Source organism: Aphidius gifuensis, linkage group LG4, assembly GCF_014905175.1.
Source record: "Aphidius gifuensis isolate YNYX2018 linkage group LG4, ASM1490517v1, whole genome shotgun sequence".
Lineage (NCBI taxonomy): Eukaryota > Metazoa > Arthropoda > Insecta > Hymenoptera > Braconidae > Aphidius > Aphidius gifuensis.
Window position 1 is genome coordinate 23,338,268 of NC_057791.1, and position 144,179 is coordinate 23,482,446.

General features: G+C 23.2%; 11 protein-coding genes, 1 long non-coding RNA gene, 1 other non-coding gene and 2 pseudogenes across 26 annotated transcripts; 5 read left to right on the forward strand and 10 right to left on the reverse strand.

Annotated features, from left to right (window-relative positions):
• Positions 1 to 1,519: 1,519 nt before the first annotated feature.
• On the reverse strand, positions 1,520 to 3,111 carry LOC122854080 (annotated as a pseudogene).
• Positions 3,112 to 9,163: 6,052 nt separating this feature from the next.
• LOC122854081 lies at positions 9,164 to 10,528 on the reverse strand. Its single transcript, XM_044154494.1, has 5 exons — positions 10,385 to 10,528; positions 9,962 to 10,075; positions 9,458 to 9,713; positions 9,372 to 9,381; positions 9,164 to 9,251 (listed from the first exon to the last, which is right to left on the reverse strand). The coding sequence occupies exons 1-5, from the start codon at positions 10,526 to 10,528 to the stop codon at positions 9,164 to 9,166; spliced, it is 612 nt and encodes a 203-aa protein (XP_044010429.1).
• A 1,854-nt stretch (positions 10,529 to 12,382) lies between these two features.
• On the reverse strand, positions 12,383 to 18,366 carry LOC122854082. The gene is made up of 10 exons (XM_044154495.1): positions 18,223 to 18,366; positions 17,704 to 17,823; positions 17,514 to 17,627; positions 17,175 to 17,440; positions 16,650 to 16,740; positions 16,438 to 16,574; positions 16,286 to 16,370; positions 13,016 to 13,271; positions 12,885 to 12,894; positions 12,383 to 12,518 (listed from the first exon to the last, which is right to left on the reverse strand). Exons 1-10 carry the CDS (start codon positions 18,364 to 18,366, stop codon positions 12,383 to 12,385), a joined length of 1,359 nt encoding a protein of 452 aa, XP_044010430.1.
• Positions 18,367 to 18,833: 467 nt separating this feature from the next.
• Positions 18,834 to 21,690, reverse strand: LOC122855816 (odorant receptor 13a-like). Of its 3 annotated transcripts, none has more exons than XM_044157453.1 (10): positions 21,250 to 21,690; positions 21,043 to 21,152; positions 20,859 to 20,985; positions 20,529 to 20,794; positions 19,734 to 19,856; positions 19,579 to 19,669; positions 19,344 to 19,480; positions 19,172 to 19,256; positions 19,027 to 19,074; positions 18,834 to 18,949 (listed from the first exon to the last, which is right to left on the reverse strand). In XM_044157453.1, the coding sequence occupies exons 3-10, from the start codon at positions 20,970 to 20,972 to the stop codon at positions 18,899 to 18,901; spliced, it is 915 nt and encodes a 304-aa protein (XP_044013388.1). In that variant the 5' UTR covers positions 20,973 to 20,985; positions 21,043 to 21,152; positions 21,250 to 21,690; the 3' UTR covers positions 18,834 to 18,898. The 3 variants fall into 3 exon arrangements, with proteins under 3 accessions (XP_044013388.1, XP_044013387.1, XP_044013389.1); XM_044157452.1 differs by having other exon boundaries at positions 21,043 to 21,168; XM_044157454.1 differs by lacking the exon at positions 21,250 to 21,690 and having other exon boundaries at positions 20,859 to 20,972; positions 21,043 to 21,047.
• A 615-nt stretch (positions 21,691 to 22,305) lies between these two features.
• LOC122855817 lies at positions 22,306 to 24,046 on the reverse strand. Of its 2 annotated transcripts, XR_006374097.1 has the most exons (5): positions 23,720 to 24,046; positions 23,424 to 23,640; positions 23,198 to 23,350; positions 22,835 to 23,139; positions 22,306 to 22,508 (listed from the first exon to the last, which is right to left on the reverse strand). XR_006374097.1 is itself a non-coding variant. In XM_044157455.1 (4 exons), exons 1-4 carry the CDS (start codon positions 23,887 to 23,889, stop codon positions 22,999 to 23,001), a joined length of 681 nt encoding a protein of 226 aa, XP_044013390.1. In that variant the 5' UTR covers positions 23,890 to 24,046; the 3' UTR covers positions 22,680 to 22,998. The 2 variants fall into 2 exon arrangements, 1 of the variants encoding a protein (XP_044013390.1); XM_044157455.1 differs by lacking the exon at positions 22,306 to 22,508 and having other exon boundaries at positions 22,680 to 23,139.
• A 105-nt stretch (positions 24,047 to 24,151) lies between these two features.
• LOC122855818 (glutathione S-transferase-like) lies at positions 24,152 to 25,398 on the forward strand. Its single transcript, XM_044157456.1, has 5 exons — positions 24,152 to 24,285; positions 24,454 to 24,596; positions 24,675 to 24,842; positions 24,921 to 25,063; positions 25,134 to 25,398. Exons 2-5 carry the CDS (start codon positions 24,461 to 24,463, stop codon positions 25,299 to 25,301), a joined length of 615 nt encoding a protein of 204 aa, XP_044013391.1. The 5' UTR covers positions 24,152 to 24,285; positions 24,454 to 24,460; the 3' UTR covers positions 25,302 to 25,398.
• Positions 25,399 to 27,028: 1,630 nt separating this feature from the next.
• Positions 27,029 to 81,705, forward strand: LOC122855819 (serine/threonine-protein phosphatase 2B catalytic subunit 3-like). Of its 11 annotated transcripts, XM_044157459.1 has the most exons (16): positions 27,029 to 27,458; positions 28,540 to 28,828; positions 48,506 to 48,709; positions 63,259 to 63,383; positions 64,887 to 64,998; positions 67,117 to 67,262; positions 69,405 to 69,544; positions 70,679 to 70,850; positions 71,261 to 71,387; positions 71,628 to 71,708; positions 72,866 to 72,868; positions 74,371 to 74,403; positions 79,965 to 80,049; positions 80,141 to 80,238; positions 80,297 to 80,492; positions 80,715 to 81,705. In XM_044157459.1, exons 2-16 carry the CDS (start codon positions 28,777 to 28,779, stop codon positions 80,716 to 80,718), a joined length of 1,578 nt encoding a protein of 525 aa, XP_044013394.1. In that variant the 5' UTR covers positions 27,029 to 27,458; positions 28,540 to 28,776; the 3' UTR covers positions 80,719 to 81,705. The 11 variants fall into 11 exon arrangements, with proteins under 11 accessions (XP_044013394.1, XP_044013396.1, XP_044013398.1 ...); XM_044157461.1 differs by lacking the exon at positions 80,715 to 81,705 and having other exon boundaries at positions 79,974 to 80,049; positions 80,297 to 80,515; XM_044157457.1 differs by lacking the exons at positions 27,029 to 27,458; positions 80,715 to 81,705 and adding an exon at positions 28,068 to 28,403 and having other exon boundaries at positions 80,297 to 80,515.
• A 4,775-nt stretch (positions 81,706 to 86,480) lies between these two features.
• On the reverse strand, positions 86,481 to 87,845 carry LOC122854083. Its single transcript, XM_044154496.1, has 3 exons — positions 87,801 to 87,845; positions 87,209 to 87,684; positions 86,481 to 87,116 (listed from the first exon to the last, which is right to left on the reverse strand). The coding sequence occupies exons 1-3, from the start codon at positions 87,838 to 87,840 to the stop codon at positions 86,481 to 86,483; spliced, it is 1,152 nt and encodes a 383-aa protein (XP_044010431.1). The 5' UTR covers positions 87,841 to 87,845.
• Positions 87,846 to 89,138: 1,293 nt separating this feature from the next.
• Positions 89,139 to 91,300, reverse strand: LOC122855833. The gene is made up of 4 exons (XM_044157486.1): positions 91,191 to 91,300; positions 90,972 to 91,095; positions 90,387 to 90,880; positions 89,139 to 90,073 (listed from the first exon to the last, which is right to left on the reverse strand). Exons 1-4 carry the CDS (start codon positions 91,224 to 91,226, stop codon positions 89,447 to 89,449), a joined length of 1,281 nt encoding a protein of 426 aa, XP_044013421.1. The 5' UTR covers positions 91,227 to 91,300; the 3' UTR covers positions 89,139 to 89,446.
• Positions 91,301 to 95,291: 3,991 nt separating this feature from the next.
• Positions 95,292 to 97,579, reverse strand: LOC122854084. The gene is made up of 5 exons (XM_044154497.1): positions 97,457 to 97,579; positions 97,237 to 97,360; positions 96,653 to 97,146; positions 96,061 to 96,339; positions 95,292 to 95,321 (listed from the first exon to the last, which is right to left on the reverse strand). Exons 1-5 carry the CDS (start codon positions 97,577 to 97,579, stop codon positions 95,292 to 95,294), a joined length of 1,050 nt encoding a protein of 349 aa, XP_044010432.1.
• A 208-nt stretch (positions 97,580 to 97,787) lies between these two features.
• On the reverse strand, positions 97,788 to 100,750 carry LOC122854086. The gene is made up of 4 exons (XM_044154498.1): positions 100,550 to 100,750; positions 100,345 to 100,471; positions 99,934 to 100,239; positions 97,788 to 97,792 (listed from the first exon to the last, which is right to left on the reverse strand). The coding sequence occupies exons 1-4, from the start codon at positions 100,640 to 100,642 to the stop codon at positions 97,788 to 97,790; spliced, it is 531 nt and encodes a 176-aa protein (XP_044010433.1). The 5' UTR covers positions 100,643 to 100,750.
• Positions 100,751 to 109,164: 8,414 nt separating this feature from the next.
• LOC122854087 (protein PFC0760c-like) lies at positions 109,165 to 110,026 on the forward strand. The gene is made up of 2 exons (XM_044154499.1): positions 109,165 to 109,281; positions 109,370 to 110,026. The coding sequence occupies exon 2, from the start codon at positions 109,487 to 109,489 to the stop codon at positions 110,024 to 110,026; it is 540 nt and encodes a 179-aa protein (XP_044010434.1). The 5' UTR covers positions 109,165 to 109,281; positions 109,370 to 109,486.
• Positions 110,027 to 111,354: 1,328 nt separating this feature from the next.
• Positions 111,355 to 112,582, forward strand: LOC122854088 (annotated as a pseudogene).
• A 4,397-nt stretch (positions 112,583 to 116,979) lies between these two features.
• Positions 116,980 to 117,416, reverse strand: LOC122855846. Its single transcript, XR_006374098.1, has 2 exons — positions 117,366 to 117,416; positions 116,980 to 117,116 (listed from the first exon to the last, which is right to left on the reverse strand). It is a non-coding gene; the product is annotated as an uncharacterized LOC122855846 (long non-coding RNA).
• A 5,780-nt stretch (positions 117,417 to 123,196) lies between these two features.
• Positions 123,197 to 123,268, forward strand: Trnap-ugg. The gene has a single exon. It is a non-coding gene; the product is annotated as a tRNA-Pro (tRNA).
• The last annotated feature ends 20,911 nt before the right edge of the window (positions 123,269 to 144,179 follow it).

The window sequence follows — 144,179 nt, forward strand, 5'->3', positions numbered from 1 at the left end:
CTGCTAAAAACAATTGGTAATATTTTTTTTAGTAAAACCATAAAATGTTGTCCAGTTTTTATTACTACTTGAATAATTATAATTTTTTTAAATAAAAAAATTTTTAAATAATAATTTAAACAAGAAAACAATATTTTTAACACATTATTTTTAAAAATATACAACTATAATTAATAACAAATAAATAACACGTCATTCAAGATATCTCAACGAGTTGAATTTATAAATGTAAATAACGACATCGCTTTTTTCAATAGTTCAGAAAAGTTTTCCATGCTCAAAACATACAATTTTCCTATAAAAAAAAAAACAAAGAAAATAAAATTATTATTTATTTTATTACATATATATTAGAAATGAAAAAAAAACTAATTTAATAATTTATTACCTGCTGTGATCTGTAATTAAAATTCAAAATGAATTAATTTTTGATTTTTCATTTGATTAATCGTCAAATACTCACTGTGCAAGGTCTATTAGTTCTCACCATAATTGGAATTAAAATTTTCTGATATTTTATCGGTAAAGTATACCATTCACTAGCATAGCTAAAAATAATAAATACAATATTTAAATTGAACAATAATATTATAAAAATAAAAAAATATTTACCAAGCTGTGTGAATAGTTTCACTTCCTTTTATAACTTGATTTCCAACAAAACGAATACGTTCCAACGTATAAACCCTCATCCCGCAAACTTGTTTTTCTTAATTTTTATTTATTCGAAAATTGGATTTCGCTGATTTTTCTCCACCTAGTTTTTATATAAAATTTTCATGCTCCATATACGATTGTTTTTTTTTATTTTTATTCTTTTTATTTTCGAGAGTTTATAAGGGCGTGACATTTGGAGGGGTGTCTAGATTTCACACATTTTTTTGGTGATTATTTATTGCTCTATATATGTGGTTAAAACAAATTTATAGGTTTTATACAAGAATGCAGTTAAATAGATTGGTGATTAATTGTCAAAAAATAAAATATAAGAAAAATTTGATTTTCAGTTCATTATTCTTTTTGAAAAAATATATAAAGATTTTTTTGGAATATAAAAATTATCATCAATAATCAAAAAAGTAAAAATAAATTGAAAAAAAAATTATATTTATGCGATTTTTTAAACACCATAATTTCATTTTAATTTTCATTCAAGTGACAATTTGATGATGATGATGATGATAATTTGAATTGAAGAAAATAATAAAATATTAAATGATTAACACTAATTGATATATGGTAGATTCATAAGGGTGCAATAATGACGTGTGTCTTATTTTCTCCACTTTGAAATGAAATGCAAAGAAAAGTCAAGAAGTATATTATAATGTGTAATTTAAAAAATGAATAATTTAAAGAAAAAAAAAAAACAAATGTATATAAATAAATAAATATAAATAAGTAGAAAAAAAAAATTAAAAAAGGGTAAATAGACAAAATATGTATACAGAGATTGAGGATAGTTTGCAAGCATGACGAGGCTCTCTCTCTTTTTTTTTCTCAGGAGCCTAACGAATCGTTAGTCGAGTATATTTGGACGACCTTCTGTTGATGTGGTTCTTGCTTTGGCAAGTTTTTTAGCTCCATTACGTATTCTGTCTTCATTAAAATTTTTATCACCACAAAGAAATTTAACTAATCCTTCTTCATCAGGTTCAGTCCATTTTAACTAAACAAAAAAATAAAAACATAATTAAAATTTATCAAAACAAATAAATATTTTTAATTTACATCGATATCCTTTGGATCTGCAACATCTGGTTCAATAAACAATGCTCTAGCTTCTTTGTAATTCCAATCTTCTGGTGATGGATATTTTTTTTGATCAATATTTTCAAGAATTTTCTCCAATGATTTATGAGTTTTAATAAGTTCAATTGCTCGTTTTGGTCCAATTCCTTTGATTGATCCAGTATAATCACAACCAAGTAATATACAAAAATCGATAAACTAAAATTGAAGATATAATTAAAATACAGATATTTATCAATAATAAATAATAATTATTCTTTGTATTAATTACTTCTTTTTTTAGTGAGTTCCATATCTGCTAAAACTTTATTAAGATGAAATTCTTAAACTGATAATTTTCTTGCTTCACTCATTGTTAAACGACAAAGAAGAACAGTACTTCCAAATGTCAATGCATCCATATCCTCAGTTGCAGCTGCATAAACTTTATCACCTTTAACAAGAGCTGCACATTGAGTGCAATTCAACAAATACAAATACTACATCAATATTTATCAATTTAATTATTGACTTGTTACACACCTCAATGTAAGGAATTCCCATTAATTTTAAAAGCTGCTTAGCTTCATTAACATGTTCTGGTGTTACTTTGACAAGTTGTCTGTTAAATTTATCAATATCTTCAGCATTTCCTAGTTAAAAAAAAAAAAATATTAATTAATATATTTAACAAAATAATATAATTATTATTTTTTTATAAATGTATAATTAATTTACCAGTTTTTTCTTTAGCAGCAACACGTTTAGCTAATTTACCAACTTTTAAATTTTGAGGTTTACCATCAAAAAACATATACTGGTTTTACATCATTATTAACAAGACGTATTGTTCTGTAGAAAGTTCCCATACAATGACTGTAAAAATTAAATCAAATTATAATAAAATATATTACAAATAATATATTGGTAATTATTAACCTGGTTGTTTCACCATAAGTAGATGTCAATTGAGATCCTTCTGATCTGACAGCAATTAAAAATTAATAATGACACATAGAAGCATCAATAGTAATTTTTCTACCTCAAATAATTAATAGCTGTATTAACAGCTTGACTTAAAAGATGAGCAACTGATGCTGGTCCATACCAATCACCAGCTCTTTTACCAGTTGATGCACCAAGTGTTACTTTTTCTTCTAATTGTGTTGTTATTGATAATTGATCAGGTCACCATCTTCAATCTATTTAATTATTTAAATATAAAATATTAAATTAAATGTAAATAATTTTTTAATTTTAATTATTATATATTATTAATTATCACGTCCAAGAAAATGACATACTATAATGCTTGTGCAAGCATCATTTATTATTGTACTTACCTAACCTATCTTTTGATGCTTTAAATTGTCCATTCATCTTGGATTATTTATTGACAACATGTACAACGTTATTATAATATTTATAGCAATAATATAAATTGTTATTATTAATTATTAACGTAAAAAAAAAAAAAATTGTTATTTATTTTTTGATCTTAAAATTGCAGTCTCACATTTTACATATAAATTTTTAATTAGTCTTTTTTTTTTATATTTTTTTTTATAAATATAAATCTTGTTATTTTTTTAGTTCAAACAGCAAGATGTTGTTGCTGAGCTTGTGCAACCACTTTTGACAAATTGATTATTATCATTAATGTATATTTATTTATAATTTCATTATTATTACTTTTTTTATTGACATTTATTTGAATTTATCATTTTAGTTTTCTACCTTATCAATATATATATTCATAAAATTTTAATTACCATTTTGGCCGCTAGGATATTTTTTGGCGCTACTAAAATTCTATTTCTCGCATGTGAACTGTTTCCTTCTCATATATATAAGCAGTGATTTTCTTGAATAATGTATCACTTTCGATTATGGTACGTTGATCAGCAATGCGGAAAGCATTTATAGGTGGAAAGCCTTGTGAGTGGAACGCTCACTGAGTGGAATGCTCGTATGTATATACATATATATATATATATATATAAAGTTACGTGTATACTATAATGATTTGAGGAGGGGTTAATTAAATTAAATAGAAATTACAAAGGGGGTTCTCGACAAAAGTTAATTAAGTTTTTAAAAATACACAAGTAACCTTACATATATATATATATATGTATATATATACATATTTAATTAGTTAATTATGCGGAAAGCATTTATAGGTGGAAAGCCTTGTGGGTGGAACGCTCACTGAGTGGAATGCTCGTATGTATATACATATATATATATATATATAAAGTTACGTGTATACTATAATGATTTGAGGAGGGGTTAATTAAATTAAATAGAAATTACAAAGGGGGTTCTCGACAAAAGTTAATTAAGTTTTTAAAAATACACAAGTAACCTTACATATATATATATATATATATATACATATTTAATTAGTTAATTATGCGGAAAGCATTTATAGGTGGAAAGCCTTGTGGGTGGAACGCTCACTGAGTGGAATGCTCGTATGTATATACATATATATATATATATATAAAGTTACGTGTATACTATAATGATTTGAGGAGGGGTTAATTAAATTAAATAGAAATTACAAAGGGGGTTCTCGACAAAAGTTAATTAAGTTTTTAAAAATACACAAGTAACCTTATATATATATATATATATGTATATATATACATATTTAATTAGTTTTCGCGATAATTAGTTTAAAAAAAACGGTTCTTTAATTAAAAAAAAAAATTGTCTCGCCTCGTCTTTCGTCACATCTTTAATTTGAAAAAAAAAACATCGCCTTGTCTTTCGTCTCGTCTCGATTTACCAAAAAAAAAAAAAAAAATATTGCTGCTTGTGTCTTCTCATCTTTAATTTGAAAAAAAAAAAAACATCGTCTTGTCTCGTCTTTCGTCACATCTTTAATTTGAAAAAAAAAACATCGTCTCGTCTTTCGTCACATCTTTAATTTGAAAAAAAAAACATTGTCTTGTCTCGATTTACAAAAAAAAAAAAAAAAAAAATAGTCTTGCCTTGTTTAATGACCTTGTTTAGGACCTTAGCACTATGTGTAAATTTTCATTAGTATTCTTAAAAATATAACTGGTAGATAGGCAGAAAATTTACACGCATAGTGCTGAGATCCTACTTTGAATATAATCGTGTTCTATAACGTTTTTTTCTTTTTATTTGTTGCAGATTTTCTTGTTTCATATGATTCAGAAAGTAATATCAAGCGATTCTATTGTCTCATCAGTTTTTTTCAAAACTAATTTTCTTATTTTGTATTTTTCAAACCTTCTGTTTGATTTGTACTAGTTAAGATCTGAAGCTAAACATTATTTTGGAAATGGCTCCTTATAATACAAGGTAGAAATTAATTTATTCATTATAATATAATAACAATAATGCGTATTGATGATATTTTTAATTAAATTTTTAATTAAAATTTTTAGATCATCATCATTACAAAAAACAAAACGTTCAACACGGTCATCAAAACAAAATGAACGACGACCACCAAATATATCATCAATTGTTGATCCTGATACTGATGATGATGATGATGTCAACATGGTGGTAACACCTACACCATCAACATCTACGTATATAAACAATAACAAGCAACAATTAAAAAATAATGATGGTAATAGTAGTATTATTCAACGACTATCACAAGAACTTGCACGCACAGCAGTACTTGAGAATAATAATAATATGAATATGGATATTGATGATGATTTAATTGTTGAACGTCAACGTCGTGAAATGACACAAATATTTGGTAGTCAAAAATCCATGCAAGACGAACAAGTAATCAAATCACAAGAATGGGTCGTTAAAAGTTTTTCTCAACCATCAACAAAAAATTCAGAGAATAATGATAAAAAGAGGCCGAATATATTACCTATACCAGAATTAATAAATAAAAAAATTCAAAAAATGACACTACCGACACCACCATCACCACCACCACCGACACCACCACCACCACCATCATTTAAAACACCTACTGTACAACAAACACCAATAAAACAACAAAAACAAAAAAAACAACGCAACACACAAACAGCACAATCACGTACACCTTCACCTTCACCTTCATCAACATCAACATCAAGATCTACAAGTTCAATTAATTCTGGTAAAACATCAACATCAACAAAAAGACGTCAAAAATCAGCTGGTGCTAAAAAATTTGCCAATGAACCAGATAAAAAAATGTATACAATACAGATGGGTTTACGAACACTATTAAAAATCACTAAAGATACAAAATCAACTGATCAAAATTATAAAATTTATAGTAAAATTCAAAGTGACGTTGACAGAGTAGCTAAATGGAAAATTGCTGGATCATATTTTTTAGAATTTTGTATAAATCATCCTGAAGGCTGGCTAGTAAATCATATTTTTTCAAATGGGGCCAATAAAATTATTCAACAAATATTTAATATTTTAAAAGTACCCTGTTCACATGGGGTTAAACCTGTATATGACGTGAATTTGATTGAATTATATAATGAATATTGTAGCATAATAACTAGGCTCAATGAAACCGATAATTTAAATATTCCATTAAGATTTGATGTACATGGTTTAGCAAAAATATGTGACGACCAAATTGAAACATATTTAACATGTTTTGAAACCAACATCAACACACATAAATATAAGAGATTATTTAAATATATTAAAAAAGAACTTGGTATATCAGGTCCGGAAGCCTATGATATTTTATCGGATTTGATTCAGCACAATAAAAGACCAGAAAAAATTAAATTATTCGATCAATTTGAAAAATTAGATTTTAAATTATTTAATAATAATAATAAGTGGTATAAATTTTTACCATTTTTCATTGAGCTACAAAAATTGACAACTAATTTCATTGTCGTACCAATTAACCATTTTGGTTGGCATCATGTTAGATATAGTACATCTGCATTAAGACGTTTTGTAGGACAATTATCAGATAAAGAATTATTTACAGAATGTAAAACTTTGGATGATAATGCTTTATGGAAAAAAATTTTTAACATTGATCCTGAATCTTCACTCGGCAAAAGATTTTATCTATCATTAACTACTGATGGAGCTTCAGTATCAATTCAATGCCAAAAAGATGTAGTGAATAAAAATAATAATCTTGATAATAACAATATTCAAAAGGATGTACCAAAAATTACAATTTTAAGTCAACATTCACTTGATGATTTAAAAAATTTAAATATAACACATTATTCATCAATTGACCAAGGACAGAGATGTGTTGTATCAGGGATACACTTTGAAAATATTAGTGATTTAAAAAAGAAAAGTAAACAAAAAAGATTTGCCATAAAAAATTCAACATGGTTGTATAAAAGCGGTTATTTCAGAAATGAAAAAAAGAGAAAAAGAATAACAAGTACTGTAGATGAAAAAGTTGAAAAAATTGTACAATCAGTTGAATTTAAAGATATTTTAAATTTAAAAAATCCAATCAATTATTTATTAAATTTAAAATTTCGTTTACTTTGCTTTGCTATAAAACAATCGGTTTATGGTACATTAAAAATGACACTACTCAAATGGAATATTTCAATTAGAAAACGTACCTATCTTGATGATTTAGCGTATTTTATTGCAACTGGTCAAAGAAAAAAAAAATATTTGAAAAAAAAAATTATTGATGAAAAGAAAAAAACAAAAAATATAAAAGCTAAAGAATTAAAAAAACTTAGAAAACAAAATTATTTAAAAAATCATCCATCAGATAAAGATAAAAAAACTAAACATCAATTAAAATTAGCTCGTAAATTAGAGAGCCAAGTTGAACTTGCTGCGAAAAATAAATCAACCATGACAGATAAACAAAAAAAACAACGTGCAAGAAATCGTAAAAGAGAAAAAAGATTAAAAAAAGCCACGAAAAGTTTAGAAAAACAACATAAACTTGAGTTAAAATTATCATTTGAAAAACAACAATTAAATTATCATCAAGAAAAAGAGAAAAAAAGAAAAGAATATAATAATAATAAAAATAAAAAAATTCATAATAATAGTAATAATAATAATACTAAAGTCAGGGAATATTCATGTTGTTTTATTGGTGATCCAAATCCACATTTAAGACCAAAAGGATATAAAAGACCTCCCTTGTGTAAATTAGAAAAAAAACTGCTTGAATTTAAATTTGTAATTCTTGTTAGAGTTGATGAGTATAAGACAACACAAAATTGCAGTAAATGCCATCGTCAATTAATTGTCAGTACACGTGGGCACAGGTATGCTTACTGTCGCACCTGTGGTATAACATGGCATCGTGACATCAATGCAGGTATAAGTGTTGGCAACATTGGAACTACATATGCTGGCATGAATCCAGATGATGATATTGCTAATTATAGTAATTTTGAAAGATCAAGGTAATTTTTATTGAAAAAAATTATAATAATAAATAAATAAATAATTAACTAATGTTTTTTGTGTTTAATTTTTATTTTCCAGAAAAAAATAATGCAGCCCCATTGACATGAACAACCTGGAATCGACAATCCAAAGGAAACAACAGCGCACAACAACGAAAGAAGAAAAAAAAAAAAAAAACAATTAGTCTTAGTCATTAAAATTTAATTATCATTATATGTATATATTTTTATTTCAAATTAATTAAGTAGATATTAATGTAAAATTTTACATAAAGGTACCTGTTTATAGTATACAAATTATCCCAAATTAAGTATATTATAAACAGGTATATAAAAACTTTTTGTAAAATTCAATTTTTGCAGCGCGAGTAGCAAGGTCACTTACTTTATTATAGTAAAATACCTTGACAAAATAACGTCTGTTAGTCTGTATGGACTTGGTATAATATGCCAACATAACTTATATAATTACTAATTACTAATTTATACTAATTAAATAGATTGCTTGATAATTAATAAATCTTATAAATTCGGTTGTAAATTAATTAAATTTAAAAAATCGTTTGTAAATAAATTGTGTAATAAAAAATATGAGATTATCAAAATAAATCAACAAAATGATTTAATTTAAAACAAAATAATAATTAACAATAAACAATAACTAACAAACAACATTGTTATTAAATAATTAAATAATAATTTATTTGGAATATAGCAGTACTGTCATCTATAAACGTCATAAAATTAATAAAAAATTAGAAAACTACTGTTGGAAATTTCGGTTTTCATCGGGTTTATAGTTACACATGGGTAATCTCCAAATCCCAATGGGGAACCAAAAGGTCACTTGGGGCTTGTTTTAACTCTTGCTGCAAGTGTATGTGTTGGTAATTATTAACCGATTGGTTAAACACAGTTATATATCGGCGGACATGTTGTACATCTATTTCTAAATGTGTGTTGTATATTAAAATTAGTTATTAATTAGTAATTAACTATATAATAAAGATGACCAGTGACCTGTTCAAAGACCATAACATGTTATATGCATTTCATCGTTTTTGAATACTTTGATTTTTTTCATATCGACTAAATCGTTCATCTGATTTAGGAATATTATGTATAGTTTCCAATTGATACCTGTTAACTCAAATAAAATAACAATAATATTACAATGAAATTATAAAAAAAAAAAAAAAAAACACAAACAAAATTATAATTATTGATGGATCATTTCAAGTTGAATAATTTAAAACTTACGCAACGATAGCTATTAAAAAAAACGTGAAAATATAAAATTAAATTACAAAAATTATTATTGAATAAAAAAATTGATAAATTCAAACCAAGCATGCCGGCTGCATGATGAATCCAAGAACCCATAACAGTATTAAATAATACAATCAAACCAATTGAAACTGGAACTGTCATGTATGAATGCATTAATATGTACAAATAATAATCATCTTGATCAACAAAATATTCTGTTTCATAAGGAAATACACGTGGACGTGATTCATTCAATGGTGCAATGATATCAAATACTTTTGGAACACCAGGTGATGTTAAAAAAAGTATTAATACTCCTGCTATTGCACTTGCCTAGCAAAATATAATTAAATTGGTCATAATTAAATTGCTCAGTTGTTTAAAAATTTAAAAAAAAAATTAATTAACTTGATTAGTTACAAAATAAAATAATTACAAATTTTTAATTTTCAGCATTATTTCAAAATTAATACTACAAAGTTATGTAAGTATAAAATTAGGGCTGACTTAATCTTGACTATTTCTACTTGATAATTTTTTAAATAAATTATAAATAATTTAATAATAAAATAAATACTTGCATAAATGGTAAGACCTGATCGTCCTCTTTTCCAATGTTCATTAAGTATTTCTCTTTCTTTATCTGTTTTTAAACTTTCCCAATCATTTTGAATTTTATCCATCAATTTATACATCTAATAGATAAAAAAGATATGATTATTTAATTATTTCATCATTGTTAATATATATTTTAAATATATTTTTATGTTATATTGTTTTTATTGTCAGTATAAAAATTATATAAATAATATTAATACGTTATCGTCATTGAAACACCAAGATGATAAATTTAACATTGCTTCAATATGAAGAACAACCATTGGCATACAAAGTATAAATTCATCAATATCATGACGTGATACATAAATTTTTATTAACTATAATAAAGAAAAAAATAATATTAATTTTTATTGTAATTATTATTTTTTTTATTTATTAATTACTTTTGGTATAAGTATACTTGATATTGCTAAAAATGAAACTATTCGATGACAACGATTTTGTAGTTTTGATTGATGAGGCCATTGTCCATAAAATTTCAATGCCCGTCTATTCAATGAAAAGTATGAACTGTCTAAAATCGACATGTTACAAACAGTGTTAAGCTTAAACTAACCCTTCAAACAGGTAACGTCGTTTTTTTTTTTTTTTTTTTTCGCGATACAATAAATATTAAAAATTCTTATTCAAGTTATTGGAGGGTAAAGTAACTTTGTAGTTACAATTTTTATGAGGAAATTTTCTGGAGGTATAGACAGTGTGGCAGGATGTATTGATTGATGCTTTAATTAGATATTCACTTTACCTTTATTTATTTCTTACTTTGTATCTTTATTGTTGCAAATTTTAGGAACCGATTGACGTCAGTTTATATTTTTTTTTTTTGCAGCTTTATTTGTTACAAGCTATATGTTAAGCGACTTAGAAAAATTTTAAATTAGAACTGTTTTTAAAAAAATTATTGCGAATTGTTAAAACACATTTTGCTGAATTTCAAGTTATTTTTGTTCAACAAGTAGATATTTTTTAAAAGCATATTATTCAAGTTACATTTGATATTTTGAATAGAATTTTATTTGATACTCATAATTACATTAATTTCATTCCATGTTTATGAAAACCAATAAATTTTCTAATATTGTTTTATGTTAACAAACAGTGACGAGATATTTCCAATCAGTGAACTAAAATTTCTAATCAAAAAAAAAAAATAAAACAAATTAAAACATGGATTTTTATTCTTTATTATCTTTTTCGTTTTAATTTAAAATTAATATTTTAAAAATTGAAAAATACCTTGAATCAATTGACTACAAATTTCAGTATTTTATCGGGTTGAATTTATAAATGTGAATAAAGACATCGCTTTTTTTAAAAGCTCAGAAAAATTTTCCATACTCAAGTCGAGTATTTTTCCTTTAAATAAAAACAATTAAAATATATCACATTAAAACTAATAAAATTATTATAAAAAATATTAATAATTTGAATTTTATAAACCTGTGCTTATCTGAAATTAATAATAAAAAATTAATTATAAATAATATTTCAAAAAAAATTGAACAAGCATTTTTTTACCGTGCAAGGTTTTTCACTTCTCATCATAATTTTCATGAGCATTACTTGATAAGATATTGGAAAATTATACCATTCATTGTGATAACTGTAAAAATTAAAATTTTTAAAATTAATTAAATTAATTTATATAATTATTATGTGAATAATATTTTTATTTACCTTGCTATGTGAACAGCTTCACTTGCTTTAATAACTTCGTTGCCAATAAAACTCAAAAAAAATAACGTTCCAAGTACACCAATTGAAAATCCTACATAACGATGATCCATTCTTACTATTGACTATATTTTTTTTTTTTTTTTATTGGTTATTAATGGGTGTTAATTAATTATTTGCGAAAATTTAATTAATGAAAATAATATATATATTTCATTTATTTCAACTTACGACAACTCCAGTTATTACAAAAATAAGTGTGCATATCAAAATAACCAAAAATAATGCAAGTGAATTTGATGATTCAATTATTTCAATAAATCTAAAAATTATTATTATTAATATTATTGTTGTTTTTGTTATTATTATTAATGATATTTCAACTACAAAATTTAGATTAATTTTTTTCTAAAGATAAAATCAAAATATAATTAAATCATAATTTCAAAATTATTAATTGTATCAATTACATTAAATTCTTTTTCAAATAAATATATTATAAAAATTATAAAATTAAATACAATTAATATTATTTTCTAAAATTGTTGTTTAAATATTTTTCTATTTTTCAAAATGATAATTTTTTACTATTTCTTTATTTTTTTTTTCGGGAAAATAAATGTCATTTGAATTTCAAACGATAAAAATATAATAAATAGTGCATCTTTGAAACGAAAATTAATTAAATTTTGTCGTTTTTTAATTATTTATAATAAATACTCAATAGTACTGCTATGAAGTTTTATACAATACGTTAAACGTTCGTAAATGTTTTGATTTTTTTCATGTTCTTTAAATGCTTTATCACCTTCAGATAAAACATGCATATTTTCCAACTGATATCTGTTAAAAATATATAATATTTTACTCAAATTAATAAATTTAATAAGTCTTTTAAAAAAATAATATCAAAGAACAGATAAAATTTAAATAAAAGAAACATAAAAATTCCATCGACATCTTGATTAAATTATTTTTAATTTCCTCCTTTCCACTAATTAGAATGAAAATAAAATCTTCTGACTGTTGAAAATGATCTCACTCATTGTCAAATAATAAACAACATAGTCAGTTTTAATTTTATAATATACTGCTAATTTTAATTGTTTAAATGGACCATTTTTTTTTTACCAATTAAAAATGATATTGTTTAAAATTTAAGATCGCAAATAATGTAAAATTTAGATGATAATAAATTGACAAACTTACGATACAATTGCTGTAAAAATTTATAGAGCTATAATTATTTAACACAACATAAAATTCATTTTATAAAATTATAAAAAAATAAATTTTATAATAAATATTTAAAAAAAGCAATAACAGAAATATAAACTTACCCAACATTCCAGTAGCATGATAAATCCATGAACCAAGAACAGTATTGTAATAAACAGTCAAAGCAATTGACAATGGAACTGTCATGTATTCATGAATTAATATATGAAAATAATATTCATCTTGATCAACAAAATATTCAGTTTCATAAAGAAATACACGAGGTCGTGATTCATTTAATGGTGCTATTATATCACACACCAATGGTATTGCAGGTGATGTCATAAATACAAGTGTTATTCCAACCATAGGATATGCCTATTTTAAAAACACAAAAAAAAATTAATTTACAAAATAAAAATAGACTTTTTATAATTTCAAAGTTGCTTAAAATAATAATGATAAATTTATATTTTATCAAATTTATTTATAACATTTATACATATTATTAAAATTAATTTTTTTATCGAAAAAAAATTTATTTACTGTTCTTCTAAAATTTATCAATTATACACAAGCTAAATATATAGATGAAAATATTGAAAATAATTATATTTTTAAATAATAAAAATATTGTATTGTTAAGGGCAATTTAATTAATTAAATAAATAAATAAATTAATTAATTAAATTAAATAATTAGCATCTTGTAAAATTTGTTGAACTAAAAGGTAGGACATATAAAATTTAAATAATAATTGTTTTTATGATTAGGGCTGATCTAATATTGACTATTTCTACTTGAAATTTTTTTAAATGACTAATGACTAAATATAAATATTACAAAGTTACATTAGTCTTGATAGGGCTGACGTAATCTTGACTATTTCTACTTGATGATTTTTCAAACTGATAATTTAATGATAAAAAAAATACTTGCATAATTATTAATATTCGATCGACCTCTTTTCCAATGACCATCCAATATCGCAATTTCATCGCCTGATTTTAAAATATCCCAATCTCGTTTGATAGTTTCAATTAAATATTTAATCTACAATATAAAAAAATTATTTTATTTTTATTAAAAATAAACAATTTATACCAATTGAAAATATTTTATTACTTCTTCACCACTTGTACACCAAGATGTCAAATTAATAATTGCCTCAATATGCACTGCCACCATTGGCATGCATAAAATAAATGCATCAACATCATGACGTGATTCATAAATTTTTATCAACTTTTTTTTTTGTACGAAAAAAAATTAGATATAAATTGCATCAAATTATCCTTGTTTTTTAAAAAAGTATATATCATATATTACCTTGGGAATAAGTATGCTGATAACAGCAACGAAACAATAAATTCGCTTGATATAATTAATTACACCTGACGAATATGGCCACTGACCGTACAATTTTAATATACGTTTACTCAGTAAAAAATCTGGACTCTCTAAAATCGACATGACTGTAGGAGAATAATATTTCAACTGAAATAAAAATTGAAGAAAAAAAAAAATGATTCAATATTTTTGATGATTTAATCTTTTTGATGACATAATCCATTTGATGATTTAATTCATTTGATGATTAAATCCATTTGATAATTTAATCCATTTGATGATTTTATATTTTTTGATGTTTTCAATGTTTTTGATGACTTTATATCGTTTGATATTTTCATGTCTTTGATGTTTCAATTTTTTTCATGATTCCATATTTTCAATGACTTGTAGAAGGGTTAAAAAAGGGGTAGAAAAAAAAAAAAATTCAAGTCATTGCATGATACTGTGCAATTAAAAGTAGGGATAGCATTTTTTTTTTTTATTATGAAATTTACTGTGTGTTTCACGAATTGCTTTGATTAAGTATTCTTTTTATTTTTCATATTTCACGTGTATAACAGTGCAGTAGGGTTGTGTCATTTGGTGGGGTTGTACATGCGATGGGGAAGATTCTCCCCTTGCTACTCTATACCTCTATACCTGGCTTATGTACAAGCAAGTGTGTATAATAAAACTGGAAGGGTTGACAACACAGGTAACCAACCAGTAAAACTTGTGTGGGGGGTATAGCAACTCTCTGGATAATATTACTTGCCAGTACTATTTCTGCTTCGTTATCGTAAACATTATTTTTATCTTACTTAAATATAAACTCGTTGGAAAATATATATTTTTACATAGTGCTTATAGTATTTTATATCTTTTTTTATCAACAAAGTTAATTAGAGTTCAACAGAGTAGGTCAGTTGAGCAAGTTTTATCTAGGCTCAAGGTTACTATATCAAATTTTTTCAAATTTTTAATTTTTATATTTAAAATTAATTTATTATTAATAAATAATTAATCAATATTGATTAATAAATATACCCAGGTAGAAATAAGAGTCAATTTTTTGACTCTTCATATCAAATTAACGTGTGAAGTCAAAAAGTGACCTCAAATTGACTCTAATTTCTACCTGGGTAATTAATTTTCTTTTAACAATTTATTTTTAAAAAAAAAAACAATCAGTGTGAAAATAAATTATTAGTGAGTCGAATCATCTATTCTTTCTTTCTGTTAACTGAAAAAAACGAAGAGCTATTCATCGCCGGGATTAGTGACACCACGACTACGAAATGTAGTCAAAAAAAAACCACAAGTACTACACTTACTACACCTTATACATAATGATGACTACACTATTTATTACATTTCAACTATATTTTTTAAGTTTTTTATTAAGTTTAAGAATATTTCTTTTCACATTTCTCCGCGCTAGTATTTTTCGGAGAAAAAAAATTCTCTCCTCATTTCTCCGCATCGGTCAACATAGGAAAAAATCGGAGTAATCACGGAGAAATTCAAAGTAATCGCGAAGAAATTCGGGAAAATATTTTCACAAAAGTTTTAGTGGAAAAAGTATAAATACTACATAACTAAACGTGACTACACCTTGACTACATGCTACTACACCATGACTACATTCAGAATGACACCATGACTACACCAATTAATAGTCCCTCGAAAAAAAAGCTATTTTATTAAATAATTATACTTTTAAAAAAGTTTTTATTTCACAATATATATATTTGAACAGAAAAATACATTTTTTTTTTTTTTATATCATTAATATTACATGGACAACGTGGATTAATTTTGTTTTTTTTTAACGAGCGGAATTTAAAACAGTAAAAAGAGACATTGCTTTTTTTAAAACATCAGAAAAACTATCCATACTCATTATGTACAATTTTCCTATTAAAAAAAATAAAAATATTAATAAATAAGATAGATTTTATTAATAATTAATTTTTTTTACCTGCAGTCATCTAAAAAATAATAATTATTATTAAATTAAAATTATTAAATTAATTTTTTAAAAATTTTTTATAATTTACCTGACACGGTTTTTTACTTCTCATCATTATTGGAATTAATAATTTTTGATAATTTATTGGTAAAGTATACCACTCATTATCATAACTAAATAAAAAATAAATTTTAATTTCTAGCTTATTGACTATTTTAAAAAATAGACAAAAATAATTACCAGGCTCTGTGTACAGATGCACTTCCTTGAATAAGTTGATTACCCAAAAAACTGATATAATATAAATGAAAAATTCCACCCAATGTGAACGCCATGTATCGTGATGCTTCACTCGGTTTATCAATTTTCATAACTGACTATTTTATTGTAAATTTAACATTAACACTTCACACTAACAATTCATATTTTTTTTAATTAATTTATTTACTCACAACTATCCCTGTGACTGTTATCACAACTGTATTTAATCCAGCAACAAATAATAATGCAAGTGTCGTTGATGATTCAGCCAATTCAATAAATCTAAAAATTATTTTTAAAAACAATCAATAAATTAATTAACTGTGTCTTAATATTTTTTTAATTTTACAACTCACTCAATAGTGCTGCTATGAATTTTTATACAATATTTTAAACGATTAAAAATACTTTTATGTTTATCAATAGTACTTTTCATTTGATCTGTTTCAGATAATACATGAATATTTTTTAAATGTTTGCTGTTAATAAATAAATTAATTTAGAACAAGAAAAAACAATTTTTATTAATTAAAATTTCAATATAATTAATAGACACTTTTTTATGAATTTGCAGCCGAACAAATTGGTTTTTTTTTTCGATGGAAATACAGAGAATAACAGTTAAAATTTATACCAATTTGTAGGCTGTCGAAATTCGTAAATCATAAAAGTTATTAGCTAAATTTACATCTAGTTTAAAAAAATAATAAACTCACCTGACTATTGCAAACATTCCATTTGCAAAACTGATATAACACGCAAGCATATTGTCAAAATAAATAATGACACCAACAGATAATGGCACTGTCAAATATGCATGTATTAATATTTCTTTATAATAATCATCTTGATCAACAAAATACTCAGTTTTGTATAAATATATTTTTGGTCTTGTTTCATTCAATGGATTTATTTTATCTAATAATTTTGGAAGTCCAGCTGTTGCTAAGTACACACCCATCACACCAAATAGCGCAATGGCCTTTTGATTTTTATTCAAAAATAAATATTAAATTTTTTTTTTATTAAATTTTAATTAATAATTATATACTTGCATATAATCTTGTTGTAACTTGTCCACGTTTTGCATAATAATCAAGTAATTTACGATCTTCAATTGACGTTATTTCCTTCCATTGTTTTTCCATCATGATTATTAATTTTTTCATCTAAATTATCTGAATAATTATTTATTCGTAGTTAAAAAAAAATACAATTATTAATTCAAACAAAATTTTTGCTTACTTCGCTTGATGTAAATGTCCATGCTACAAATTTTGTTTGTGATACAAAATGAGTTGCAATCATTGGTAAACATTCAATCGTTTCATCAATATCACCAAATGATTCTATGAATTTAATCATCTTGAAAAAACACAATAAAAAATTATTTGTTTATATCGAATTTAGTAAAAAATTATTTGAGTGCATTTTAAAAAATTCCACGACAAAAAAAAATTTCAAAAAAAAACAAATTTTGACAAAAAATTCACGATAAAAAAAATTGAAATAAAAAAATTCAGACAAAAAAAATCTAGCGGCCATATTATACTTATAAAAAAAAAAAATAATTCATATGAAATATTAAATTTATCATTTAAAAAAAAAAAAAATTTACTATGACGTGATTTTTTTTTTTTTTAAATTATTTTTGTCATGATTGTTTTTGTCGGAATTTTTTTTGTCGCGGCTTTTTTTGTCAAGTTTTTTTTTGAAAATTTTTAATTGACATGTAACCTTTTAAATATATTTTTTAAATTTTACCTTTGGTGTTAATATACTTAATAAAATTGTGTAAATAATTATTCGATGACATCGAGTACGAAATTTTGAATAAAAAGGCCATTGGCCATAAATTTGTAATGCACGTTTATTTGTACGATAATACACACTTTCCCAAACCTCCATTATCACAAACATTTAAAGTACCATGTCTAGAGTTTTAAAATATTATATTCATTATTATTATTATTATTTGGAAAACAAATTTTAAGTACTGAAGAATCGATTGAATTGAATATGCTCTGTATGAGGGTTTTTTTACTGGGAACGTCAATTTTAATCGAAAAGACAATTACACCTGTCGCGACAACTTATTTCTATGGAAGGGTATTTATTATTAATTAAAGCCTGTTGTTCTTTGAAGCTTTATTTCTTTATATTTTTTTTTATTCTAACAAAGGATTATGTGGAAAAAAAAATGAATGAATCGACAGTAGAAATTTTCTTTACACGAGGCTAATTTGTTTTTTTTTTTTTTTAATTTATAATTGTACAAAAATATTACACAATTATATGTTTTACACTGAAGACAAGACAAAGTTTAGATATACACAAAAATATATCAAGATTATTAATTTTTTTTTAGTGAAATTTACTGCACAATATTAATGATAAAAATATATAAATTTATATTGCTGAATATTTTTGATAGACTTTTTTAGAGAGACGATTTTAAAAGTGTGAAAAGAGACATGGCTTTTTTTAAACCCTTGAAAAATTGGAAAAAATAATTAGTATTAATTGAAAATTAATTTATGGATTATTTAAATAATTTAGCTAACTTACATCACCGAAACTTTCGTTACAAAGAGTGTAAAATTTCCCAGCTGTTATCTAAAAATAAAAAAAAAAATATTATATAAATTTGATTAAAAAATAATTATATAAATTTATTTATTTATTTATAAATTTGATAAAAAGTGTTGATTACTTTTGCTGGTTTTTTACTTCTCATCATGATGATAATTATTAATTTCCGGTAAGTTGGTGGCAGTGTGTACCATTCACAAAAATAACTGAAATTTTTTTCGACGATATTATAAATTATGTATACATAAAAAATTAATTTATGTATAAAATTAATTTTTGTTAGTTTGACTTACGAAGCTTTGTGTACAGCTTCACTTTCTTGGATGAGTAAATTTCCCTGGGAACTTATGTAATATAAATGTGAAATTCCACCGAAGGCAAATGCCATGAAACGAGCAGCTTCATTTGGATCATTGAGTTTCATCACAGACTATATTAATTTGCAAATGAAAAAGTAATTGATTATCACTAAAAAAATTATTCTTTTTTTTTTTTTTTAAATTGGAAATTATGGGTAAATTAACTTACAACAATTCCAGTGACTGTTATGATCACTGTACTAAAACCAATCACAAAAATTAACGCAGTTGAAACTGATGACTCTACCAATTTTACAAATCTAAATATAGAAAAAAAAATACGTTAATAATTTATTAGAATAGTCGGGGATAAGATCAACTTACTCGAGTGTATTATTGTGAATTTTAGCACAGTATATTATTCGTTTATGGAGACGTTGATTTTTTTCGAAATTATTTTTTTCGGTATATGGTTCGGTGTCAATATGAAGTCTCTTTAAATTTGCACTGAAAGAAAATTACTTTTAAATCAAAATTTATAAAAAAAGTTGAGTTCAAAAATAAAAAATTGTTCAAAATAAACAACACAATTTTTGCCTTTATATTTAGAAAAAAATGAAAGAAAAAATTGTCTTGTTTGTTTTGAGAGAGAGGAGCAATTTTTGTATTTTATGCAATTTGTTAAACAACAATTAAATGGATTCAAATTGAATTTAAATTTGCCAAAACAGCTCTAATCATTTGACTTGCCTGAAGAGTCAAAAAAAATCTCAAAAAAAATTTAAAAAATTTGGAACCACATAAAAAAAAAAATTACTATTTGATGATTTTAAATTCTAAAAAAAAAACTTTATGTAATAATGTTATAGAAATTTTATCTATTATCATTTGACTGACACTTTTAGTCTCTTTTTAAAAACAATTAAATTTTTTTTTCTATACGTAATAGAATTAACGGTAACGCCATTGGCACCGAATACGGGGAAATTTACGGAGAGATTTATACAGGTTACGGTAGAACTTACGGTAAACATAGCCACCACTGTGTATGTAGAACTGATTCCATTGTACCCGTAAATGTCTCCGTATTTCTTGTAAATTTCCCCGTATCTGTGCTAATATAACGATTTCGTAAAATTATACACAAAACACAATTAGAAAGACTTTAACAAAACCTACCTGACAACTGCCAAACACCCACAAATATGGCTTACATAACACGCCAACATATTATCAAAAAAAATAATAACACCTACACTTATTGGCACTGTTAAATATCCATGCAATAATATTTGATAATAATATTTATCCTGATCCACGAAATATTCAGTTTCATATAAAAACACATGATTTCTTGACTCATTCAATGGTTTAACAATGTCCAAAAATTTTGGTACAACAGCTGATAAAAAATACACTCCAACAACACCAAATATCGCTGCAGCCTAAAAATTATCCTCAATCATAATTTTACATGTGAAAAAATTAATAATTAATAAAAATACTTGCATAAATTCTCATTGATAATTTTCCACGTTCAGCAAATTCAACGAGTAATTTTTTATCCTCTTTTGATTTAATGTCATTCCAATTTTTTTGCATAATAATAAATAATTTTTTCATCTAAATTTAATAACTGAATATTCATTAATTAATTTTATAATTATTAATATTTAATTTATAATTTAATTACTTTATTTCGTGTAAATGTCCAGCAAATAAATTTTGTATGAGTCAAAAGATGAGTTACAATCATTGGTAAACACTCAATGATTTCTTCAAAATCATTGTCATTAATTGCCTCTGTAATTTTAATAATCTTTTATAATTAATTTAAGTTTAATTGTTTTTTTTATTATTGTAAAATTGCTATTATTTTAATTTTTATTTTTCTGGTTACCTTTGGTGTAAATATACTCAATAAAATTGTGTACATGATAATTTGATGATAACGATTTTTAATTAATGAATTAAAAGGCCAATGACCGTAAAATTGTAATGACCTTTTATTCATTCGATAGTATGGGCTCTCGAATAACTCCATTATTCCAACGAGAAAATATCAAGACTGTTTTTTTAAACACAACAAATAGTAGTAAACAATATTTCTTTATTAATTATTTTTTTTTCCCTCTTCTTTTCTTTCTTTTTTTATCCCTCTTTTTGGCTCTTTGCTGAGAAGTGATGCATTTAATATGCATTGTGAAGTTTTTGTTCATTTAAAGTAACGACAGCTGTTTATTAATTTTTTATGATAACATGGCGACTCTTTGATGACATTGTTCCCCTAACTCTTTTTCAATGAATTTATTTTTTCTTTTTATTTTCGCGTTATACACTGTTTTTATGGCAATACTGTGAATATTATTTTCAAACAGAAAAATAAGTATTCACGATAATGTAGTTAAATAGAAAAAAAAAACAAAAAATAATATTCGATTTTTTTTTTTTTTGTGACTGTTAATTTTATTTGTATAATATATTTTTTAGATAGAGCTCTATGTCTTGTTGGTATTCTACCAGTTGATGTTGAAAAAATTCTTCAATACTTTGTGTTATATTTTCTTTATTTTTTATGAAATTAGTGTATCTGAAATTTCGTATTGCGTTTTCGATTTGTGATGATTTTTTACTTATTACACCGGGATGAATTTTTGTGCCAACTAGATAATGTGCCTGGTTAAAGATAAATTAAAAATAAAATTTTGTAAATTGATAATTATTATTATTAAAACCTTTAACAGCATGAGAATAAATATTTTTCTTTTTTCAGATTCAATTTTAGTTTGTTGATCGTTAATTTCTTTTTCTCGAAATCTAAAAAATATTTAATGGATAATTTTTTTAATATAATAAATACTTGATGAATTTTTGTAATTAATTTTGTAACCTTTTCATTTTTTCTAATGCTTCTTTATTTTTTTCGTAAATAAATTTAGTATATCTATGTATTTTTGGTAAATCTATGCCATTTTTTCGCTGCCAATAACCTCGCCACAGTGCTTGAATTTTAATTGCACATTTATTTGTATAATTTTTAAGTTCTAAAGCTTGTTGTTTTTTTTTTAAAGCAATTTTTGTGTTTAATTCACGTCTAATTATACTCGCTGCATTTATTTTCTTCTCGCAAATATCCCTGATTATTTTACGAAACCACAACTTGATGAAATAAAAATATTAAAATTAATTACAAAATGATTGAAAACAATTTTTATTTTATCATTAAACTACCGAAAAATTGAATTAAATTCAACTTGATAATGAGGAAAAAAAAAAACAATAATTACATTTTGTGTTATTATTTTTTTCTGAATTTAATAATATCTGGCAAAATAAAAATCATATCAACGAGGGATTAGTCAGGGTTATCTGTCAGATTCAATAACCTATTGACGTCATATTTTTCAAGTCAATAATTTTGACACACTGATAATTTTTGTAAAATAATTTATTATATTTAATACTTAAAATAAATTTTAATTAACCTGAATTTTTTTTGCCGATTCAAAACGACTTGTTGCATGCCGATCAACTTGAGTAAGTAAATTTTCAATTTCATCATAAATAAATTCCATAAAAAAATATTAATTTTGTTGTAAAATAATCATCAAAAATTTCTGAGATTTTTGTAATTTTTTTTTTCTTTTTATTATCTATAAATTTCAATGTACAAAAGAACAATAAATGTAATAGTCAATATCAACATTAAAATAGTCGTGAACACAGTAATAAATAAATTTTTGTTTTTTTTTTCTGATGACCTTGATTTTAATCGAAAGTCTTTTCGAACCTGTAAATAATAAATAAAAAATAAATAAAATTAATTTGTCTCATTATTTATTGAATACCTTTATCTCGAGGGTCTGGGTTTTCTTGAGTAAATCATCAAGTCTTTGTCCTCGATCGATTAATTTTTGCACTGATTCAAGTAGCACCGTTCGAGCTTCAGCTAGATCATTCCAAATTGCAGGTAAGTTTTTTGTACCATTGCAGCTATTTTCCTGAATAAAAAATATTCAATAAATTTGTTATTTTTGAATTTGAAATATCGTGTGAAAAGCTATTTAAATGTACCATCATTTTTTTGAGAGGATTAGATAAATCATCACTGGAAATATGCGTCAAGTCACGTGAAAGATCAGCTAATATTGGTAACTCTCGATAAATTGTTTGAACTTTTTCTAAATATTCATGAGCCCATGATGCAGTCTCTGATTCTTCAATTGGTGATTCTTGAGCCAATGTCAAGCAAGCATAATGTAATTCTTCAGCTAAAATATGTACAATATATCTGTAATAAAAATTAAAATAATTGCACCACTTTTAAAAAAAATCACTGCATAATATTTATAGATAAATTCATTTCGTACTTATCACAGGTAATGCTAATTTTTTCATCTTCAACTGGTTTAAAGTCTTTAATCGCTCCGAGCACAACATCTCTATACACTGACACATCCAACAACGGATAAGATGCAACAATTTTATAATCAGATCGTTCCCAATGCAGTACTGTTGTATAAAGAATTTTCATATTCATTTTTAAATATTGCCAAATTTACACTGGGGGTTAATTTAATTTTATAAATTTATGTAACAATTTTTGGCTTGATATTTTAACCACGAGCAAGACTGAAGAATTTAAATTATCAGAGAAGTGAGAATGTTCTATAGTTTGGTATATCTCGAGTGTTGTTTTGTTGGCGCAAAAAAAAAAAAAAAAAAAACAAGCATACAAAGTTGAATATAGAATGCGAAAGTTGGTGGGAATTGTCTGATAGTGTATGGAGGGAGAATCCTCTCGCTCTCTTCTAAAGAGAAATATGATAGAGTGTGTATGTGTGTGTTGATCGCTCTAGTTGCCGGTAGTATTCAGCCAAGCTATAACCAAACACTTGTTGGATTTTATTTTTTATTACATATAAACCAATTTGAGGTGAGTAAACAAATTACAAAATTAGCTGTCAATTGATAGACTGTTTTCTTATAGCAAAGTGGATCTAGTTTTACTATGTGGATCTTGAGTGACCACACCTTTTTGATATGAATGATGACTGTATTGATGAGACTGATATCTACTTGTATTAATTTTTTTTATCTACAGAACAAATATGCCGCATTACAAGCTGACATACTTCAATGTGATGGGTCTGGGTGAACCCATTCGATTTCTCTTGAGTTATGGAGATCTTGAATTTGAAGATATTCGTGTTGAGCGTGAAAATGAGTGGCCTAAAATGAAAAAAAGTATGTGCCATATATTTTTATGTCAATAATAAATTACAAATCATTTGTTACAAGTTTTTTTTTTTGAATAATTTTTAGGCACTGCTTTTGGACAGCTACCAATTTTGGAAATTGATGGTGAATCATTTTCTCAGACATTGCCAATTTGTCGTTACTTGGGAAAACAACTGAATTTGATTGGAAAAACTGATCTTGATGCACTAAAAATTGATGGGGTTGCAAATGCTCTACATGATTTACGAAAAAGTATGTTTTTTTAAATTAATTCCACGTTACTTTTTAAAGCATTTAAATTAAATGAAAAAAATTTATTTATTATTGCAGATGTTGCTATGTTCTATCGTGAAACTGATCCTGTTATAAAAAAACAAAGAAAAGAAGAATCTGTCAATGTTACTGTTCCTTTTTATCTCGACAAGTTGGAAGAGTTGGCAAAGACCAATGGTGGATATTTTCATGGCGGAAAGGTAATAATTTTAGCATTATTTCCTTGCTAATTTTGCAAATTTTAATAATTTTTAAATGAATTTTTTTTAGCTGAGCTATGCAGACATCTTTTTCGTTGCAATCCACGATTCTATAGCAAATGCCTGTGAAATTCCAGTAACTGAAAATCGTCCAAGCCTTAAATCTCTCAGAGAAAAAGTTCTAGCTCTACCTGGCATCAAATCCTGGATAGAAAAACGTCCCAAGCTTCAATTTTGAGATCAAATTGTATTTTTTTTTTAACCATAAAAAGCTGTATCTGAAAAAATAAAATAAAAATTGTCAATGTAAAAATACAAAATGTTAAAAAATGTTAAATTTTTTTTTTCACACGTTTCTCCGAGTATTTTTATCGCGGAGAAATATTTCCAAACGATTCTCCACCCAAGTCGATTCGAAGAAAATTCGTAAATAATTTTGATACCTTTCTCTACTCATTTCTCCGCATGGGTCAATTTGGAAGAAATTCGGAGTAATCACGGAGAAATATTTTCACCAGGGTTAATATATTTATGTATTTGGATCAATAAAAAAGTTATTAACCTTGCGATTATCGGTACAGTATCAGTAATCATCCCTTTTGCTGGTTGAAGGCAGGATTACTTGGCTATTTTGACTTGATGAATTTCTTTCTTTTATCATGTCACCGATTTGTTGTTGCAATACAGAATTGTTTATATCGGACTCAAAACATTTTGACTCCCAAAATTTTTTTTCCTTGTCTTTTTCTTTCTCTTCTTTCGCAAGAAGAAATCGCTGTTTTTTTTTTTCAATGGCTTCTCGTGCTCGTTTAGCAGCTGCTTTCATCTTCGCATCTCTGCTCTTTGATAAGGCTTCATACTCTCCCTCTCGTGCCTGGGTATTTGGACTCTCCCAACAGTTATCAGCTTTTCTCCCAGTATGCGTTGTCGCACCGTGGCAAACTTCTTCCCTAGCGGGATCAATGACTTCCAGATCATGCCTTTCTTCTTTTTTTTGTTTTTTTTTTGGCCTTGTATCTTCCATGTTCTAAATTTAAATTAAATGATAAAAAATTATCTATCATTGCAGATGTTGCTACGTTCCCAAATCTCTCAGAGAAAAAGTTCTAGCTCTACCTGGCATCAAATCCTGGATAGAAAAACGTCCCAAGCCGCAATTTTAAGATCAAATTGTATTTTTTTTTTTTTTACCATAAAAAGCTGTATTTGAAAAAAATAAATAAAAATTGTCAATGTAAAAATATAAAATGATTCCTGGTAAAAATATTTCTCCGAATTTTTCAAAATTCCTCCGCGGTTACTCCGAATTCTTCCCAAATTGACTAGTCTCGGTACCGCATGAAGCCCTACCCATGCGGAGAAATGAATAAAAAAGTTTTCTCCTCATCGTTGATTTCAGAAAAATTTCTTCGCGGTAGAATTATTTTTTTTACATATTTCTCCGCATGTTTTTTTTTTCTCGGAGAAATATTTCCGAACGTTCCTGCATCCAAATTGATATCATCGTGAATTCGTAAAAAATTTTGATACCTTTCTCCACTCATTTTTCCGCATGGGTCAATTTAGGAGAAATTCGGAGTAATCACGGAGAAATTCAGGAATTATTTTATTTGGAAAAATAAAATAAAAATTGTCAATGTAAAAATACAAAACGCTTATTATATATTTATGTAATTGGATCAATAAAAAAAAAAGTTATCAACCCTGTGATTGTCGGTACAGTATCAGTAATAAATATCTTTCTTACCGACTGCCAGTATACTTATCTACTAATGGCATGACAAATCTCGTATTATCAGTACCAAAAAAAAAAAAAAATTCACCAATCGTATGGTGGCGCCGACTGTGTTATCAAAACAACACTCAATTGAACAACACAATTTTATATATATTTTTTTATTATTTTTTTATAATGAAGCGCCTGCTGGTGGTGACAAAAGGTTATATTCCATGACCTCGAATGATCAGTGTGCGCGGTGTAGGATGTGCGTGACCAGTGATTGCAAATCGTCAGTGTTCGCACCGCGGAGCTGAACCAGACATCTTGTTAAGTTGAATTTAGCGGCGTGGTCGACCGTGGGTGTCGAGTCGCGGTGCGTCGTGGTGGTTACGGTGGTGTCTCAGTCGTGTCAAAAAACGACTTGTGCCCGTCGTGCCCAAACCCGTATCCTTTTCCCCCTTTCCTAAGGCTACAATATTACGTTTAAACTGGGCATCATTCCCAAACACTGGATATACAAATCAACATAACTTTAAAAAACAATAATCATAATAAATAGAACAACACAACATATAGACATGAGTGTGTTACATTCTAAGCGCAATCGCTAGAAATTTTATCCAACATTATATGTGTTCATAAAAAAAAAAAAAAAAATTAAATAATACAAAACTGGTTTGATTTTAATACATCATTTTTATTCATTAATTATTTATTCTTCAATTTTATTTATTGATTTTTTTATTTTGTTGTTGTGATTTTGGTAAAGAGAATTTTTTTAATCATCATTAAAGAAATTACTCCAATCGAAAAACATAGCAATAATAATAATAGTTTTATATAAAAATATTAATTAAATTAAAAAAAAAAAATTCAATAAAAAAATATAAAAAAAAAACTACTTGCCACCGAAAAAAAAAAAGAAATATAAAATATATTTAGACTTTTCGTTTCATAGCTCTACTCGTCATCAGTTATATTTTTTTTTTATTCTAATTTTTTTATTTTTTGTCTTGCTTTTTATTTCGTGTGGTCGTTGTTGAGTGTAGCGTGTTCGCGTGTGTGCAACGAAGCCCTTGATCGGTCGATCCACTGTGAAAATAAAAAAATAAAGAAAATTAAAAAATACACACACCTATTTAGATAAATAGAAAAAAAGAAAATTTCAAATCAAATTATAATTACAAGAAGACAACTAGAATAAATCCCAGTGAATAAATATTGACACTTGAATTTTTAAAAAGCTAAAAAATAAATAGTTTAAATAATAAAAGCAATATAATAAATTTATTATTAATAATTTATTCATTATAGAAAAAAATAGTATAAAGGGATAATATTTTGGAGCAGCAGCTTAAGAGTGTATGTTAAATTTAAGCGCAGTCTGCAGCTGCCATCGTTCACGTCGTCGTAGGCCGTGGCAGTTACCTCGCGCCATAACGCGACGGGTGTCTCGACGGTCAAGATACTCATCTTCCCATTTCCCTCCCTCCCAAGCTGTCATTATCCCTCTCTACTTAAAAAAATATATAGTCAAATAACAAAACCGGAAAATAAATAATACTAAAAAATATTTCATCCCTTAAAAAAATGTTCACTAGTTAATCTGGCTCGTACCACGTACGTGTTTTTTTTTTTTTTACTCAATAACGACCAACATTAAAAATATATTATTTATTTTCTAGGTTATTTTTTATCATCTGTTTTTTAAATTTTTACATAGTTTGTTAATATTATTTATTTATAATGTTTATAGTTCGTGGTGAAAAATAATAATAATTGTGACAAAATCAAAAAAAGAAAAAGGAAAAAAATATTGAAAAAAAAAAAAAAATCAAACAAAAGTGTAATACAATAGTGCGTTTAAAATAGTTTTAATAATTATTTTTGACAAGTGTATAAAAAAGGCTTTAAAATAGAAGAAGAAAACAAGGTGTGCGGCCGTGTCCCTGCCGCCGAAGCCGACACAAACTACGAACGGACACCAGTCAACATGACCTCGAATAATTCACCGAAGCTTTCGACCACGGAACGTGTCATCAAAAGTAAGATTAATCAATTATTTATAACATAATAAATTTATTTTTCATTAATATGTATATTTAAATACATTATTCAACACTTAAATTTATTATTTTTACATTTCTTGCTGTTATTTCATTTAAATTCATTATTTTCATTATTATTTTTTTACATAGCCAATTGTTTTTTCATAATGATTTATCGGGAATAAAAAAATAAATTTTTTTTTTGAATTTTCAATGTAAATATATATGTGTATATTTATTATTAATGTTTATATGTGTGTGTTTGTGTGTGATTTGGAGTTTTCACCGCCACTATTTATTCTCTCATCCGTTTTCATCTCAATCGGTAAAACAGTGTTTCACCGTGACTCTTCGCCCTGGACTATTTCGTTATTTTTTTATCCCCACTATAATATTACTAGCCAACCAACCAACCAACTACAAGTCACCCTTATAAATTCAAGGGATGATAAAAATAAAATAAACTAATATTTTATTTTATTTCCTTTTTGTAAATTGAAAAATATTTTTTAAAAAATTTTTTTGTTATTTTAAGTGAGTTTTTCGTTTGTATTAATTATTTTTTTTTTGTTTTTTTTTTTAAATTTAAATTTGTTGATATTTTTGGTGAATATTTAATTTATGTTAAATTTTATGTGTAAGGGTATTTAAAGAGACCATAGGAGTGCCCTCGTATGTGAAAACAAGGCCGACCGGCGTCGAGCCGAGATTGATTTTCTCCGCGGGGTCGCGGCGCCATTGATATCGACCACCAAGCCGGCCCTCGAGTCACGCTTTTCCATTTTTCCGAGACCATCGTCATCTCGTGCTTTTTATTATTTTTTTTTTCTTTCAATTTTTCTTTACATATTTTGTGGCCGCGCCTCTTATTTTTTTTCTACAAAATTAAATGAAAGTTTTTTTATTAATTTTTTTATATGATTTTATTGTAAAATTAATACTTTTTTTTTATTTTTTTTTTGTTTTGTTTATTTTTATTTATTTGTTAATTAACATATTGGCTAATTTTATTTGTTGATTTTTTTTTTATTAAAGCAATCATGTAGTTGCTTTATTTTTTACGATAAAAAATTATCAATGATTAAATTTTTTTTATTTAACATTTTATTTTTTATAATTAATTTCAATATATATATTACTAAAATTACGTAAACGATTGTGAATTAATTTTCACAAAAATATAAAACCCAAACTAAAATAAACAATTTATAATTCTTGTAAATTATTATTTTTCAAATTTTATTTCTACGATTTACAAAAGTTAAAACATAAAATAAACTATTATTAAAATTCAAATAAATAACATCCTATTAAATCATGCACTAAAAATGCATTAAAAAAAAAAAACAACTCAAAAATCTATACATAGAATATTCAATTAAAATAAATAAATTAAAAAATACAAATATATTTTTCAGTTGACGATTATTTTATCACAGCAATCGAGTCATTTATAAATGTATAAAAATAATTTTAAAAAATAAATAAATACATTTACATAAGGGTCCAACTATTCCGGGATGTTGACAAAAAAAATGGTAAAAAAAATAAAAGAAAAACCCACGTGGGTGGTTAAATGCTAACCACATAAATATCGAAAGAAAAAAAATTCATTTGAACGTTCCACATTTGAGCTAAACAATTGTAAACTTATCAACAATTTGGCATGTTAATATATATTTTTAATGTCAATTTATTTATCATTGAAATAGTCTCCTTGAATTTTCTCCTACTATTTTATAAATTATATTATTATTTTTTATTTATCTGTCATTGTAACATGATCTAGTTGAGAAGAAAAAATGATAAAAAAGAATTCAATTGACGACATATAATCTTGAGGTAAATTGAAATAAATAATAATAATGAAAATACATAGATATTTGATAAAAGTGAATTATTCGAATGCGAAATATACTTGGCTTCCCAAGAGACATAATTTGTAGCTATCTAATTCGACAAACTGATGGAACACTTTATTTCTAAGGTCAAGTTATATCAAGTATTCAATTACAAGCTTTTTTTTATACTCGAAAATTTAATTTAAAATTGTCAAATATTTATTCAATTTATATATAGCCAAGGTTACTATGACAATAATTTTAAAAGTAAAATTGTTTAACATTTTATAACATATTTTTATACAACACAGGTGTGTTAGTTTTTTAAAACTTTAAGTAGATATTCTTGTCTTGGAAAAATATAAAAAATTCTCAAGGAAAATAAGAACAATGTTGAAAAATGTCCTGTGATAAATAGCCTCCAGTGTAAAAATATATCTTCTTTATGAAAAACTGGGTTAGACATAGAACAATCTGAAAGCTCAATTTATGCAATGATGATAACATTATTACTAAAAAACAATAATAAATTAATGATAAATAATAAAAAATGTTGAAAATAATTTTCAGGAATTTGTGGATGTGTTAAATAATTTTATTGGTATAATAAAAATACAAAAATTATTTCAACAATTTTAAAATCATGCATTATATTTCATTAAAAAAATATAAAATTTTCTATTATTTATAACAATCATTTAAATGAAATAAATTGTAGAAAAAAAAAATTTATTAAATATATAAAATTTATTATATTTCTAACAGAAAATATTTTATTAGAAATTTTTTTTTTGTTATATCTCGAGAGATCATATTATTGTGAATTTTATTTATTTTTTTTTTTCATATATAAAGCCATATAACACCTACGCCAATAATCATACCGAGAGAGTGAAAAAATAAATATGAAAAAAAAAAAAAAATTGTATACCTCGGTAAATAATAAATGCAAATACATTATGTCGACTTTTTTTTTTTGTGCTACATCCATTTACATCTTGGTCACAATCACAAGTGTTCAACCACTTGAATTGTCGTTTAAACACATTACGTTTTTTTTTTTTTTTTCATTACATTGCTTGCCTTTTAATTTTTTCTTTTTTTTTTTTTTTAGAATAGAGGTTTTTAAAAGGACAAGTTGCACATGTTTGATAAAAATTTAAATGAATAACTCGTATATTTGTCGAAGCTCCAAATGAATATCAATTTGTGATAATTGCAAATGTAATTATAATTTTTTTGTATCTGAAAAGTTTAAATTGAAATAAATTTTTTAAAAAATATATATTGACGGTTAATAATGTTTTATTTATTTTTATTATCTTATCATATTAAATTAGGGAAATATATTCTGATGACCTATTGTTAACCTGATATTCACTGATTATTATTCCACGTTGAATTATTCAAAGATGGGTATAATGCACTCCAATCCCATTAATAAAATTTTCTCAACACATATTCAGCATAATTAATCTATTTTTTTTTTCTTCCTAATTTTATTATTATATGTTTTTTTTATATTTTACACACGTTCAAGTGTCTCATTGGTTTAGCCAATTTTTTTTTTTCACTATGACATTGACAGTACATCCACGTGAACGACACATGTAAAATTTTAAAAAACACATGTGTCGTCAATTTTTTTCCAACATAAAAACAATAAATAAAAAAAATATATTTCAACAATCCTTTGAATATATCAACTAAGTTATTCAAAATTATTCAAATTATATTTCGAAAAAAAATAAATATTTATCAATGAATATTCATTTTTAAAAATCTCAAAGAATTTTTTTTTTTTTTCTTTTTCGGAAATATATAAATTATAATAAAATGTTTTTTTTTTTTTTTAATTTTTGTAATATCAACTGAGCATGACAAATAACAGTAAAAAAAAAAAAAAAAAAATTGAGTGACAGTGTACACTATCATACTTCCAGCAAAAAAAAGGAAAAAAAAAAAAAAAAAAACGGAACCTTGAGTTTCCGGGTTGAGGCTCGTGTTTTGTCGGAAAAGCTTTTGTTATTTTTTTTTTTTTAACTTATTTTTCTCGTGTGGGTGTTTGGGGTCATGGAGCTTAGATATCGAGTATAATCATGTTCAACAGCCGGACTTCCCAGTGACTCTTAAAACTTTTCAATTTTTTTTTTATTTTTCATATAGTTTTTATTTTCTTTGACTGTCTTGGAGTTATTTCTCCAAGTTTTTTTTAAATACCGCGTGTCGGTTAGGGTTCAGTAGATCAGTAGTAAAATAAATAATAATATTAATAATAATAAAAAAAAAAGTTTAGTTGGTGAAAACAGAACACACAGTTGCTCATGGCCGGCTGGAGTGTAATAATAGACACAAACAAACTCATTTGGCCGGGTGGCCAACTACATTTGGCTCGTTTTACTTAACCATTTCACTGTTTTAACACTCACAATTTTATATATGACCATTGGTAAAAATTATATTATCAAAACCATATTAACATTTTTCAAAAAAAACATAGAAATACTTGTTCAATTAATTTTCCATCAAAAAAAAAATTTTTGTTTAAACTTTAATTTGTTTATTTAAATTATTTCTCATTTTTTTTATTGATTTATTAATTTTTTTTTTGGTGATTCATATAGACAACATTTTATTAAATATTTATTTTTATATTTTTATTGTACGATGATGAAAAAAATGTTTGATTTGATTATCTCATTTTTACTTTAATTTTTTTTTATAGGGTATCTTTAATCTTGTCAAGTTTTACTACAGTGCCAGAAGCCTCGTAAAAATTGACTAGAAAATTGTATTTCTTGAATCACTTTGAAATACTTACCCTTAAACTTTTTTTTTTCTTCAAATGTCATTTATTATTATTTATAATATACTTTTATATTTACGTTTGATATTTTTTTTTATATTTAGATCGAATTATATTTCTATAAAGAAATAATAATTGTTTATCGAGGGGCTTATCAGATTAGTGACAAAGCAATTACAATGATTTTAAAAATAAATAATATGTTTATTCTAATAAATTGTAAATATTGCTTTAATAAATCTTGTGGATTTTATTATAATTTTAAATAATTGTTATAGAAAAAGTAACAAGAAAAAGTAACATTAATTTATAAAAAAAACTCTTGGAAATTAAAATTGCAATTAAAGTTTAATTACACAATTGACAATTGATATATAAAGTTTAAAAATATATTTATCAAGTTTTTAAATAGTGTTCATCTTTAGAAATATGTTTGGATGTTAGTAAAGTTACAAATTTTTAACTACCACATAGTCAATCTTACTTTGAAAGTTTTATTCTTAGATGGATTAATTTATAAACGTGTAAATCCAATGCTATTATTTATCTTCTCATTCTCCCTATTTTATCATGAAATAAAAATATATAAAATAATGAAATATATAGGTATATATAATTGACAAACAAAGTATATAAATGAAAATGAAAAAAAAATAAAATTGTTATGTAATTTTTAAAAATAGAAGATAAATGGTATGAGGAAGAATTGTTGATTTAGTTGTGTCATTCTTGTAGGCATATAAAAAATAATAATAATAAAATATAAATGCACAGTTAACTGTCGTTTTTATCACGAATTTAAAATAATATATTGAAAAAAATATTGTCTTTTAATTTTTATAACTCACTGTTTATAATAAAAAATAACAAAATAGAAAATAACAAAATAAATGAAAAATTTTATACAATTAATCTAAATTGGCTTGTTGTATAAACATTGAGTTTTAATATAATTTTAGAATGTTTATTTCTCAATAAACTTAGTTAATTTAATTATCCATTTTTTTTTTTTTAATAAACAATAATATTAATATTATTTTTTCTATTTTTTTCAAGCTAACAGGAATTTTTTTTTATATTTTTTTTTTGTTTTTTAATTTATAAATAAATTGCTGATAGTTATCATTATTTTTTTATTAGAAATGAGTTATTAGATTATTTAATAAATTATTAGATAAATAAATAATTATTATTAATAAATAAATTGCATTCAATTCCCAATTTTATTGTAAATAAATGAAAGAAAATTTAAATTATAAAAATTAATTTTTCTATTTTTGTTAATTTATAAATAAATTATGTCTAACTTGTTACAATTTTTTTTTTATATTAGAAATGAAAAGACAATATCATGAGATATATAAATTTCATAAATTAATAATTAATTTGCAGATATATTTAACCATTTCATATACTTAATATTTCCGAATTTAGAAAAATTACTTTTTGATCTTTTCTCTTTTGGTATTTAATTTATAAATAAAATATCAATAATTCTTCGATAGATTTTTTTTTTTTTTTTTTTATAATATTAGGAATAAAAAGGGCAACGGTATTAGATAAATTGCATATATTTATTTTTAAATATTTTTATATATTTTATATGAAAAGCGCACGCTCGTCCTTGGTCTAAATCCTTGAGCACGCATCAACAGGTGAGCCTATATTGTTTATCAGGGTGAAGACGATAAAATAACAATAATAAACCATCATTTAAAATTGCAAAATGAATTAATAATTCTTTTCAATTTGAAAATTAAATATTACAAAAATATCCAATAATTAAACGACACATAAAACCCATAAATTCTCAAATGAAAAAATTCAATTTCATAAATTAAAACTTGTTTCATCAAAATTATTAAATATTAATATTTAATAATTTTTTATTATTGAAAAATTATAAAAGCTCATAAAATACAACACTAATTTATCTTCTTTAGAGCTTAATTTTTAATATATTTATTTATTTAATTCTTCTGACAATTATTGAGCTTTTTAATTTAAAAAAAACGACGTTTATAATTTTATATTTTTGGGGAGAGTTTATTAGATAAATTTATTATATACATTTTTATATTTTTTTATATAAAAAATAAACTAGTTCTATGTTGAACTCGTGCTTTAACAGAGAGATGGAGCTTGCAGTCGGATCAATATATCCACTGGCAACCTTGTAATGTTAGGATTTTGCTTTATTCATAACTATACATAAATATTTTCCTTTTTTTTTCAAATTGGTCCTGATAAATTTCTCTCTTTTTTGTACTGGGTCAACTTTTTTTTCATTGCAATGTTAAATTGATTCATTAATTTTTCTTTTTACAATATAAACCCTTTCTTTTCGCTAATTATCTTTACAATTATTTCTAATAAAATGAAATATTCCTAATTTAATTTACAACACAATTTAAAATTTTTAAATTGAAATTTTTAAATATCAAATAAATCTATTTTTTTTAAACATTATTTGTAATTAATTTTACAAACAACACTTAAATTATAAAAAATTATAAATCAATAATAAAAAATATACATAAATTTACATTTTAATTTAAAATTTTAATCCTTTTTTTTTTTAATTTATCAATATATTTTTATTTTTTGAATAAATAAATTTTTTTTTTTTGTGTTTCCTCTTTTTTGTATTTTATTTTAATGGATTTTATTGATATTCAAAGTAACTTTATTAACATAAGAATAATAATTAATTGATATAAATTCGGCCGTTTAGTTCAACAGTCAACTTAGTTGTACGAGATATTAACATTGTTCTGTTGGAGCTTTATACACCCCACAATCAAATCGATGTATTCGCGCTTGCGTCAATCTATTTTGTCGTCTTTTTCAACCCTCAAATAATATCCCCCCTAAATTTTTTATATAAATTTATTTATTTATTTTACTTTTTCATTCTTTACAAACAATTTACCTTATTTTTTTTTCTATCTTTGTCAATTTTTTTTCTATTTATTTTTCAATTGCACATTTGTCATGTCAATTTATTTAATATTTTCAATTTAATTTATAATAATTTTTGTATATTATTTATGTTTCAGGTAAGGATCAATTTGAGTTTGTGAGACTAGAACGAATAAATTGTCAACTTGGTGAAAAATTGCTTCAATCGGTGAGACGTAGATTATAGCAAGTTGCCCAAGAGGATAGGTAAAACCCGGTGTAATCGCAATGAAAAATGGCACTTTTTTTTTTTTGTTCTTATTAAAGCTATTTTATCCTTTTTGTTCGATTCAATTTGTTCTCCAGTATCATGATATTCTATCATGCATCAAAATATAACAAAATACAAAAAAAAGCTCAATATTATCTTTACAAAAAAAAACGTTATACAACATTGTTTATATGATAATTTTTTTTTGAATTTAAAAAATTTCTATTTCATGCAAACAGAAGCGTTTAACTTTGATGAAGTTCAAGATACTTGAGTGACATTTTTTCTTCACTAAGTAAACATTTAATTTAAAAAAAAAGTATATATTTACTTGGTTGAGAGAGAAGCATTTAAATAATTTTTCAAAAAGGTTTTTTAAATTAAAATAAATTTATTTTTTCATTTATTATGAGTTTAATGATTTTATGGATAATCATAAATTGAGAGAGAGGAAATATATTGTAAATTTTATATTTATATTTAAGGGATGAAAAATAAAAAAAGGTGCGGTTGATGGGCAAAAAGGCAAGTGACATCCACACGTGTATCAACGTTAGTTCAATTTTTTGCCACATTACAGATGGCAGTATAGATCGATACTTGTCGCAAGTAGTTTATAATCAATGGCCGTCTTCAATAAACGTATCACCTATATTTTTAAATTTTTTAAATACATTACTAATAATTTATTTTTTCATTTTAATTTTATTACAATGAATATAGTCAATTGAAAATTTAAAAAAAAACCTCGAATATTAATAATACAAATTTTCTTAATGAAAAATTATTATTTAAATTTAAAAATACAATTTAAAATTTAAAAATATAATTTTATATTTCTATCAAGTTTCAAAATACCGATTTTTCTTAATTTAAAAACATTAATTTCATGAATTTTAAATATAATTTTGATGGATTGTTTTTTAAAGTAAAAAGAAATTTAATTTTGAAAAAAAAAAAAACATTTTTATTAATTGAAAAACATGTAAATTAATATATAAAAAAATTAAAAAATATATATCAAGTTTCATGGGAGTATCGATAGATTGTTTATACATGAGGAAATATATATGTGAAAATTGTATTTCCAATTGAAACTCAAACATGAATGAACACTGAAGTCGATGTGGTGTGGTTGCTGATTGACTTGTTATTAAGGTCAATATCGTACGTGATCTGTATGTCCTCGCCCAATTATAGAATTCAATAGTATAATCATACGACAAATAAAATATTATATTAGTAATTTATTCACATAAATATATCATCTAAAAACAAAAATGAAATTTGCATTATCAAATATAATTTCTATAAAATATATGCTTTTCTTTTTTATCTTTATTCAATATTTATTTTATTTATAATAAAATTTTATTGTTATATTTATTTTCAAGTACCAACATACTTGCAATATAAATTACTATTAATATATCATCTATTTTTATTTTTGAAATATACAATTTATTACGACAAGTCAAATAGTTTTCCATTGTCATCTAACACATGCTTTGTCTTTCAACACCACCATTAACCACTTAAATCAAAAAAAAAAAAAAATCCAAAAAAAATTTTAAATAATTTATTAAAGTTATAAACAAATATATCAACTAATTTAATTATAAATAATTTACAAAATATATATATTTAAAAACAATTTTTAAATTGAAATTTCAATTTATTTTTCGAACAAATTTTATATTTTATTTTTTTTATATTAATTAATTTTATATAAATAAATTAATATATATATTTTTTTTAGATCATTCAGTTAATAGATAAAAGGAAAAAATTTTTTAATTACATTTCAATTAAATATTTAATTAAGTATAGAGCATAAATATTTTTAATGATTTTTTTTTTTTTTTTTTTTACTGTTTGGTTTTTAAATAATGGTAGAAAAATTAAATGTGTGTCAATGATATAATTATTAAAAAAAATAATAATGTTGATAAGGTAAAAAAGTAAAAAAAGAGTTAAAAAAAATATATATATAAGGTGTTAGTGAGTATATAGAGTGTAGCTAAACGAATTACGTTGACGACCTAGAACGTGACTTCCTCTTATCACAGACAATCGTCATCGTTCAAGTCCTTGTTGCAATATATACATACAAATTTATATATTATTTCTAGGTAATGTTAAAATTACATAGCATAATAATACATAACACACATACATAAACATTGTCGGATGCATATATTAAGTGTTAAGATTGACAACGAGTTCGTCGAACTTTGATTGTCTTTACTCGATAATATGATAATAATACAGCATGATGAACATAGTAAAGAGAAAAAAAAAAAAAAACAAAATGAAGATAAAGATTGAAGAAATACTATAGAAAAAGATAAATAAAAAAATAATAAAAAATAAGTAGAGGGTGAAGATGGAAAAAATAAAATAAAAATCTCGAAAAAAAAAAAAAAAATTGTCTTAACATCTTCATTTATGTCTTGCTAAATCTTTTCATAATTCAGAGTAAATATATATTGTTATTTATGTTGTCTATGTATACACACAGTAGCAATACAGGGATAATGAAAAAAAAATTAAATTAAAATGTAGGGATTAATATAAACTTGAATGGAAAATTAATAATTAAAACAGGAAATCGAGATGAAAATATTTATTAGTTGTTTTAGTTGTATACAGATTCATTGATTTTTGTAATTAGTTTTTTTTTTTTTTTTTTTAACAAGGGGGGTTTAACTGAGATGAGAAATTTTAGTTGTGTATTTTTAAAGTTAATTTTGAAAGATAATAATTAATAATTAACAATTGAAATAAAAAATTTTTGTTTAGTTGGAAATAAAAAGCAAGAAAATTGTTAATTAGTAATTGGTGATTATTTATTGTTAATTTTAGAAATTAATTATTGAAATTAACTAAATGAATAAGTTGGTATTTTAATTAACCAAATGCAAAAAAAATTATTTGAAAAAGTTTTTTTTTAAACATTGAAAATTTGAAATGAATTTTGAATTTATAATTTTTCAATTTTATGCCTTCACGGTTTGTTAAATCAACAAACTGTCACAATCCCCATAAAACCCCAAAATAAAAATCTATAAATTAAAAAATATCCAAAAATTAATAATTCAAATCAAAATCTAATTAATTTTCAATTCAAAAAATTAATCAACCCCTAATCCAACATTTCCCTGAAAATAAAAAAAAAAAAAAATTTCAAAAAAAAAAATCAGAAAAACATAAAATCAAATAATCTATACAACATAAAATAAAAAAATCGATCAATAAAACAATTTGACAAGGTGTTATACAACCTCCATAAAAAAAAAAAAAAAATTTAAATATTATTTTAATATAATATTATTCAAATAAATGTATGTTTAAAAACTTGATAATGTCAAAGTCCATTGCATGTCAACATGTATCCACAAAAAATACAAGCAAAAAAAAAAATACATATACACACATATATTAAACAAAATGTAAGGGAAAAAATGAATAAACTTGTGTACATATATTTGCAAGCTACAAATACATAAATAATAATTTAAAAAAGAAAAAAAAAAAAACATGTATGGGGGATGATGTATATACAAACCATGGTAAAACGTTTAGTTCACATATCCATTACTCGATAATACAACTAGAAAAATAGAAAAGAAAATAACAAAAAGAAAAAAAAATAAATAAATAAATAATAAAAATAAAATTAAAATGAGTTGTATATACATATATATAAGGATAGTTGGAGAAAAACCAGCAGACAGCTATCGCGTCGCTTTACCCGCAGATCAATATTCCGTCCGGTCCATCCTCTGACCCATATCTTTAGTCTTTTACTATGTATGTTTGTGTGTGTGTGTATTTATGTGTATGTATTGAGGGGATGAAGGGTGGTTTATTTCCCCTTTTGTTGCACCCTTCTTTGCCAGCCAACCCTCTGCAATTTTCTTCGGGGATGATGCTCTCTTTATGACTCTTTCCCCGCGTTTGCATTATCATACTACAATCCCTTGTTTTTCCACTCACTTCCAGTGTTGGCATATTTTTATTCCACTTATACACCTATACACATACTCATATATAATAGTAAAATGGTTATTTTTTTTTATTTTATCTATTTATTCATTTTTTTTTTTTACAATGTTTTGTATTTTTTTAAAAAACTTTTTTTTAATTTTTTTTTTTTTTTTACTTAATTTTTGTTTATTTAATACGGCTAATTAATTTTGATAATAATTTTTAATTTTTAATTAATATTAGATGTTTTTATTGTGGTATTGTAAAAAGATTATGAAAATTATTTTTTTTTATATAATTTAATTTATTTAAAATAAATTGTCTTTTTGTTTTTTTTTTTTTTTTTTAAATTTGTAAAATTTATAATTTTAATTTGTTTAAATTATTTATATTATTTGTTTTTTTTTTATTTTGTTATTTTAATAATTTACAAATTTATAAAAAAAAATAATATATAAATAAATAAATAAATTTAAATGAAAAATAGAAAAATAAATTCAAAAGAAAAATAGAAAAATAAATTAAACAAGTATTTAATATTTTGATAATAAAAAAAAAAATTTAATTAATTAATTAAATTTATAGTTAATCTTGATAAATTAACTGATATTTTCATTGTACAAATTTTCCTTTATTTTTCCTGTCTTTCTTTGTTGAACAACAATTTATAAATGACAAAACTTGTTCCAAAATTTTCGTTAGGGGTTTCTCGACCTCTTGACCCACATACTTTCTCTCATCGTCAACCCCCTTTTCTATTTTCACACACATCCATACAGCACATAATATACCCTTAATTCTAAATTTTATTTTTTTTTATTTTCTTCATTTTCTTTTCAACCCTCTTTAACCAACTGAAATTCATGCGCCAACTTTTGTGACCTCTGCCACAATAAAGACCTCATTGAAATTTCCAGGATTTTTTTTTATTTTTCAATAATAATTTTTTTTTTTCCGGCGATACTTAAGTGAATCATCCGCTATACAATTAATATATTCAATAGATATTTATCCTTCTCAATTACACTCTAAAAAATCAATATATTTTATCGAAAAAAAAATTTTAAAATAAAAATTCCCTTCGAGTTTTAAAAATATATACATTTTTTCAAGTTTATTTTTATTTTTGAAATAACCCTCCAACATCATTATTACCCCTCGAGATATGTATCTCATCATTTTCAATTCATGATAAAATAATAATAATAAATAAATACATATAAAAAAAAAAAAGAAATGATTTTTCACAATTTGTGAAGGGAATAATTTAATGAAGCGTGTCAACCCTCTGAGTATACGGCTTGTAATAATTCAAGGATCATGCGTGGAATAAAAATACATATAAATAATAATAATTTATTATTTTTCAAAAGTGTTTTACAATATAAAAAAAATTATTATCATTATTATTATTTAACTATAAATAATTTATTTTTATAAATTTAATTTGTGGCATTTATAGAAAAGTTACTTTTTTTTTTTTTGTAATTATTTATTTAATTATTAGTGGTTAATTAATTTATATTATTATTATTGATTCATTTGTATAATTTTGTTCTCATTGTCTGGCAGAAAAGAAAAAATTATTTATAATAAATTTTTAATAGCGTTTAAATATTTATTATAAATTTTTAAAATAAATTGATTTTTTCTTTGTTTTTTTTTTCTTTTTTTTTTGTTTTTTCATTACTTTTGTTATAAATAAAATAATTATTTCGAGACAAATTGTTAATAATGATTACAGCTGTGTAATTTAAGCAAAACTTTATCATATTTTTATGTTCTATTTACAATATTTTTTTACAATATTGTTTTTTTTTTTTTACTTAAACTTTGCCTCGTTGCACTTCAACTTACCCCATCCAAAAAATGATTTATCAAAATCTGAGTGAAGCTGATGACATAACATGATGGAAATAAAATATTCATCTGGCTGATTGCCAATAATAACTGATTGTTTCTTATCGATTATATATTTTTTCATGTCATTTATCAAAGATATTTGTTTTTTAAATTTAAAAAATACATCGAAATATTGAATAGTAATTTTACCTTCAATTTTTTATATATAAATAAATAGTTTAAATATCGATTTAAATATTTATCGTTATCTTGGAATACTTATTCTATGGAAAATATTTATTTACAAATTATTAAGTGTATTATTGATTTTAAATTTTAGCGCCTTTATGTAATATCGAGCGCCATCTTTAATACACTACCAAGGTCATTTCCATTTTAATTGGTTTTTTTTTTTTTTTTCATTGTGTTTTATTACGCCATGTTCCCTGGGGTGGTAACACGTGTTTGTGGTGTTAATCTGTAATATATTTATGTTAAATAAACAATAATATTTGTCATTATTATTGTTTATTGTGCAACAAAATTACAACGTGATAATCAAACAACAAAGTAAGTAAATTATTTTCTCAATAAATTATTAATTAACAACATTAGCTTGAATTTTGACAGAAAAATTATCAAGAAAATCAATCATTATTATTATTATTATGGAAAAAAAATCTATTATAAGATTAATTTTCAATTGAATAAAATATTTTAAAATTCATTTTCAATTTTAATCTCAGAAAAATGTATGAATTTTAATTTTTGAAAAAATGAATAATTCATTGTTAAATTTTTATTTGATTTAATTTATTTTAGTACTTGAAAAATTTTCAAGAATTTTCATTGAATTCTGATTTATTTACTGGGAAAATTATTTTTTTTTTTTTTTTTTTTTTTTATAAATAATTTATACTTATATTAAAATTTTTATAATTTTTTTTTTTTTTTTTCAAGTTTTAATTTTTTTTTTTGGAGTAAATTTAGTTTTTTTTTTTTGGTAATAAATGTTGACCTTATGACATTGTTATGAAAGCAAAATAAAAGTCCTAATTATTTTTAATTTTAATAAATTATTAAACCGCAAATTTTGTGTACTTAATTATCATAATTAAAATTTCCAAACAATTAATTTTCATATTATTTATATTTTCAACGTGAAAAATCGACAAAAAAAAAGAATAAATTTAATAATATCAACAAATTTAAAACTAACTTTAGAAAATTAATTTATTTGTTAATTAATTTATTTTATTTTTCAGTTGACATAGTAACAAACAAGTTGTAAAAAAAAAATAAAAAAGATGAATAATCTTGCAACCATTGAAAATCAGCTTAATTTTTCAACGAAAAAAAAAACCAAAATCAAAAGTTTTATGGTGAGTTTTTAAAATATAAAATTAAACTCAAAGATGATGTACCAATTACCCAATAATTTATATTTTAATTAACAATTTATAATAATTAATTATCAAAAAGATAAACAATTAATATTATTTTTAAAACAATTTAACAATTTACTAACTTGAAAAAAAAAAAAACCGAAAATATCTATTCTTTATTTTTCGATTTAATAATTTCTAAATTTGTTAAACAATATTTTAAACTATCAAAAAATAATAATAAATATTTATAAATTTAAATAACAATATTTTAACTTGAATAAAAAGAATAATTCTCGTGATTTTTATTAAATTTACAAGTCAAATCTAAATAGTATTTATTATAAATAATTTATTGAATTAAAAATTTAATAATGACATAATAATTTAAATAAAATAGAGTTCAAAATAAAATAAAAAAATAAATCACAATTAGCTTTTGAAGCTCTTGTATGTTTTTGTCAAGTTAATTTCTATTTATAAATATATTTTGGCTCGATCACATGATAAAAGTTATCCACATTGAAGACTTGCTTTCATGAATCATATTTGTTTATTAGCTCAACAATCAATTGTTAAATAATTTTCAACCAACAATTGTTTATCATTAAATTAAACTACAGTATAATTATTGTTCGTATTTGTTTATAATAATGATTAATGAATATAAATGTTTACAGATATGGAAAATTGTCAAGATGTTTAATCGTTAACAAAAATATCAAGATGACGATGCTGGGAGATCGTCGATGTTTTTATTCTCTCAATGACGATTACTCATCAAGGACACGAAATTAATTAACATAAATTAATAAACTATGCAGCTAAAAGTGTCATCATTAAAATTAATTATATTCGAAAAATTAGCAACTTGCAATTAATACAATATTTAAAAAATAAAAAAGAAATTTTGATTTATTTCTCAGTAAATTGAAACGAATATATTTCATAAATTTAATTAAATATTATATTTTTTTATTATAAAATTTTATACTTTATTTAAAAATAATATTGGTTGAGATATATTCAATTATTTTATTACTGAAATAATTAAATTTCTATTTATCTTTTTTTATTTTTCAACTGAAATTTATATCGTTTGACAAAAATTTATTTTATTGATATTTTATAACTTGGCAGCTGAAATTATGCAGTATATTTATTTAAAAAAATTTAATTCTTTGTCATTGAATAATATTGTTATTATGTCATTTTGAGAATTGTAAAATTTATAAAATTATTTAAACAAATGTTTCGAAATTTATGAATAATAATTTGCAATATTTCGAAATTATTATTTATTTTTTTTCAGCTTTATTCATTTTATTTTTTACTTTTTTTTTGTTATTAATTGTTTATAATTTATTGCCAGTACATGATGCATATTTATTATAAAAGAATTAATAACAAAAAAAGAAAAAAAAAACAGAAATAAAAGCAAAAAAAAAATATAATTAAAAAGAAATAATTGAATTGTTATTTTATAAAAACAAACAAATCTATAAACTTGCTTTGTTTTTATTGTCATTAAGTCAACACTTGTTAATTAATTTTCATAAATTTTTTCATCATTGTAAGTAGATTATCAACGTTTAATTTTGTATAAATTATTTTTAAATATTATGAAATTTTTAATAACAATTTCAACGAGTAAATAATATTTGTTTTTCGTTTTAAAACTTAAAAAAATCAGCTGAATATGAATGAGGTTTATCTTAGTAAACAAAATTCTAACTTCTAATTTATTTTTATTTGATAAAAAAAAAACTACTTGTTAAATATTTACAGTTTGGTATTATTTTAAAAATTAAGATAACCAATTTTAATTAGAAAAACAAAAAAAAAAAATTAATAGATAAATAAATAAATCTTTTGTCGAGTAAATAACTTGATCAAGATTATTTATTATCAAAAATTAATTACTTTGATCATCATTAATTCATCGTAATTATAATCAAGATATTAAACAATCTTGATAATGATTAACGATTAATAAATCTTGACATTAATTTATCAAAGATAATTCAAGTGTTAAACAAATATTTTATCTTGTATTTGTAAAAAAAAAAAATATTTATTGTGTTTGTCTATTGTTTAATATTTATTTAAGATAAAAATAATTGTTTGTATATATAATATATTATTTAAATATTAGCTAGTGTAAAAAAAATTAATTTTAATTTTCAAAAATCCATGTTACATAGTTAAAAACAAAAAACTAATTTAAATTTTTTTGTAATTATAATTAGTCCACTTTCATCAAACGTAGCAACAATGTAATTAATAAATTAATAAAATCAATAAAACTAATAAATTATTATTCCATGTAAATTATTATTTTTCATTCATATCTATTTTATTTTTTTCCATGAAAATTAGAATATAATTCCCAGAAATTTCGTCGGTACAAAAGAACAAAATAGTTTTTTTTTTTTTTTTAATAAATAAATTCATTTCAACAATAAAATATATAATTAAAAAAAATTTATATATTGAATTTCATTGTATGGCTTTGTTGAAATATTATCCGACATGCTATATTAAAATCAATAAATTTAATCTCCAGATTATAAAGAAAAAATAGACAGATAATAATAATTTTTTTCTTGCAAAATTTGCATTTTTATAATATAAAATTTTATCAACCCATTTAATTTATTAATAATTATTAAAATTATTTTTAAATTGACAATTAATTGTTTAATTAAATTGTATAAACTGATTGGTTTAAAAAATTAATATTCAACCAATCAGGTGTTTCAATTTGTTGGAGATTTATAGAGATTTCTAAGAAACTAAGTTGGTAAAACTGGATTGACTTTTTTCCCTGTTTTTCCCCTTTTGCTGTGTCACGTATTGGTTCATCAATTGATTCATTTGCATTTCTCATGTAATTATTATCTCACAAAGCCTATAAAATACCATAAAGTGTTTTATAAATTATCTAAATAAATAATAAAACTATTGTTGAATTAAAATCATCACATTGTTGTTTTAAAATTTAAAAAAAAACAAAATTTAATTGTTGAATTTAACAAGTGAAATAAAACATGGCGTCTTATCGTGATGTAAAGCTGATAGAGCTAGAAGAAACACCAGTTAAAAAAACAACAACAGAAACAACAACAAAAACACCAGCTGATAAATATAATTTTTTCAAAACTCCAAGAGCATATTTACCACCATCAATTGAACAACTTATCAATCGTATGAAGAAACTTCAATTACAAACACCAACACCTAAAAAAACTTCAACAGAAATAAGTGAATTTTTTCAACGTCGTTTGTCATGTAAAAATATTAATCTTGTACGTGGTTCATCACGTTCATTTGATGATGATACAGTAATAACTGCACTTCAACATGAGCATAATAGACGTAAATTATTTGTTCAATCATTCAAATCAAATTCATCAAATGATCAAAGTATTTTTGATAATTCAATTGATGTACTGGATAAAACATCATCTGGTTTTGGATCTATGTCATCAGAAAGAATTAATTCATTTTTATCAGAATCATCAATGACTGATGTTGAGCATGATGATGAAATTTCAGTTGAACAATTGGGATTGACAAATCGTCTTGAAGTTGTGTCTGATGTTTTGTTATTTTTGGCACATGATAATTCACTTGGAAAAAAATCTCAAGTTGATAATATTGATCTTTTAGAGATGAATGTTTCTGATATGAAAGATCTTGATGATGAAGAAGATAATTCTACTTCTAACAAAGAGATAAATGAAGAAAAAAATATTGTAAACATGACAGTTAATGAAAAGCCAGATTTTGGTGAAGAAATATTAAAAAAAGCTGTTCATGAACAACTGGGTGATATTGTAACTGATAAACAGATGAAAATAATTGAAGAAAGTTTTATTCAACAATTGTATAATGAATCTGAAAATTCAGAAATTGATACGACATTTTGGTTCGATGCAATGTCATCAATAGCTACTCCAAGTTGTCAGCGTAAAATTGATACTGATTATCAAGATGATTTAACACCAAATAAATTATCAATTAATGATACTTCAAGCCTTGATCTTGATTCAACATTTCTTGCTGATGATGCTGATGATAGTATTATTTTTATTGATGAAATATCAATTAAAAAAAATGATAAATCACCAATTCTTATTGATGATTCACCAACTCCAGTTAATAAATCATCAACTTCAATTGATAAATCATCAACTCCAGTTGATAAATCACCAAATTTAATTAATAAATCAACTCCAGTTAATAAATCATCAACTCCAATTGCTAAATCATCAACTCCAATTGCTAAATCATCAACTCCAATTGCTAAATCATCAACTTCAGTTGATAAATCACCAACTTTAATTGATAAATCAACTCCAGTTAATAAATCATCAACTGGAATTGATAAATCAAATCAATCAGACACTTTTAGTCCAATTAAAATAAGATACTCATCAAAACCAAAATCTTTAAAACCAGATGATTATCCAAGAGCACCAGGTTGTCCATTAATTAACATCTACAATTTTAAATATTAATTTTTTATATAATTAATTTTGTACTTGACTAATTTAAAGTTTTTTTTAAAATATATATTTTGTTTTTGATAAATAACAATTGATTAATGTAATTGTATTTTTTTTTGTGTTAAAGGTGTGGCATTTCCACCGTCACATAAGCTGACTGTGACAGAGGTGTTTGATGCAAGGACAGGTCGACCACGACCTGATGTTCTCAAACATCATTTCATTCTCGAGGGTAGAATTGATGAAGCAGCAGCATTGCGCATTGTCAATGATGGTGCTGCACTTCTTCGTTCAGAAAAAACCATGATAGACATTGAAGCACCAGTTACTGGTGAGTTTATTTATTATTATTTTCATGGTCATTTGTTTATTTAATCGACCTTGGATTATATTATAATTTATACTGTATATTTATTAAATATAAATAATGGTGATATTGATTTTCATGGTGATAGGGTTGCGTTGTATCCTTTTGCATCATCTCATATCTAGGTACATAATAATTTCGCTTCGGTGCTTCATACTCTTCTCATTATCCAATGAGCTGAGATGTTGAGCTCGAGTTAACACAAATCTTACCCTACCTAGTAACAATTTATCCATTCGTTTTATCAATTTTTTTTTTTTCATAATTTACTCACATCTGTTTTATTTTATTTAGTTATTTTATTATTTTTTTTTCAATCAATAATATAGCACACAAAAAGCTCAATCAATACTATCAAAGAATTTTAATTTCATTACAAATTTAATTATTTTTTTTTGGGCTAAATATTACAGTCAAAGTTTAAATAATTATTTAGATATTTATTTTATTATGTCATCATTAAAATGTAGATTTTTTTTTTCCTTTTTATATATTATTTTTCTTTGATGATTTATTTTTTATTTCAATACTATTTCACTTGGCAACGATGAATTGAAAGTTTTTTTTTTTATAAAAAAACTGCATAATGATAGAATGAAAAAGGAAATTTTTTTTTTATGGTAAAAAGTCTGTGTATGCGTGGCTTTTTTTTTTTTATATTTTTTTGTATTGTTGATATATGTTGGTGTATGTTTAAATAAAATATAAGCGCGCGCAATAAACAAAGAGTAAAAGAGCGACGGCGCAGCGGTTGTTGAGGGTTAGATGCTGAACCACCAAGGCTGAATGTTGGGGGCACATAATGCTGGTGCTCAAACTAGGTCATGCTTTTTTTATTTCACATATATATATCGTATTTATTTAATTTATTTTTTATAATATACTGTAAAAACAAATCGTAACTTTAATTTTTTTTCTCAGCTTAAATTTTATTTCTCTTTTCATCTTGTGTTTTTTATTATTTATTTTTTTAACAATTAAATTAAAATTATGAGAATTAATTTATATTTACTTTAATCAACATTGATTAAAATTTTTTTTAATCATTGTAATAAATTTTATTTTGTTTATTTTGAATAGAAATTGAAATTTAAAAAAAAAACATAAAAAGCCATTGGAAATGTGCATGCAAACATAGATAAAAAAAAAAAAAAGTCTATGTAAAAATCTTGGCATTGTAAGTTTATCCAACAAGAATGATAAAAAATAAAAAAAAGTAAATGACAAATACATAGTGGACGTTGCCTTTGACTTTTTGCACATCGGGGTCGACAAGAAAAACGTGGTTGACATGGGATATATATCTATATAAAGAAGGGTGTTGGCAAAAGAGGAAATGCGGGGAGTAGTTACTAACAGTAAGAGGGTGGAGAAGTTAAGCAACGAGTGGGTTAAGGGTTGAAATAAAAAAAAAAACTTTATATATGTATAAGGAAAGAACAAGTTGGCAAGTTAAAGAGTTATGGTAAAGAAAAATAAAATAACAGAATGCAAACTTTTATAACATTTGGAATTTTCAAAGCATGTGCACCTTGGCGCAGGATCAGACAGCAAATACCCTCCTTTTTTTTTACAATATTTTTTATAAATAAATAAAGACAGTCAACTAAATAAATTACCATGTATTTCTTTAGAGAAATATTTACATTTCGACAGTAGTAATAACAAGCGAAAAAAATATTATCGTGATTATTTTATTGTAAAAATAATAGTGAAAGATTTTTTGTTGGCTTTAATCTGTTGATGCTTTTTGGATGAAGCAATATAAGAAAGAACTCTTAAAATTATCTTAAACGTTTTTTTAAAAATACAGAATAATGTCACATATTTCGTTTTATTTTTTTAACCACTCAATGATTCTTCAAACCCCTCAGCCATGTACAAAAGAGTAAATTGCTTCTTGCTAGCTGGTGAATTTACTCTGCTGTCTGATAAAAAAATAACAATTGATTACTAAAAGGAACAAAAAATATATACACACATCTTTCAGAGAGATTGTTTTTTTTATTCATTTATTTATTTGTTTGTTTATTTGTTTATTTTTACTTGCTTGTAAATTAATTTTAAAAAATAGCTGAAATTTATTGATAAAGAATTTTTTGTTTTATAATTTTGGCAGAAGATTATTTTTTTATTTTTTTATCTGAGTGCTCAATTATATATATGAGAATTATAATATATTTTTTAAAATTGAATATGAAAAAAAAATTTAAAAGTCATACTGAACTATCTGCTAAACTATTAGCATAATTTAGTTGATTAAATTGACATAATAAAAAATGTCACATAAAAATAGTACTTTAATTTTTTATGATTTTTTTTTTTTAATATATTTTTATTGAGAAATTGAGAAAAGTATAAAATTTTTAATTAAATTTTTCTGCTAGATTTGAAAAAAATTTAAGTACATCGTGAAATATTTAAATTTATATGAGCAAAAAAAAAATAAATGTTATTAAATTTTGATAGATATTTTATGCTCAAAAAATTTCGTAATAATAAAAATTATAAATCATAAATAAATAGTTTATTTAAACAATTACAAGCATAATTTAAACCCCGAAAATTTAAAAAACAAACATAAATATATATTGACAAAATAATTAGCCAACTAAATAATTAATAACAAAAAAAAAAAAAAATAGAACAAATAAAGCAATTAAATTATAATGAAATTACGTAGTAAAAAAAAACATTTGGATATACAAATTTGCTAGGCAAACAGTCTACTTTAAATTAACAAAAATAAATAGTAAATAAAAAAAATAGATTAAATTTAAAATGCAAATATGATTCTAATTAATTTTAAAAAAATATATAAATCCTTGTGAGTTAATTAATGATGTCATTGACTAAATATATGAAAAAATAAATAAAATATTTATAATGTCCATTTATAATAAATGATATTAAATAAATTGAGGTTGACCCATAACGAATTACTAATCGTTTCTCTTAAATTCCATTACGTAATACACTTAAATGTCGTTTTCTTAGCCAAATATATAATAATAGATTAGACTCCTCGTGTTAAATTCCATAGCTATTTTTAAATTATTTAAAATTATATTTTTCATGTATATAAAGGTACAATATATACACCTAATTTTTAAAAAGCAATGCCAGTATTTTATACACGATTAATAAAATATAATCCGGTATTTTAATCCTGTTTCATATACAATGAAAAAAAAATAAAAACTCAAATAATATTTATTACTTTATTTTTTTTAAATGCATAATAAAAATTCACATGCATGACAATGTGTTGGCAATTTGTTTACAAAATATTATCTCACTTGAAATTTTTGATAAATGTTATTCTGTTGTCGGGTTAATATTTTTTATTATCATTTATATTTTTTTTTAATTTTTTAAATTTCAAGTTTATTTTTCTACTGTTTATAATTGAGTATTCTTTTTATTTTTTTTTTTTGAATGATAAAATGAAAATTTATATTTATTTCACATGGAGTATATAAATAAAGTTGAAAAAATAACTTGAAGCTTTTATTTACAATATTGTAATGATAAAAATTTAATATGTATATTCATTTAAAGTTGTAAAAAATTATTTAACGTGTAGTTTCATAAATTATTTATGTTTGATCAAGTAATATAAATATACAGTTGAAATTTACACAGGTTGGATAGTTGATGTATTCATATATATGTGTATAGAGATTAAAAGTTTGTTTGACAATTTTAAAACGACAAATTTTATTATGATAAAAAGGAGTAACTGGTCAAAACTTGATGCTATTTATTTTCAACTATTATTTTTTTATTTATTATTAGTTTCTCTTTGCTTCACTGCAATGTCATTAAAACTCCTATGCAGTTTTAATCTTTTTCTGTATTATTATTTTTTATTTATTTTTTTTAATTTAGCAAAATAAAAAAAAATTACGATGTGTATTTAATTCACACACGATCAAGTTTAAAATTAACAAAAATATTTATTTACATGGATTTTAGAACTAAACATAATCATGAAATTATTAGAAAAATAAATTTCCCATTTGAATACATTTTGAAATAAAATATCCTGGTTAATAATTTTCCAAAAAAAATAAAAAACATCCTGTAGCGTTATAAAAACATATTTAAAATTAAATTTATCATTATAAAATAATACAAATATAGTTACATGTAAACAATGATTTAATGATTATTTTAAAAAATTATAACAACACTATATTTACGATAAATAAATAAATATTTCATTTAAAATTTATTATAAATACTTTTATCATTTATCTTTGATAAATTCAAAAATTTATTTAAAAATTTATTAATTACATTTTATTGTAATGACTAAATGTTATGCTAATACATAAAATTGACATATTAATAAAATATAAAATTAATTAGATACAATTTATTAAATTAATTTAATCATTATTTAATTATTTTATAACATATTATTATAATTACATAATTGATTTAATTATAATATATTTATTAGATAAAATATAAATTATTATAAAACATTATATAATAAATTTAATATTAAATATTAATAAATTTTTTATTATTTACATGTATTAATATTATTTAATTATTTTTACATAATATTATACTATGTTATAATTATTTAATTATAATCTTTAATTAATATTTGATAAAATTCATTTAATATTTACACATAATATATTCATTTTTAATTTGAAATTCTTTTATAATTATAGATATTTTATCATTTATTACATTATTAATATATAATTAAATTTAATTTTAAAATTAATTATTTAATTAGATTACATAATTATTAAAATAATTAAATAACATAATTGAAATATGTATTTTAATTATTTATTAATTAAATCATTATTATATATACATAATTTATTATAAAATTATTATTTAATATTATTTATTCATTAATATTATATATTTATATTTTAATTTATAAATTTATTATTATTAATATAAATATTTTTTAATTCATAATTGATAAATAATTTAATTTAATAATTTAACATAATAAATATTATAAATAATATATAAATAATATCATAATTAATAGATATATTATACAAAATATATTATATATAATTTATTAATATATTAAATAATATAATATAAATAAATGTTGATATTATTTTAAATTTCATTTTTTTTTTCAATATTTACATTTTAAATATTGTATGAAAATATTTTTTTTATTTATTTTAATTTATTGTATATTATTAATAAGATCATTTCCGATTTTTATAAATCTAATTAATTTATTTTTACTTTCGCTAGTAGATATTTTTGATTATTACGATAAAATTTTTTCATACATTCAAAATATTTTTTACACAAATTCTTTTGCCGGGAAAATTTTTATCCAAGTAGTCATGTAATTATCAAAATTAAAAAATAAAAGATAAGTTAATTAATAAATAACAAATAAAAAAGAAAAAATTACTAAGACAAAAATAATAATAACACAACAAAATCCATATTTCAATATTAATTCATTAAAATGTTTAATGAGAATAAAAAAAAAATGTTTTATCGCGTTTGTGCATGTTCGTTTGAGGAAAAATAATAATAATAATAATAATTATAAAAAAAAAAAAATAATGTTGAATACCCTGACACGTGGCTGACGTGCAATATCGATCGAATTTTCCATGGCCAATTTATCCACACTAGAGCATGGTAAATAAGAAAAAATAGAAAAAAAAATAATAAAAGTAGTTTGTTTGTTAAAAAAAAAAAACTAGACAAAGAAAAAGGTCTTATTCAAGTATTTTCATTTCTACCCACAATTCAACATTTCGTTACAATAATACTGTTGATGAATCCAACTTGAAATTTTTTCGAAATTGTGCTAACGAAATTATTTTCTTCATGCCCACAGCTGTTGCACGCCCAATCGTTACCAAGATTACATTTTTTTCTCTCCTTTTTTTTATTTCTCAATTCTTTCATTATCATTTTCATTTTTTTTTTTTTTTTATTATCCTATCATTATATAGATTTATTTATTCTCTCTTTCCATTTTTCCATTTATTGTAGAAGAATAAAAACTAGCGAAATTAGTTGAGGAAAAAAAAGCCTAAAAAAAATAAATTAAATAAATAAAAGAGTATATTTAGAACAAAAATAAAAATTATTATTTTATTTTTTTTATTTTCTGTAGACTGTTTGTCACTTTAGTTAGACAGTGGGGGTGGTTTATCAAAAAAAAAATCTTGATATACCCAATTGTCGGTAGAGACCAACCAGCAATTTGTCTTTTTTTTTTTTTCATTTCACGATTCATTTTATACAGATAAGAGACAGAAAAAATAATATAAAAATATAAATCATGGAATATTTAATTTTTAAATATACCAAAGTATGTTTTATATATATATTTTTTTTAAAATTTTTGTTGTTACATTATTTTTCGATATTAATCTCGATCTTAAAATCACGAGACTTGTCATAAAACAATTCAAATAAATAATAGAAATAAATAAAAAAATTGAATATAATAAAAATGAATTAAATGGAAGTTAAAAAAAAAAGTAATTCAAGGTGACTTTTAGTCAATGTTAGCAAATCACCAACAGAGTATTCACAAAGGTGTCGTTAAACATCGTAAATTTGACCTGACAATTATGCCCAGATAGATGTCGAGACCCTCAATATATAACAACCAAGCTTTTAGATCCATCAAATTTTTTTTTCTATTTTTTTTTATACACAAAAATCATCCAAGCAGTTATATCACTATTTGAAGAGTGTATTAACCCAACGAAAAGTCGAATTTTCTTAGCTACATTGATGTCGAAAAAATAAAAAAATAAAAAAACATCAAGAATATATATAAATGTGTGAAAATAGGTTGAGATTACCTTTGGGATTTCGACAAATCCCTCATCTATTTTATTTTTTTTTTACAATAACCCTTAAAGAAAATAGCGTGTGCAAAAATTACACTAGCCAAGGGTAAATGAGAAAAATATAAAAAAAATATATAAATTATTATTTCTACTCAATTGAGCAATAATAATCCAGTCATATTGACTTGAGAAAAAAAAAGGAATATTCACTTATAAAAAATAGGATAAAAAAATTAATTTTATCAGTTGATTATTGAAAAATATTTTGTAATTTAAAAAAAAATTATTTTCATGTATTTAATTGGTTATTTTTCATTGTTGGTTTATTAATTATTGTTGTAGAAATTTGAATAATTTAAATGCAGCTTGAATTGACATGTGTATGTAACAGACTTCAGTCGGCCAGTTAATTTGAATTTTGGTATTTTAGTAAATGCATTCGTGTGTTACTTAATGAATAATATTACTAATTAAATTATTAATACAATTAAAATAACAAAATAACAAAATTGAAATAACAAAAATAATATATTTACATTATATTTTACAATATTCTATTACTTTGATCAAGTTAGAGTAAAAGAAAAATTTTTGAATTCAATTTTTTCATCGTAAAAGTTAAATTCAAAATTCAAAATTTAATATACATGTTTTATTTTTTTTTATGTAAATTATTAATAATGTTTAAAGGGACAAAAATTAAATGCCTTTTTATATTTTAATAATGATTATTTACCTGGTGTTGATGTCTGATATTTAAACTTTAAAAAATGTTCAAATAATTTGTAAAAAAAACGCAAATTGACTCGAAAATTTTCGAGAGAAAAATTTAAAAATCCAAAAATTAATTAATCAAGTAGTCAAGGTCATATATTTACATCATAAACTACTTTTATTATATTTTTTGTTATTATATTGTGATCAAGTTAGAGTAAAAGAAAAAAATTTTTATAATAATATTAAGATTATCTTTTATAATTAAAAGACTGATGAAATTAGTCGAGCACATGAAATGCGGCAATTAGTTTCAAGCATTGCATGTCTATTTGTAAACTCCACCCATTTATATTTCATCAAACAAATAAAAAAATAAAATTAAGTTTAATTTTTTTCATGAGCTTTAAATCTTACATACATGGTCATAAGTGATTTTTTTTATTTTACTTGTTATCTCTCAAATGATACTCGGTAATTTTTAATTTTATTTATTTCAAACTTTTGTTCTAAACCAAATTCACTATGTTTTTTCATTATTAATTTAAATTTATATTTTTTTTTATATTTTATAAATTACTTGGGCAATTAATAATCTACTTTTAATTATTTATTTTTAAAAAATTTAGTTGTAAATTGTTTTATTTTCAACATTTAAATACTTTTCGAAATATTCAAGTAATTTAAATGATTTTTAAATAAATTATTACACATTAATAAGACTTAAAATAATTATTTAAGAGTTTTAAGGGCTTTCAAGATTAAAAAAATAAATACAACAATAAAAATAATTAAGTCAAGGACAATGCAGCTTTGAATTACAAGAAATGTTCTATTAAATTTTCATCATAATTTAGCCATAAACTTTAGCAATAAAAAAAAATAAATAAATGTTTATAAAAGTTGATAATATTAAATAATAAAGTATACTTTATTTTAAGTATCAAAATTTTGAAAAGTCATTTAAAGCTTTATGTGAATTTTTGAAATTTTCAAGATTAAAACTTTGTAAATAAATTTATGTTTTTTATTTACAAAATGGTATTTAAAATTAACATATTTATATGAAAATTTGAGTCTATTTTAGTTTACTCTATATTTTACTGTATCGTCAATCGAAAACTTTGATAAACAAATATTGGTCCTGTTTAGATATTCAATGTGTGATAACAATTGCAAGTTGTTCGTTCATGTGCACGCACAGGATATACCATCATACACGAACATTAGTATAATATATATTTAATAATTATATAGATCATGATGATAATATTATTATTACATATAAAATCAAATTTATTTATATTTTTAAAATACTTGGAAAATATATATTTTACATTTATAATTTATGTTGGCATGTTACTCTATTTTTGCATTTCCTGTTTTATTTTATAAACACGATCGATTGTCACATATGATGGGATAATTATAAATCGATTTAATACATATACACACGCACACACATCAAACATGCAATTAGAAAAAAAAAAAAAATATATAAATTATATTTTACTTGGCAATAGTATAAATAATATTTTTTAGTTATTTTTTTCGAATAAAAATCGAAAATTTTTTTCGAAATGAGCTTTTAAAATTAATAATTATTAAAATTGTTATTATTTTTTTTAATTATTAATTTTATTCTTTTAAATTGTTCTAATTTCTTGCTGAAAAAGTTTTTAAATTTTTTTTATTTTTAAATAATTTAAATAAAAATTTTTAATGATTTTTAAATTAATAATTGAATATTAATTTCTTTTGAAACTAATTCATAATAAAAGTGAAAAAAAAATTAATTTTTGATTAATTTGTAAATCGACAAAGGATAAAGGTAAAAAAAAAAATGAAAAATAAAAATTGCTAGTCATTTGGAGTATGTTATGAGGCACTTTAAATCGATCAATTAAAAAAGTACAAACTCAATAATAACCTGACAATTGTCAATAGTCAATTTTTATTATTTTTTTTTTAAATTTCCTCTTTTATTTTTATTTTTTTCTTCTGAATAATTGGCATTTGTTATTAATCATATACTGAAAAAAGTAAATGAAAATAGAATTACATTTTAAAAGCAATATTTCCGTGTTGAATGAGCATTTGTACAGTGGATCAATTAACCAAATGTAACAGTGACTACCAACCTCAAAATTAATAACCAAATATTACAATAATTGATAGTTACTTGGTGTAAAATTATAATTAATATTTGTTGATTAATATTTCCCCCACAATTTTTTTCATTCATCATTTTTCTATTAGATAAATAGAAAAACTACTAATCACTACAAATGATTTCATTTGTAAACATGTATTTAATTTAAAAAATAAATAATCTAACAACAAAGCAATATTTTATTATTATTTTTTCTATTAAAAGGATTCATCGAGGGGATTATTGTTGTTTATTTATTTTTTTTTCAAACTAAAATAAATAAATAAAACTAACATTAATCATGAGAGACGATAAACTTGGAAACATCCCTCGAGTATATATTTAATAAAGAGGGTAGAAAATATATATAAAAAATAATATCGCATAATAATTTAACAATAAATTTTGAAATCATACAGACCCAGGTGAATATAGCCCAAGAAAATCCCATGATCACACATAATTGCCAGCTAAGCTTTTTGTAAATCTATCATACTTGTGTTTACACATTGTTTGTTATTTTTTTTTATTATTTTCTTCATTATCTGGTTATCTAAAATACACACAACGACATTATAAATTTATTAAATATTTAAAAAAACAACAAATTCCATCAATTTTTTTCATCGTAAAAATTAAATTTAAAATTCAAAATTTAATATACATGGTTATTTTATTTTATTTAGATTATTAATAATGTTTAAAGTGACAAAAAATAAATGTGTTTTTATATTTTGATAATAATTATTTACCTGGTGTGTATGTCTGATATTTAAACTATTAAAAAATCTTCAAATAATTTGTAAAAAAACGCAAATTAATGTGAAAATTTTCGAGAGAAAAATTTAAAAAATACAAAAGAATTTGGTCATTTAAAAATTGATATAAAATTTATTAATTGATCAAGTATTTCAATGTATATTTCAATATCATTATATTTATTTTAACAATTTTGTAAATTTAAAAATTAATAAATTAAATAACATTTTAATTTGATAATAAATTCAATATTTTAATTAATTTGACCAATAAATTTATTAATTTTCAATTTTTTCAATTTCAATTCTTTAAAAAGCCAAGAAATTATCATCAAATCAACGTCAAATAAATATAAATTTTCAACTTAAAAATTGAAATTAAAAAATAAAAATAAATTAATTTCAATGCTAGGAAATAAGAAAAGTTTTCATTAATTAATTTAACAAAACTTTCTTGTTTATTTATAAACTTTTGCTGTCATTTGAACATATAAATTCATACATATAAATTTTTTAAAAAATTTTATTTGTATACCTAGTTGTTTGACAGTTTATCGTCTTCAATGTTTAAAACCCTACTTGAGGTTTGTATATGACAACACAGTTTATATGTATTATCATGTACACCTGGTGTATTTTAATGGATACATGTATAGTCTTGTTGGCATATGTTTCAAACAACAATCTCAACAATATCTATATGACAAACCACATCACTTGTCACTTGAAATTCTCTACAAAGCTTTGTACTATACATTGTTGGATAATCTCAAACGGAATTGTATATGACTATTTCTAATAGACTATCAATTGCATCTTCAACCAAATTGAGAAGAAAAAAATATTAAAAAACAATCCAATTCATCTGTCTCAATCGCATGATAATATCATAAATTTATTAAAACTTTAACTGAAAAAATTAAAGCTATATTAAAATATTATTTATTTAATTTTTAATTAAACCATTTTTTAAATTTATTTATACAATTTTTTTTTTTTTTAATTTTTCGTTTACTTAGTCATTTGAAATATTAATATTTATTTTTCATTTTTATTTATAAATTACTTGATAGTCATTTACATTTTTTTATTGTTTTTTTTTTTAATTTTTTTATACAATGTTTACATTATTTTCAATTAAATATAATTTACAAATTTTTTTCTTCTTTTTTTCTATTTATTGTTTAATTAATTATGATACTATTATTGATATTTTTTATAAATAATTATTTGTTATAAATAAGAGAAAATAATTTTAAAAAATATTAAATATTTTATGGAATTTTTTTCTCATATTTTTTTGTTTATTTATTATTATTTTTTTTTGTACAATAAAATATTCACACTATTAATAATTAATAAATTATTTATTTTTGTCTCTTGTTGATATTAAACTTAAATAGGTTTATAAACTTATCAACAATAAATGACCTGGTTTTTAGTCAAAGTTATGGCACAGTGCACTTAACATCAGTTTGTTCATCGTTCGATATATTTTATGCATAACTGTATATACATTATCATGAAAACTTTACTGAGCATGTCTAGCCACTTGTAAAATTTAATTTTTTAAAAATGTACATTCGTTGTTGAATTTTTCAAAAATCATACTTTCATTATTTTCAATAATTTAACAACACATCTTCAAAAAAAAAAACCATTTAAATTATTCATAACCAAAAAAAAACTATTAAATATAATTAAATAACATTTTCAAGAATATAAAATGATGAATAATATATTTTTTTTAATGTATATTAATGCGTTAAATTAAATGTCTATGAAATTGAATAAAATTCATGATAACAGTCATTTTGAATAACCACAAAAGTTTGTAGATATATATGAAAATATATGACTGTTTAAATACATAGTATTGTCTGTTGTTGGTTGCTTGTATTTTGATTATATTTTGAAAATTGTTTATGTATTATTGTATGAGTAAAATAACATAGTCAATGTTATTTGTCATAAATATACATGATTGGATAAATTGACATTACTGTTCCAAGAGATGGCCATAGCCAATGTGGTTTATGATCAATCTGTCGTACGTCATGCTCTCTGATAAATGATAATTCATTGATTGCAATTTTATTATTATATTTACTTTTAAATTTATTGATTTTATATTGTATTTGAGTTGTTATTTATGTCACAAGTGTTAAAATTTAATTTACATATTTTTATGAAATTTTTTATATTTTTAATGGTAATTATTTAACTTGGCTTGTGGGTGTATTAACTAAACAAAAGTATATTTATTTATTCATAATTTTAGAAGGTAAAAATACCTGTTATTTATATTTTTTTTAATTTGAATTTAATATTTGATATTTGAAATTTTAGTTTGATATATCAATGATAAAAATTTTTTTAAATTAAATTTTTTTAATAATTATTTACACGTATTTTTGGCAATAGAAATTTTTTTTTTTTAATAGCAGTTGTAAGGTCTTTTTATGCTCTACAAGAATATATATACTTTTTTTCATTTATCACATATACACACTGTGATATTCAGTGTCAAAGTGTGTTGGGAGTAAGCAGAATACTCCCTCGGTTTTTGTGTTCGAGATTGACGAGAGCTTTTTCAGCTGAAAAAAAAGATCAATTTTTTTTTTTTTTTTTATGTATAGAAATTCGTTTCGAATCATTTGAGATATATCTAGATATTGATGACGAGTACGTTTTTTTATTTCACCCTTTTGAAAAACAAACAAACCCCTGAAAAAAAAAAAAAAATTCGCTCAAGTATAAATTTTTTCAAATATTATTTTCCATCAGAATAAAAAATTTTACAATCAGCATATTTATTCCGTAGAAAAATTTTATAATAATAATTTCTACTGTTATTTAACTAATTTTAAAATTTATTCTATAATACCAAAAAAAATATGGACTACAAAGAATTTCAAATATAAAATCATTTAAAAAAAAATTTCGAATATTATTTTGAAACTAAATAAATTTAAAATGTATTTGTATAAGTTTCTAAAAAATTAGTCATATCAATTACATTAAATAGACGATATTAATTAACAAAAAAAAAATAAATAATAATTTTTTATATGATAGGTAATAGATTGGCGCCTCAAAGACGTCGCAATGTTCAATTAACGTACAACTCTTGGCGCCCCATATATCAACTAACCAACAGATCGAATAGAAAAAATAGTCAACCTTGAATTTTTATATTTTTTTTCATATTTACCTTTATTTATTAGCCCCTATTGCCTATATAATTGTATATTTCACATCAACTTGGATTACTTTCTACTTTATTATTTGCTCAACTTGAGTCAAAATTAAATCCCATTTGTTGCTTCAATTCTATTTTTCATTATGCATATTTATTTATCATCTATACTATTTTAAAAATATCCAAAACAAGCCAAAGAAATATTTGCACAATAAATTTTTTATATACATAAATATTTAATGTATCGAAAAAAATTATAGAAAAAAAAAATTGAAAAGTTTTTTTATTTTCCAACTAAATAGAGCAATAATCAACCCCACTGGTAAATGTAGGTTAGGGTGTATTTTTTTTTGTAAAAAGCACTATTTCCACTTGAGTAAAAAAACACTTTGATTTTATATTTTTAAAAAATATATGTGTCTGGTCGAAGGACATAAGTTTTATTTATAAAATAGCAATGATAAATTTATCAAATTGACTTTATTATTTTTTTTTTTTCCATTTTATTATATACCTGAAGAGAAGAAAAAAAAATCTATATTTCTTTAGGGACAACGATGAGTAAAAAAGGGAATAAAAAAAAAAAAAATCCAAAGTGTTCGGATATGACGATGATAATGCTTTTAATATCGAGTCGAAGTATAACCCTGAGCTTCACAAAGAATGTCACGGTTCAACGATACATCTCTATCAGACGAACTAGAATTTGAAGTATAGAAAAATGATAAAAAAAGAAAAATAGTATCATGAGATTGTTGAGAATTTTTTTTTTTTTTTTTGCTTTGATAGTATTTCTGTTGTAAATTTTTCTATTTTTTACTGTTGGGTTTCTTTTTTTAAATTTATCGTCTTTTTTGTTTCAGTATGTGGAGATATTCATGGACAATTTTATGATCTCATGAAATTATTTGAAGTTGGTGGACCTCCTTCGACGACAAAATACCTATTTCTTGGTGATTATGTAGACAGAGGCTACTTCAGTATCGAGGTATGTAAACATATTTAATTTTTAAAATACTTTATTGTTTTTATTTTTTTTCGAAATCGAAATTTATTTAATCTGGAGATAATTGACTGTTTAATTTTTACCTAGTAATTTTTTTAAAGCCAGATTAATCTCAAAATTTCATAAATAATGTAAAAAAAAATCCGGATAATATTTTTTACTGAGAAAAAAATTAATCACCCGGAAAATAATTATCGTTTTTTTTTATTTTTACACATGGATTTTAATTTCTTCGCTACGACCAAATTCAACGAAGAATTTTCTTGAAAATTTTACACAATATACTAAAAACAATACACTAAAAATTGATGCATTAAAATCTTGATAGATATTTTTTTTTCTAAAGAAAATAATTAATTAACCTGAAGCAAGTTATATCCCTTTTTTCTCGAAATTTTGAATGATATTTTTTGAAGATTAAATGTACTTATTTATATAAATTTATTTCAAATAAATATATTTTTATAACAATGTCAAATTTATAATTAAATAGTTAAATTATAAAATAAAAAAACAACCATGAAAACTATTGAAGGAAATATGAAGTGTTACAAAAAAAACTAGGTTGTTGTGTGTTACATTGATGTGTGTGCCAAGTATCTCACTTTATGTCCAACACCTGTTTAAATATTTGGCACAATGTAAAACACAGTTTAGGTCAAACTATGTTTAAATGACATTTAAAATTATTATTTTTTTATTGTTGTTATTAACCTGGTTATTTAATTTTTAATATCATCAAATATATAAATTTCTTTTGATCGAAAAACGTTTCGAAATAATGATCCAACATTGTTAAATATTTATCAAAATTTCTAAAATTGTTTTCAACTATTTAAAAGTTCAATCGATAGTTGTAAATTTTTATTAAATTTAAAATTCATTTGCAAATTAATTTTTTTTATTATTTTAGTTCGTTTTAATATTATGTTATTATTTTTTTAAAAATATTCAAACGTTTAATCGATAATTGGTAATTGTGTACTAATATGTACACGATTGCAACGGGAGTAATTTAAAATCTAAAAATATAAAAAATAAAAATATTTAAAAAGCGTATAGGTATGTGAATGTAAAGCTTATGGAAATTAATGACAGGAAGCTTTGAAAATATGTATCGAAAAATAAATCAGTAGAAAAAAAAATAAGGGAAAGATATTTAAAAAAAAAAAACATATCTCTAGCAATGTTTCATGCTGGAGCTTATATCATGATCCTCGTAGGTGCGATTTTCATGTTGATCCAGATTTCGTGCTTTTTTTCATGTGAATTTTTTTCATTTTTTTTTTTATTTTCGAAAAGCTGACATGTGTCGTGAAGATAAGTCGTTAAAATCGAATTCATAAATGTTTGATCATTGACAATTTTCTTATCATTTTCATATTCATTTATCTTTTTAATCTTCATAAAATTACTATTTAATAATAAATCTTTTTTATGTTTTTTTTTTATAAATATTTAAATTTGAATTTTTTGATATTTCAGTGCGTCTTGTACCTGTGGGCATTGAAATTATGCCATCCTACCACACTCTTCCTACTCAGGGGCAACCATGAGTGCAGACATCTCACAGAATATTTCACATTTAAGCAAGAATGTAAGTAAAAAAAAAAATTTATTATTAAACACATAAATAATACACAAATTTATATTTTTACATTGCAAATATTATTAATTTTTTTTTGTTGATACAACTAATATTATATTTCATTTCGAAATTCATAAAAATATTTTAATGCATTTATTTCTTGTGATATTTAATAAAACAAAACAATGAAACAAAGAATTTTATTAATTTAATTTTGCATATTTATTGAGAGAAAATAAAAAAAATAAAATTATAAATAAATTATTTGAAAACTAACTTGAAATAAATATGGTTAAATATTTTAAAAGAATTTTTACAACTACTTGCATCGATAAGAAAATTGAAAATACTTTTTCTGGTATGTTTTTAGCATACCAAGCATCTTTTACATGTTTATTTATTTTATATTTTATATATTTTTTATAACTTTTATTTTTATTTTTTATTTTTACTCTTTGGGTATTATAAAATTTTCTATAAAAACACGAAACGATGCTTGGATATGTGCCAGACAAACACGTGCTGTTACATTCACTCTGATATTTTTTGTGTTTTTGCAATTTCATTTTTGTCGCCAAAAATGATTGTTCAATTTTTGCTATAATAATATTCAAGAACATGAAAAAATAAATAAAATATAACCACAAGTTTTATAGTTTAAAAAAAATACACATCAAACGATTGACACTTTTTTTTATAAAAGTTTTTTTTTTTTTATTTATATTGTTGTTTTGATTTTGATGTTTTTTTTTATTTAAATTTTTATTACTTTGTTTATTGTTATTTTCTTGACCTCTATTATTTTTAAATAGTATTTTTTATTTTCATCGAAAATATTTTTCATTTTTATGACGAATAAATGTTGATGGTTTTTGAGAAATTAAATATAGAAAATTATTTTTTAAATTAATTAAAAAACAAATTATTAAGCTGGGTATTTAAAAGTATATTTTAATATTAATAAAAAACAAAATTGTTTTTTAATTTTCATTATTTCATTGGGAATAAAATATAGGTCAATCCTTTTTTTTTCTGGACTTATTTTTTTGCATAAACAATGAGAAGCCATTTTTAAAGATGAAAATTCAAGTGAAAAAAAAAATCCTCTTCCTGAAAAATAAACAATAGTAAAATTTAAACAAAAAGAATAATTTTAAAATTTAAAAAATGCCTGATAATTTAAAAAAAACTACAAACAATCTATAATCTCCTGAAATTTCGAGGGCCAATTATAATAAATTAAAAATTACCAGTGATTTTTGTGAATATCATTTTTTGCAAGCTCTATTTATTTAATTTTTTTAAACAATAAATTGACTAACAATTTGAAAATTCATAAAAGCCCGGAAGGCTAATTTAAAAAAAATATGTTTATCATGTTTCAATCACTATGACAATATTGACATCGATATAAAAAATTGAAAAAAAAAAAATAATTAAATAAAAGTTATTTGACAAACAAGAGTATCAATACTTGACAATGAATTTTATCAGTTCCTCGTATCATCCTTTAATCCTGTTAGTCTGTCACTCTTTCAAGTCCAGTCAATATACATTGAGAGTACAATTTTATTGATGGCAAATCCTCAGACATCACTCGGTTTAGCTGATAAATTTATTTGCAAGTAGATGGCTTTACAAACAATGTACATATTTTACCTCTGATGCCAAAATTGTTTTAAATTAAAATAAATAAATAGTCTAGAAAATAATAAAATGTCAGCTTAAACAAAATATAAATAAAAATACTCAAAGATGATGATGATGATGATGATGATGTTGATGTTGATGTTGACGTTGATGGAAAAATAAATAAGTTAATCTTCAATAACGCCAATTTGTGACTTCAAGTTTGTTTTATTTTTTTCTCGAGAAACTTGTCGAGTCAATTGCTACTTAAAAAAATATATTCCTTTGATGAAAGGTGTCCTTGCATTTATTCTGATCCTTAAACACGACCTAGATGATGATGGCATATTTATTTTTTTTTATTTTCTATTTAATATTTTATCAAAAAAAAATCTCAATCAATACATCAGAAATTTGCAGAATATTTTTATTTATTTGTTTATTATTAACTTTGATATTTAAAATGAGAAAAATTTAACTTTGATAAATATTTTACAGGTAAAATTAAATATTCAGAAAGAGTTTATGATGCTTGTATGGATGCTTTTGATTGCTTACCACTTGCTGCCCTTATGAATCAACAATTTCTCTGTGTTCATGGTGGTCTTTCACCTGAAATTCATCATTTGGAAGACATACGAAAGGTAAGCTTAGCTAAGCTTTTTATATAATTTATTAAATAATAAATTAAATCATTTATTTTTGTCAGTTGTTATTTTATATTAATAGAAATTCATATGGAAAATATTAATATCATATGATAAATTAAATTGACAAAGAAATGACTAGTGAAAGACAATTGTAACAAGATCCAGGTGATGATTGACATTGGTATATATAAAATACATAATTTAGGCTAACAATTGAGTTGTAATTTGATAAACCTGTTGATAATATATATATTTAATTTAATTACTTGGAAAATGATAAAAAAATAAAAGCTCAATCTAATGTGCTGCCACCTGCTCTATCGATCGATACACCTACGTTTAGTTTCGCGCGCACATATACATTTAAAAAATAATAATAATAAAAAAAAGCACCACAAAATAAACATTAAATTTATATCATAATAATAAAAAATTTAATGTATAAAAAAAAAAATTCTAGTAGTAACAAAAAAAAGTTGAAAAAAAAATATTTTATACTTGAAAATTTTTATACTTCAAGTAAAAAATTTATATGTATAAAAAAAAATAACTAGAAAAATCATTTGAATAATTAATAACATATAAAAAATATACAAAAGTTTGAATTAAATTTTATAAAGTTTTATTTTGATTAAAAAAATAAATTTCTACCGATGAATTTGATGAAGAAATAAAAAAAGAAAAATATGTAATTTTGTAGTTTAAATTTGAAAGAATAAATTCAGGAGAAACTTTGTCTTGGTATTGAAGAATAAAAAAAATAAAATATAAATAATAAAAAATGTAAAGGTAACTATGGATTTACCGTAGCAATATTGCATAGAAATGAGCAGGTAAATCCAAGTCTCATTGGAATTGCATATTGGAAAAGTACCAAAACGTGTGCTTAAAGTTTTAGTAGTCTTACTTTTTTAACTGTATCATACATTAAGCTATTTGTCTATTTTTTTATACCACCAAAGTTTAATAAACAATTCGAAATAAATTTATATTAAATAGTATAAAAAATTACTATTAATTTTATTTATTTCGATTGGAATTTGATAGAAATTTCTAACGACTGCTGTCTTAATTTTTAATTTAAAAAAATAGTATTACTATTATCATCTGGTAAACTTATTGATAAATAAATTTAAACTCTTGAAAAGTTTTTAAAATAAATAAAATAAACCGTAATAAATTCATCAATCTAGATATTTCAAAAGTAAAAAGAAAAAATAGATTAAAAAAAAAAATCCTTGGCTTGCTACTATACGAGCTATTGGAGAGTGAACAAAATGTCACTTGGGACTTGAAAAAAAAAAAAATAGCCAGAGATATATATAAAACATATACATTAAAAGACAAAAGAAAAAATAAAAATAGATAAATAAATAAAATATGTCTCTCACAATTTTCTAGTATATTATTTGTATCAAGTTATGCATTATTCTGTGTTAGGGTAGATTTAGTAAGATCTTTCAAATGATATGAATAAATATGAACGACATTACACAGCAGTGACTCAAGGGATCTTGAATTTCCCCTAATTCATATATACTTTTTTTTTTTTTTTTCAAACAATGATACGTAAACTTGGTGTATTTTTATTATTCCTCACAGTTAATTTAGCCTTGTAAAATTTCTATTTAAACTACAGTATTTATTTAAGTAGAAAAAAAAATTATAAAAAGATTTTTATTAAAAATATAATTAACAAATGAAATTAATTTAAATTATCAAAAGGTTTTTACTCGTTGAGTAATGTTGATTAATGAGTAATTTAATTATGAAAAAAGTATTAATTTCTAATTGAAATTTTCAATAGTTAATGTGGCTTTTGATCTGGAATTTCAATGATGAATCAATGGTTGATATTTGATACATTGATATAATCTTTTGGGATATTAAACATAATGTAAATTATTTCAATGCACATGGTTTATTCATTAGTTAACATTCATGAAAAGCAAGTAAACCTTAAATGCAAAACATCATTTAATGTCCAAAGATTATAGCATAAATTTTGTACACATTAATATCAGTATTAAGTGTTATATGGTACTTTGTTAATTAACCCTTTAATTCAATTAAATATTTTTTTATTATTTAAAATTTGTGTTAAATTATTTATTAATTTTTTTTATTGTTTTACAGTTGGACAGGTTCAAAGAACCACCAGCATTTGGACCAATGTGTGATTTACTTTGGTCAGATCCACTTGAAGATTTTGGTAATGAAAAAAATGCTGAGCATTTTTCTCATAATAGTGTCAGAGGTTGTTCATACTTTTACAGGTAAATTATTTTTATATTTTTAATCTTTATTTTTTGCAAAGAATATAAAACTTACAAGTATATCAGTATGCACAAAACACGCGAGGTCATATAAATTATAATTTAAGTTAATTCAAACACGATAGGTTTTTTCCTTTTTATTTTAGTGGAATAATTTTACTCATAAAATAGCGATAAAGGGCGTGCAAAATTCGTTGAAAAATTTACTTAATTATATACAAAATAATACATTGTCGTTAATTTTAAACTCGATCAAACATTTAATCATCTTGAAAGTTATAAAAAAAAAAAAAAGAAAACATGTTTAAAACGATCAAGATTGATTAAGTGATTTTAAAAATTTATTATTACAATTAATTTTTTTAAAAAATAATTTTTTTCTTTAAATTCATTTAATTAAAATTTTAAATTAAAAATCACGACAAATTTGTTGAAACTCTTGTTCAAAATGAGCCATTTGTGAAAACTTTATTCTCTGGGGAAATTAATGAGGAATAATATTTGCACAGTTGATTTTATTGAAGACATAATTTCCATAGGACCATAGCCAACATTAATATTTAAAAAACAAAAAAGAGTTAACCACTAGTAATAATTTTAAATTTTTATTATAATTATTAAGCTTGAATTTTTTGAGATAAAATCTCTAAATCTCTTTTTTAAAATTATTTTAAATTATTATTTCGAATTTTTTATTACTGATAATTGTTTAAATTTAAAAAAAAAATATTTTTACAATAGATTAATATATTTATACGTAAAAAATGCTAATTAAATAAATTTTTTTATGATTAAACAATTATTCGTATTTTAGTAATTATAAAAAAAAATATTACCATGCTTTATTTCGTTTTGAATTAATTACAAATTGAAATTTTAATTGATAAATTTAAAGTTTTTAATTGTGAATAATTTACATGATATTTTTATAATAAAAAATTATTATTATTATTATTTTAGTAATGGTATTATTAGTAGTATAAATTACTTTAATTATAAATGTTTGTAATTTATCTAATAATTATAAATGATGTTTTTTTGTATGAAGAAATATGAGAAGAAAGCTCAGAAAAATGTAAAAATTTATGTATGTAAATAAATATAATTAATTTTTATGTATATTTAAATTTTCAGCTATGCAGCATGTTGTGATTTTTTGCAAAACAACAGTCTTTTGAGCATAATTAGAGCACATGAAGCACAAGATGCTGGCTATCGTATGTATCGTAAATCCCAAACGACGGGCTTCCCATCGCTCATCACAATATTCAGTGCACCAAATTACCTCGATGTGTACAACAATAAGGTCTGTTATTTCATTACTATTATAATTTCATATAATACTTGTTTAAATATTCTACTAAATATATTTTATCATCAATTAATTTACAAGTTATTACAAAAATTTAAAATTTACCACTTTTAATTATCAACTATTTCATAAATATAAAACTTTTAATAATGAAAAAAAATGAAAAATTTTATTTTAAACAAATAATAAAAAACACAATAAAATTGTATTCATTTATTTATTTTTTTGTATTATTTTCATTTATTTATTTTAATAACTGTTAAATTTTTTATTCATTTTATTCATTTCTATTCATTTTATTCTGAATAAGAGATACTTGAATTTTTAACAATGACATTTTTAAAATTTTTAAATTGTTTAAATAATTTATCACAGTTTAATATATATATATTTTTTTTTAACAGGCGGCTGTGCTAAAGTATGAGAACAATGTGATGAACATTAGACAATTCAATTGCTCTCCCCATCCATATTGGTTGCCAAACTTTATGGATGTTTTCACGTGGTCCTTGCCATTTGTCGGAGAAAAAGGTAAATTTAAAATATTTATAAATAATATATCAATCGTGAATAAAATACTTTGTCATGTTGTCATTGATTAATGACAAATAAATTCCAGATTTCATGTATTTTGTTTTTTTCTTCTGCTGCTTAATTTTATTTTAATAATTAAATTACTTTGAATGATTACTTTATTCCTTTGACAAATTTAATATCATAAAATTCATTTTAACGAATCAAATATATTTATTTATTTATTTTTTTATTTAGTTACGGAGATGCTGGTTAATGTACTGAACATTTGCTCTGATGACGAACTCATGAGTGACGGAGATGATGCTCTTGAAGAAGGTAAAAGACGTTTTGTCATTTTTTATTTATATTTTTTTATTTTAAAGTTATTGAGAATCATAAAAAAAATCCCTTTTAACAATATATTTTTATTTATTTATTTTTACATCTTAAAATCCAGTAAAATATTTTTATATTTATTTTTTTCTTTTACTATTTTCTTTTTTCCAAAGTGAGAATTTTTTTTTTTTTTTATTAGATACGAAACTGCATTTACTTTGTGATTGAATGACGTAAAAAAAAAAGCAAAATGGAAAAAAGAAAATAAAGAAAAAAATAAAATCATATAAAAGATGAAAAGAAAAATCGGTTTTTTTTTTTTTTTTTTCATTAATCAGATGAGCAGACGGATTGCCTCGTCTGTTTGAATTTCAAAAATTCCACAATTTTCAAGAGTATTAAATTTAACTGAAAATTTATCGGTAATTTTCAACGGAATACTGATTTTACGAGTTAATTAGAATTCCAGTTGATCAATAAAAATCACAGTCAAAAAAAAAGCGCTGTTTTTTATTTTATAGACATAAAGCTAGAGGAAAATTAACAATTAATCAAAGTAATTGCGTATATGGTGAAATTTTTGAGGTTTCAAAAACAAGGCAAACTCGACTGGTAATCGATCATGATAATTTACTTTGTTGAAAAATAATACACACAAAATAAAGATAAATAAATGATACATAAATTAAAAATTATTTCATTGTTATATTTGCATTAAATAATAATAAATTGAATCAACTTTTCTGGCATAATAGAATTTAATTTCGAAATTTTTCACTTCAGCCAAATTGGCAGAGTTTATTAAATTTTTTAAAACAAAAATATTTAATTTAAAAAAAATATATATACAAAAAAATAATGACATTTAGATGTACTAAATAATGAAATTTTAAAAAATAAATAAATTTTAATTTTCATGATTGATTACCAAGTCAAAAGCTCAAATCGAAATGGATAAATTAAATTCCGATTATTCTTTTTGACCCATTTTTTTTTTTTTTAATATAAAATGTTCGTTTGATTTAAAAAAAAATATAAATGAAATAATCAGTCAACAAGATCATTGTTGATTAAATTAATATATTTTTAAAAAATTATATTATGAAATTTCTAAATATTCGAAATTTCTCTTTTTACATATCCGCTGACACGGACAGATGGTAAGACAGCGTCATTAAAATATATATTAATTATTAATTTTTTTTACCGCAAAATTATTATCTGCAGCTTTTTTTTATCATTGTGATTCAATTATGTGATTCAATACTGATATCACATATATTGGCTGAGTCATAATACTTCCTGTTTATTTTAAAATTTTTTTTTTTTTTTTCCTTCATTCATAAAGAATGGAAAATTATTTTCTAAAAATTTATCTGCTCACGCAATCGTACACTATGATAATTTATTAATTTTTTTTTAAAATTTTCTTCTTTAAATTTTATGTCTTTCAGCATTTTTCATTTCATCTTTCGCTTCATATTTAATTTTTTTTCTACATTTTCATTTGCCATTATTATATTGCTCTTGCATTTCTTTTTTTTCGCTTTTATTTATATATTTTTTTTTCTCAAGACAAACAGAATATTATATAGTTTTTTTTTTTTTTTTCATTTCTAAATTTATTTGTAGAAAAATTAGACAATAGTAAAATAGTAAATTTAAAAAGAAAAAAAAGCAACGAGCTTGGACTCTAGAAATGAATTTTTTTTTTTTTTTTTTGTTTTCATTAATAATTTAATTATATTTTTATTTTTAGTATATAAAATCATTCATTTATACACTGTCATTATTCATAATGATATTTTCATTATTAATATACTTTTATTGTTTAATGAAAGAAGAAAAAAAAAACTCGATTAATCTTATATACTGAAATTGCTACAATCGAGTTTGTTGATTTAGTCTTTTCCATTGTCCTGTGTCCTCTATTGACGTTGGTCCATATATTATCCACAATATAATTATCATTATTTATCAAATAAACTATCCCCCCTTTTTTACAAAATATTTATTATATATTTATTTATTATTATTACACGTGTGTTTGACACGCTCCAAATTGCGCATGCCATAAAAAGCGTGTTCTATCTATTTTTTTTTCAAATAAATTTACATTTTTTTTTTTATTTTCTTGTTATCATGTATCAATTTCCCATCAATCAATCAATCAATCGATCAATCAAGTTTTTGAAAATGTCATTTTATAAATTTTAAAAAATTCATAAATCATATTAATGTGATTTTTAAAAAAATTCAAAAATAAAAAAAAACTTGATTGATTTATTTTTAATAAAATTTTCATATATTTTTTTTTATCAATGTTATATTTTTCTTAAATTATTATTGATAGACTTTAGTAGAGACAGACTTGAATGCAAAATATACTTGAATTTTAAACTTTTTATTATCAAATTTTTTGATTATTAGTTTTAAAATTAATTAAAAAAATGAGAAAAGTTGCACAAAAAAAAAAAAAAAAAAAAAAATATGCACTGACTGTCTTTTATCGTACTCCTTCTTTATTATATTTGTGTCAATCACACTGGCCTTGGACTCCTCTTATATTGGCACGACACTATGCTACTACTACCTCTACTACTACTTCTACTACTACCACTCAAAAACTCCGTTGATACGGCCAAACTCCAACCCCATTAAGTCGCAGCCAAAATCGTTGTCAAAAAAAATAATGGTAAGTCCGATTGACGACTTACATTTGATGCAAATTAACCGAAAAAAAAAAATTTAAAAATTACAACAAGTAATTTTTGTAAATTATACAATTATAACGTGATAATAATGGTTTTTTCTTTTTTTTTTTTTTCATTTTTTCTTTACGAATTTTGTTTGATAATTTTTCTAATTAATTCAATAACCCGAGACGCGTGTTTTTTTTTTTTTTTTTTGATTTTTTTTTTTGTTAAGTGTTTATTAATAATAATCGCGTTGTTATTAATATTCGTTTATTGTTATTAATCATTCTACTGATATGTGATGAAAATTAATACAAATATTTGTTTTTTTTTATGAAAAAAATTGAACGAAAAATTAAACAAATATTTTATTATTTTGTTTACATTTAATATGCTGATGGTTATTTAAATTTTTCCCATTTATAGTTTTTTTTTTTTTGATAAAAAAATTACTGTTTACAATGGTGATTGAATTTCCGTTACAGTTCAATTAACAAATTGAATTTATTGGCGTGAAAAAAGGGATTTAACGAGAGAAAAAATATAATTCATATATTGGAAATGAAAAATAATATTGTCGAGAGGTTAATGAATTTTTATAAAATATAAAAAAATTATTTAAACAACAAGTAAGCATATAATTTGTTGGAAAAAAAATTTTAAAGTATCAGTAGAATAATTCGTTGGCAAAATATTATAGAAATATAGTTTATTTTTTATTTTTTATTTGCTAAATAGAAAGTTAATTAAATTTTTTTTTTTTTATTTTTTAAATATCGTAATTATTATTAGGCTTTGCAATTATATCGAGTAAATTATTGATGTCAATTTTTCAATATGTTTAGATTATTTTTTATTTTGTAAAATAAATTTATTTTTTTTAATTTTTATTTTTATATATCGCCTTGATTATTATCGTTCACTGCACGCGTTTATAAACACGGCTGACACGCTCATATATATTAATTTGAAAAAAAAAAAAAAAAAATTATTTTTGTTAATCCTACTTACCCTCCTTTATTTTTCCAACCCTCAAAAAATTAAATTCATGGTTTAAAAAGTTAAACAACTTTTCATCGGTCACCATGCAATATTTATTATTTTTTTGTTTTATTTTTAATTAATTTTAATTCAATATTAAAACACACGTTTTTATGCTTTTGAATTATTTTATTTTCAACCAACCCCTTCACTAACTGCATTTAATTTTTTCAATTCAATTTCTGTTTTATATATTTTTAATTAAAAAAAAAACAAAAAATTTTTCTTTTTTTTCGCTTTTGCATTTTATTTTTTTTTCATTATATTTTTAAATTGTTAATTTATTAATTTTATTTTCAACAACCAATAGCTGTTTAACAATTCAAAAACAAAAAAAAAAAATATTTAAATTTAAATTAAAAAACTTTTTATATTCAGTTTTTCTTTTTTTTTATTGAATATTGACATTTTAAATAAAATAAAATAAAAAAATATATAAATTAAATTAAATTTCCTAATAAGGTTAAATTTAATATATAAAATTTTTTTTTTAAAAAACCACATCGTGTGGTAAAATACTATTTCCAATTATCCATTATTATAAAACATTTTTTAAAATATATTTTAAATATTATTTTATAATAAATTGCGTTAAACAATGTTTATAGAACATATTAGGTTTTTTTTTTTGATGTTATAATCGATACAAACCGTAGGTTAAAAAAATATGTCAAGATGAAAATTGCGAAGACATCGATGAATATTCCCAGGCCACAAAGCAACCCAATCTGAATCTCCTCACATATATCTTAGCAAATCATATGATACTAACTCCCTCTCTCAACACAAATTTTCCTGAGCTTTTCAAATGCCCGGGATGTCCTTCAAAAGCTCAATCATTTTCCTCTTTTTTTATTTATTTTTATTTCATCCCCTATTCTTTTTTTTTTTTATCCATTGCTTTATCCAATGCTTAAACAAATTTTTTATTTTTCTTTTATTTTTACAAATTACTTAAAAACTTTCTTCAAAGTTCAACAATAAAAAAATACATGTTTATTTATAAATAAAAAGTAATTTTATTTTTAAAAATAATTATTATTTCAACAAATTATCACTTGCTAAATTTATTTTTAAATTTATTTCGATGATAATTTGAGTGATCGATTAGATAACTTGAATAATTTCGAGCTATTTATATTATTTTTTAATATTTTTATTAAATTATTTATCATTGTTGTATTTTTATTTTAAATTCATAAATTTATTCATTTATTCAATGGTTATTTTACTTACATATGTAAGAGTCTTTTTGATTTATAACTGTTCTTTATTATCATCGTTATTTTTATTCCCTTGATGCATGGAAATTTATTATTTTTTTTTTTATCCGCTGAGGATAAAATTTTAGCTTCCTATCTTCACTTCCTTTTTTATATATGCGAGAATAACACGAGTCACTCAAGATAATTTTTTTTTGTTTTTCCTCTTATATATAAAAAAAAAAAAAAAAGTCGAGGGTCGAAGGAATATTATCATTGACTTTGCTCTTCAATGAGTGAGTAAAATTGGAGTTTTATTTTTTTTTCCTTATTTGAGGAAAAAAATTACTAATTTCTCTCGACTCTCGAAATTTTTTTAAAAATTAATCAACAAATTAATGTTTATTTTTGTTGATTTTATTTATTAATTTTCTGTTTTATTTTTATTACAGTTTTGCAAATATTTTTATGGATTAGTTATTTTTTTTTATTTATCCATCGAAATTGCTGCTTTATATTTTCAATTATCAAATTGAGATTTTTATATTTTTCTTGAGGCAATTATTTGGTAACACGATTTTAATTGAATTTAATTTTTATTTATCTTCAAATTAGTAACACATTTGTGTGAACATGTTGGTGATTTGATATAGTTTTTCTGAATTATTGCCTCAAGATATATTTAAAAATAAAAAACAAATAATATATCGAGTAGAATCTGCAGTAGGTTAAATCGAACTTGAATGAAATAAATTGAAATTTTTACTATTTTTTATGTTAATCAATGAAATCCATTTAAAGTTTTAATACTGTTTCGATAAAAAAATGCTGCAGGCTACTCAATCCTTTTTTTTTTCTCAAATTACACACACAATTTACAAATTAATTTTTTTTTAATTTTTATAAATTGTTTTTTTGTTTACTCCTAATTTTCCCTCGACTAATGAATATTCTTGTGCTTTCAGTATATAAATTTATCAAATTTATTAATAATTGTTATCATCCCCATCTTAAAAAAAAAAACACCTCACAAATAATGACAAAAAAAAAAATCAAAAAACATTTTTAATAAGTGTTTAATAAAATACTGTAGAAAATTTGTAGAAAAAAATTAAAATAATTTTATAAAAGCTCAAATTTTCTACAGTTTTTAATTTTAATAAAAAATTTTTAATAATTATATTTCACCTGTAAAATTAATTAATAATTTTTGTAAAAATTTTTTTTCTAGTAAATAATTTTATTTTTATTTTTTTCAGTAATTTACTTATTGTAAAAAAAAAAAAAAAAAAGCCAGTTTTTTTTTTTGCTGCTTTTTTTTTATAAACTGATAATAGTTAATTTTATAAAAATAATAATTTTATTGCACATATATTATTGCTTGTGAATGCCACTTACGCAGTGCACCTGTTTTTTTTTTTCGTCTGTTCTATGTGTTGTTTTATTTCCACCACACTTCTACTACTATGGTTGCTACTTCTGCCTACTTCTGCGTCTACTACCATCACGATCACCATTTTGATTTAAAAACCAATATTAATAAAATATATAAATTTCATTAAATTCAAATTAAAAAAAAAATGGCAACATTGACGCTGTTCTCATATTATTGGTACTTCTGTCCTTAAATTCAAAATGTGCTGTTGATGTCATCATCATCATCATCAACAATATCAACATCATCATCATCATCGATATCAACATTGGTAACAAAAACCACAATTACCTTTCTGATACAACTTGACGTGGTACAACAAATAACTCTCAACCTTAACAATAACCGCGTACGGTGAGTTTAACAACATTTTTTTTTTCCTTTTTTTTTCTTAAATTACTATGTAATTTATTATTTAAAAATCAATGTCAACGAGTTATCCAAAATTTCAAGTAATTTTTAATAATATGAAACGTAATGAAATTAATTTTTATCAATATTTAAAATATTTTACGAAAAAGAATTTCTATCGAAAAACGTTTCGTACTGTTTTAAAATACTTGTCCAATTTTTTTTTTTTTAAATCGTTAAATTAGTCCAAAAAAAAATAGAAAAAAGTTGTTGGAAAAATAGCTAAATAAAGCATTAAAAAAAAATAAATAAATAAAACTAGAAAAAAAAAAAAAAAGCTTCTATTTGATGATAAAAAAAAAAAAAGTTATAAAAAAATGAAAATAATAGTTATACGCATGGTAAAAAAAAAAAAGCATGAATGTTATATCCCAAAAAAAAAATAGAATTCATGTTGTAGTTAAAATTTTTAATAGCCATGTAACAAAATTATAAAAAGTACAATTTTTTTAAAAATATTTTGTTGAAAAAAAAATATAAAAATCGATAATATTGAGGGATTAATTGGGCAAGGTGTATTTTCGTACTGACGTCTCGTCAATTTATACTATACTTTAATTGTTTCATTGTTTTTTCATTTTGAATTTTTTTTATTCTAACCGAGTCATCGATAACTATCGAAATTTAAACGAATGGTTACAAATTTCAACCAATATAAAGGTGACAATTTGTACCACAACCACTGTCCGGAACTCTCTTTCTCTTTTTCTCTTCCTCTCTCAACAATGATGAGCATCAATTGTTCTATTTCAATTTACTGTCTCATTTGCCAAATTATATAACCTTTATTTTTTCTACACTCAAATCAATACCGTTTAATAATTAACAATTGATTATCCACTTGAATTGTTACCGTAAATTTATAAAATTATAAATTATTATGAATTTTTCACGTATTCATAAGCTTTTTTTAAAACAAAAAAAAAACAAAAGCTCTTTTATGATATTTAAAAAGAAAAATAAAAACTGAATTTATTATTACGAAAAATAAAAAGCTACGTGAATCAACCACTCTTAAAATTTGCATGCGCATGTTTATTATTATTTTATTTTTTTTAAAATATTTTATATATTTTTTATATATTTTTTTTTTAATAGTCAAGTACGGCTTTTTTTTTTTTAATGCACTCTGCTGACTTTAGTGTCAAATTTATTAGTTTTTTAAAAATTTTTTATCTATTTTGTTTTATGAATAAAAAATTAATGTTTTTATTGTATCAATATAAAATTTTTTCGTTGAATAATTATTATGACATGATGAAAAAGTTTGTTTCTTAATATTTAATGTAAGCTCGGTGTATAATTTGATACAGTATTCATGAAGCTTTTGCATCAAATATTAATTAATTATTGTTGTCATTTAACAAATGACTAGATTTCATAATGTCATAATATTATTTTTATGTTTATTCAAGTTGTTTTAAAAAAATATAAATTAATTGTTTTATATTTTTTTTTCTATTACTAACAGGTGCAGCAGCGAATCTTCGCAAGGAGGTCATCAGAAACAAGATCAGAGCAATTGGTAAAATGGCACGAGTATTTTCAGTTCTCAGGTAAATTAAACGATAAAAAATTAATAGCTCAATATTTATTAATTATTTTCTAATTAACTATATTAATTTTGCATGATTTTTTTTTAAACAGGGAAGAGAGTGAAAGTGTCTTGCAGCTCAAGGGTCTTACACCAACGGGTGCTTTGCCACTTGGAGCATTATCCGGTGGAAAAACATCACTAAAAAATGGTAATAATATCTAATAAATATTCAAAACAATATTATTAATTATATTTTATAATTTTAGCTCTACAAGGCTTTTCACCAAATCATAAAATTACATCATTTGCTGAAGCAAAAGGTCTTGATGCAATTAATGAAAGAATGCCACCAAGAAAAGATGCACCACCAACACCAGTTAATGAGGAAAAACCAGTTATTAAAACACCAACAACAACAACTGGTGATAAACGTGAAACAAACACAACTCCACAACCTCATTCGTGAGTTTCATAAACATTTAAAACAAGGTTAATATTTAAATACACCAAAAAAACACAACAATTAATTTTACATTATTTTACAACTCGTTATAAATTTCATATAATATTTGCAATTAAATAAATACTAATAGCTTTTATAACGAGTAAAAAAAATAATTAATTAATTGTATTTTATAATTTATAAAAATTATTATTTAATAATATTTTCTTTTTTTCTTTCAGGTGATAAGTTGAGGAACTTTTTTCTCGTGTTAATCACCAAAAACATTGTTAACCATTGCTCGACATCCCCTCCCTGAATTTTCGATTAACGATTAAAAAAATAATAATAATATTAAAACAAAAAAAAAAACGATAAATTTAAAACTAAATACAAAAAAAAAAAAAACATTATAATGCGAGATCTGTGCAATAGCTCTCTCAATTTAAATTATTATTATAATTATGTTTTTTTTTGTTAATTTTTATTTGTTTTTCTGAGCCCCATCGGTGCAATTTTCTTTTTCTATATTATGTAATTAATTCAACTACGAAAAAATACATTGTTTATTATAATTTTGTTTCTTATATATTTTTTTTTTTTCTTTTATTTTGATTTATTAATTAATAAAATGATTTTCTCTTGCCGATGGATTGACTGTCGTATTTTTTTATTATTTTTATTTCCTTGGTAAACCATTAGTACTGTTAAAATATATGAAAAATTATTAATAAAATTATGTGAGGGATGATAAGTTTTGAAAGAATGATTAAATAAAAAAATACAGTGTTGATGATTTTTTTTTTTTTGTGAACAGCATAGTTAATTTAAAGAATGATAAATAAATATTGTTGATGAAGGATCGATTGAGATCTAGTCAATCTAGTCCATGAAAAAATAAAATATCTCATATTGCAATTTGAATCTCAGGTTGGTTTTTTTTCAGTTTCTGTTTTTTTCATAGACAGTTGCTCATTTTGTTTATTGTTATTTTCAATTGTTTATTAATTATTGTATTTTGTTATTTTTATTTCAAATATTGCTTATCATCTCGAGCCTCCAGTTGGCATAAAAAATAACATGAAAAAGATAATTTTATTTCAATAAATCTTGCTGTTAAGAAAAATATGTTTAACAAAAAAAAATTGTGTGTGAGGATTAATTAAATAGAATAAGCCATAAAACAGAGCCTCGTTCCTGAAATTGATTTCATTATGTTCTTTTTTTTTTTTTTTGATATAATTAACATGTGGGGTAGCTTCTGCTTCAAAAAGATGTTAAAAAATATACTCGCAACTTGAAAAATAAATGAAAATAATTCTAGAAAATTTTTAATTAATAAAATTTAAATTATAATTGAAAAAAACAAAGTCGATTAATAAAAAAAAAAAATCTCAATGTCGTGTACACATGCAGCATATTAAAAAAAGCATTTTTATTATTGTAAAAGAAAAAAAAGTTTTAAAATAAGCAAAATCTGGCAGGGATCGTAAAAAAAGAAATAAAAAAATTTAACTTGACATGAAAAATAATGGAAAAAAAAAAATCTAAAATAATGAAAAAACAAAAAAAAATGATTAAATTATTTTTAAAAAAAATTAGCGTTGATCAATTATGATTTTAAATGTGTGTTCTTAATATTGAAACATAATTAATATGAAAATTCAAATTACTATTCCCAGTGTGTTATTTACACATAAAAATTTAATGGAAAGTCGATCATTTGCCAATATAATTAACTCATCAATAAATAAAAAAAATATTAAAATTACAAATAAAATTACTAGCATCATTTGTCTCTCAACTTCCATCAGTTGCACAATTTTGCAATAAATAAAAAGCATTACCATCACACACACAAAAACAACAAAATAAAACAAATTATTATATTAAAAATAAAAATCAAATATGTGTTTCTCAATTTTTAATAAACTATAATAAAAATAAATTACAAAAATGTCATCGTCGTAAGCAAATTAACTAAAAAATATAAAAAAATGATAAATTGTAAAATGGCAAAAGATCCCTTTCATGTCGAACACAACAACGGTTAACAAAAAAATAAATAAATGATTGATTAAAAATTTAAAAAAAATATCTCACTTTCTCTCTCTCTTCTCTCTCTATTTCTCTCTTTTCACTATGATAATTATAATGAATAATAATGAATAATTCTATCTCTCTTTGCTACCAAGTTGTACTTATTCTTAATTTATTTCTTGTACAAAAAAATAATAAAGAAACAAAAAAAAAAAACAAAAAACAAAATAGAAAAAAAAAGTAAAAAAAAAAATAATGTGTTAAATAATAAATACATGATATAATTAATAATAATTATGAAAATATTTGAAGAAAAAGATATATAAATAATGCTAATGCAAAAAAATTAAATAAACGCACATACATACATATATTTATGTTGTATATAGGTGTATGTATGTATGTATGTAACAAGCGTATCATAATTAAAAGAAAAAAAAAAAATGAAATTTACTTATTGATAATTATTATCATTACTATTCATTGATATCACTACGAATGAAAATAAAATTAAATCATAGATTAATAATAAATTAAAATTCTCATCAATTCGTGTATATGCATTATTTTTAATTGATAAAATTGTCCTATATCTCATCGTTAATTAAAAAAAAAAAAATAATAAATACGATCAAATCGATCGTTAAATTAATAATATTTGACGTTAATAAGAAAATAATAAAATTTAATAATGAAGATGATAGAAAATTAATTAAAAAATATATTACAACAAAAAAAATTTAAATAATTAAAAAATTTCAATAATATTTAACAACAAAAATCATTTAAATTATTCAATTTTTTCATTTGTGTTTTTCTAATAAATAAGATATATTATTAATAAATAAATTAAATAAAATAAATAAATGGTAAATACAAAAAAACAATTTAAAAAAAATCTACATTAATTAATAATTATTATTTAATATTATAAATGTTTTAAAAAAGGTAAATAATTTATTTGTTTAAATATATATATTTTTAAAATAAATATATAAATCAACGAAAATTTCTGAGTGTAAAATTTTCAAATAACAACAATTATTAAACTATCATCTTCATATTATAATTATTAATTTTTCATTATAAATAATTGCATCGACTGATTGTAAATAGCTTAATTATTTGACTCGTGTGTTGTCGTTTTATTGATGTCGTAAAATTAACGAGAGACAATTGATATATTGATTGATGATATAAATAATGACTCGATTAAATGAATGAAAAAAAAAAATATTAATTGAACAATGTGTTTATTATTTATTATTATTTTTATTAATCGCGATTGATAATGTATATTGTTAATGATTAATAATGATCGGGCTGAGTGTTCCCATCGCCTTTCACTTAGACTGATGTGTCTGATATTTCATTCGATAAATTTTCAAATTATTATAACTCTCATAGTTATTCTCATAGATTATTAAACAATTTAATAAAAAAACTTAGCAATGATAATTTTTTAATAATTATTATCAGGCTGATTCGCATCCGTTTTTAGAGTTAATATTTTTTAAAAAACCAGGCTGCACATGCCCAGTATTACAAAAATTCAAAATATATTTAAAAAACGCACAATGTATATTTTATATTTAATTTAACTGAATTTTACTATTTAAAAAATAAAAAAAAGACATGAATTAATAATGAAAAATAAATTTGACAAAGCGAATCAGTTAAATGAAAAATGTTTTATAATTTTTTTTTTTCTATTATAATTAAACTCATGATTTATATAAAAATGCCAACAGATTTTAATATAAAAACACAGAAAAAGAATCTCTAAATAATTAAAAATACAAAAATTGTGAATTTAATAAAATTTTAATTCTAAAAATAAATTTAAAAAATAGAAAAAAAAAAAAATAATTTCAATCTTGTTTCATTATATAAAATAAAGTCCAAATATTTGAGTGATATGTAAACACATATATGTTATCAATATTTAAAAATGATAAAAAATTTAAATAAAAAAAAAAAAATATAATAATAATAAATAATATTCAGGGAGTTTAAGACATGTCTTCCTCGATCATTATTATTATTGTAATTTTCTCTGAAAGTATAAGGGTGAAGACTGTTAATCTCCCTGATAAAATATTGAGATGGAAAAACAACTGATCAGGTAATACCATGATTTAATCATTAGAAAAACATCTCGTAAATTTTTTTTATATTTTATCTCCTCTGATAAGGAGCATTGGCAGGGAGAGATACAAAAAAAGAGAGAGAGAAAGAGAAAAATAGCGACGAAATTTCTATCCAATGAAAAATAAAAAAAAAATCCTTTTACTAAATTTGTTAATTTTATTTTTTAGCAATTTTAATTATTGTTAAATTAATCTTTCTCTCTCTTTTTCTCTCTCTATGTCACTCTCAGCCATAAATTTTTCTTCCAACAAATTTCTCTATAATAAAAATTTTAGATTGACGATAAGATAAAAATTTAAAAAATAATTTACATCATCATCAATACGTTTTAATTAAAAATATATATTTATTTCTCACGACAATTGTGTCAATGAGTTATTAAAAAAAAAATTTAAATAAATAAATAAAAACTGTACATAAACGTGCGTTTACTATTACTATTTAGTATACTGTTAACGACTTACTCTTTAAGATCTTCGACTATTTGATTTAACCAAATAAATGATAAATAAATTTCTAAAAATTAATAATTTCAAAATAAAAAAAATAATATTATTAAATAATAATAATAATAAATTAAATATATAAATAATAATGTATTACTTAAATGAAAAAACAAATTATGTGAAAAAAATATTATGACTGAATAAAAAAAGTCTTGATGATAATTGAAAATGAAAATGATAAAAAAAAAAATGAATAAAATTATAATGATATTATTATAATTATAAATAAATAAAAATGAGACATCTGAATATCCTGGATCGCCAGGGTTTATAATCGTTCGTCTATCCTTACCCTTGATATATCTAAATCTAGTTATTTGCTATCCTTTTTACGTCCAATGAATCAAACTTTAATAAAAACATCGACGATGAAACCCAGGCAACGTCCAATTCAGGTTGTTTTTAATTAATATATTAATTTAATAAAAATTATTCAAGGTATGAAAAAAATTTAATGAATATGTATCTATAAAATGGATGAATAAAATAAAATTTAAAAAAATTACATTCATTATTATTATGGATTTTGGTTCAATTATTATATTTATAATAAATACATTGATATTTTTATTATATTTATTGTTTAATTATTTATATTTCATTTGAATATAAACTAAATATCAAAAGATTTTTTTTTTCATTCGTGAATTTTTTTTCATTCGTGATTCATATATCTGGAAATTTGTTATTAAATTTTTTATCGAAAAATTTAGATAAAACATGTCCGATCTTTTCTCCGAAAGTCTCAGCTACATGGAAAGTCAGTGGAAAATCCGGAGAAATTAATTTCACCAGGATTTTGTATACAAAATATTAATAAATTACTAACCGTGGCAAAAATTTTTCTCCGTTTTTCTCCGATACTCTTCCGATTTTTCCTGATATTTTTTAGTTTTTCAATTTAAAATTCGCTTGTTGGATAAATTAGCGGTATTTTCTATTTTTAAATTTGTTTTTTTATAAATAAATAATTAGCGGGGAAAAAAAAATTATTTTACGGGAAGATTTTAGAAGTAATAGCGTGGCCCATGCTGATAATATTATTATTATTTTGTTTATCTTATTTTGAGAAATTTTTTTTTTTTTTTTTTTTTTTTTAAGAAAATTTTTAAACAAAAGATGAAAAAAAAAATGTATTATCTGCATGCGTCATCTATTAATATTTAAAATCTGACTAAGACATTTTAATTTTTTTTTTTTTTAATTTTGCTAAAATGAAATATTCATTGCATTTTGCATAATTTTTTTCAGATTTTGTTTGTTTTTTTTTTTTAATTTTTTTAAATTTCATTTAAATAAAAATCATACATTCTATAACCTGATCGGATATTTCACACAGCAGAGACACCAAACATGCAAATATTCCGTTTTAATTTGACTCACACAATGATTAGGAAATTGGACTAATAATTTTAATAATATTTTACGTTCGTTTGATACTTTCTTTGCTGCTTCTATAAATTCAGGAGTTATACTTGTATGTTCAAACCGCATCACGTAAATAGATGGTGAATTTTCAAGAATTTCTTCGATGGTATTGTTAGTTATTTTATAACTTCCTGGTAGTACCAATCTTTGCAGCCCTTTGATCAATTTCAATGAAGAATCAGTAATGTTACTTTTGCCAGGTAAATAAAGATGTTTTAAATGTTTCATCTTTGTAATTGCTTGTATACCAATATCAGTTACCAATGAACTATTTCCACTTAAATGATTTACGAATTTCATGCTATTGGCAATAATATACAAAACATCATCTGTAAGTTTGTCGATGTCGCTTAAAAAAAGGTGTGTGATATCCACAAGCTTAATGTCTAAATAATCTTTACAAATATACTCATGATGATGAAAATTTAATTTAGCATCAACAATAGCGTTAGCTATGCGGCAGGAAATCCCTATACCACCAATTTCAATTTTTTTCAAGGCTTTTAGTTTGGGAATTATCTGTAAAATGAATAATTTATAATTAAATGAAAAGAGTAAAAATAATATTTTTTAATTTTTTAATTGTAATAGATATAAAGAGTTCAACTTACAGCCAAAAATGAGTTTGGGAATTGACTCCATGTCATTGTGCCCTCGCTTTTATTAAACAGAGTGAGTTCATTTAAAGTATTGGCAACATTTTTCAATGACAAAATTAAAGTCTTAGGTATTTTAGGAGTACGTTGAAATATAATTTTTAATATTTTCAGTTTAGACATACGTGAAAATGCATTTTTAAAATCTTTATTATCAAAAGGATGTCTCAATCTTAGTCGAAGTTTCACTAGGTTTGGACAAGATTCATTAACAATAGGCACTATGTTAGAACTATCATAAGCTACCAAGTCTAATTCTGTTAAATAACTGCAACATTTATCAAGAAGTGATCTTAAGAAACTTGATTTATTCTCATTTGTTTTGAATTGCTCTAAAAAGTTTTGAGGACAATCGTATTCCCAATGAGATAGTTCAAGTTTCTTTACTTTAAAACAATAAGAATGAACAACTCTATTCCAGTTTTTGCATACTGAAAAAAAAAATTAATTACAAATTTATTTGATTGATTGATAATGTAATATCAATTATGACAATTACTAAATAATTTTTTTTTCAAATATTAAATTTTTATGTTATTTATCATACCTTGTGCAATTTTTGGTCTTTCACATACTGGAATATACATAAAAATTTCACTCAAGCAATCATCATCAATAAAGTCAATTATTATTATTTTTTTGGCATTGGAATAATCATAATGCTGATCAGTGATGATATATCTAAAAAACATAAATAATATATTTATACAATCATGTAATATTTAATTTACTATATTATAAAAAAACGAACCTTTTGACGTTTTTTGTTCGACTGTGTAGATATTTGATTTTTATTCTCACATTTTTTTTTAAAGATTTTGTCTACTTCTAATTCACCCAACATTCTGAACTCACTTATAATAAAAAAATCTAAATATTTTTTAATAAATTATTTTTAAAATGTTAAAAAGATTCTTAAGGTTGAATGTAAATACGAGTTCTCTCTACTCAATTTTGCTAATTTTTTTTAATCGCTAGCTAGATTCAGTACGGCCGTAAATGAGAAAACCAACGTTTTGATCTATATCTACTAAACCTTCTACTCGAAATTACTAAATTTGATTCAGATTTGTACTTTTTTTGATTACGAAAATTGAAAAAAAAAAAATCATCAATTTCGACCGTTTTTTTTTGAAGATATTCAATCGCAAATGATTAAAAATTAAATATTAACTCCGAAATTTACTTTACTTTACTACTGCAGTCGTATTTGTGTGTTTGTATAGGCCGGGTACTGGAGGTGTTCGAACGAAAAAACTACAAACAAGAAATATGGGCTAGTGGGCACCTCAATGCTACAGTAAAAATTCATAAAATTTTATGCGGCGCCCTTCAATTTTTTTCAAAGTAGACGATCCTGTTTTCCACCAACACAATACACATTCGAACTCCCTTAATTTTGACTGTTAAATACTGTATTTTAATTAAATGTTTACCATGTGTGTACTATCCACAGTGGTCAGCATCAATATGTAGAAATTGCGATTCTCGACTCTAGAGATCCCGACGTCGGTTAACATCGGTTAACGTCGGGAACTCGAGAATTGCAATTTTTTTAATGATGCTGACCACGTGTGTACACACGTGGTAAACATTTAACTTTAAAGGTTATAAATAAACATAATTATTAATTGCCGGAAATAAACGAGTTTTGTAAACTGGAAATACGTGGTTATCTGGGTATTTTTGGTTTTGATAATTGATAGATTAAAATCAAAGATAGCATTTATTATTTATTTTTTTTTAACAACAATCTTTCTTTCCATGAACTACCTAAACAAAATAACAAAAAAAAAAAATAATAATAATAATTATATTCAAGTTTATAAACAATAAAATAACGTTTTTTAAAAATAAAAAATCTAGTAGCTTTATGTTTATAAATAGCTGAACAACAAAAAATTTTTCCATCCATAAAAAAAAATTTCGAAATATAATTTATAAAAATAATTCATATAGTTAGTACGGAAGTCGGGTAGGGACATTAAGTGCGTATGTGATCTTGAAATATATGTGATATAAAAATAAAAATAAATGAATAAATTTTGGTAACAAAAAAACGTAATTTACACTGCAATTTTATATTTGACTCTATTACATTTAAAAACTTTATTATATTTTAATTGAAAACAGTTAAAAGATTTTTCTTTTTCGTCGCAATATTAATAGTCAGTTGTCACTAAAATTTGTCAATTATCTAATTTTTTTTGCTGAACAAATAATTTTGAAGTATGGCGATTCATATTTATTTTTATCAATTTTGAAAGAAACAGCTGAAAGCAAGAGGTGTTTTCGATTTCTTGATATTTCCGCCGCTCTTTTGATAAATTCAACAGTTACACTTGTGTTTGAAACAAAAAACGCCTCCATCTTTGGTGAATTTTCGAGAACTTTCGTGGCTAAATCATCATTAATTATATTGCTACGTGGTAACATTAATCTAATTAAATTTTTGAGCAATTCGATGGATGCAGAATTAATACTGTGATTAACGCCGGAAAAACAAAGACACTTTAAATTATTCATCTTTGAAATGGTTACTACACCATCGTTAGTTATCCATTGACAATTTATCGTGAGCGTTGTTAATTGTTTCATGGTATTGGCAATAGTATACAAACTATCATCTGAAACTTTGTATTCCTTCAAATTCAATGTAGTTATACTTAACTGATTTGCCTTAATGAAATTTTCGTTTAAGGATCGATCATAGTATGAACATTCTAGTGTGCAATTATTTTTCAGATACTCTTCTAAATCTGGGAACGTTTGAATACCACCAAATTCAAATCTTTTCAGAGCCTTCATTCTACTAAGCACCTGCAAAAAAAATTATTCATATAAGTATATGTAAAAAATAAAAAGAATATTACGTGTATTTCTACCATGGCCCTGTTTAGTTTGCCTCACCCACACAGATGAACATATGTTTATAATAATAATACTTCGTAGTGTAGTGGCTAAACAATATAATCTGTTTAAACAATATGACATTTTATTTATAAAAAAAAAAAAAAAAAACAATTACACTAACAAATAATCGCACATAACCTACCAGAGTATTGAAAATTTTAATTTTCGTCACATGATTTTTTTAAATTGTTTTTTGTAATAGATATAAAGTTTAACTTACATAGATGGTTGCCCCTGAAAAAACACAGGGTCCAGTATGTTCACAAGGTGAGTCACCTTTCCAATTGAACAGAGTCAGATCAGTCAATGTATTAGCAAGAGGTAACAATGCATTGATTATACAATCAAGCATAGTCTCGTATCTCATATATTGAAATATAACTGTTAATACTTTGAGCTTAGATAGACGTGAAAATCCTTCACGATTTATTATATCATCCTCATCATAGATGAGTCTCAATCGAAGTTTCACGAGGTTTGGACAATATTCATTAATAACTGGCACTATGTCACTATAACCATACGCTGATAAGTCTAATTGTGTTAAATAACGACCACATTTATAAAGCAATGATTTTAAAAAGCTTAATTTTTCATCGGGTGTTGGATATTTCTTCAAAAAACTTGGATACTCAGGTCGTTCCCAATGAGTTAGTTCAAGTTTTTTGACATTAGCCCAGGAATAATCAAGGGCTCTTTTCCATTTTTGACACACTAAAAAATAAATAAATTATCCAACATATTAATTACCGTAATTAAATAATATTCTTAATCAATTAATTGATATATTGTACTTATCACATACCCAATGCAATTTTAGGTCTTTCACATGCTGGCACATATGTGAATATTTCAGCTAGACAATCATCATCAACAAGGTCAATTATTATATTTTTTGCGTATGAATGATCATGATGCTCATAGTATATCTAAAAAATAATAATGAATATTTATATTTTACAACAATAATTTAATAATTAATCTGCAAGCATATTTTTATTGCAGTTATATATTTTAGACTAACCTCATTATTCTTTTTGTAAAAGGAAGATGTTGACATTTCACTTCTAATCTTATATTTTTCACAAAAAAGGTTTTCCAACTCTAATTTACGTTTTTTTCTTTGCTCACTCATATTTGGTAACATATTAAAAATTTTTATTCACTATTACCAAGTTTTGTTTAATTTTTTTTTATCTAGTAAACAACCAAAGATCGAACGTAGACTATGAACTATGAAGTGCGTTACGCGTACTGTGCGTACCGACTCAAACGGCAAACCGCTGCGAACTGCGAACTGTACAGCTGTACAGTGTACATTACTTATAACTTTATACTACACACGTGGTAAACATTTAACCTTAAAAGTTAAAAAAATAGCATACATAAAAAAACAAAAATTGCTCAGCACAAACATTTCTTTTTTTTTTTATGTAATTAATTTTTTTGTTGGGCAATTTATAGTTTATTTGCATGGACTAAAAAAAGTCTTGATGATAATTGAAAATGAAAAAGATAAAAAAATGAATAAAATTATAATGATATTATTATAATTATAAATAAATAAAAATGAGACATCTGAATATCCTGGATCGCCAGGGTTTATAATCGTTCGTCTATCCTTACCCTTGATATATCTAAATCTAGTTATTTGCTATCCTTTTTACGTCCAATGAATCAAACTTTAATAAAAACATCGACGATGAAACCCAGGCAACGTCCAATTCAGGTTGTTTTTAATTAATATATTAATTTAATAAAAATTATTCAAGGTATGAAAAAAATTTAATGAATATGTATCTATAAAATGGATGAATAAAATAAAATTTAAAAAAATTACATTCATTATTATTATGGATTTTGGTTCAATTATTATATTTATAATAAATACATTGATATTTTTATTATATTTATTGTTTAATTATTTATATTTCATTTGAATATAAACTAAATATCAAAAGATTTTTTTTTTCATTCGTGAATTTTTTTTCATTCGTGATTCATATATCTGGAAATTTTTTATTAAATTTTTTATCGAAAAATTTAGATAAAACATGTCCGATCTTTTCTCCGAAAGTCTCAGCTACATGGAAAGTCAGTGGAAAATCCGGAGAAATTATTTTCACCAGGATTTTGTATACAAAATATTAATTATACTAACCGTGGCGAAAATTTTTCTCCGTTTTTCTCCGATACTCTTCCGATTTTGTCTGATATTTTTTAGTTTTTCAATTTAAAATTCGCTTGTTGGATAAATTAGCGGTATTTTCTATTTTTAAATTTGTTTTTTTATAAATAAATAATCAGCGGGGAAAAAAAATTATTTTACGGGAAGATTTTAGAAGTAATAGCGTGACGCATGCCGATAATATTATTATTATTTTGTTTATCTTATTTTTAAAAAAATTTTTTTTTTTTTTTTTAAGAAAATTTTTAAACAAAAGATGAAAAAAAAAAATGTATTATCTGCATGCGTCATCTATTAATATTTAAAATCTGACTAAGACATTTTAATTTTTTTTTTTTTTAATTTTGCTAAAATGAAATATTCATTGCATTTTGCATAATTTTTTTCAGATTTTGTTTGTTTTTTTTTTTTAATTTTTTTAAAATTCATTTAAATAAAAATCATACATTCTATAACCTGATCGGATATTTCACACAGCAGAGACACCAAACATGCAAATATTCCGTTTTAATTTGACTCACACAATGATTAGGAAATTGGACTAATAATTTTAATAATATTTTACGTTCGTTTGATACTTTCTTTGCTGCTTCTATAAATTCAGGAGTTATACTTGTATGTTCAAACCGCATCACGTAAATAGATGGTGAATTTTCAAGAATTTCTTCGATGGTATTGTTAGTTATTTTATAACTTCCTGGTAGTACCAATCTTTGCAGCCCTTTGATCAATTTCAATGAAGAATCAGTAATGTTACTTTTGCCAGGTAAATAAAGATGTTTTAAATGTTTCATCTTTGTAATTGCTTGTATACCAATATCAGTTACCAATGAACTATTTCCACTTAAATGATTTACGAATTTCATGCTATTGGCAATAATATACAAAACATCATCTGTAAGTTTGTCGATGTCGCTTAAAAAAAGGTGTGTGATATCCACAAGCTTAATGTCTAAATAATCTTTACAAATATACTCATGATGATGAAAATTTAATTTAGCATCAACAATAGCGTTAGCTATGCGGCAGGAAATCCCTATACCACCAATTTCAATTTTTTTCAAGGCTTTTAGTTTGGGAATTATCTGTAAAATGAATAATTTATAATTAAATGAAAAGAGTAAAAATAATATTTTTTAATTTTTTAATTGTAATAGATATAAAGAGTTCAACTTACAGCCAAAAATGAGTTTGGGAATTGACTCCATGTCATTGTGCCCTCGCTTTTATTAAACAGAGTGAGTTCATTTAAAGTATTGGCAACATTTTTCAATGACAAAATTAAAGTCTTAGGTATTTTAGGAGTACGTTGAAATATAATTTTTAATATTTTCAGTTTAGACATACGTGAAAATGCATTTTTAAAATCTTTATTATCAAAAGGATGTCTCAATCTTAGTCGAAGTTTCACTAGGTTTGGACAAGATTCATTAACAATAGGCACTATGTTAGAACTATCATAAGCTACCAAGTCTAATTCTGTTAAATAACTGCAACATTTATAAGTATCTTAGAAACTTGATTTATTCTCATTTGTTTTGAATTGCTCTAAAAGTTTTGAGGACATCGTATTCCCAATGAGATAGTTCAAGTCTTTACTTTTAAACAATAAGAATGAACAACTCTATTCCAGTTTGCATACTGAAAAAATTAATTACAAATTTATTTTGATTGATTGATAATGTAATATCAATTATGACAATTACTAAATAATTTTTTTCAAATATTAAATTTTATGTTATTTATCATACCTTGTGCAATTTTTCTTTCACATACTGAACATACATAAATATTTCACTCAGGCAATCATCATTAATTAAGTCAATTATTATTGTTTTTGGCATTAGAATGATCATAATGCTGATGATATATCATTATATATTCATATATTTATACAATCATGTAATATTTAATTTTATAAAAACGAACCTTTGACGTTTTTGTTCGACTGTGTAGAAGTTTGACATGTATTCCCACTTTCATTTTTAAAGATTTTGTCCACTTCCAATTTACCCAACATTTTGAACTCACTTATAATAAAAAATCTAAATATTTTTAATAATATATATTTAAAATGTTAAAAGATTCTTAAGATTGAATGTAAATACGAGTTCTCTCTACTCGATTTTGTCAATTTTTTTTTAATCCCTAGCTAGATTCAACACGGCCGTAAACGAGAAAACCCACGTTTTTATCTGTATCTTCTAAACCTTCTACCCGAAATTACTAACTTTGATTTAGATTTGTACTTTTTTTGATTACGAAAAATAAAAAAAAACAAATCATCAATTCCGACTGTTTTTTTTTAAAGATATTCAATCGCAAATGATTAAAAATTAAATATTAACTCCGAAATTTACTTTACTTTACTACTGCAGTCGTATTTGTGTGTTTGTATAGGCCGGGTACTGGAGGTGTTCGAACGAAAAAACTACAAACAAGAAATATGGGCTAGTGGGCACCTCAATGCTACAGTAAAAATTCATAAAATTTTATGCGGCGCCCTTCAATTTTTTTCAAAGTAGACGATCCTGTTTTCCACCAACACAATACACATTCGAACTCCCTTAATTTTGACTGTTAAATACTGTATTTTAATTAAATGTTTACCATGTGTGTACTATCCACAGTGGTCAGCATCAATATGTAGAAATTGCGATTCTCGACTCTAGAGATCCCGACGTTAAGCGACGTCGGTTAACATCGGTTAACGTCGGGAACTCGAGAATCGCAATTTCTATTGATGCTGACCATGCTGACCACGTGTGTACTATACACGTGGTAAACATTTAACTTTAAAGGTTATAAATAAACATAATTATTAATTGCCGGAAATAAACGAGTTTTGTAAACTGGAAATACGTGGTTATCTGGGTATTTTTTGTTTTGATAATTGATAGATTAAAATCAAAGATAGCATTTATTATTTATTTTTTTTTAACAACAATCCTTCTTTCCATGAACTACCTAAACAAAATAACAAAAAAAATAATAATAATAATAATTATATTCAAGTTTATAAACAATAAAATAACGTTTTTTAAAAATAAAAAATCTAGTAGCTTTATGTTTATAAATAGCTGAACAACAAAAAATTTTTCCATCCATAAAAAAAAATTTCGAAATATAATTTATAAAAATAATTCATATAGTTAGTACGGAAGTCGGGTAGGGATATTAAGTGCGTATGTGATCTTGAAATATGTGATATAAAAATAAAAATAAATGAATAAATTTTGGTAACAAAGAAACGTAATTTACACTGCATTTTTATATTTGACTCTATTACATTTAAAAACTCTATTATATTTTAATTGAAAACAGTTAAAAGATTTTTTTTTTCGTCGCAATACTAATATATATAGTCAGTTTTTGGTGCACAAAAAATTTTGAAATATGGCGATTCATATGGTTTTTTATCAATTTTGAAAGAAATAGCTAATAGCAAGCGTTGTTTCCGATTTCTTGATATTTCTGCTGCTTTTTTGATAAATTCAACAGTTACACTTGTGTCCGGAACAAAAAACATATCCATCTTCGGTGAATTTTCGAGAACTTTCGCGGCTAAATCATCATTAATTTTATTGCTTCGTGGTAAGATTAATCTAATCAAGTTTTTGAGCAATTTGATTGATGAAGAATCAATGATGTCATTAACGCCGGAAAAACAAAGAATATTTAAACTATTCATTTTTGAAATGGCTACTACACCATCGTTAGTTATCCGTTCCCAATTTATCTTGAGCTTTGTTAACTGCTTCATGGTATTGGCAATAGTATACAAACTATCATCTGAAACTTTGTATTCCTTCAAATTCAATGTAGTTATACTTAACTGATTTGCCTTAATGAAATTTTTGTTTAAGGAACGATCATAGTATGAACATTCTAGTGTGCAATTATTTTTCAGATACTCTTCTAAATCTGGGAACGTTTGAATACCACCAAATTCAAATCTTTTCAGAGCCTTCATTCTACTAAGCACCTGCAAAAAAAATTATTCATATAAGTATATGTAAAAAATAAAAAGAATATTACGTGTATTTCTCCCATGGCCCTGTTTAGTTTGCCTCACCCACACAGATGAACATATGTTTATAATAATATTTCGTAGTGTAGTGGCTAAACAATATAATTTGTTTAAACAATATGACATTTTATTTGAAAAAAAAAAAAAAAAAAAAAACAATTACACTAACAAATAATCGCACATAATCCACCAGAGTATTGAAAATTTTAATTTTCGTCACATGATTTTTTTAAATTGTTTTTTGTAATAGATATAAAGTTTAACTTACATAGATGGTTGCCCCTGAAAAAACACAGGGTCCAGTATGTTCACAAGGTGAGTCACCTTTCCAATTGAACAGAGTCAGATCAGTCAATGTATTAGCAAGAGGTAACAATGCATTGATTATACAATCAAGCATAGTCTCGTATCTCATATATTGAAATATAACTGTTAATACTTTGAGCTTAGATAGACGTGAAAATCCTTCACGATTTATTATATCATCCTCATCATAGATGAGTCTCAATCGAAGTTTCTCGAGGTTTGGACAATATTCATTAATAACTGGCACTATGTTACTATAACCATACGCTGTCAAGTCTAATTGTGTTAAAAAACGACCACATTTATAAATCAAAGATTTTAAAAAGCTTAATTGTCCATCGGGTGTTGGATATTTCTTCAAACAGTTTGGATACTCAGCTCGTTCCCAGTGAGTTAGTTGAAGTTTTTTGACATCACCCCATGAATAATCAAGGACTTTTTTCCATTTTTGACATACTAAAAAATTAATAAATTATATAAATATATTAATTATCGTAAAGAAATAATTTTCATAATCAATTAATTGTTATTGTACTTATTACATACCCAATGCAATTTTAGGTCTTTCACATGCTGGAATATACGTGAATATTTCAGCTAGACAATCATCATTAACAAGGTCAATTATTATATTTTTTGCGTATGAATGATCATGATGCTGGTAGTATATCTGAAAAAAATAATGAATATATTTATATTTTACAACAATAATTTAATAATTAATCTGCAAGCATATTTTTATTGCAGTTATATATTTTAGACTAACCTCATTATTCTTTTTGTAAAAGGAAGATGTTGACATTTCACTTCTAATCTTATATTTTTCACAAAAAAGGTTTTCCAACTCTAATTTACGTTTTTTTCTTTGCTCACTCATATTTGGTAACATATTAAAAATTTTTATTCACTATTACCAAGTTTTGTTTAATTTTTTTTTATCTAGTAAACAACCAAAGATCGAACGTAGACTATGAACTATGAAGTGCGTTACGCGTACTGTGCGTACCGACTCAAACGGCAAACCGCTGCGAACTGCGAACTGTACAGCTGTACAGTGTACATTACTTATAACTTTATACTACACACGTGGTAAACATTTAACCTTAAAAGTTAAAAAAATAGCATACATAAAAAAACAAAAATTGCTCAGCACAAACATTTCTTTTTTTTTTTATGTAATTAATTTTTTTGTTGGGCAATTTATAGTTTATTTGCATGGACTAAAAAAAGTCTTGATGATAATTGAAAATGAAAAAGATAAAAAAAAAATGAATAAAATTATAATGATATTATTATAATTATAAATAAATAAAAATGAGACATCTGAATATCCTGGATCGCCAGGGTTTATAATCGTTCGTCTATCCTTACCCTTGATATATCTAAATCTAGTTATTTGCTATCCTTTTTACGTCCAATGAATCAAACTTTAATAAAAACATCGACGATGAAACCCAGGCAACGTCCAATTCAGGTTGTTTTTAATTAATATATTAATTTAATAAAAATTATTCAAGGTATGAACAAAATTTAATGAATATGTATCTATAAAATGGATGAATAAAATAAAATTTAAAAAAATTACATTAATTATTATTATGGATTTTGGTTCAATTATTATATTTATAATAAATACATTGATATTTTTATTCTATTTATTGTTTAATTATTTATATTCAATTTAAATATGAACTTAATATCAAAAGATTTTTTTTTTATTTTTTTAAATATATCTGGAAATTTTTTATTAAATTTTTTATCGAAAAATTCAGATAAAACATATCTGGTTTTTTCTCCAAAGGTCTCAGCTACATGGAGAGTCCGGAGAAATTATTTTTACCAGGATTTTGTATACAAAATATTAATAAATTACTAACCGTGGCAAAAATTTTTCTCCGTTTTTCTCCGATACTCTTCCGATTTTTCCTGATATTTTTTAGTTTTTCAATTTAAAATTCGCTTGTAGGATAAATTAGCAGTATTTTGTATTTTTAAATCTGATTTTTATGAATAAATAATCAGCGGGAAAAAAAAATATTATTTTACGGGAAGATTTTAAAAATAATAGCGTGACGCATGCTGATAATATTATTATTATTTTGTTTATCTTATTTTTAAAAAATTTTTTTTTTTTTTTAAAGAAAATTTTTCAACAAAAGATGAAAAAAAAAAAAATATTATCAGCATACGTCATCTATTTATATTCAAAATCTGACTAAGACGTTCTAATTTTTTTTTTTTTAATTTTGCTGAAATAAAATATTCATCGCATAATTTTTTTTTAATTTTGTTTGTTTTTTTTTTTTTTAATTATTTTAAATTTCATTTAAATAAAAATCATACATTCTATAACCCCGGATATTTCACACAGCAGAGACAACAAACACCCAAATATTTTGTTTTTTTTTGACTCACACAATGATTAGGAAATCGGACTAATAATTTCAATAATATTTTACGTTTTTCTGATATTTTTTTTGCTGTTTCTATGAATTCAGGAGTTATACTTGTATGTTGAAACTTCAACATTTCCATAAATGGTGAATTTTCAAGAATTTTTTCAATAGTATTGTTTGTTATTTTATAGCTTTCTGGTAGTACCAATGTTTTTAGCCCTTTGAGCAATTTCAAGGAAGAATCAGTGATGTTACTTTTGCCAGCTATACGAAGATATTTTAAATGTTTCATCTTTGTAATTGCTTGTATACCAATATCAGTTACCAATAAACAATTTCCAAATAAACATTTTACGAATTTCATGCTATTGGCAACAATATACAAAATGTCATCTGTAAGTTTCTCACTATCGGCTAAAATGAGGTCTGTGATATCCACAAGCTTAATGTCTACATTATCACGAACAATGTACTCAAGATGATGAAAATTTAATTTAGCATCAATAATAACCTTAGCTACACAGCAGGGAATCTCTATACCACCAATTTCAATTTTTTTCAAGGCTTCTAGTTGAGGAATTACCTGTAAAATAAATAATTTATAATTAAATGAAAAGAGTTAAAAAAATATTTTTTAATTTTCTAATTGTTTAATAGATATAAATAGTTCAACTTACAGTCAAGAATGAGTTTGGGAATTGACTCAATGTCACTGTGCCCTCGCTTTGACTTAACAGAGTGAGTTCATTTAAAGTATTTCCAACATTTTTCAATGACAAAATTAAAGTCTTAGGTATTTTAGGACTACGTTGAAATATAATTTTTAATATTTTCAGTTTAGACATACGTGAAAATGCATTTTTAAAATCTTTATTATCAAAAGGATGTCTCAATCTTAGTCGAAGTTTCACTAGGTTTGGACAAGATTCATTAACAATAGGCACTATGTTGGAATTATCATAAGCTACCAAGTCTAATTCTGTTAAATAACTGCAACATTTATCAAAAAGTGATCTTAAGAAACTTGATTTATTCTCATTTGTTTTGAATTGCTCTAAAGAGTTTTGAGGACAATCATATTCCCAATGAGATAGTTCAAGTTTCTTTACTTTAAAACAATGAGAACGAACAACTCTATTCCAGTTTTTGCATACTGAAAAAAAAATTAATTACAAATTAATTTTAATATAATATCAACTATGACAATTACTAAATAATTTATTTTTCAAATATGAAATTTTTATGTTATTTATCATACCTTGTGCAATTTTTGGTCTTTCACATACTGGAACATACATAAATATTTCACTCAGGCAATCATCATTAAGAAAGTCAATTATTATTATTTTTTTGGCATTAGAATGATCATCATGCTGATGATATATCTAAAAAAAAAAAAATTATATATTTATATATTTATACAATCATGTAATATTTAATTTTTTATATTATAAAAAACGAACCTTTTGACGTTTTTTGTTCGACTGTGTAGAAGTTTGACATGTATTCCCACATTTTCTTTTAAAGATTTTGTCCACTTCCAATTTACCCAACATTTTGAACTCACTTATAATAAAAAAATCTAAATATTTTTTAATAATATATATTTAAAATGTTAAAAAGATTCTTAAGGTTGAATGTAAATACGAGTTCTCTCTACTCGATTTTGCTAATTTTTTTTTAATCCCTAGCTAGATTCAGTACGGCCGTAAATGAGAAAACCAACGTTTTGATCTATATCTACTAAACCTTCTACTCGAAATTACTAAATTTGATTCAGATTTGTACTTTTTTTGATTACGAAAATTGAAAAAAAAAAAATCATCAATTTCGACCGTTTTTTTTTGAAGATATTCAATCGCAAATGATTAAAAATTAAATATTAACTCCGAAATTTACTTTACTTTACTGCTGCAGTCGTATTTGTGTGTTAGTATAGGCCGGGTACTGGAGGTGTTCGAACGAAAAAACTACAAACAAGAAATATGGGCTAGTGGGCACCTCAATGCTACATTAAAAATTCATAAAATTTTATGCGGCGCCCTTCAATTTTTTTCAAAGTAGACGATCCTGTTTTCCACCAACACAATACACATTCGAACTTCCTTAAGTTTGATTGTTAAATACTGTATTTTAATTAGATGTTTACCATGTGTGTACTATCCACAGTGGTCAGCATCAATATGTAGAAATTGCGATTCTCGACTCTAGAGATCCCGACGTTAAGCGACGTCGGTTAACATCGGTTAACGTCGGGAACTCGAGAATCGCAATTTCTATTGATGCTGACTATGCTGACCACGTGTGTACTATACACGTGGTAAACATTTAACTTTAAAGGTTATAAATAAACATAATTATTAATTGCCGTAAATAAACGAGTTTTGTAAACTGGAAATACGTGGTTATCTGGGTATTTTTGGTTTTGATAATTGACAGATTAAAATCAAAGATAGCATTTATTATTTATTTTTTTTTTAACAACAATCCTTCTTTCCATGAACTACCTAAACAAAATAACAAAAAAAAATAAAATAATAATAATTATATTCAAGTTTATAAACAATAAAATAACGTTTTCTAAAAATAAAAAATCTAGTAGCTTTATGTTTATAAATAGCTGAACAACAAAAAGTTTTTCCATCCAACGGCTTGTAAAGAAGATGTAAAAAAAAAAAAGAAAAAAGGCAATAAAGCCTGATGCAAAGGCCTTATATAAAGCTGCAAAACATTGTTAACTTGGTTGTCTATAATTAAAAAAAACCAAAATAAAATGTTGTAACAATTATTTAATACAATAGATAATTTAAAAAATATTGTACAAAGTCATGACGATATCTAATGACAATTATTTTGCAGCTTTTTGTGATTTTATTTCGATACTGGGCTTGACCAGAGCACTGGTTATTCTAAAAATTTGTTATAAAATTAGTTTAATAAAAATTATTGAAGGTATGAACAAAATTTAATGAATATGTATCTATAAAATGGATGAATAAAATAAAATTTAATAAAATTACATTAATTATTATTATGGATTTTGGTTCAATTATTATATTTATAATAAATACATTGATATTTTTATTCTATTTATTGTTTAATTATTTATATTCAATTTAAATATGAACTTAATATCAAAAGATTTTTTTTTTTATTTCTTTAAATATATCTAGAAATTTTTTATTAAATTTTTTATCGAAAAATTCAGATAAAACATATCTGGTTTTTTCTCCAAAGGTCTCAGCTACATGGAGAGTCCGGAGAAATTATTTTTACCAGGTTTTTGTATACAAAATATTAATAAATTACTAACCGTGGCAAAAATTTTTCTCCGTTTTTCTCCGATACTCTTCCGATTTTTTCTGATATTTTTTAGTTTTTCAATTTAAAATTCGCTTGTTGAATAAATTAGCGGTATTTTCTATTTTTAAATTCGTTTTTTTATAAATAAATAATCAGCGGGGAAAAAGAAATTATTTCACGGGAAAATTTTAGAAGTGACAGCGTGGCCCATGCTAATAATATCATTATTATTTTGTTTATCTTATTTTAAGAAATTTTTTTTTTTTTTTTTTTTTTAAGAAAATTTTTAAACAAAAGATGAAAAAAAAAATGTATTATCTGCATGCGTCATCTATTTATATTTAAAATCTGACTAAGACATTTTAATTTTTTTTTTTTTTAATTTTGCTAAAATAAAATATTCATTGCATAATTTTTTTCAGATTTTGTTTGTTTTTTTTTTTTAATTTTTTTAAATTTCATTTAAATAAAAATCATACATTCTATAACCTGATCGGATATTTCACACAGCAGAGACACCAAACATGCAAATATTCCGTTTTAATTTGACTCACACAATGATTAGGAAATTGGACCAATAATTTTAATAATATTTTACGTTCGTTTGATACTTTCTTTGCTGCTTCTATAAATTCAGGAGTTATACTTGTATGTTCAAACCGCATCACGTAAATAGATGGTGAATTTTCAAGAATTTCTTCGATGGTATTGTTAGTTATTTTATAACTTCCTGGTAGTACCAATCTTTGCAGCCCTTTGATCAATTTCAATGAAGAATCAGTAATGTTACTTTTGCCAGGTAAATAAAGATGTTTTAAATGTTTCATCTTTGTAATTGCTTGTATACCAATATCAGTTACCAATGAACTATTTCCACTTAAATGATTTACGAATTTCATGCTATTGGCAATAATATACAAAACATCATCTGTAAGTTTCTCGATGTCGCTTAAAAAAAGGTGTGTGATATCCACAAGCTTAATGTCTAAATAATCTTTAAAAATATACTCATGATGATGAAAATTTAATTTAGCATCAACAATAGCGTTAGCTATGCGGCAGGGAATCCCTATACCCCCAATTTCAATTTTTTTCAAGGCTTCTAGTTGAGGAATTACCTGTAAAAAAAATAATTTATAATTAAATGAAAAGAGTTAAAATTATATTTTCTAATTTTTTAATTGTAATAGATATAAATAGTTCAACTTACAGTCAAGAATGAGTTTGGGAATTGACTCAATGTCACTGTGCCCTCGCTTTGACTTAACAGAGTGAGTTCATTCAAAGTATTTCCAACATTTTTCAATGACAAAATTAAAGTCTTAGGTATTTTAGGACTACGTTGAAATATAATTTTTAATATTTTCAGTTTAGACATACGTGAAAATGCATTTTTAAAATCTTTATTATCAAAAGGATGTCTCAATCTTAGTCGAAGTTTCACTAGGTTTGGACAATATTCATTAACAATAGGCACTATGTTAGAACTATCATAAGCTACCAAGTCTAATTCTGTTAAATAACTGCAACATTTATCAAGAAGTGATCTTAAGAAACTTGATTTATTCTCATTTGTTTTGAATTGCTCTAAAAAGTTTTGAGGACAATCGTATTCCCAATGAGATAGTTCAAGTTTGTTTATTTTAAAACAATAAGAATGAACAACTCTATTCCAGTTTTTGCATACTGAAAAAAAAAATTAAATGCAAATTTATTATAATATAATATCAATTATGACAATAATTTTTTTTTTTAAATAAACAAGTTATATGTTATTTATCATACCTTGTGCAATTTTTGGTCTTTCACATACTGGAATATACATAAATATTTCACTTAGGCAATCATCATTAATAAAGTCAATTATTATTATTTTTTTGGCATAGGAATTATCATACTGCTGATGATATATCTAAAAAAAAAAAATAATATATTTATATTTATACAATAGTGTAATGTTTAATTTACTATATTATAAAATATACGAACCTTTTGACGTTTTTTGTTCGACTGTGTAGAAGTTTGACTTGTATTCTCACATTTTTTTTCAAAGATTTTGTCTATTTCTAATTCACCCAACATTTTCAACTCACTTATAATAAAAAAATCTTAATATTTTCTAATAAAATTGTATTCAAAATGTTAAAAAGATTCTTAAGGTTGAATGTAAATACGAGTTCTCTCTACTCGATTTTGCTAATTTTCTTATTTAATCGCTAGCTAGAATAATTCGCTATTTTGTAGAATTTTTTCAGATTTTTCGACTGTGAAATAAAGTTGACCGATTTAACACGGCCATAAACGGAAAAACCTACGTTTTGATCTGTATCTGCTAAACTTTCTACTCGAAATTACTAAATTTGATTTAGATTTGTACTTTTTTCGATTACGAAAAAAAATTCCGAAATTTACTCCAATTCACTGCTGCAGTCGTATTTGTGTGTTAATTGTATAGGCCGGGTACACACAACTACTACAAATTAAAAAGGTTACGCAGCTAGCACTCTTTTATTTTGAAATATAATGAGAATGTTCTAAAATTTTGTACACAGTTAGATCTTTTTATTCTGAATACGACGGTATAATTTTTTTCTTATGTTGATCGGTTGAATTTGTTGTAATTAATTATTGAAAATATTATTTAACATTGGTTCTTATGGAGATTTCAACCATTTTTTTCGGATAGAAAAAATGATGAATAAGTCTTGAAAAAAATCACACATATACTAGAAACCAAGTTTTAATAATTGCGCGAAAAATTTTTATATGTTGATCGGTCAATTAATGAGTAATTAATTATAAACTTTACAAAAATTAGATGTGGCAACGTATGGCATGTTCAAACACACATATACACACTCGCAGTCCCATATATTGGGCGAGGAGCGCAGGCGCTTTACACTTTATTTTTTACCCGATCTCAGTTTTGTCTGTGACGTCAGAAGCGTCCCGCAACACCCGCAATGAATTTGTGCATAACCTCCTTAAGGTTGCTTAAGGGAGTTCAAACGAAAAAACTACAAACAAGAAATGTGGCCTAGTGGACACCTCAATGCTATAATAAAAATTTATAAAATTTTATGCGGTACCGTTCACTTTTTTGGAGTAGACTGGAGTAAACGATCCTTTTTTCCACCACCTCAATACACATTCGAACTCCCTTAAGTTTGACTGTTATAAATGCTGTATTTTAATTAAATGTTTATAACGTGTGTACTATCCACACTGGTCAGCATCAATATGTAGAAATTGTGATTCTCGACTCTAAAAGATCCCGATGTTAAGAGACATCGGTTAACATCGGTTAACGTCGAGAACTCGAGAATCGCAATTTCTATTGATGCTGACCATGCTGACCACGTGTGTACTATACACGTGGTAAACATTTAACCTTAAAAGTTAAGGTACAACTAGGGCAAAATGAGAGACATCTGGCGGATGTTTGCTAAAAACATTATATATTCATGAGTGCGAAAAGGACGAAAGATTAGAAAGAGAATACTGTTCCTCACTTCCACTCAAGTATTTAGACAAAGACAAAAATTTATTATCCTCTATTAATTAAAATTGAATATTAAAACCTATACTAAATTTGGGTGATGATTTTTCGTCTTTTTTTCTAGTTTATCCTTTAGTTTTTGGTAAATATGGCATTACTTTTTCAAGTATTTCGATGGGGTATTATAAAAAGCCAAACATCATTTTCCATAAGAGCCTATGTTTAACCTCAAAAAAAAGGACCATCTTTAACAGTTAATTAATCAAAAAAACATCTTATAACAAAAAAACTGATTAAAGAAAAGGGTGTATCGTTATTTCAATTATCTACTCTATAAAATTCGTGAAATCGTCATTATTTTTAATTTTCCCTAGTTGTACCTTAAAACAATAGCATACATTGTGTCATAAAAAATTATGTCATTAATTTTTTTGTTGAGCAATTTATAATTTATTTGCAGAGACTACAAAAGAGAGCTTCAAGTTTATAATATTGTGTACATGTATGTGTGTCTGTATTTTTAATTCATGTTTGTAATATTTTATTTATTTTTATTAATGCTTTCAACCATTTTTGCAATTGACGACGATTTTTTATTTATACCTATATTTTTTTAATCACCTAAACAAGGCATAATTATTGCATCAGCAATAAACTTTAAATTTTAAAAATATAACTACACTCAATAAATGCCTTGTTAAAATACGTGGTATAATTATTATAATTTTTATAGTAGAAAGTAATTATAACTCCAATAATATTATTTTTCAAAATTAACAATAATTTATTTTAACAGTCAATAGTCATACTAATGTATTTTGTTTGATAATAATTTTAAACAAAATATAATTACACTCAATAAATGTTTTGTTGAATTACATGGAATATTTCGATTGCTCTAATAATTTATCAATGTATATAATTAAATTGATATTTCCATACCACAAAAACAAGGCCAATTGCATTATTATAAAACAATTTCAAAAATAATTGTAAATGATGAATTCAAAAAATACAATTACACTCAACAATTGTCCTTGTTAATTTACGTGGTATAATTATTACAACGCTTATAGTAGATAATAATTATAACTCTGACAATAACTTTTTTTTTTACTTTATAAATTATATATTTATTTATTTTTATAATTACTTCTTTATAATTTTTTTGTTTTTTGATTAATAAATTTTTATAATTTCAACAAATTGTAATTCCAAAATAAATAATTAAAATTAATGGAAATAGTTTGAAATCTAATTAATAATTATTAATATATTATTTAATTTATAAAAAAATGTAATTTATATATCGAAGAAATGTATGTGTTTTAAAAGAACCAAAAGTTTGAAATATTTATAATTTCATAGGTTGTACATGATATTTATTGGTAAAATTTTTTCACCAAGATGACAAGCTAAAAGTACACAGGGTACTTTTTTTTTTTTTTTTTTTTGTATTTAATATTACTGGTAAATCAATTTAAAAATCAACGTCATCAGAATCACGTTAACCACCACCAGAAATAGCAATTGATCCGGATGACATGATCATAAAATTAATTGACCTGAAGCTAGTAAAGTTTAAACTTTAGTTGCTTTTATTTATTTTTGCAATTTGAATTTTGATGGATTTTTTTTTTTTGACACAAATTAAATACAAAGAAGAATTTTATTGAAAAAATATTAAAGAATAAATTATATTGGTTCAATAAAATTCTGAAAGATGTGATTGTTCATTTGAATGTTAATTTTTTCACAACAATTGAATGTAACAAATTATTTTCCTCGAAATTTCATAGAAAAAAAGGAAAATATAAATCCAATAAAATTTTAAAGACAGGATAAATTATCCCAACGTTAATCATCACTCTTTCATGTTTTTCCTTTTTTTAAATTTTTTATTAACACAGCATCGTGACATCATTCTGTGTATTTTTAAAATTTATTTATTTTAAATTCGTCGGTAAGCTAGATGCACATTTGTACCACCTCGTTACAGAGTGCAGCACTTTCTGCTCCAAATTGTTTTTTATTATTTTTTCAATTTTTTTACTGTTTTTTACTTCTATTCATCATTTTTTTAATCGCCATTGGGATTTAGCCAACAATCATTTTATATACAGTGCATCACAGCATCAGTTTTATTGTTAAAATTTAACAACAATAATTGAACGTGTGTTTATTGATAAATGAATGATAGTAATTTAAATATACCTAATAATTAGATCGCTGGAATAATAACAAGACGAAAATCATGCTGTTAGCTAATAATTTGTAAACAAAAATATATCAACAATTATTTTTGACACAATAACAAGTTATGTTTGGTGGTTTTTTATACAAAGTGAAACAATTTAGATGACATAAATAATTTATCAAAAATAACAGTACTTACTGTTGTTATATTCTTCAATTATTATTCTAGCTTTTTCTTCTATTTTTTTATAAATAAAATATATTTAAAAAACTATGGCAAATATAAGTGAAAATTATGAGCATTTTTTATCTTGTACATGTGGTTTATATTTTACAAGCATTGATAATAATAATAGTAAAAAAAAAGTTGATGATATTAAAAGTAAAAAGAAAAATAATAATAGAATTAATAATACAAAATGTAAAATTTATAATAATGCTGATGCTGATAAAATTGTTGATGATAAAGATGATGATGATTATAAAAAAAATTACAACAAATACGAGAAAAAAAGACAACAAAAGAATGTCAACAATGCGGCATCTCATGATGTTGGAGTTGCTGACATAAATAATCTTAAAATAAAAAAAAAATTATTTTATTTTTTATTTCATAGATATATATTTAAAATAAATTTAACTAATTGATTATGATAATTATTTAATATTTTAAATTTCAAATTTTAAATTATATATTTTTATTTTTCATATTTAAAATAATACAATTGAAAAAAATCAATAATATAAACAAGAATTGATAATAATAATAATCATAATAAGTTGAAAAAGAAAATAAAAGAAAATAAAATAAACATAATATTTTACACAAAAGTTTGTCAGTGTGAAAAAATATCAACAGGTTTAACATCCTCTAAATAAAAGAAAAGAAAATAAACTTAATATTTTACACAAAAGTTAGTCAGTGTGAAAAAATATCAACAGGTTTAATTATCATCCTCATTACGCGTGAATATTAAAATGGATAAAGTTAATTATTCTGATAACTTTCAATTACATAAAAAAAAAACAAGTGAAGTAGTTAATTTAAAAAGAAAACAAACAAATGTACACAATGAGGATATTGCAGATGTAATTCAACAACATGAACCACCACATATTGATAATAATATTGTGCCAAGCATTGATAAAATTAATAGTGATACATCCAGATTTGATGATTCACTAAGCAATAAAAGGGTAAATAAATAATATTATTATTTATATATTTTAAATAATTCTGATTGTTATTTATTAAATTATTCAATAAAAAATATTTATGTTACAGATAAAAAGAAACTCGTTTGAAAAACCAACTAAAATAATTGAAAATAATGACAATGACATTTTAAAAGACGTGTCAAATACAACAACTATTAATTTATTAAATTGGTCAACAAGCCAGATGTGGGCTGATTATTACCAGAATAATAGTAATGATTCAGATATTAAAAATGATGAAGATGTTGATGATGAAGAATATAAAAAAACTGCTGATGACATTTATTATGAAGATAAAGATGCAGAACATCAAGAAAATGATAATGATGATGATAAAAAAAATAGTAGTGTTGAAAATGATAAAGATATTGATGAAGAAGAAGATCAAGAAAATGAGGATGATGATGATAATGACATTATAAAGGACGTGTCAAATACAACAACTGTTAATTTATTAAATTGGTCAACAAGCCAGATGTGGGCTGATTATTACCAGGATAATAGTAATGATTCAGATATTAAAAATGATGAAGATGTTGATGATGAAGAATATAAAAAAACTGCTGATGACATTTATTATGAAGATAAAGATGCAGAACATCAAGAAAATGATAATGATGATGATAAAAAAAATAGTAGTGTTGAAAATGATAAAGATATTGATGAAGAAGAAGATCAAGAAAATGAGGATGATGATGATAATGACATTATAAAGGACGTGTGAACTGTTAATTTATTAAATAAGCCAGACTGATTATTACCAGGATAATAGTAATGATTCAGATATGATAATGATGAAGACTGCTGATGACATGAAGATAAAGATGCAGATCAAGAAAATGATATGATGATATAGTAGTGTTGAAATGATAAAGATATTGATGAAGATCAAGAAAATGAGGATGATGATGATAATGACATTATAAAGGACGTGTCAAATACAACAACTGTTAATTTATTAAATTGGTCAACAAGCCAGATGTGGGCTGATTATTACCAGGATAATAGTAATGATTCAGATATTAAAAATGATGCAGATGTTGATGATAAAGAAGATAAAGAATATAATAAAACTGCTGATGACATTTATTATGAAGATAAAGATGCAGAACATCAAGAAAATGATAATGATGATGATAAAAAAAATAGTAGTGTTGAAAATGATAAAGATATTGATGAAGAAGAAGATCAAGAAAATGAGGATGATGATGATAATTTTTTTAAAGAATATGTAAAGAATATGGAAGAAAACACATGTTCCTACTGCAAAAAAAAATTTCGTAATTCATCTGCATTACATGAACATATGAAAAGCCATACTAAAGAGAGACGATATCCATGTTCAGACTGTGGAAAGTCATTTTATCGAAACTCTGACCTTAAACAACATCAAATAATTCATCGTGACTCAGATAGAATGCAATTTTTATGTGATCATTGCCCCAAAAAATATTTGACTAAAACAGGATTACAATACCATATAGATACTCATCATAATGAAAACCCGAAGACATATACCTGCACAGTTTGCAGTAAAGCTTACTTGCGTAACTCATTACTAACAAGACACTCAAAAACTAGTAAATGTGCAAAATCATCATCATCATCATCAACAACAACATAAAAACCTTCAAGTGAAAAAAAAAAAAAATAATCATCATCGTCACACTGTTAAAATAACAAATTAATAAATAAAACTAAATAATCACCAGCAGCATCAACATATTTAAAGAACACGAATATTTTTTTTGAACAACGCAAATACATCTATTAAATATATTTTTTTCTGACAAAGAAAAAAGAGAATAATTTTTTAAATGTTTTAAAATTAATAAACAAAAATGTCGAGAATAAGATTACAATTATCATTGGAAAAAATCAATGAGAATGATTTTAAAATTAAAAGTTCAACAATTACAAGTTTATAAAGTATAAATTTTTAGTATGAATCAAAACGAACTAGACGTTTTTTCAATGAGGTATTAAAACATGTTAACTCTGTACCAGAGGTTGAACCAGGTGGTTTAACACCTCTATAATCAATGACAACATCTACTTGTTTTATCCAACTTTCAAAATGGTTTTAGATTTTCTGAACCATCTGGTTTTGCACCAAGACGAATGTCAATTGATTCAGCACGTGGCTGTAATCCACAACAATCACCAATACGTTTAAACCATCACGTATCAATATATCCTGTTCACGTGATAAACCAACATTTATAAAAAAGTTATCATCATGTGGATATGACAGTATGGATGATGGTTTTAATGAACTTATTGATATTGATAATTTTATGGAAAATACAAATACATATCCAATTAATTTAAATAATTTAATAAGTGGTGATATTGTTAAGGATATATCATTGGAACGTGGTGCATCAACAACACCAAAAGCACTACGTATAAAAACAAAAAAAGTTGGACCATCATTATCATTAAAGAATGATTGTGATGATAATGATAATAATGATACAATATGTACACCACCATTATCAAAAATACGTTCATGTTCACTTATATCACCAAATAGTAATTCATCAATTGGTTAACTTGGTTCTAATAATGACACAAGATATTTATTTACCAACAAATTTATCACCATTGAAATTAACAAAACAATTAATTTATTACAACGTTGTCATTATAAAACAGAAGCACATGCTAATATTAAATCAGCAATACATCGTAGTACAACTGATGCTGATTTAACTGGTGATTTTAGTAAAACATGTATATTACCATTATCAGAAGGTTGACATGATGATTTAAAATCAATAGCATCAGATACACTTGAAAAATTAATTCATGGTGAATTTGAAGATGGAATTGCATCATATCAAATTGTTGATTGTCGTTATCCATATGAATATGAAGCTGGACATATTAAGGGTGCACTTAATTTATACACCAAAAAACTTATTGAACAACATTTAATGAAACCAGTTGATAAAAAACCAGTTATAAAGCCAGATAAAAATAAACATCATATACTTATATTTCATTGTGAATTTTCATGGAAAAGAGGACCAAATTTATCATGTTATTTACGTAATATTGATAGAAAATTAAATAAAGAACATTATCCAGCTGTTTATTATCCAGAAATATATATATTACATGGTGGTTATTAACAATTTTATCGTAGACTAGACATCTTTGTTCACCACAAGGCTATAGACCAATAAATCATCCAGATCATGATGCTGATCTTAGAAAATTTCGTAGTATAAGTAAAAGTTGGCAAGGTGAAAAATTATTTCATTTTTTTAATTATTTTTACTTTTTTTTTTTTTTTTTTTGTTTATATTGTATTTTTTAAATTCATTATTATTTTTAATAATAATAATATGACTAGGCGTGTCAGTATCACGCTTTTATTTAGAAAAAAAATAAAAAAATTATTTAAATAATGTAAAAAAAAAAAAAAGACTTAAATATAAAATATAAGATAAACAAAAAAATAATAATTGATAAAAAAATATGAATTTGTTATTTGGATATGAAATGTAATAGGTATTTAAATTGATTTGAAGGAAAAAAAAATGAAAGAAAAAAAAAATTATAAAATTATTCTTTATTAATATTCTTCTCCGTTGTAAATAAAAAATTATACAGAAAGTATTTTTTAGTTTAAAAAAAAAATTTTAAAATTAAAAAAATGTAAGAGCTTGTAAAAAAGATTTAAAAAAAAAAAAGAAAAAACGCAATCGCCTGATGCAAAGGCCTTATATAAAGCTGCAAAACATTGTTAACTTGGTTGTCTTCAATAATTAAAAAAAAATAAAATAACATGTAATAATTATTTAATACAAAAATAAATTATTTAAAAAATATTGTACAAAGTCATGACGATATCTAAAGACAATTATTGATGATGGCGATGATGATGATTATGATGGTGGTGTTGTAATAAATACTTGACTACAAAAAAATTAAATTAAAATTAAAAAAATAAAAATTAAATACACAATGGTTTTTTATTTTAAATAATTCATCAAAATTTTCAAATATTTTTTTCTTTTTTCTTAAATAAGTACACATCAAACATTTAAAAGTTAAATGTAAAAAAAAACTACACGTAGATTAATCACACACAAATACATTAATTAAAATCACGAGCATAAAAATTTTTTATTTATTTATTTGATAATATTTTTTTTTTTCCATTTTAGTCATGTTTATTTATGACAAAAAAAAAAATTTAATAAACATTTTTACAAATTTTCACAACAAATAAATCATTATCATAAAAAAATAAATAAAAATTTATTTTTTATTTAATTTTATTTTATTTATCTATTTTTATTTAAACATATACATTAAATTACAAGAGAGTGAGAGAGAGGGAGGGAGGGAGGGAGAGAGAGAAATAAAAGTTGCAGAGAATAATTTTTTAGGGGAGGTAGGTCTTATAAGTTTTTTTTTTTTAACCATCCGTTTTCGCGCAATTAATTTTTAAAGTTTTATATTTTTTGATTAACGAGTTACCCCCCATGAACCGCCACTCGAAACTCTCCCGCGCGACCGCGATAGATATATAGAAAAGAGAGATAGTTTTATTTCAACCCGACGCTACCCGACGCTACTCGACTGTACCCGACTCGACGCACACACACAAACACAGCTGTTGTATTTACACGACACACCGTAAAAATATTAGTGACATAAACTTTTAAATTTGATTTCAATCAATTCACGCGTCGTCGGCTCGGAATAACAACAAAAGCAATTGTTAATAAAAAAAGAATCTTAACAAATAGCCCCACCATTCAAAAATGCATCGATTTTGAAAATTTTTTTTTCGTCGTATTATAAATTAAATAAACTATCGTATGCTCATAATAATATTTCTATTTTCTCGCGGCCCGTAATATTTTTTGAGAGAAAAGGGGTGTTTTTTTCGTGAAAATGCCCTACAACAAAATTAATGTACTACAATTAGAGAAAATTTTCCCGTTTTCTTTTTTTTTTTTTCAATTATTTCAAAAGTTAATTTGTGATTTCTCCGGCAAAAATATTTTTTTTTCTATTCTTTTCGCGACGCGTAATTATTTTTGGGGGAAAAGGGGTGGATTTTTCACGAAAATGCCATACATCGAAATTGAGAAATACAATTAGCGAAAATTTTTCTGTTTTGATTTTTTTTTATAAATTTAAATTATCAAAATATTATAAATTTGTTTTATAAAATATTATTATTATTTTCAACGTGCCTCATAATTCGTATTTTTTTCAATTTTCAAAAATTGATATCTCGGTCGGGTGCCGATTAATTTGGTAGAGATTTTAAAATTAAATTAAAATAATAAAATTAAAAGTATTAAATAAAAAATCAAGTAATTACGAGCAAAAATAAATTAAAATTGAAAAAATAAAAATTAAATACAACAATCATTTTTTATTCTAAATAATTTATTAAATTTTTCAAATATTTTTTTTTTTTTTCATAAATACACATCAAACAATTCAAAGTTAAATATAAAAAAAAACCACACGTAGATTAATCACACACAATGACACACAGATTATAATTTAAAAAAAAAAAATTATTACACTCAGAATAAATAAGAAATTACAAAATGAATTCCTTACATGATTATAAAATTACAAAAATTAGTAAATTTTAAATTATGTTACTTATTATTCGAAATTATTATAATCTATTTTATAATTTACTTAAAAATATGTAAACAGAGTTCGTATTAATCTTAATTCATAATATGTACTTTAATTAATTTTTTTTTTTTTTTGTTTTTTTGTTTCTTTGTTTTCAGTTTTTCTCGTTTATAAATATTTTTTTTATGTTTATTTTATTAATACAGCTGTATTAATTATTTCTATAAATATTTTATAATTAGAGTTATCCACGGATTGAGACCAGAGACTCTACTTTGTGCAATCAAATATTTTTTTTTTTATTTAGAATTTTTTTTTTAATTGCATTTTTCGAGTGAACATCCGTGAATATTGACTAGACTCCACTCGTAATATATTACTCTTTGATTATAATAATTTTTGTTAAATTAATTTGACTAGATTTTATTTTTTCGATCAAAATAATTGACTAGATTTTAATTTTTCGATCAAATTAAACGATTAGATTTTATTTTTTCGATAAAATCAAATGACTAGATTTTAATAATTCAATCAAATTAAATGACTAGATTTTTGACTTTTTTAAAAAAATAGCACAGCCTTGATATTATTATCTTATTATCTATTCTTAATTTTAAATAAATTTAATTAATTTTTTGACAATGCTCTTTGGAAAAAAATGACTAGCTGCCACGAAGGACATCATTATTCTTTATTTTTTTTTTTCGATTATTATTAACTATTTTAATACTGGCAGTTTTCCCAAATTTTAAAATTAATTATTAGTACAATTATAATTACTTTTTGAGTATTTATCATTGACTAGATACATCATAATGACTAGAAATTATTTTTAGTAATTATTTTTATGACTAGATACTCATTATGAGATTTGACTTAGCTATATATGGCATCATATCCACGGCAGTGATTTAAGCCTTTTGTTAATGACCTTAATTATTTATATTAACTAAAACTATTAATTCAAAATTTATAATAATTATTTAATTTTATTAATTATTTTTTTGAATATTTATTTCGAACGGTTAGAATTTATTAATTGCATATAAAATCGGCCTGCATGATCGGTTTATGCCATTTTTAATTAGCCAATTTAATGACTAAATTATTTTTGGTTTCACGACATTCTTGACTAGATAAACACACTATTATTTTTTGGTTTTATAAATTTTTTTTTTTTCAAATATACTCTGGAATGATTTGTATGGATATAATAATTTATATATATTTTTTTTTATACTTAGTCTTTGGGCTCTGCTGAATTAATAGTACAATAAATTATATAAATACTATTTTTTAATACTTTTTTTTGTTGATTAGTTTTTTCTTAAATTATTAATTTTGATTGACTAAATTATCAAAATTTCACAGCTAAAATCGATTGACTAGATTTTTTTTAAAATTACATAATTTCATGACTAGAAATATAAAATTTGATTTTAAATTAATAATTATTTAAGTTGTTAAAAATTATTCATGACTAGAATTTTTTTCTCACACTTCATTAATATATATTTATTTATTTTATGATAGTACTATTATTAACTTTGGTAATTCCAGCGTTTTTTGCATGACTAGTTTAGATAAATATATTTTCTCTATTTTTTATTTTGAATGTAATAATTTTTTTTTTTTTCTAATTCTAAATCTTAATAATTAATCTCACTTTTTTTTTACTGCAATTGATTAATTTAAAATTATTTGACGAGTTTTATTTACAATTGACTAGAGCAAACAGTTTTGATTGATTTTTTAAATTTTAAATTTAGAAAAGCTGTATTGCTGGTTTTTTTTAATTTGTAAATTTAATTTTTGGTTTGGTATTTTTGGTTTTGATAATTGACAGATTGACAGATTAAAATCGATGATAATTTTATCTGCATACCTGTGTTGATTGCCGATGACAATTCTGATGATTTTGAATATTTATTTTCAAATTTCCATCAGAAATATTGACTAGAAATTTCATGACTAGATTATTCTCCTCCAATTTGCCTGATGACTTGTCTATTGTCATTTTTGCATTTAGCAAAAATTGAATGATTTAATTTTGGCTCTGTGTTGCTCCATCAATTCACTCGATAAGCAAACAATTTTAATTTGTACATTATGTGCCCATTGTGTGTGCGTGTGTGTTCAACCCAATGATTCAAATTTTCCCATCAAACACCACAAATTGTTTAACCATATTTCTGAAAAACATTAAAAATCCAAAAATTAATCATACAATTATTAAACTTCCCAAACAATATTACAAATTTTTCATATAAATTTAAAAACTTTTCACTTATTTATCTCAATCCCAACATAAAAACCAAATTTTATTTTTAAAAAAATTCTAAATATCATTTAATTTCACCAACTTATTCACAATTTAAATTTCACAAAAAAAAAAACAAAATTAAAAATCTAAATTAATTAATCAAAAAATTTAAACTTACCAGTTATTAACAATATTTTTTAACCAAAAAAAAAAAACAAAAAGAAGAAAATTAAACTCTTCAATTTAATTGAGATAAAAAATCAAAAGAAATTAAAAATTTCTTTCATATATATATTTTTTTAACTCAAAAAAATTAATAAAAAAGTTAATTTATATTATTTAAAAAAATAATAGAAAAAAACTTGGGTGAGTTCGATGTTCTTGTTGATTTAAACAAGAACTCAGTTCGTCGACGAGGGGAGATGAGGATTGCGTGACATGGAGGGATGAAATAAAATTTTCAACCCTCCAGATCGACGCAAGCGCACCACTTAACTCACATCGTCGCCGAATGATAACTAATTCAAAAATGCGTTGCGCTGTAGAATACATACTACCCTAACCCCCCTTTATTCTCTCAATTTTCCCCTACCTAAAATTTTTTTTTATTCCCTACAAATCACCCCACTTTGATCAAGAACTCCACCTTAATGTCGCGCACGCAGCTTTATGATGATATACTTGCTTCTCATTGGTACAAAATATGTACTAAATTTTATATACATATATATTTTACATAGTGAAGCAACCCCCCTCCCCAAATGCATCCCCCTTTTGTAAGTCTACCTTTGAAATACAAAACAATCAGCAGATGCACCCTTGATGCTGATATTAAGGGCACGCGTCACATTTTTATTATTTAATTTATTATTATAAATTCACTGAGATTTTAATTTTCATGGTTTTTGAATTTATACCCTTTACCTTCTCCCTCCTGCCCCCTTTCCCCCCTTGCAGCCTTGAATATTTTTAAGGCATTAATTTAAATAATCACTGAAATAAATTATGAAAATTATATTCAAATAATTATTTGAATAATTATTATTTTTTGTTTTTCAATTAATTGTAAATTTTTTTTTGGCATTGTAGATAATTATTTTGTTTTATTTATAATTTTTTAAGTGTATATTGATATTAGCTGGCCTTGATAAGTATTTGAAATATGTGATTTGCGTTGGTGTATATATAATTAATTTGTATAAGGTCATAGATATTGTTATTTTTTAATTTTAAATGATGCGGGTATGACTGATTAGTGTACACTTGAGTACTCGCAAAATACTCAAGGTTTTTAGCACAATGCCAAACCCGTATATTTTTGAATTTATATTATCATATTGATTGGAATATTTGTATCAGGAATTCTTGAAAAATCATTGCAAACCTTGAAGATAATTTTTCTTTTTTTTAATAATGCTAAATAGTTTTTATTTTAAATAATTATAATTATTATTTTTAGTTGTTTAATAATGTGTTTAAATATATTTATTTATTTACTTGTTTGTTTGCTTGTTAATTAATAATATTAGTATATATAAAAAATTAAATTCAATTAAATAATTCAAATGAAAATAGACAGCTGAATGCCATCATTTATCGTTGGTGTGTTTTTGATGTATGAGATTCCATTAAATTTTCGATATTTGTAATTATATATAGTGTAATAATTTTTCTAGCTGATGCAACGTAGACTTTTTTTTATAATTTTTAATTCCATGTGCCACCTGGAGCGATGGGTGTCGACCGGATCGAAAAACTTGTATGATATATTTTGAGAAACCCTGGCACGTGCGCCAGATCAGGTATCAAACCCCCTGAAAAAAAAAAATACCAACAAAAAAAAAATGTGTTCATTCAATATATACATAATTTTATATCCCAAGAATAAATTTAACAATATTTTATTTATTATAAATTAATAATAAATAAATAAATAGCTTAAAAGTATTAATTAAAAAAATGAAAATTTTTCATTTTGATTTATGCATTAAGTAGCCTATTGGCTGATTAAATTGAAAAAAAAAAATAAATACTTGTGTTTATAATTAATTTGAGTATTCAAAATAGATAAAATAATATTGTTTGATTAGTCAACAAAAGGGTGAATGTTTTATTATTCAAATGAATTAAAAAAATGAGTAAAAAAAAAAATGTAAAACAAGTATTTGGCATGGTTGAGTGTATACACCTGGGAATCATTTGGAATAATGTTCAAAGCAGGTTTCTTGAGTATTAAATTTTGTACATAACCAGCTGCAAAAGGCAAACTACAAGTTCAATTAAATTTACTATTATTATTACTATTATTACAGTCACGTGAATAATATTACTGTTGTCATGTTATCGATAAATTAATAAGCAAAGTATACTCAATAATTTAATACACTAATTAAAATCACGACCATGAAAAAATAAATAACATTTTTTATTATCTTAAAATAATATTTACATAATGTAAATTTTTTTTTTATTTAGTTGATAATATATTTTTCGATTTAGTCATTTTTATCTATGACGAAAAAAAAAATTTTATCTTGATTTTAACAAAATTCCACAACAAATTGGTCATTATTTTAAAAAAATAAATTTAAAAAAATATTTTTTGTTAATGATTCATAAATAACAATATAAAAACATGGTTTTTTTAAATTTATTTTTTTTTTTTTATTTAAATTAATCATGTTTTTGTGTTTATTTTAAAAAAAAAATTGATAAAATTTATCAGTGACAATGCTCGTCTACTCATAGGTGATAAAAAAAAAAAAAATAAAAAAAAACCTTTTACACTATCTAATCGATATTACAACTTTAAAAAAATAAAAAAAAAAAATATCGACACTTGAATTTTAAATCATTGCAAGTGTCATTACTCATTCACTGTTAAATAAAAAAATTAAAAAAAATTTCAAAGAATGCTGTAATAAGTGCCCTGTACATTTGACCTTTTTATTTAAAAATTTTTAGTATATACATTTTTTATTTCTAAAATACAGGATATACTGGCACTTGAATGAATAGTGTGAATTTGTACTTGAAATTTTATTCATTAGTAAAGGGTGTGTGTTATAAATGAAAATTTTCGAGGACCAAATTAACCGAGGGTTGTCATAAACAATCTTGATATTAATCTCAGCATTGAGTTTACAATCTCATTGTCATCAATGTCTTTATATAAAATGAAAATCTTTTATTATTTTATTTTTTGAAACAATTGTTGCGACGGTTGTGGCTTCCGTTTATCAACAATGATGGAATTTTAAACAATGTTCCCAATTGTGGGAAATTTTTTTTTATTTTTTTTTTTGCATCCGTTGTTTCACAACGGTTATTTATTATTATTTTTTTTTCAACCCTGATTGCATACTTTCCCTTCGCGGGGGGTTATTCTCTTTCATACAAATAAATAATTAATAGTATATTATGAATGAATTGAAAATTATATATAAAAAAATTCATAAAGAATAAAAAAAAAAAAAAGGTTTTATTAGCACAAGGTGTATTTATGTGTTCTGAAATTTAACATGTTGTATGCAGGTACTTATCAAAGCACATATGTTGTGCAAAATATGCATGCAATTTAAATGAAAAAAAAATTTTTTTTATTATTTACTATGTATTTATTATATTTTTTTTATTAATAATATTGTTTCATGGTTTTTCCGGTTTTTCTTTGCTTGTGGTCTTTTACATAGGGAAACTTTTGACATATGTCAAATTGTCAATTCGTTTTAAAACGTGGGAATTTTGATGATTTCTATTTTTTATTTTCATTATTTTTTTTTAAGTTTATATATTTTATTCTAAAAAAAAAATTACGTGGAAATAATAAATTTGAATTATTAAAAAAACCTTTTTTTTTTTTACTCGTTGAAATTTTATTTTTATTTTTTAAAACGAGCTATGCAATTGTGGCTTGTCCTTGATATATTGAGGCTATAGTTTAATCAAGATGTCGTATAAATATATACATTTATTTTTTAATATTTTTTTATTTCATTGCAATATAAAAAATAATAAAAATATTCACAGGGTAACTATATTTTCTTTATGACAATTTATTTTATTTTTTTCTTTTTTGGTAATAAAAGCGTGAAATTTAAGCATGACGAAGTTGTTATATAATTTTTTACTCTCATTTATTTTATATTTTTTTATATTTAGTGATTGGGCTTGATTAATCTGCATATAAAATCAAAGAAAATAAATTTTAGTTGCAAAAAAGAAAAAAAAAAAATAAAGCATAAATGAAGAAATGAACTTACAGATTTTTAAAATTGATAGAAAAATAATATTTTATATACAATTTATGTAATGTATAGTCAAAGTATTTACTTTCATCGATGTATAAAATTTGACACTTGATTGACAAGTCATAGGGGATACTGTCAATTCACCAGTATCACCAAAAATTGCCCCGACAAATTATTCAATTTCCAAACTGGCTATTTACCCCACAAAAAAAAAAAAACAATTAATAAACAAAAATAATAACAAATTTAAAAATGATATACATTTTTTTAAGAGTATTAAATTTCAAATGATAAAAAAAAATTTTCCTACATTTGTAGGGGTTCATTGAGGGCAGGATGTTGCCCGGCGACATTTCCGGATGAACAGATCCATGAAAAAATTAAAAAAATTATTTTAATCCATAAAAAGTAATTAAATTTCTTAAAATAGTATTTTTTTTTTATCAAAAAAAAAATTTCAATAAAGTTTATTGTTGTTTTATTGATGAAGTTTAAATTTACAAGTGAGTTTATATGCCAATGATTGACATTAAGCTGAGATAATAATACACACATTTGAATGTAAATATCTCGGACATAGATCTATTTAAATTTTAAAATAAAAAAAAAAAAGATGGATAATATTGAAGAGAAAATTATCACTTTTCTGACGTATATATATGAGACGAAGTTGAATAGAAAAAGAAAAAAATAAAAGTAACAGTTGGATAAAAAAAGAAAAGAGTATCAACATATAAAGTTTGATGGATTTTAAATTCTCTTTGTGGTTATATGTGAGGTAAAAGAGGATATATTGCTATCAAACAATTCTGACAATACGTTGGGATGTATGTATATTTATATGTCTATCTATGTGAAATAGAAATAAATATTGTAAAAATGATATGATAGAAACAAGTGTGTATAAGCACTCTTCAAACCACTTGACAGGTTTTAATGTAGGGGTTGATGACACCTTGTATTTTCACCACTATTACACCTTTTTCTTCTTTAACTTTTTACCACTTTTTACCACCTTTTACACCACCCCCTGTCACTCAAATTTGATTCTCTATAATTTTTTTTTTCTTTGATATATATTATATAAAAGTAGAGTTGAAGAAAAAATTGAAAGAATATAATTTTTTTTTTTTTTTATAAATTATTTGAGGTAAAATATTGAAGTGAATTTAGGGGTTTATATATTGGAATATTTAGAGGATAATATGGAGAATAATAAAAAATAAATTTAAAATAATTATAATAATAATAAAAATGTTTAAAGGATTTTAGTTGATAATAAATTTTGAAAATAATTTATTTGAGTCAAAAAATAATTTAAAAAATATATTTAAATTGGATTGTAATATTTTTTTAAATTGGTAAATAGTAATTAGAAAAATAATAAATTATAAAAATAATAATTATCATTAACAAGAGTTGTTGAATTAATTTTTTAAATTGAATTTTTTAATTATTTAAAGAATATAAAGATTTTTAAAAACGAAAATAATGGAAAATGAATAAAACGAGAGGAAAAAAGGGGTGGTAAATTATTTAAATTAATTAAATTTAATTAACCAATTAATAAGGTCATTTAAACAATTTGTAAATTTAATTAAAAAATTTATATATTGATGTTAGAAAAAAATTAAAGTCAAATTCGAGTAAATGAAGAAATTTGCATGTTTTTTAATTTGATAATTAATAGATTATTTGAAGATGAAAGTTTTGATGAATTTTTTTATATTGACTATTTTGTGAGTAGTAGATATCGGGCGGCCGAATGGTCTAGGGGCATGATTCTCGCTTTGGGTGCGAGAGGTCCCGGGTTCAAATCCCGGTTCGGCCCGCGTTTTTTTTTGCATTTAAAAATTTTTTTTTCCACAATATCCCAACACCATTTAATTAAACATTAATTGTTGTTAATTAAAAAACAAATTAAACATTTTATTATTCAAATTTAATTTTTTCTCTCGTTTTTATTACAGTAAATCAATATTTTTTTGGTAAAAAAGTTTTCAGTGTAAAGAGAAAGTAAAAAAAAAAAAAATTTTAAATAATATGTTTAGATGTTTATAGTCTATATTTATGTGTACTAAATGGATACAGGATTAATTTGTAGGTGGGTTGACAAAAAAAAAAAACAAAATATAATAAAATGATAAAATAATTTAAGTGAAGCAGGACATATATATAGTGAACAGGACGCAGGAAGGAAGTGTCGTGGTCGGCTCTTCCGGGACAGCTGTTATTTTTTTTATTTTTTTATTTTACTTGTATCCTTCTTTATATATATTTTTGATATAGATATTGTATTAGTGTATTGGTACAATTGTTAAGCAATCCAGAGTGTATGGGACACCGTACAAGTGCCGTTAGATATACTGATGTTTCCATTGGGCTTATACCATGTTATTGGCTTCATTTAATACTCTGCACTTTAATTATTAATTGTACTTTATTTTTTTTATTTTTCATTAGTTGTATTTATTTCATTTTTTTTTTTTAATGCAACGTGGGTAATTATTATTGACACGTGCTTAACAATTATTTTAAATTAATATTTGGAAATTAATTTTTTTTTTTTAATCGTTATTTGAATTTAAATAATAATATGACTATAAAATTTATTTTTTAATTTTTGAAATGAATATATATTACAGTGTCATTTGCTTGCAATTAACAATTGTTTAATTTTTTTTTTTTTGAATCATTATTTGAATGACTTTTTTGTCAAATAAAAAATTGAAATATTAAAAAAGTTTTAAAATTTTTAAAATAAATAAAATGATAATTAATTATTTAGATAATTCTTTTTTTTGAATAATTTAATTTTAATGATTTTTTTTTTTAAATAGACAATTCATCTTAAATTAAATTTTATTATTAAATTTTATTTATAAACTATGCACAGTTTTGCAATTTTAATATAAATTAATATTGAAATAAAAAAGAAATTTCAATAATTTTTAATAATAAAAAATATATGAAATAATATTTCAAAAGTACTTGGAATTTAAATTATAATTAAGATTATACATAAAGTATCATCAAAGACCTTGATAATTAAGTATTTATTACTTCGTGAAGATGTTGAAAAAGCCAGACATTTTTCATCTCAATTTTCTTAAAATTCAGTGTCCAGTATTTTTTTTTTTCTTGAAAATAATATAGTCTACTTTAATAACAATAAATTGAGACAAAAATTTTTATATATCCTTCAATAATATAGCGCTAATTTAAAAACGTATAAAATTATAATTAAAAATATTTCATCTCATGATTTTCACATACAAAAATTTAAAAAAAAACTTAATTTTATTAACAAAAAAATTCAAATATATTTACAATTTAAAAATTCAATGAATATAATTTTCAAGTAGAAGAATACCTTGAAGATTGAATACTAGAAAAACTTGAAGAATACATAAATCTACTTGAAGTGAAATATAATCTACCCGCAGTCTCATAAGAAATATCGAAAGTAAAAAATTCTTATACACAAAAATATTAACCCGTATGATTTTAAATCACAAAAATAGCTATATGGGTAGGTAACACAAAAAAAAAAATACTAAACTAATAAAAAGGTATATAAGTAATCATTAGAAATTCATTTGAATTCAATATAGATCTTGAACATTTATACCCTCATACTTGATCTCTTTTTTTTTTCTATATTTTTTTCAACATTTTCTATTAGTGCCTCGATAAATATCCGTATCATATATCAAGTAAAAAAATATATACATAAAACATCTCAAAATAACATTTAACGGTTAATAATATAAAAAACTAAATATTATTTTTATTATTACCTGCTGAGAATTTAATTCTGCGGGTTATTTGTTACAAAACTAAAAACCACATTTTTAAATATCGTGTGATAATCTTAATTTTTACTTCCCAAATTTTTCATTCTTTCAATGAAAAATAAATTTAATAAAAATATAAATTTTAATTTATATTAAAGTACACATATAAACCTACAAAAAATCAACAATTAAAAAATTTATCATCATTTATTTATATAGAAAAAATAAATAAACAAATAAATAAAAATTTGAAAAATCGCTTGAAATTTGTAAATTAAATTACCATTATCTAATGTTTAAATAAATAATTAATTTATATAAATAACAATATAACAATCATAAATAATCAATAATTAAATTTTGAATTTTTACTTCGAATAATAACAAGTTATGTTTTGAGTACTTACATTATACTTACTCGATAAAAGAATGAGAAAAAAAAAAAAAAAAAATCACTGTACAAAGGGATGCTGGTGAACAGATGTGTAAGTGGTCGTTTCCTCCCCCTGCAAAAATCGCCTCCACCCTCTAAAATAATCATAATGATATTTTTTAAAAAATAATAAACCAAAAAAAAAAAAAATAGTAGTGGCACACTCTTAGCGTATCTATACCCGCTGGGAGAACCATCAAAGCCGGTAAATCTTCTGTCCGCGAAACAAATAAATTCGCCCCCTCTCTCCCCTCCATATTTATACTATATTTTTATGATAATAAAAAATCATTTTGATCATTGAAAAAAATCATGTTTATATTTAGAAGAAAGAATACCACATAGTCGTATTTATATTATTTTATTTTTTATTATTTATTCAAGTGGAGTAATTTTTTTTTTTTTTTGATTTTTTCTTTTATTTTGTGCAATTTTCGATTGACTTATTCGCTGTGAATAAAAAACGCTTTGGGATGAATGGCTTATTTGAACTTTTATGTAGAGAATTTATCTGGCATTTGGTGTCTTATATTTTCACCCTTTTTTTTGGGTATTTGAGGGATGTAAATAAAATTTTTCAAGTGATGCTAATATATATACTGCAGATTGAAACAAGTCGATTGTAATAATAAATACACTGTTATATATTTATTCATGTACTTGGAATATATATGGATATATTTATTGGGTTCATGAAAATACCCCTAATTTTAGTAACATAATTACATTTTTTTTTTAATGAATGGAAACATTTTTAAATTGGTATTTAATGAGTATGAAGCTTGATATTCAGTGATTTGTTTTTTTTTTCTTTCTTTTGTCGAGTTGGAAAATAATTGATTTATAATTTTTATTTTTTTGTAATTAATTTTGTTCGTTTGTAATTAATTTTTAGGGGATATATATTTTTATATTTTTATTAGTTAACTAGTGGATGAATTTGAATTTAGCAATGAAATAAATTTAATATTTTTGATTGAAAATAAAAAATTTATATAAATATATTTATTGAAAAAAATATTTATTTAATTTTTTGGAGTATTCGAAAATACTGTCAACGCACTTGACCCTTAAATTAAAAGTAATATTACAAACTCATTAAAACAAATGATATTTAACAAAAAAAAAAATAATAATTTTTTTTCACAGTAACTTTTCAAATCGATTCGAAATTATATAAATTAAAATTAATAAAACACTCAATTAATTTGAAAAAATAAAAAAAAAATTCCATTGATAATTGAATTTAATATACTCTTTAAAATTTTCAATAAAAATTAATTTCAGTATCTAAAATATTTTTTTTATACCACAACATACTTGGAAAAAAAATTCCAACAATAAAAGAAAATTATAATTAAAATTCAGTCAATATATCAATTTGATAATCTGTAAGAAAAAAAAAAAAAAAATTAAATTAAAACCAAAAAAAATGATCCAAAGAAAAAAGAAGAAAAAAAAAAAATTTTTAAACAGATGCCGAGGTCATTAACACGAAAGAAGCCGAAACATCATCTCCTAATTTTAACACCCTGATCTCGAGAAACTATCGGAATGAATCGAGATGAATGAATCCACATATGCCATCCTATAAAATTATACATACTTCATCAAAAAAAAAAAAGAAGAAAAACTAAAATACATTTTTTTATATTCATCCACTCCCCTTAAAAAATAAAAAATATATCGACATACATATTGGTACCTGATAAAGCTACCCCATCAAGCACACTTCCTTAACAATCAACCCACCAACAGCATAATACATAAAATATATAAAAAAATTTACGCGAGTGTTGAGCCATTGCAACCACAAACCTACATGCATCCAAATGCATAAATAAAAAAAGGGGCCCCCCTTTTTCGTGATTCCTCGTGCGAGCGCGTGCGTACGAGGGATAAATAAAACTAAAAAAAAAAAAAAAATTAGATAAAGAAAAAAAATAAAAGCACGTGCCCCAATCGAGCGGCAAGTTCAGCAGTATGTGCATATATTTTTTCCTTACCTTACCTTACTTTTTTTTTATAATAATAAATAACTATTATTATTATTATTTATTTCCCCCCATCCTTTTGTATTTTACCCTAAAATATTTCTTTCTCTTTCTTGCTTCATGTCTTTTATACTTATATATATTTTTTCTACCCTAAATTTTGCCCTTTCTTCATGTTAGCCAGTGTTTTATATTTCGTATTAAATGTAGATATGAGAGAGAGAGATAATATATAGAAAAAATAAAAATAAGGGTGGGCCCGGTGTACAAGTTTCTACAAGGGGGGGCAATTTTACTATATCGGCATCACTGTGACCAGGTGGTATGACGAAGTTTCTCTATGGGGGCACGCATGGGGGTCGTTGGGGCAAATGCAGCTGCCAAGAAAATAAGCAATACATTGACAATCCATGGATAATACTTACATTATTTTATATACACGCGTGCATATATATTTTAAATTATATCACAATATGATATTTTAGGAACTTGAATTTTGCATTTGATAATTTTTTTTTTTTGTGATACCATTTACATCAACAAACTGATATAACTCAGCTTTACTTTTTTGCATTATCAAATGAAAAAAATTTAAAAAAAAAACATCTTATCACTTGTGATTGTAATATCAGTCTATTGATAAATTTTTTTATTATTTATTTTCATATTTTTTCAAAGTAAAAACATAATAAATTATTTTTAAAATAATAAAAATATTTTTTTATTTATTTAAAAAGAAATTATTATTATTATTTATTTATTTATTTTTAATTTGATTTAAATCTCGATGGGTTTGGCTTAATTTTATAACTATTATTTTTATTTTTTGCCAACTCATTGATCAGACAAAAAAATTAAATATAAATCAATTTTTATTTTTATTATTTATGTTGAAAATTAATTTGAGTAAATGTAAAATTTTAAAAATAAATAAAATAATAATTAATATATTAATCATGAAATAAAATCAGTGAGTTTATTGTTCAAAAAAAAAAAAAAAAAAAAAAGTTTATAACATGCTTGATGTCACGCCAGGTTGTTTGATTAAAATACGATAATAATTTAAGATGTAAAGTATTACGTCACTGATCTAACACTTACAATTAAATAGGGGTGATTTTAAATGTACATGTGTATTTTTTTTTTTTTATTTTTTATACGACTGGCAGGTTGTTTCTTTTGTGATTGTAAGAAATAAATAAAATAAAAAATTGAATAAAGAAAGTAGATGGTCCCAAATCAACCTGGTTGTTTTTTTTTTTTTTTTATTCTTTAGGTAGTTTTTTGTGTTGTTGTTGGTGTTGTATTGGAGCATGACAAAAGGTGATTTTTATATGTGTTCAGTGGGTCTTTCTTATGGGGCACCTTACCTTTAACCATAAGGGGCTTGTTTTCTTTCCTTTTTAAATGCCCCCAACACACAAAATTGTTATTATATGGATACGTAAGAAGTACGTGTTTTACACATGCAGTTGTACTTAACAGCTGTAAGAACCCTGACTTGAAAATTTCCCCTTTGTCAAGGACGTTTAAGTACAAAGAAATTTACAAGGTGAATCATTTGTTCAAGACTGTTGCGTTTACTGTATGAACCTCTTGTAAGGTACTTTTTTATTATGTTTTTTTTATTTTTTTTCTACTGTGTGACACCTTGTACGACAATTTAAATTGCCTAGATAAAAAAAAAAAAATTATATACTAATATTATTATTGAAATTTCCTTTTTTATTTTAGATGAACAATTTTTTTTTGTCTTATTTATTTTAATTAGTTATATTAAAATGAATTAGGTGATAATTCATTTTATAATTCAAATTAATTTTAAGAAAATAATTAAACTGAAAAAAAATTATTTCAAATTTTAGGTGGATTATAAATTCAGATTTGTTTTAAATTGTAAATCAATAAATAATATTTGAATTGTTACTTGAACAAATTAAAACACACTAAAATAATTATTTAACAAAATTTTTTAAAAGATTTTATTATAAATTTTATTATAAATTAACTGTAAAAATTTAAAAACCCATATGTCGGAAAGAAATAGTCAGACCTCCTTTGGCCATCACCAAAGAATCACGAAAAAAAAAAGCTCAGAGTTTTCAAAAAAAGCTGCAAGTCATAAAGTTATTTCACTTGAGTATAAAAAATATATATTTCCATGGAAAACTAAAGCTTTTAACATTCAAATTTCTCCGATATTTTTCCAAGAAAATTTTAAAACTGTTATTTAAAAAAATTCGAAATTATTTCGATTAGTAATTTCTTCGTAAAAAATTTATGCGAATAGCAGTTTGTAAAAGACATACCCTTAAATTAAAAATAAAAAAAAAAATAGTAAACAATGATAATGTGTACAGTAGTGTCAAGGGATTTCGAAAAATTTCTTTGATCCATAATCAGAGAAAAAGATTGACATTGTTTTTTGTCATTTGCCAATTCATTTCGAGACATTGAGCGCATACATATACAGCACGTACGATATGACAGAATGTATAGCCATAGTGTCCTTTTGTTTGCTTTCTGATGGACGTCAAAGCTTCAAGAGAGGGGATTAGAATAAGGGTATATATATTTTTTTTTTACTAGGGGGTTAAATAACGGGAGAGAGTACCACACGCACTTTAACAACGGAGAATGCGACACCCGAGAACCTCAACTCGTCACAGATGCGTACATGCCGCGTGGCCTTTTGACATTTTTTTTTTTTTTTTTTTTTTTCTTTTATATACGCAAAATCAACCCCACTGTACTCACTCACGCACTTCAATTTTATATATTTTTATATATACTCACTATTCACAAATACTCACTGTAAATGCACTTTTTTTTCATTTTTTTTTTGCACTAAAAATATTACAGATATTATATATTTTTGAAATAATGAATGTGATGTTTTTTTTTTACTTTAGATTTTGCTCTCTTTGATAAATTTTTTTATTCAAAATTTAACTTGTTTGATAGAATTTTTGTGGACGTATGTCTGTACATAGCCAATCGAAATATTTCTAAATTCTAAGCAACAATTTCGTGAAATTACAAGAGTTTAGTGTCTGTCAAAAAATTATTTCAGAGCGAAATATTCATGAAATAATACTTCCGGTATTTACACAACATCTTAATGTAATTACCCTGAAAATTTGAGGAATTAATTTCAAGTATTTTTATTTTTTTTTGCAATTTTAATTCTTCGGGATTAATAGTGGAAATTCTACATAATTTCGACGATTGATTCCACTTGGAAAAAAATATTTCTAAACATAAATTAGATAAAGTTTAGCTTCTAATATTCAAACAACACCTAAATATGACTGTCCTCAAAGTTTTAAAATTTAATTCCAACCGTTTTTATTTTTTTTTTCATTGATAAAACAAATTTTTAAAAAAATAGAAAAAACAATTTTCTGTACAATCAAAAATAAAAACCTTTTAGTGCAAAATTTGCTACAATAATAAAGTGATCTTTTTATAAAAAAAAAATTTTGTTTGGTCAATTAATCCTTTCGAAAAAGAAGGAAACTATTGATATGATTTAAAAAAAAAAATAAATATTTACTCATTGATAAAAAATATCGTGGAAAAAATTTTTTCAAATCAAATAATAACCGCACGAGTTTAAATATTTTATTTTAAACTTATCAGTCGTCTGTATGTGTACATATATTTTTTTTTTATTAAAAATTTTATCATATTTTAAAATAATATTTATTTTATTTGTTAAAATCACACGTTTATTATATTTTGCTTCTGTTTTCTAAAATATACAATATATATATAAATTCACAGGTGTATTAAAATATCTATTAAATTCATAAACAAAATAGATAAAAATAATGAAAAATATACTTTTAACTCATCACACCTGTTGAAAAAAAAAAAAAAAAAAAATTCCAATTGGCCAATAAAATAATATCGTGTCAAAAACCACTCAACCATAAAAATAACGAAAAAAATAAAAATGAAATAAAAACATTTTCAGTCAACATATTGTATTACAAATTATTTTAAAAAATAATAAAATAAAAAAAGCATATTATACACAACGATTGCGTGATGAATGCAACATTTAATTTCTTTTTTTTTACATATCATATAAAAAATAAAAATAAATAAAATAAACTTTTATAAATAAAAATATTTATTCAAAAGATTATACACATTGTTGCATTCAAATTTAATTTTTATTTTTATTTTTTTCTAAATTCTAATCATTATTTCAATTTACAAAGAATCATGACTTGTAAATTCGATGACTCTTGAATTGAATCATCATAAAAATATATATGAAAAATGACAAAAAACATATGTCAATAATGATATTTTAATAAATTACGACACATGCGTCACGCTCGTGCCAAATAATAAAAATCCTCGTTGAATATAATTGTTGTATCATAAGTTAATTATATACTCGAGTAATTATCATTATGTAGATAATATTATCAAGTAATCAGCTGTGTATGTGTTTTATTATATCAAAATAAATAACATATGGTTTTTAGATAAAAATTCAATGCTCATGAGCTTTTAGTGCTTCATTTAATTGCTCAAATGATAATAATAATTATTATTAAAAATTCAGCTCTATTGAAATTTCAATTATGCTTGTTTGTTTTTTTTTTTTTTTTTCATTTTTTTATGGTGCATTATTGAATGACCAAATGTTTCAATGGGCTTGGCAAAGTCGTAAATATTATTCCATTTTTTTTTTTTAAAAAAACTTAATTAAAAATAATTAATTTTATTAATTGTAAATAATTTAATAAATATTAGTATTTATTATAAAATATATTAAAAATTATTTAAAAATTTAACAATTAATTATTTTAATTATGAAATAGTTAAATAAATAATTAATAAAATTGAAAAAAATAATTTTTCAACTGAAAATTAATTTTTTTAATTATTTATTATTATTAAATTATTAAAAAAAAAATTTTTTTATTTATTTTATATTATAAATAAACTGTTATTTTATAAATCATTCAAAAAAAAAATTATTTTACAAGTTAAATTAATTCCGTCAGATTAAAATAATTCATTCAAATTTTTCCAGTGTATTTAAAGTTTCAAAAATTTCATGAGTCAAATGTATCAACATGTAGCCTAATTAAAAAAAAAAAAATTAAATTTATCGTCAGAATAAACCATCGAACTAATTCATAAACCCAAAAGACTGTATTGTTGTCCTTCAGGAGACTGACAGTATTTTCCTTCGAAAATTTTTGTATAGTTTCTAAAAGGGCTAAAATCTTTTTGAGAATTTTACCATTAGATATTGAGTCAAAGACAAATTGCTAAGTAACTTTAAGAGATTACAGTAGTGCATACAAGTACAAGACTACAGGAGACTATTGGTATATTTTTTTTTGTTTTTTTTTTTGCTGAAAATGTTAATAGTTTCATTTTAGAATAGGGCAACTTTCCACAGCTCTACCATTAAATATATATTGTTGGTCAAAGACCGATGGATTAATATCCATAGCAATACATATATAAAAATAGAAAATATACATGTGTGTTTGAGTCGCGTGCATGTCACCACGCCAAACGACAAACAATGATGAAAATCAGGCATTGTGAAGCAAAAAGCTGTGACATCGAGTTCGGCCAGCTGCAAATATTTACCTTCTCTCTCTTACTCTTATTTATTTTTTTTTTTTCCATTTTGCTTATATATATCTATGTACATTTCTATCGGTATATATATTCAAAAAGTTAGGGGAGAAATAGTAAAAGAACAAGGGGTCTCTTTTTTTTTTCCAACTCACCCCTCTTAAAAATATGAAAACTTGATTTGCTGGATTGCGTGCCTTTGGCCATTCTTTATTTCCAGTTATGTCACCTTAATTTGTCCCTTAAATTCTTCTATTAAATAGGCGAAAAATAAAAAAAAAAAATAAAGAAATGACTTTAATCTATTAATAACTATTCAAAAAAACAAATAATATTTTTTTTTTGGTTTTTTTTTTGAGCTCAGCTGCAAAACAAGTAGATTGAAAATATTTGAAATATAAAAAAATATTTTTTTCAGCATCAAGTGGTCCAGGTCAAAGGGTTTATAGAAATATATATATATTTTTTTTGTATACAACAGCTGTCAATATTATAAACCAAATCGTTTTTGGTATTTATCATGACTCGTGCTTGGCACGCGTCTACAAAACTTTATTGTCATTCAAAAAATCTAAAGGATTTTATATTTTTACCCCAAAAAATATGTATATAAAAATTTTATATACAATTGAAAAATAAATTTTCGATCGGGTGAAAAATGGAAAAAAAAATAATACATATCTCTTGATATTTTTACAAAAAAAAACCCTTTTCTTATGCTTTTTTTTTTTGATTGAATGTAACCCTTCAGCATTGACACAGCAAAATATATTCATCTCGATTCACCTCAATTTCTGGTTTTATATAAATTCTTCTTTTCGATATCTATTTTTATTATTTTTTTTTTTTTTTGATGTCTTTGGTAAGGATTGAACCACCCTCGTATCATCTGCACACACAAATGCGTAAAAATATATATACAACAATTGAAATATAAATTTCAGATTTAAAAATTCAAACGAAAAATTATTTATATTTTTTTTTTTATATCAAACAGATGTATCTTTCAAAGCTGCCAATTGATTTCACTAAAAAAAAAACACCACAATATTAACAAATAAATTAAGAACATTTAAATAAAAAAAAAAAAAAATATAAAAAAAATATTTACAGCTTTATTGCTAATTTTTAAACTAATTAAAATATTTTTTTTCAAATAATTGATTTTGTCTAGATCATCAACAATGTGTCATGAAATTTTCAAGTTTTTTTTTATGTATTTTCATTGTACAAGTCACGTGTTGTGTAAAAGACCCTTGAAGGGGACATGATGTCTCGTGAAGCAGTCCTACGATATCTTGGCATAGGTCGTATTACTAAAAATTTTTTTCTATATTCATTCAAGGTGAATATAAAAATACGTATTCACCACTATCAAAAATTTAAAAAATAAAATAATACCATAATGTTGGTGTAGATTTAAACAAGGTACAATTTTTAAGGGTAGATATTTTTATGGTAGCACCATAGCATCCTCCTTTCTTCAACTTGTATGCACATTTTTCAAGCTGTTTTTTCTTTTCTTTTGCGCTTTACACCTTCTTTCGCTTTATCTCTTTCTTTTGATTTCTTTTTTTATTTTTAAGAATGAAGACTCAAGGTGTATATATGCACACACGTGCCCCAACTTCCGGCTGGTTGAATAGTTCATTGATACCTTTTACATGGTGGATACTTGTCATGTTACTGTCTCTCCCTCTTATTTTATACTTGAAAGACGACTGACGTCTTGAATGAAATTTGAATTACGTCAGATTATATATAATAGCCAATTGTGGCTACATGATCAATGAGCTTTTTATCTTTTTTTTTTTTTATCTACTTGCAAGTGTAACATTGTGTAACCAACATCTTTATATTAAATTTTTTTTTTTAGTCTTTTATTATTATTTTACAATAATAATAATTAATATTTAAATATATTTTTTTTATTAACAATAAATATTGATTAATTTATTGATTAAAAAATATTTTTATTATAAATTTGACTCATTTTTATCAAAGATAATAAACTCTTCAATTTATAATTAAATATTATTAAATATTTTTTTTATTAAAACATATTAAAAAATGAAAAAAATTAATTAACTTTTAATTTTTTTTATTCAATTATTAAAGTGTTAATATTTTTTTTAAATAAATATTTTTTCAGTAAATTAATTTTCGATTTAATAATGATATTTAAATGATATTTAAAAAAAAATTGATAAGGCTATTATTTATTTATTGATTAGGGATATTTTTAATTCACAAAATTGTCAAAATAAATATTTTTTAAATAGTATTTACGATTTTGTTGTTGGTGATTTGAATGCTGGTTTGAAATAACCAGATGCCTGTGAATTTGTAATGAATGTATGAATGATTGTTACAATGTACATTGTAAATGTTAACAATATTTAAAAAGCCTTAAATGTGCATTAGATACAGGATAACAATTTTATATGGCTTCAAGTGTAATACGAATCCTCCATAACTTATTCATCAATATATCCCCTCATATCATCGTCAGTTTCATTCAACCAATGCCAAATAACGTGACACATTGATACCGATATTATCTTTTCACCCTTTCAATCATTGACTCTTGCATTCAATGAACAAGTGAATTAAACAATCCTCAATGAATATAAAAAAAATTGTATATATTTACAACAAATATACAATACTGTATACAAAATTCAAGATGAAACAAAAAACTACAAATCCTATTGTAATGAATACATTTTTTAAATCGAAATAAAATTTATACATTTAAAAAAAACATACAAAAAATCGACAAATCTTATTTAAAAATAATCTATCAAATAATTTACAAATTGGCTGCAGCCAATGGAAATAATTTAAATAATCAAATTTAAATAATTAAATTATTCATATACAAAAATATTATTTAAAAATTTAATTTCACTTTGAAATAATATGTAAAATAAAAATTCCAAAGGATATAAAAATTGACATAAGGCATGAAAAACTGGTGTTTCTAAAATCAATGCTCCTTAACCAAAAAAACTATCCCCTTTTTTTAAATCTACCCTAAGTGTATCATGGGGTGTTCCGGTTGAAATATAAATCACTACCAAAAAGTATTGCTTGCTTAAAATATATATACATAATTTTTTTTGTTCATCCGGTATAACGTTATCGATATAATCAAGCAATGATAATGACAATACATACACTGACAAACAACTTAAAAATGAACACGCGTATGTAGTTGAATAAATAAAAAAAAAAAAAAATTAAAAAGAAAAAAAAATAATAAAAATAATGACGAGGTAAAAATATAAAAAAAATAATAATAATTTTGTGTAAATTGTGTAATCCAGGGGGGGTAAGTTATTTAACATTAACATGAAGAAATATTTTTATATAAAAATAAGTAGAAAAAATAAAATAAAAATAAAAGGGGGTGCAGTGAGGAAGTTGGGGTGAATCATCACCTGGCTCGTGCCACGTTATGATGGGCCCTTTGGATTGAAGGCAGGTGAGGTCTTGTATATCTATTGACTAGGGACAAAAGCAATGTCCCTTATTTTCTGCACAGGGATGCTACTGTAAATTTTATTTATTTAATACAATTGATAATATTATTATTTTTATTATATTATTTATTATTATCATTTATTTTTAATTTTTTTTTATTATTTCTTTTATTTTCTCTGAAAATATTACATGTAATTTCGATATTATTTTTTATATCATGAAATAGGTTGGGTATTTTTTTTTTTATTTGAAAAATTGTATACTGTTTTTTTCTTTGATGCTTCAATTATTTTCTTGAGAATTTTTTTTGTGAAAAGTAAATTAAAGACTATGTCTATTTTTAAATTTCTTTTTTTCTTTTTTTTATTTCGATTTGTCAATTGTGTAAAGCGTGATTGCTTTTTTTTTTTTTTTATGAAAGTTACATCGTGTAGAATTGTCAATGAAATCAATATGTCTCTACTTTTATCGTTGATATTATTTTCAAATGTATTTTAATTTATTTTCTTCATCATGAAATGGATTGATATATAGTTTAATTTTAGTTGGAAATTTTATTTTTTAATTTAGATTATTTTATGTAGCTTTGTTTTATGATAAATTGTTGTTTCTTTTATATTTTTATTGTTTTGTTTTTGATGAAGGGAGGTGTCATCTTGGTTGATGTAGTTTTGAAAATGATCCTGATGGGTGTATGAAGTGTCTGAATTATTGTTGCGTGTACAACTCGGTTCCTTTGAGCACAAGCCATATGGCATTTTTTTATTTTTCAATGCTATGATTTATGGGGGGCCATAACACCAGTTCACCATGAGATTTCATTAATTATATTTACATCAATTTATTTATAAACTTATGTATATATTCATTTTCACGATCGAGTATAAATTAGAAATATTTCGTATGCATTTAATTACATAGAATATATACACAAAAATAACACAATTATTGACGAATCATTTTTGAAATAAAAGAGCCCGGTTAATATAATTATTTGAAAAATATAAAATTAACAAAAATATATATTTACATGGATTTTAGAACTAAACATAATCATGAAATTATTAGAAAAATAAATTTCCCATTTGAATACATTTTGAAATAAAATATCCTGGTTAATAATTTTCCAAAAAAAATAAAAAACATCCTGTAGCGTTTTGGTTGTATAAAAAACATATTTAAAATTAAAAATTTATCATTATAAAAATAATACAAGTGTAGTTACATGTAAACAATGATTTAATGATTATTTTAAATTTTTAAAAAATTATAACAACACTATATTTACGATAAATAAATAAATATTTCATTTAAAAATTTATTTATTTTTTTTAAATTTACTTTTATCATTTATCTTTGATAAATTCAAAATTAATTAATTTAAAAATTTATTAATTAGTCATTTTATTGTAATGACTAAATGTTGATATTATTTTAAATTTAATTTTTTTAATATTTACATTTTAAATATTGTATGAAAATATTTATTTTATTTATTTTAATTTATTGTATATTATTTATTAGATCATTATTGGGGTGTGCAAATAGTCTTCGAATCGAATCGAATTTTTCGACATTTCGAATAGTCAAATAGTAACGAATAATTTAACTAGTCGACTATTCGACTGTATGTTTTTAATTTTTCAAATTAAAATGATTTAATGTATTTTTTCTTGTTTCTAATTTATTAAATTATCCATCACCTTAATTTTTTTACTACTAACAATATAATTATTTTGAAAATTCTGTTTTTTTTTTTATTATTTTTTTAAACAAATTTATGAAACTATTATCAAAAAAAAAATTACTACAGTCAATACTAGCTATAGTTTTAAAAGAGAAGTTATTAATTCCGATACATTATGAAAAAATAAAAAATTTTAAGACTTTTATTTTTGAACTATACTATCAAAAAAAAATTTACTACTAAATTCAATATACGAATTATTCGAATTTTCAAATATTCGCACACCCCTAATTATTACCCAATTTTTATAAATCTAATTAATTTATTTTTCACTCTCTTTTTCTACTTTTTCCAAGTAATTTTTTTTACACCTTTATGACCCAAGTAACTATAATTTATTTAAAAAAAAAAAATAAAAAAAGCTCAGCAATGTAAATCAAAACAGCTCTATATACAAACAACTTTCCACGTTTCAATTAAGTTTTTTATTATTTCATAGACATGTTGATAATGTTAAAACAAAAGTTACAACAAAAGAAAAATAAACTTTTATAAAGTCCAAGTGATTTTATAATAATTTTTTAAAAAACTTTATAAAAAAGTTCGTAAAAATTTCATGTGTTTAAAATTTGTAGTTTAAAACTTTTACATCAATTTTTTTTTTTATACACGAGCTTACTTTCTTTTTGTTCTTTTCCATTCTACTTTTTTTTTTTTCATTTTTTTATTATAATAAATATTGCAAAAGGCCAGGTGGACAAATTGAATACTCATAATTCCTGCGTGCAAAAAAATGAAATAAGTGTCACGCTCGATATTCCATTTCATTTAGTCAATTCACATTCTGGATAAAATTTATAAATATATATTTCATACATATCCATGTGGTCATGTGACATTTCATGTCTCCAATTTTATTTTTCATTATTATTATTATTTTATTATCAATTTCTTTGTGTTATTTTACCTCTGGGCTCTAGTATACGACAAACTTTCATTATCCTTAATAATCGATGGACATATCTCTCTATTTTTTTCTTTTTCAATATTCCAAATGAATTTTTTTTATATTATTTTTACCCCACTGTAAAGATAAAAATAAAATTTTAAAATAAATTTTAAACTGTAATTGACAAATTATATATTCAATACAAAAGTTTATTCAAAAAAAAAAAATAATTTCTACAATTTTATTATCAAAAAAATTCGTGAATAATTAATTGGTATTTTTTTTTTAAATTTATATTTAATGATTTATTATTTTATGCAAATAAGTTGACGATGTAACAGTGATTATTGAATGAACAAGAATATTCAATTTGTTTGGAATTTATTTTTACAATGTGTTTTGCATACGATGGCTTGCAACAACGTTATATATTGTCAACAAGGGTAAATAAAAAATATTAATAATAATGATAATAATAAAACGTTTAAGAGCCACTTTCAATGCAAATTTATAGTACCCCCTTTTTTGCCTCCCTGTCCCCTGTTTTCCTCCCAACACCCCGCTTCTTTCAGCATGTTTTCGTAAAACTCTTGTGCACCCTCGAGACCTTAAACCAATTTATTTCTCACGTACGAGCTGTAAAATTGAAAGAAGCCAGGACTACTTATTCAACACGATATTGAATCAACCTATAGCAAGTATCTAGCTTATTTCTATTTTTATTTTTTTATTTTTTTATATAAATTTTCACACAAGTTACTTGTATTTATTTATTTTTTTAAATTTTCATTGTTTCAATTTTTTTTTTTTATTTATTTTATACAAAATAAGCCAAAAATAGTTGTCATAAAAATTAAATAATATTGTTTAATAAATTTTTATATTGTCAATAGCATTTTACAACATAAAAATATTTAAATATAATTTTTTAATTATTTTTTTAGATAATTATACTATAGCAGTTTTTTATTTAATTTTATTTCGAAATATTTCGAAAAATCGATTTCGAAATATTTCGAAAAACCGATTTCGAAATTAATTTTACGAAATCGTTATTGGCACCGATACGGGGAAATTTACGGGAAATACGGGGACATTTACGGGTTTCACACACAATGTAATCAGTCCTACACACACAATGGTGGCTATATTTACCGTAAATTTTTCCGTAACCTGTATAAATGTCCCCGTAAATTCCCCCGTATTCGTTGCCATTAGTGTTACCGTTAATTTCAAAGTTTAAATTTTTTTTCTGATATACATTATTTTATAATGAAAATTTCAAAAGATTAAATAACTACTTGAATTATAAATTTTTAATAATAAATAACAACAAAAAATTTGAAAAACACTTGAAAATGAAAAAATAAAAAAAAAAAAAAATTGGTTTGTTAAAAATATAAAAGTATGGTTAATATAATGGACAATGTATTAGGGACCAACTACCACAATGATCTTGTACATGTATTCAAAGAACCAGACAGCAGGTTCTTGCTTATAATATGTGTGTATATTTAGTACAGAGAATAGTTAAGAGGGTGGGCACGAGAAACGTTCAAGTTATTCATGAACCTGTTGAGGCGCTTGAGATGCGTTTAGGGATGAAGTAGGCAATGTCCCTTGTTCGACAGTAGATATAAGGGTAGTTAACGCCCTATATACCAAAAATTTTATATTCAAGGGGATTTAAATCACTGCAACGTCCAAGGACTCGTGAAATTACCCTCTCAGCTCTTTGAGACAAATTTTTAATTTATATACATCGTAACATATATTTTATATAAATTTTGTAACTCATTAAAAATATATTTTTCATTTGAAATATTCATAATAAGGTTTATTAATTTATTTTAAATTTATGCTAAATATATTGAGTAAGTTAATTTTAGAAATTCAACAAATTTTTTATAATACAATTGGCAAGTTATTCAAGATAAATGATTAAAGTAATTAGAAATCAAATAATAATTTTTTTTAAATAGACTCAAGACTTGTATTTATGTAGAGCCAAAAAAAAATATTTCTAAATGAAATTTTCATGAAATTATGCTTCTATAATTTGAACAACACATGAATATAATTATCCTGAAAATTTCATGAATTATTTTCAATTATTTTTATTTTTTTTTCAATTTTATAATTTACTATGACTTGCAGACAAAATTTGGCATTTTTCGCTACGCTTCATTTTCATCAAAAAAAAAATATTTCTATATAGAATTTTCATGAAATTATGCTTCTATAATTTAAACAATACTTTAATATAATTATCCTAAAAGTTTTAGAATTTAATTTCAATTGTTTTTATTTTTTTTTCAATTTTATAATTTACTATGACTTGCACACAAAATTTGGCATTTTTCGCTGCTCGTCATGTTCATCAAAAAAAAAATATTTCTAAATGAAATTTTCATGAAATTACGCCTCTATAATTTAAACAATACTTGAATATAGTTATCCTAAAATTTTTAGAATTTAATTTCAATTATTTATATTTTTTTTTATTTATTTTCCGATTAAATACAAAACTGAAAATATTTTCATCGATGATGTTTGGTCGCTCAATTCTTTCACTCCCTTGAATAATATTTCTTATAGTTATCATTTTTTTGTTTGTTTTTTGTTTGACATATTGAGGGGTTGCAATACCTGGACTGGGGGTTAATGACGAGAAGTTATACTTGCGTCTAGACATTAGCCTTGTCGTATACTGACTCACGTGGCGACGTCGTTCAGGCGACCGTGAGTCCCGTCTAAATATTGCGTGTACACGCAATGCATTTACCTGGGGACAACAAAAAAAAAAGTAAGACATAAAAAAAAAACCTCCAACACACTGGGTGTATACTAAAACAACTTGGAAATAGTTTTACTCTATGCATCGATATTTCTACACAAATAAAATTCTCAATTTTTCCAATTTCAATTTTTTTTCTTCTGAATTAATTTCACTGCAAGCTTGGTACTTGAATAAAAATATAATACATCCAAATATAATTTAAAACGTAAATTTACTTCATAAGACTAAGCGTATATATATTTTTTTTTTTTATCATTATAAAATATAAATTTAAAAATAATTTATATTGATAGAATTTTATTTTAGGTATTTTGTTTGCGTGACACACTGATATTGGGGTGAAAAAATATTTTTATATGCACATGGTGAGTGATACTGTATCCCTTTTTTTATCCCCATAAACATTGACTCAAATATCGTGAGTCAAGAGAAGAAAAAAAAAATAAAGCACTACCTCTAAAAAATAAATTGACGATTACTTACGCATAACACATGAGTCAGAGGGAGTGGTATAGGCATCGTTGTCAATGTAACTAAATATTTTTGTTTCATTATTTTTTTAATGCAAAAATAAAATGAATTGAATAATACAACCTAAAAAATTACAACAACTATACATAATTCAAATTATAAAAATATAAAAAATTCAAAAAAAAAAAGCTCAATAAAATTTTTGAAATATTTTTTTCATTTTGTTATAAATAAATTAAAAATCATTATAAAACAATAATTTTTTTTGTTAAAAAAGCTTCACCAAATACAGCTTTTAATAAAAAAATTCAAATTTAATTTTTATTTTTAATTATTTCAAGTGAAATTAATATTTATCCCGAAAAAAATGTTCCAATTTTATCAGGTATTTATTATGTATTTTTTTTTCAAGTCGTTTTCGCTCGAAAAAAAATATTTCTAAGCTAAAATTTCATGAAATTATGTTTCTATAATTAAGACGACACTTAAATACAACTGTTCTAAAATTTGTAAAATTTAATTTCAACCGTTTTTAATTTTTTTTTATGAATAAACAATCAAGATATAAATTTTTTAAATTTCAAATAAAAAAAAGCCAGTTTAAAAATAAATTGAAACAAATCGAAAACAGATGACACAATATATTGACAATATATATTTTTACATTAAAAAAAAAAAATACATAAATGAGGTTTATTTTTAAAAATTGCAGGGGGTCTTTTCCGGTCGTCAAATGTACATACGATTCTTCAGCTTTATCAAATTCATCGGTCAATACAGTTGCCCAAACGCCCTCTTCATTTTTATATATAATATGTTTATAATATATATTTTTTTTTCATTCATTCTTTGTCTTTGTTTTACACACAAAATACACATTGTCTTTTATTTAATGTTTTTTTTTTGTTATTTCATTTTGAAGTGTACATAGTCCGTGGGAAGTTACGGCACTTTAATTGCTAGCTTTACAACACTCTCCAATAAAACTTCCATGAATTTAATACTATATTTTAACGGTTGCGACGGTTGATTAGTGATTCACCCTGCAACCAAACAAACGTCATTTCATTTTTGTTATTTTGTTTTAAAACATCATTGTCTTTATTCTACCCCCCAAACATGTACACAGTGTATTGTTGTCTAACCGACCAATTGAAATTACCACCCTACAGGTAAATTTTCACCCCTCCCCCTCCCTCCCTCATCATCCAAACAGGTATTTTCAACCCCTAAAAATTTTACATCAACATTTGCAGGTGTGCAGCTCATGTAATTATCTTTTTTTTTTTTTATTTTTCTACATGTAAAATCATTTGTTTATTGTATACACATCTTCAATTAATTTTCATCAAATTCTCACGATCATCCCTTCGAAAAAATTTCAAAATAATAAAATTTTTTAATTGTCATTTACTCATTTTATTTGTTATTTATTTATTTATTTTATTTGTTTTATTTGCTTTTTTTCACACTAAAAATATTCAGTTAAAATTAACTGTTTTGTGCTTT

What these genes read in the sequence shown, in the direction of transcription:
- LOC122854087 (XM_044154499.1), top strand. Translation starts at nt 109,487, where the DNA reads ATGTGGGCTGATTATTACCAGAATAATAGTAATGATTCAGATATTAAA.
- LOC122855816 (XM_044157453.1), bottom strand. Translation starts at nt 20,972, where the DNA reads ATGAAAAAATTATTTATTATTATGCAAAAAAATTGGAATGACATTAAA. An exon ending in GGGTGTTTGGCAGTTGTCAG is followed by an intron (nt 19,857 to 20,528) that starts GTAGGTTTTGTT and finishes ATTTTCTTTCAG; the next exon opens with TGCAAATTTAAAGAGACTTC. An exon ending in GTAACGAAAGTTTCGGTGAT is followed by an intron (nt 18,950 to 19,026) that starts GTAAGTTAGCTA and finishes CAATTTTTCAAG; the next exon opens with GGTTTAAAAAAAGCCATGTC.
- LOC122855817 (XM_044157455.1), bottom strand. Translation starts at nt 23,889, where the DNA reads ATGAATATGAAAATTCTTTATACAACAGTACTGCATTGGGAACGATCT. An exon ending in ATTAGCATTACCTGTGATAA is followed by an intron (nt 23,641 to 23,719) that starts GTACGAAATGAA and finishes TTTTTATTACAG; the next exon opens with ATATATTGTACATATTTTAG. An exon ending in ATCCTCTCAAAAAAATGATG is followed by an intron (nt 23,351 to 23,423) that starts GTACATTTAAAT and finishes TTTTTTATTCAG; the next exon opens with GAAAATAGCTGCAATGGTAC.
- LOC122855819 (XM_044157459.1), top strand. Translation starts at nt 28,777, where the DNA reads ATGACCTCGAATAATTCACCGAAGCTTTCGACCACGGAACGTGTCATC. An exon ending in GGTTGTTCATACTTTTACAG is followed by an intron (nt 69,545 to 70,678) that starts GTAAATTATTTT and finishes TTAAATTTTCAG; the next exon opens with CTATGCAGCATGTTGTGATT. An exon ending in CGAGTATTTTCAGTTCTCAG is followed by an intron (nt 80,050 to 80,140) that starts GTAAATTAAACG and finishes TTTTTTAAACAG; the next exon opens with GGAAGAGAGTGAAAGTGTCT.
- LOC122855818 (XM_044157456.1), top strand. Translation starts at nt 24,461, where the DNA reads ATGCCGCATTACAAGCTGACATACTTCAATGTGATGGGTCTGGGTGAA. An exon ending in TCTACATGATTTACGAAAAA is followed by an intron (nt 24,843 to 24,920) that starts GTATGTTTTTTT and finishes TTATTATTGCAG; the next exon opens with ATGTTGCTATGTTCTATCGT. An exon ending in GATATTTTCATGGCGGAAAG is followed by an intron (nt 25,064 to 25,133) that starts GTAATAATTTTA and finishes AATTTTTTTTAG; the next exon opens with CTGAGCTATGCAGACATCTT.
- LOC122854084 (XM_044154497.1), bottom strand. Translation starts at nt 97,579, where the DNA reads ATGTTACCAAATATGAGTGAGCAAAGAAAAAAACGTAAATTAGAGTTG. An exon ending in TTTCAGGGGCAACCATCTAT is followed by an intron (nt 96,340 to 96,652) that starts GTAAGTTAAACT and finishes TTTTTTTTGCAG; the next exon opens with GTGCTTAGTAGAATGAAGGC. An exon ending in GGATAACTAACGATGGTGTA is followed by an intron (nt 95,322 to 96,060) that starts GTAGCCATTTCA and finishes TATTTTGTTTAG; the next exon opens with GTAGTTCATGGAAAGAAGGA.
- LOC122855833 (XM_044157486.1), bottom strand. Translation starts at nt 91,226, where the DNA reads ATGTCAACATCTTCCTTTTACAAAAAGAATAATGAG. An exon ending in TTTACAAAAAGAATAATGAG is followed by an intron (nt 91,096 to 91,190) that starts GTTAGTCTAAAA and finishes ATTATTTTTTAG; the next exon opens with ATATACTATGAGCATCATGA. An exon ending in TTTCAGGGGCAACCATCTAT is followed by an intron (nt 90,074 to 90,386) that starts GTAAGTTAAACT and finishes TTTTTTTTGCAG; the next exon opens with GTGCTTAGTAGAATGAAGGC.
- LOC122854082 (XM_044154495.1), bottom strand. Translation starts at nt 18,366, where the DNA reads ATGGAGGTTTGGGAAAGTGTGTATTATCGTACAAATAAACGTGCATTA. An exon ending in AAGTTACAACAAGATTATAT is followed by an intron (nt 17,441 to 17,513) that starts GCAAGTATATAA and finishes AAAAATCAAAAG; the next exon opens with GCCATTGCGCTATTTGGTGT. An exon ending in GAAGTAAAAAACCGTGTCAG is followed by an intron (nt 13,272 to 16,285) that starts GTAAATTATAAA and finishes TTTTTAAAATAG; the next exon opens with GCATATCCTATGGTTGGAAT.
- LOC122854081 (XM_044154494.1), bottom strand. Translation starts at nt 10,528, where the DNA reads ATGTCGATTTTAGACAGTTCATACTTTTCATTGAATAGACGGGCATTG. An exon ending in CAAGTATACTTATACCAAAA is followed by an intron (nt 10,076 to 10,384) that starts GTAATTAATAAA and finishes TTTATCTATTAG; the next exon opens with ATGTATAAATTGATGGATAA. An exon ending in GATCAGGTCTTACCATTTAT is followed by an intron (nt 9,714 to 9,961) that starts GCAAGTATTTAT and finishes ATATTTTGCTAG; the next exon opens with GCAAGTGCAATAGCAGGAGT.
- LOC122854086 (XM_044154498.1), bottom strand. Translation starts at nt 100,642, where the DNA reads ATGTTGGGTAAATTGGAAGTGGACAAAATCTTTAAAAGAAAATGTGGG. An exon ending in CGAACAAAAAACGTCAAAAG is followed by an intron (nt 100,472 to 100,549) that starts GTTCGTTTTTTA and finishes TTTTTTTTTTAG; the next exon opens with ATATATCATCAGCATGATGA. An exon ending in AAGACCAAAAATTGCACAAG is followed by an intron (nt 100,240 to 100,344) that starts GTATGATAAATA and finishes TTTTTTTTTCAG; the next exon opens with TATGCAAAAACTGGAATAGA.
- LOC122854083 (XM_044154496.1), bottom strand. Translation starts at nt 87,840, where the DNA reads ATGTATATTCCAGTATGTGAAAGACCAAAAATTGCACAAG. An exon ending in AAGACCAAAAATTGCACAAG is followed by an intron (nt 87,685 to 87,800) that starts GTATGATAAATA and finishes TTTTTTTTTCAG; the next exon opens with TATGCAAAAACTGGAATAGA. An exon ending in TCCCAAACTCATTTTTGGCT is followed by an intron (nt 87,117 to 87,208) that starts GTAAGTTGAACT and finishes TTCATTTTACAG; the next exon opens with ATAATTCCCAAACTAAAAGC.